The 144,179-nt window shown below is 36.0% G+C and overlaps 6 protein-coding genes across 14 annotated transcripts in view; 5 read left to right on the top strand and 1 right to left on the bottom strand.

The window, feature by feature from the left end:
- The window catches only part of relch (RAB11 binding and LisH domain, coiled-coil and HEAT repeat containing), a 58,003-nt gene extending 51,158 nt beyond the window's left edge, over positions 1-6,845 (top strand). For 5 of the 6 annotated variants that reach the window (XM_067377222.1, XM_067377221.1, XM_067377225.1 and 2 more), the window contains 3 exons: positions 2,285-2,373; positions 2,659-2,729; positions 6,220-6,845. In XM_067377222.1, coding sequence (XP_067233323.1) covers positions 2,285-2,373; positions 2,659-2,729; positions 6,220-6,340 — 281 coding nt within the window. In that variant the 3' untranslated portion in view covers positions 6,341-6,845. Of the gene's footprint in view, positions 1-2,284; positions 2,374-2,658; positions 2,730-6,219 lie in introns of those variants that run through there. The other variant, XR_010893733.1, reaches the window with a different exon arrangement.
- A 4,491-nt stretch (positions 6,846-11,336) lies between these two features.
- On the top strand, positions 11,337-24,427 carry tnfrsf11a (tumor necrosis factor receptor superfamily, member 11a, NFKB activator). Of its 2 annotated transcripts, none has more exons than XM_067378616.1 (10): positions 11,337-11,589; positions 15,827-15,899; positions 16,247-16,372; positions 16,459-16,605; positions 18,946-19,030; positions 19,415-19,491; positions 19,964-20,068; positions 20,161-20,210; positions 20,282-20,984; positions 22,776-24,427. In XM_067378616.1, the coding sequence occupies exons 1-10, from the start codon at positions 11,515-11,517 to the stop codon at positions 23,060-23,062; spliced, it is 1,728 nt and encodes a 575-aa protein (XP_067234717.1). In that variant the 5' UTR covers positions 11,337-11,514; the 3' UTR covers positions 23,063-24,427. The 2 variants fall into 2 exon arrangements, with proteins under 2 accessions (XP_067234717.1, XP_067234718.1); XM_067378617.1 differs by having other exon boundaries at positions 22,781-23,060.
- On the top strand, positions 23,289-35,744 carry si:dkey-73n8.3 (uncharacterized protein LOC100150965 homolog). The gene is made up of 7 exons (XM_067378733.1): positions 23,289-23,419; positions 28,413-28,528; positions 28,749-28,904; positions 28,990-29,094; positions 29,221-29,430; positions 34,434-34,620; positions 34,821-35,744. Exons 1-7 carry the CDS (start codon positions 23,289-23,291, stop codon positions 34,921-34,923), a joined length of 1,008 nt encoding a protein of 335 aa, XP_067234834.1. The 3' UTR covers positions 34,924-35,744.
- A 240-nt stretch (positions 35,745-35,984) lies between these two features.
- Positions 35,985-50,049, top strand: zgc:112332 (uncharacterized protein LOC553712 homolog). Of its 2 annotated transcripts, none has more exons than XM_067378618.1 (7): positions 35,985-36,116; positions 36,735-36,850; positions 39,408-39,563; positions 39,734-39,838; positions 43,003-43,212; positions 49,216-49,408; positions 49,612-50,049. In XM_067378618.1, the coding sequence occupies exons 1-7, from the start codon at positions 36,103-36,105 to the stop codon at positions 49,712-49,714; spliced, it is 897 nt and encodes a 298-aa protein (XP_067234719.1). In that variant the 5' UTR covers positions 35,985-36,102; the 3' UTR covers positions 49,715-50,049. The 2 variants fall into 2 exon arrangements, with proteins under 2 accessions (XP_067234719.1, XP_067234720.1); XM_067378619.1 differs by having other exon boundaries at positions 36,010-36,116; positions 36,754-36,850; positions 49,612-50,047.
- A 3,984-nt stretch (positions 50,050-54,033) lies between these two features.
- On the top strand, positions 54,034-56,871 carry sec61g (SEC61 translocon subunit gamma). Its single transcript, XM_067378405.1, has 4 exons — positions 54,034-54,191; positions 54,868-54,973; positions 56,409-56,511; positions 56,715-56,871. Exons 2-4 carry the CDS (start codon positions 54,880-54,882, stop codon positions 56,722-56,724), a joined length of 207 nt encoding a protein of 68 aa, XP_067234506.1. The 5' UTR covers positions 54,034-54,191; positions 54,868-54,879; the 3' UTR covers positions 56,725-56,871.
- Positions 56,717-141,242, bottom strand: tpk1 (thiamin pyrophosphokinase 1). 2 transcript variants are annotated; one of them, XM_067378403.1, is made up of 9 exons: positions 141,167-141,242; positions 136,956-137,026; positions 131,203-131,277; positions 115,976-116,045; positions 107,923-107,995; positions 102,873-102,968; positions 94,791-94,937; positions 91,832-91,943; positions 56,717-57,079 (listed from the first exon to the last, which is right to left on the bottom strand). In XM_067378403.1, the coding sequence occupies exons 2-9, from the start codon at positions 136,993-136,995 to the stop codon at positions 56,922-56,924; spliced, it is 771 nt and encodes a 256-aa protein (XP_067234504.1). In that variant the 5' UTR covers positions 136,996-137,026; positions 141,167-141,242; the 3' UTR covers positions 56,717-56,921. The 2 variants fall into 2 exon arrangements, with proteins under 2 accessions (XP_067234504.1, XP_067234505.1); XM_067378404.1 differs by lacking the exon at positions 141,167-141,242 and adding an exon at positions 140,991-141,150.
- Positions 141,243-144,179: the final 2,937 nt, after the last annotated feature.

The raw sequence follows: 144,179 nt of genomic DNA, 5'->3' as shown, positions 1-144,179 counted from the left end.
AGAGGGCCTAGCCCAGCCCTTTGGTCAGGATTCCCAGCATACATGCCTTTGCAGATGCTCCTTTGTATTGTTCTCCCCCCATCTTTCTCTGTTTCGTTTTATTTTTGTCTGCTGTGCCACAGTTGAGACCCCCCTGTAGCAGTGGCTTGCCCCCCAGGCAGTTTTATAAAACCTCGTCCTGTCTGTGTTTTGAGGTTTTGCAACATGATCAATATGAGGTTGAGTCTGAATCAGTGGACTGTATACTGGTGTGTATGCACTGTAAAAGTGCAAGTCATTATGGGTAGTTGTAAGGGGTTTAACAGTGCAGATTTCTCACGGTTCAGTTTATATCAAGTTTTGTGGTGGTCATGGTTGCGGTTCGGTCAAGATTAGGGGTGCTCTTATCATGAAGATACCAACATGAAGATATTTTAAAGGGATAGTTAACCCAAAACTGAAAATTCAGGTTTTTTTTTTTTCTTTTTTCCTGCTAAACACAAAAGATATTTTGAAGAATGCCGGTAACCAAACAGTTGATGGATCCCATTTGGCTTCCATAGTATGGGGGAAAAAATACTAAGGAAGTCAGTGGGGTCCATCAACTGTTTGGTTACCGGCATTCTTCAAAATATCTTCTTTTGTGTTTAGCAGAAGAAAGAAATTCCTACAGGTTTAGAACATTTTGAGGGTGAGTAAATGATGACAATTTTCATTTTGGGGCAAACTATACCTTTAACTCTGTTTGTTGTTTAAGTTATACACGTTTTGTTATTATTTGTTTTGTTATTATTAAATTATAATTGATATAATATTTTGGTATATGTGATTTAATTGTCATGTATTCAGAATAATTATTTGGTATATCATGTAATTAATTAAACTTTCATCGAATAACAGCCCTAATTGCAGGTTTATTATAGTTTTAAATTATTTTAATTTTTATTTTATTTTAACTTTTTTCACTCTGTGAATTAGTTTGTGTAGTTTTTTCAGTGTTTTATAATTTTAAGTTTTAGTATTTTTGTGCTGTTGTGTATCAAAAAATGAAATAAATTTTAGCAATTTTTGGTTTTAGTTTTAATTCATTTTCATGTTGAATCTTTCATATTATATTATATTATATTATATTATATTATATTATATTATATTATATTATATTATATTATATTATATTATATTATATTATAACCAGTTATTATTATTAAATTATAGTTTATATAATATATTGGTATATGTGATGTAATTGTCATGAATTCAAAATAATTAATTAATTAATTGGTATATCATGTAATTAATTAAACTTTCTTTGAATAACAGCCATAACTGCAGGTTTATTATTAGTTTTAAATTATTTTTTTTTATTTTCTCTGTGACTTAATGTAGTTTTTCAATATTTTATAGTTTTCTTTAATTTGTCATTTTAGTTTTTGTGTTTTTGTGCTGTTGTGTATCAAAAAATGAAATAAATTTTTAGCAATTTTTGGTTTTAATTTATTTATTTTTCATGTCCAAATATATTAATTATATTATTATTTTTTTATTTTATTTTAACTTTTTTCACTCTGTGACTTAATGTAGTTTTCAATATTTTATAGTTTTATTTAATTTTTAATTTTAGTTGTGTTTTTGTGCTGTTGTGTATCAAAAAAATGAAATTAATTTTAGCAATTTTTGATTTTAGTTTTAATTTATTTTCATGTCGAATTTTTCATATATTATATTATATTATATTATAACTAGTTATTATTATTAAATTATAGTTTATATAATATATTGGTATATGTGATTTAATTGTCATGTATTCTAAATAACTAATTAATTCAATTAATTACATGATATACCAATTAATTTTCTTTGATAAGAAAATAACAGCCATAACTGCAGGTTTATTAATTATTAGTTTTATTTTATTTTCTCTGTGACTTAATGTAGTTTTTCAATATTTTATAGTTTTATTTAATTTTTAATTTTAGTTTTTGTGCTGTTGTGTATCAAAAAATGAAATTTTAGCAATTTTTTGTTTTAATTTATTTTATTTTCATGTCCAATATTATATTATATTATATTATATTATATTATATTAATTATATTATATTATATTATATTATATTATATTATATTATATTATATTATATTATATTATATTAATTATATTATATTATATTATATAGAAATGATTTTTGTCAACAAATAATAATTGTTAATAATCATAGGATGAGTCATATACTGAACCGTGGGAGGGAAGACGTGTATATTTTACAGGTATGTTTGGCATTCCCTTTTCTTAACTCTGGGGATTCAGTTATTTCTGAAGAACTTATGGTGAATCATTTCCTCCCTGGACTGAGATGTTTGAGGACAGATATGGAGCAGCTCTCTCCTGAGCATGAGGTATTAATTCAAACATTTCAAAAATGTCTTTCTTTTTCATGTCTACATGACATTACTACAGCAACCACCCATAATTCCTAATTAAATACAGACCCATAACATTGTGCCCTTAGCCAAGTCTAGTCTTGTCACCTTAATGTTTTTTACACTGCCTGCCACATAACCCAATTTCTATTTAATTTCCTTCGCCTAGTAATGTCCAGCTGATGTGCGTGTGTCTGCGTGTATGTCAGACTTCCCAGCAGTGCTCTAAGAATACATCCTCTTTTCCCGTTTGTCCTTCAGGTTATTCTCAGTTCCATGATAAAGGAGTGTGAAATAAAGGTGGAGAACAAAGGCATTGGAGAGGCACAAGGGTGAGAAGACACTTTCTTTCATTCATTCATAGTTGGCTCATCATGTTTTGTCGTCTTATTTACTGTAAATGGAGCCTAAAATCACTACATGTCAGTGGGAAATGTAATAAATACAGCGTCTACTTCTCCTGTTTGAGTATAAATAACCCCTGGCCACAAAAAGTAACAAGCGAACAAGTGTTCATTCAGTAGCAGAGGAAAAACAAACTATTTTCACAACACTTCTCCAGTACACCTCCCCAATCTTACAGTACTCAGGAAGGCTTTTTGCATGCTAATTTCCTTAATTTCTCTGTTTTGAGTTCAGCTTGGGTTTGATTCAGTCTCTCCACTGCTAGGATAGTTCCCATCAGGCATTGCAGGCCACTGGCTTAGCCACATGATTATTGCAAACCCGCTCCATTCATGCTGTGCTGCTTCATATTACACTTTTAGCCATCTGTGTAAAGCTAAATTCACTCATACACTTATTTTACTCATTTTTCCCCTCAAATTTGGGCTTTTTTCATATATAAAGGAAAAAAATATATATTTTTATTTGCTTAAGTGTGCATTTTTGAAGAGTTGAATGACTCTAGATGTAGTGAAGAAGTGAGAGGGTATTTACAGTCAGATTTTTTTGCTTGCTAAGGACTCTCTCTAACTGTAGGTTTCCAAAATGAAACGTACCCAGCTTGCGAACACGTGTGGCACTCTTTAAAACCTTTAACTTAAAGATGTGGCTTGATCATAAACAGCACTTGTCGTCTTAATTTCACAGTCGGTATCTTAGCAACGCTTCCAGTGGTTTTGTTCCATGCCTCTGTGAGATATTTATAAATGTTTGAACTTTATAACTGCAGTGAAGTCTATCATTGCAACTGTCACGAGAAGTCATGATACATCAGTTGAATCTGCCTCTCACCAACGGTGTGGGTTGTGAGTTATCCAGGATCTTTTTATATTTAGTTAGTTGGGAGGGTGACCATTAAGCATGATTGTTTAGGGGGAACATGGTTTAGAGATCAAGACATGTTGATTATGTAGCTGTTATGCCTATTAGTACATGAAGTGTTTGATTTATAGAATTGTTGGTGTTTTTAACCACGTTTGGGAATGATCATTAAACAGAGGTGGGGTTAAAATCTTCTATTCATCAACAATAATTATTGCACGATCTTGCAAATTTTTTTCACGTCTGATCGGCCAAAGGTTAAAGTGACAATTAAATTCATCAAATAATCCTGAAAAAAAATGCACAAAAATATTAAGCAGCACAACAAATGGTTTTCAGCATTGATAATAAGAAATATTTCTTGAGCACCAAATCAGCATTTTAGAATGATTTCTGAAGGATCATGTGACACTGAAGACTGGAGCAATGATGCTGAAAATTCAGCTTTGCCATCACAGGAATAAATTACTTTTTAAAATGTATTAAAATAGTTATTTTAATTTAATATTTCACATATTACTATTTTACTGTATTTTTATTAAAATAAATGCAGCTTTATCATATTCCAGGATGACAATGCCAAGATTCATCAGGCTCAAATTGTGAAAGAATGGTTGGGAGGGAGCATGAAGAATCATTTTCACTCATGAATTAGCACCTCCGAGTCCAAACCTTTAAGGATTAATAAGGCTTTCTTCTCAGTAACAAAATAAACAACAAAAATGAGAAAACAGTAAGCATTTATTATAGAAAGCATAAGAAAAGTGTTTGATCATAAGCATGGGAATGTTAGCATGAGCTCTGCAAAGTAGCACTCCAGTCACGTCACGTCTTCATATATCACTTTATTCAATGGATTGCTTAAAATCAAGCAGCTTTACAGTATCAAACATGAAAAACTTTTTTTTTTACAAGCACAACTTCATTTTGTACTATAAAGCGGCTATCCAGTGTGTTCATGTTTTCACCCGCGGAGATCTTACCTCAACAAACTCTACAGATCAAATGAGTCAGAGACTCTGTCCACGCGAGTGAAGGCGGAGCCTCAGCGCACACCTCCTATTACGTTATCGTCACGGACCAATGGTAGTACCAAGGTGTTTTGCAGCTGGAACTAACTTTTCTTGAAAGTTCGCTTTGGCAAGCCGTTTCGAACTTCCAAAAAGAACACAAAACGAACTTCGTTTTGGCCTGATTTTGTTCGAAATGACGTCGCATCAGTTCTTTCTTCGATTTCGTTTGAAGTATACCGGGGCCTTAAGTTCACTTCAAAATTTAAATATCCTGATAATTGACTCACCCCCATGACATCCAATTTGTTTATATCTTTCTTTCTTCAGTTGAAAATAAATTAGGGTTTTTGAGGAAAACATTCCAGGATTTTTCTCCATATAGTGGACTTCACATGACGTAGGCGGAAGTGTTTACAAAGCGAACGTGCAAAGACTAAGCTAAACTAAGCCAAAAAAAAAAAAGGTAAAACAATGTCAGACGATTTTGAAGTTGGAGGAGAAAATGAGATTGAGTTTTTCGTCTTACTTACGTCTACATCATGTGTGACCTTTCCAACGTGATTATGTAATGCATGGCGCATCGCCGAACAGTGCAAGATGAGCATTTGTGGTTAAAAAGTATACATTTTTATTGTTTTTAGAAAATGACCGATCGTTTCACTACATAAGACACTTATTCCTCAGCTGGGATTGTTTAGAGCTCTTTAAAGCTGCATTTAAACTGTAATTTGGACCTTCAACCCAGTGAAGCCCACTGAAGTCCACTATATGGAGAAGAATCCTGGAATGTTTTCCTCAAAAACCTTAATTTCTTTTCGACTGAACATCTTGGATGACATAGGGGAAGAGTCAATAATCAGGAAAGTAAACTAATCCTTTAATTTCATTGAAAGTTTTTGGGATGTGCTGGAGTAGACTTTACAGGGTGCTCACCTCTTGCATTGTCAATACCAGATCTTGACAAAATATTGATGCACCTTTTGGAAATAATGTTCTAATCACAGCAATAATGATCCAATCATAGACTCTTAAGTATTTGCTTATTTAAATCCAATTCCAAACATTTTTTTTCACATTATTAAAAAATATTTACAGAGTGACTGAAACAATCTTTGTCATAGACACAGTTTGAACGTTCTTGTTTCTGTTCATTTATTTTCAAGTTCTGAGGAGAATTATCCATTGTCACTTTTAGTATGGCTATAAAGGTCACTCAAAATGACAATCAGTTCTTTTAACATTAAATAAAGCACATAATCACTACCTGAGATTATCATTGTCCTACTTTGTATGCTGTTCCAGCGGCAAAGATGAAGAAATGGAAACCATTTTTAAAATGTCGCTCCTAGCATTTGCTGTCGCAGCTGGTTAGGTCAAAAACTCTGATTTATCGTGGAAAAGTTACCTTTTATTGTGGTGTGGCATCAAACACTGGGTGACCAGGGTGTCCGAGTATAATCCTCCCAGTTTGTCCCTCTCAGTACCCAGCGTTTATACGACCCTTTATGTTCTAACCCTTAAATGCTGTGCCGTCCCCTTTCAGATCCATCTCTATTGCTGCGAGTCTGGTGGGCGAGGACGCAAAGACCAAGTTTCTAAGTAAGATGGGCCAGCTGACCACCTCAGGTGCCATGCTGGCTAATGTTTTCCAGAGAAAGAAATGAGAGCTGCTTGGGTGTTTCCATGATCCTCCACTTTCTGGGATCTCCTACTTGAAGTCAATCGTCTGCCTTTCTTTTGTTCGTCTTTGATTTGATAGGCTATATTTTTAACATATTTATGTCTTAAATTTATTCCAGCCTCCAAAGAAATTTGCACTCATGTTTTTCAATGTTTTCCTTTTTTTATTTTCGATTTTATTTCATAGGCTTATTTGCATCACTACATTTTGTTTTTGACAGTATGAACTTTATGAAATCAGAACAATGATTCCTTCCTTGTCAAGTTGTCTTTTATGTGTTGCTGTGTCTCTGGAGAAAATTTTCTATAAGTGTGTAAAATTGTCCAGGGTTTTGTTTCTCTTATTTTGGATATGCTCCAACAGTAAATAACTGTACAATACAGTCAATTGAGAGAACAGTACCCAATATCATGTATATTTGAACATTCGTGTCATAAAATAAATAAAAAGCGAAGACCACTTGTGTACTTATGTACTTCTGATTCTGTGTGTTGTCTCTTGAACACTCTCTAAGATTGCCTTTTTAGATGATTTTTTGCTTTCTCAGACATCTGGCTTGATGACAATCATAAATCTGCACACAAGTACTTCTGATACAGCAAATCAGTAGCGCATTGTTTGTTCCTCAGGTTATCTGACTCAAAGGTTCATATCAGTTTATTCAGAGCATGTCCCTATGCAACTGAACTGTGCCGCATATTTTAAACTTCGACAGGTGTTACTACAATAAACGCATGGCCTTGAAAACCAACAAAAAAAACCTTAAACATGTTTTTCCTCCACATTTGGAGAGAAGGTTTCAAAGTTCAAGGCACAAGGATCACATGGTCAGCATTTGGCGGGAGAAAATACTGGCACGACTCTACAGAAGCCTTTGTGTAGGAATTATTTATTGACTGAAGGAGAATGAAATTTGCATATTAATTTTAATCTTTAACTTTTCTGTTTATCCTTATCACAAGCATAACTTTTCTCCTTGCAATTAGTAATAAAAAAACAAACAAAAAAACAGCAGAGCTCATATTTGCATAAAATATTTTCTTTAGCACAAGGTGACCTGTGCATGATTTGGAGCTGATCTACAGTAGTATATGGAAATTTCATCAGCAGGGATAAGTTACTCACGACAACAGGGCAAGAGTTGAGGATTGTGAGTCAGACGTCAGGAACATTTCCAAACCCGGAGAGAGTGGCTGCCTAAAACCACGGGAACATTCTGCCTCTCCGTGTTTTTATTCCTGTTGTGCTGTTGACTGAGTGCATAACAAGATGGCAAACAGGAACTAAAAAGCTTTGAGTTCTGGCCAATATGCGACCACTTTGATGACAAATTATGAAGTGAAAGGATTTGGAGAGTGCCAGGTTCAGCCTGGGTTCCTCTCCTAATGCTTGAAAACACTGGCCCAATTGTGAGTGAATCAAATATACGTATTACGGTTGTGAAGATGTATTATATCCCGCCACAACAAAATAGCAATTGTATTTATTTGCTGGTAGATATGGCAGACCAGCCTGGACTCGCTTGGCCCAGGGAAAGGAGTTAATGTAAGTTATTGCTCTGGTTAAAAAACATTGTATATGGAAGCCTTTTTCTGCCACATATGAAAAATAATGATTCTGAGATTAAAAAAGACAAAATTATAGTTTACATTGCAAAAAAATCAATTAACAAAAAAGCTAAATTATAAGTCAATATTACATAAGTTGAAATTGACAAAAAGTCAAAATAAGATGACATAATTATGACAAAGCTGAAAATTATGAGATACATTTCAACATTATAATTGATAGCTCATAATTATGCATAGTATCTTATAGTAATTTTGACTTGTCATAATTATGGTTTTTATTTCATAATTGACATCTCATAATTATGCATAGTATCTTATAGTAATTTTTATTTCATAATTTCAACTTTCTCATTTTGACTTTTTATCTCATAATTATGACTAGGTGTCTCAAATTTAGTCATAATTATGACTTTCTTAGAATTTCAACTTGTCATTTTTGACTTATCATAATTATGAATTAGTATATAATTTCTATTTTTGTCATTTATGATTTTTTTCATAATTTTGACTTTAATTTCAACTTTATCTCATAATTATGACTTGGTATATAATTATTTTGTCCTTTTACGTCATAAATGATGACTTTTTATATTCTAATTTCAATTGGTCAATTTTGACTTGTAACTCATAAATATGACTATATCATAATTTTGACATTTTATGTAATAAATGAGTTTGTCATAATGATTTACCCAAATGTGACATTTGATGCCCTCTCAGTGAAGTCATTTCCTGCTCTATGCTTTTATATTGTTTGCACCACACAACTTTTATTTGGTAAGCAAGTTTCTGGAAAAAAAAAAAAATGAGAAAAAATTAGTTTGAATTGAGAAATAACATATTCACATCAGGTTGGGTTGGTTGAGTGTTGTTTTCCATTTGTTTTCGAGCTAGAACAATCGGTCGATTATGATATCTCTACAACTGCCTGACATAGCAGCTTTGAAAAGCCTCCAGGAATTGAGGACACCAAGTACACCTGATTTGCATGTGGGATGGTGTGGTGTAGCTGCATAGAGTAGAGCGCATGGATGCCAAAACATGCCCTTGAGCATTACTGATGACTGTTATTCAAAGCAGGCACCTTTGGCTTAAAGGAACAGACACGCAGCTTTGTGCTTGAAAGCGAGAGGATGGTGAATTAGTGAAACTTCTGGCAATGTTTCAAACACCCCCACCTATGTCCCCAAAGCATTGCTATCTGCCCCATTTACCCACTAAGACAGATGCCAAGTGAGCAATTATGAGTTGACAGTTAAGCAAGATAAGAATTACAGGCAAACAACTCAGTTTCACATTAAATAAAGTGACCTTCTGCTCAGAGAGGCCACACACTACTTAAATCTGATTAAGACCGTGAGAAACATTAATCATTTAAATAATATGTTATTGCTCTGAGAATGTAATCTGGAGAAAAAATGCACAAAAAGTTTCCTTATCAGTGACGTGTGACAGACTGAATACTTGCAATTATGAGCTTGAGGTTAATGTGCATTTTGCAGAGGAAGTTAAAGGGCTGGTTGATTATGATTTCACTTTTTTAACTTTAGTTAGTGTGTAATGTTTCTGTTTGAGCATAAACAACGTCTGCAAAGTTACGACGCTCAAAGTTCAATGCATAGGGAGATATTTTCTTATACAGAAATCGCTTTTTAAGGACTACAACAAACGGCTGGTAGGGACTACAACAAGCTTCTTCCTGGGTTAGTGACATCACTAACCCTAAAATTTACATAAACCCCATGTTGGGCTGCTTTAGAGAAGAGGAAGAGTTGTTGTAGTAGAGTGTTGTTAAGGCCGAAAATGTCGTATGCAGGATCTTAAAAATTCCTTGACCTTGCACACTGAGTCCAATGCGTATTAATGAATCCGTTGCGCAAATAATTCTCAAAACAATAAAAAATGGAGTCTTCAAGCAGTGAGAATGATTTAGTTGTCCTTTCTTCTTAAAAAGAGAGAAATATTGGGTCCATCCAATCCCGAGATTGCATAGAGAGAGAGAGGAGATTCACCTCATCAAGGAGCTGCGTGATTATCCCAAAGTTTCAAATGTTACTTCAGGATGTCAGTGGCTCAGTGTGATGCTTTGCTAGTGAAACTGGCACAATCTGTCTTTTATATTCTTAAAATATCTTTGTATTCTGCACTTTGTTTGTCATACAGTGCTGCTGCTTTATGATGTAGACAGCGTGGATCAACTCAACTTGTCAGATGGCATTCGAGATTTTGGCGTTCGCTTGTACGGTGGCTCTAAAGTGTCAAAACGTTTCTCAAAAATCGTGCCACGGATGTGAAAAACGCAGAAAATCGAACCTGATCCAAATGTTTTTTTGATGGGCGGAAGTTTCAGAGACTTGCAGAGGCCTTTACCATCATTTTACGCCAGACTGCTTCACAAACGAGTGTCAAATCAACGCTGTATTAACACAAGATTAACATGACAAAAGATTACCACTAGCACATGCTAGTTGGTGAGCTAAATCAACTCCACAGCAACTAGCCTACATAAATGTATCCACTAACCGTTCAGAAACGTCCAGTTGCATTCTAAAAGTTGTAACTTCTTCCTGAGTCTCTCCTTCAGTGTCCGACTCCGGTTTGAACAATGTAAGGCTGAACAATCATCATTTTGGCTGCGTGAGATTCTCCAGGTTTGTTGTTGTTGAGCAAACCGAAGCGTGAGCTGTTAAAACTCCGCCCTCTTCTGGAAAGGGAGCGTTCATTTGCATTTAAAGGGACACACACAAATATGGCGTGTTTTTGCTCACACCCAAATAGGGACAAATTTGACAAGCTATAATAAATGAGCTGTGGGGTATTTTGAGCTGAAACTTCACAGACACATTCTGGGGACACCAGAGACATATTACATCTTGTAAATTTTCTGGCTTTCCATGTTTTTTTCCACAGTTATGCAACTTCTGAAAAACTGCAGAAAAAAAGAGGGTGCTGTTTGTTTTTGGCGTTTGGTGGCTATCTGTCTGTCTCTGCATAGACATGATGTCTTTGCTCTGAGGTATGGGAATACATGTTGGCAGGCAGGTAGGACATCTTGTCATGCACTCAGACCGAATGTAATTATTGGACGAACATTTCTTTAGGTTTATTCACCACACTTAAATTGGAATGGCAAGTCAAGTCTGTTTCTTTAGGATACAGTATTCCAGCATTGAGCTCTGTTGCATGAACACTAGCAAATATATCTTCAAACTTTGGATTAATGGGGTTTTCACGGTTTAAAATTATTTGTCTAATCTGCTCTTCGCACCTGAAGTGCTACAGAATTGAACGACACGATTGTCTATGAACGTCGACCCGTTAACCACTTTGATTACGAGAACTGGGAGGAGCGTGTAAGAAACTAAGCAGCTTCCACATGACTGTAGTGCAGTGGAAACAAGGGAGAGCAGCAGTCGAGGCGTGGGTGAGTGAACAACATCATGGGACATGCTCTCTGGGAATGAGCTACAGCAGTCTGGAGCTTCATCTCTTCATCCCAGAGCGCGCAGACGTCTGCTGCTGATCCTCACTGGACAATACAACAATAGTGAAGCTGAGATTACAGAGTGTTTTAAAGTTTAGAATAATGAGAGTGATTTTTTCAGCTAGTTGGATATTTCAAGGATGGATCACACACTTCGTTCTTGCTCTATGCACGCAGGTATGTTTTTGCGAATGAACTTTATTTTTGAATTGCACAGGATTAACGTTACTAGCCTGGAATTTATTATTATCGGGAAATTAATATTTTGCACTCTGTTTACTAGAAACTTCTTAGTTCTTCTTCACCACAATGCCAAACTGCCTTATTACACTCTATTCATTTCAGCACTTTGTTGCGAAAATGTGTGTACATTTAAGATTCGTGAACGACTTGTTCTTTTGAGTCGGACCTTTGCAGTGACTCTCAAAAACCGGTCTGATCGCTTCGTTCGATCTGACTGAATCAGTCCAAACGGTTCTCGTGTGTCAACAACTGAGCTGCTCATTGAACCGAGAACAGTTTCTGCTTTTCGGAAATGTCTTGTTTGTAATGAGCCAATATTTTGTAATGTTAGAGCACTTGGTGTGAAGATTTGACTGAAGTATAACGCAAAACACAATGCGCATTTGTGACTTTATTGACAGACCGTTTTATCAACACGCACACGAAACGAGTTGGTTTTAATAAATATCATTTTTCTCAGTCAAGTGATGTATATGAATGTTAACATTGATTAATGTAAATTATTTAAATATAAAATTAATTGTGGCTGCAACAAACTAAACTGGGACACATTAATTACAATGAAGTCCAATGCGATTACGCGATGAAACGAGAATTTATGAATCGTTTTGTTTTTAACCGATTCATTGAAATGAACTGTTCGAAAGAACCTTTTCGCGGAAATGATTTAGATATCCCATCACTAACTCAAAAGTGAAAAGACCTAGTCAAGACATTTTTAGGACTGCGTGGCGCTCACGATGCCCAAACAGTGCTATCTGCTCACTAGGTTTTGAGACACATCCACACTTCCCTGACAAGAACAGATTTCTGTCAGATAATGGCTTTTCTGCACTTCTCCCTGAATTGTTGCACATTTTGAGGGGAACCATGTGGATATTTCTGGGATTCTGCTTTTTTCATGGTTTTGGATGGTCTTCTTAATCATAAGTGTGAAGTGTGTGGGTTTTTGTTCTGAAGGAATCATTGGAATTTTCCTCCAAATGTAAATTTGATGCTTATCATTACTTATTATTCAAAAACTGCATTTACAAATAACCTTTTTAAGTGGGCTACAGGATGGAATTAAATGTTTTTCCCATGTAAACAATAAGAAAATATTGGAATTTTACAACATATATCTATATTCTGGTTTGTGAAATGAACAAATTTTACTGATCCCTTTTTTTTTGTCTAAGCCCATTTTCATTCATTCATTCATTCATTCATTCATTCATTCATTCATTCAAACCACTGTCTTTCTGAGTTATCTAATTTCCTGTCTGGCCAAAAGTTTTAACATGGTTTCTGTTGCATCACGCGCAGGCCTGAACTTGTGATTGCCAAGTTTTAGAGTTATGAAAGAAAATGTCAGTATCTGGAAACTTAATTCTGGTAATGGTGCTTACCTCTTTCAACCTCCCATACAGAGAAGTATTTTCTTCAGATGATGGACTTGACAAGTATTTTGTTAAATACATTTATTTTATTAATACACAGTTTTAGCATATAGTAACACATCATAGCTTTATGATTGTCAACTCATATTTTTCTTTGCATTAACCGAATTAATGCAATGCAATGAAGTGAATCTTTAGAACTGTAAATGCAGCTCAGCACGATGAGATCCTGTGAGAAAAGATTTCTCCGTGTCTGGTGCATATTTTCTAACATGTAATTTTTCAGGGCGTCACTGACCATGATCTTATATATTTAGTCAATGAAAATATGTTGTGTTGCCTGAGTATAGCCTTACATTCAAATGTAGAGGATCAGAAATGAACTCTAAACATTCCTTTGGTTTCCTGTGTTTTTTCACATGCATCCATCAAAAGGCCTTTAGGTTCTTCAGCAGTGGTTGAAAAACCCTCAGAATCACATCTTTAACATGTTCAACGTCTAATCAGAAACGATGAGGAGATTATTTTCAAGTAATAAATTTATTGTGCATTTTTCAAATTTAAAGGTGATTGTCATTTCATGGTTTTCATTAGACGCACTGTAGCAGAAGTAAATGTCATTTATTTAACATTGAGTTGCATGCAAAAGGACACAACCTGTTTCATCATTTGAATAAATTTGGGTTTTTCTTCCTGATTTTGTGTTATAGTGAACTGTACTAGTTACTTGTTGTGACAAAGCTTGTTGTCGTCAACAAATCTGATAAGGATTATTTCCCCATGAATTTCCATGATACCCATGAATTTTTCCCACTGATGGATGAATCCATTGATCCTGGTTATATAGGAAAATATTTGCTTCTGTGTTTTTTGTTTTTTAGGAAAATGTCTGCTTCTGTGGGTTTTTTTTTTTTTTTTGAGTTCTTGTTTTAGAGAGATAAAGAGAGCATTCATAATTAATAAATCGTCTTTTATAGTCCCCAACAAACATTATTTATCTTCCATTTCTTGCATTTTGGCTAGAATACAGAAAACTAATTGTTTGCCTGTGGTGCTGATTTGAAAGCATTTTATTTTTTACGGTGCTGTGCAAAAAAGTTGAATTTGAGCATTATTTCTACCTATTTAAGAAGCACTTAGTACTTCAGCCAGGTCCTTTCCACCTCTACCGAGAGCCCAGTATGCTGAGCTTGGCACTGTTTTCTTTTTATTGTCTTTTATATGAGTGACGGCCGGATTTTCTCAGATTTGCACTGAATTAAAGGATCGCATTTAATTCTGCCCTGCTGTTAAACCGTGGAATGCTTTTGTGGTATCTGGAGGGATGTGGGTGTTTTTTTTTTTTTTTTTTTTTGCTTTTCTTCTTGTTTTTTTTTTCTTTCTCTGAGTTGGGCAATACCCCCCTCCCCCTCCACCCTACACACACACACACACACACACACACACACACACACACACACACACACACACACACACACTCTCCCACTCTCTTTCATTCCCTGATGCTTTTACCACACAAATGATCATTATCCCTTAAAGATTCTCATTCTGAGAGCCAATGTTTCATCAGGCCAAACTTTGTGTAGTTTTTAGTTACTGTATAAATCACCCAGCGGACTAGAGATACAATTACCCCCAAAAAAGTATTTGAATGCTTATGCCACATTTAAAAATGCTGAATGCCATTGCATCAATTATGAAATAACCAACTGGCATGTATTTTAAGAAAAATAGCATAATTGTTTCAAGAAAGTCATTTCATAATAGTAAAATAATAAATGGACTGTTCAAAATAAAATTAAACTTGAGGGGAAATTACTTTAAGTAGACTAAAAATGACCTTGGGACCCATTGGTTATAAGTCATAAACCGAAAATTGCAAATTGCAGTTTGTTTTATATTAGAATGGTAAGAAAATATCAGCAAAGAACATACACCACCATTCTTAAAAGTTAGATTTTGAAGGGTTAGTTCAACCAAAAATGAAATTTCTGTCATTAATTATTCACCCTCATGTCTTTCCACACCCGTAAGACCTTCGTTTGTCTTCAGGACCCCAAAAAACAGCATAGGAGAATGACACAGCAGAGAAGATATTGATGAATAAAGTCATTATTTTTTTTGTTTTTGCTCACAAAAAGTATTCTCGTCACTTTATAACATTAAGGTTGAACCACTGTAGTCACGTGGACTATTTTAAGAATGTCTTTAGTACCTTTCTGGACCCTGAAAGTGGTAATAACATTGCAGTCTATACTTCTCGAATTTCATCAAAAATATCTTAATTTGTGTTCTGAAGATGAACGAAGGTCTTACGGGTATGGAATAACATGAGGAGTATTTAATGACAGAATTTTCATTTTTAGATAAACTAACCCTTTAAGTTTGGGGTCGGTAAGATTTTTTTCATGTTTTTGAAAGAAGGCTCTCTTCTGCTTCTCTTCAGTATTAATTTCTTTAAAAAAAAAATAAATAAATAAAAAAAATCTTAGTGACCCTAAAATTCTGACAGTGTAGTGTAAATGTAATATAAAACCGAAATATTTTGATTATTAATTTGTTGCGACGACACCAGATCTGATCTTTTAACACAATTTACTCATATTTTGATTACATCTCTCCCATGGTAAACATAAAACGACTAAGATGTTAGTAGTTATCTTTGTTGCTGTTTATGTGATATGTTGTTCATTCAGTCCTTCAAAGTGACTTAGAAATGAGGAACATCACAAGCATTTTATCATACAAAAGCCATCATGTTTGTTTAATTATTGTTTATCACTTAATTTCAGGCAGGACTGGCCATAATCTGCCAACAGAACGAGTACGACCACAATGGGAGATGCTGCAGAAAATGTGAACCAGGTGAGCAGTAATACAGAATAGCTAATTATACTACGGAGAACACACTATAAAAACAATCCATTCATTCATTCATTTTATGGTGACGACAACTGTGAGAGAAGCTGATGTCTGGGAAAAACAAGATCAGGTCTAAATCGGCTGTTTTTTCCCATTTGAAAAGCAGAAGGATGAGAAAGAGGAAGAGGCCTATACACACCCACATGAACCATAACCTACAATGACTTCCTTCTACTATACAATTCAGAATATCAGCTTTTTTGCAATATGTACTCACTGACCTTTTCAATGACCAAAACAGCAAACCCGTTTTACTTCTTTAGTTGAGCAAGGTTTTCCTTTGAATGCAGGAAAATACGTTTTTGCCCATTGCGACGGCAGCTCGAGCACAACGTGCCTTGATTGTGGTCGTGATGAGTACCAGCCGGACTGGAACAGCGACACTAAGTGTGTTCCTCAGAAGTTCTGCGACGAGGGTCAGTGTCACGTAATGCGTGTAAAGAAAGAATATTGTTTGATTTTGCGTTATTTCTTAACACCTGCCACCAATCATCCTCTGCAGGTAAAGGATTTAACCGCACCCGTCCACACAACCCCACCGCGGCTGAACCGTGTCTGTGCAAGCAGGGGTTCCACTGCTCTCGGATCAACTGCGAGTACTGTGAGGCCATTGAAAAATGTCCTGCGGGAAAAGGAGTCGTGATGGGTGGTAAGAGCTTGTGGTGACTAGATTTACTCAGGAACATGTTTATAAAAGATTCTTATTCTAGTGAATCTCGAAATCAAGGGATAGTTCACGACATATAAAACATGAAGGTGTGCAGATGATGACAGAATTTTCATTTTAGGGTGAACTATCCCTTTAGTGAGATTATTCAGAAGTTTAAAGTGGGAGACATTAATCACATGTCTTTATAGATAGATGAAGTATACCCGTAATTGAGAGTGCAGTAAATCAGTGGCTGTTCCAGTTCTGTGGTTTTGAGCACAAGGTTTAGTGCCAAATGGAAAGGAACATTATAATACAGTTCACAGAAATGAATGTGGATGAAGTGTAGTTTACATTTCATCATTAGTATCTTGACATTTACACTGTAGTTAAAATTTAAAGGCATCACAAGACTTTGTGTAGATTATAGTATCTTCAAGTATCTATCTATCTATCTATCTATCTATCTATCTATCTATCTATCTATCTATCTATCTATCATTGTCTGTCATTTCTACTGTCGTACTATCATTCTGTCTGTTTATCTATCTGTCTGTCTACTATTGTACTATGTCTGTCTATCCGTCTGTCTATCCGTCTACTATTGTACTATCTCTATCCTATCTATCCGTCTGTCTATCTGTCTGTCTGCCTGTCTACTATTGTACTATCTCTATCCTATCTATCCGTCTGTCTGTCTGTCTGTCTGTCTGTCTATCTCTCTACTATTGTACTATCTCTATCTATCCTATCTATCCGTCTGTCTATCTTTCTGTCTGCCTGTCTACTATTGTACTATGTCTGTCTGTCTGTCTGTCTATCTGTCTGTCTATCTGCCTGTCTACTACTGTACTATCTCTATCTATCTATCTGTCTGTCTGTCTGTCTGTCTATCTCTCTACTATTGTACTATCTCTATCTATCCTATCTATCCATCTGTCTATCTTTCTGTCTGCCTGTCTACTATTGTACTATGTCTATCTATCTTTCTGTCTGCCTGTCTATTATTGTACTATATCTGTCTGTCTGTCTGTCTGTCTATCTGTCTGTCTATCTGCCTGTCTACTACTGTACTATCTCTATCTGTCTGTCTGTCTGTCTGTCTATCTCTCTACTATTGTACTATCTCTATCTATCCTATCTATCCATCTGTCTATCTTTCTGTCTGCCTGTCTATTATTGTACTATATCTGTCTGTCTGTCTGTCTGTCTATCTGTCTGTCTGTCTGTCTGTCTGTCTATCTGTCTGTCTATCTGCCTGTCTACTACTGTACTATCTCTATCTATCTGTCTGTCTGTCTGTCTGTCTGTCTTTCTATCTGTCCGTCTGTCTACTATTGTACTATCTCTATCTGTCTGTCTATCCATCTATCTGTCTATCTGTCTGTCTCTGGCTGCCTGTCTACTATTGTACTATCTCTATCTGTCTGTCTGTCTGTCTATCCATCCGTCTGTCTGTCTATCTGTCTGTCTACTATTGTACTATCTCTATCTGTCTGTCTGTCTGTCTACTACTGTACTATCTCTGTCTGTCTGTCTGTCTATCCATCTGTCTGTCTGTCTATCTGTCTGTCTGTCTCTGTCTGTCTACTATTGTACTATCTCTATCTGTCTGTCTGTCTGTCTATCCATCCGTCTGTCTGTCTATCTGTCTGTCTACTATTGTACTATCTCTGTCTGTCTGTCTACTATTGTACTATCTCTATCTGTCTGTCTGTCTGTCTACTACTGTACTATCTCTATCTGTCTGTCTGTCTATCTGTCTGTCTGTCTACTACTGTACTATCTCTATCTATCCTATCTATCGTACTATCTCTATCTATCCTATCTGTCTGTCTACTATTGTACTATCTCTATCTGTCTGTCTGTCTACTATTGTACTATCATTCATTCTGTCTGTCTATCTATCTGTTTGTTTACTATCATACTATCATTCTGTCTTTCTGTTATCTATCTGTCTGTCTACTATTGTACTATCATTGTGTGTTTGTCTGTCTGTCTATCTATCTATCTCTGTCTGTCTGTCTGTCTCTGTCTACCATCGTACTATCATTATGTCTATCTGTCTAAGCATTTATAATATTTCCAAAGCATATTCACTGCTTACAGAACAAAATTAAACAGGACAATACAATTGAAATTATACAACAGGAAGTAAATAAGATGCTAAAAACAGAAATACAAATGAGAAGAAAATGAGTAGGAAAAATAAAAAGGAAGTAAAGTTACTACCTAGATAGGATAAATAAGAATAAATTGTGATTAGCTTTTAAACATGCTAAGTTTTCTGAGTGTAAGTCTGTCTGTCTATAATCCTTTATCACTCTCTCTTCATTTTAGAGACTGGCAGAGCTTCCTGTGTGACTTGTCAACATGGATTTTTCTCAGATTCTATGTCAACAGAATCCTGCAAGAAATGGACAGAGTGAGTATGCTTCTCTTAAAAAGTTGATACAATAACAGCTCAATAGGTTTAACAACAATTGGGAGTGTATGCCACAAAGATGCCTGTCCTCTGAGTCACACATGTAGATTTATGCTTTAACACGACTCAAAGTCACAGCTCGTATTCTCACAGGCGTTGTTTGTCTGGGGAAGGTCTCAGGCATGCTCTGTCATTTTTTTAAAGCCCCCGCAGTCTTACCGCACTGTGGTATTATGATTAATTTCTCCACCACTTCCCCTAGAAAGAGCCCCTTTTCTTTCTTTCATTTGTGGTTACTCTTAGAAAAGAAAATTTGGACTGATCAAATCAGAAGTGGCCAGGCTATTTGACTCTTTTATATTGATATATCTAATTCTCTTCCAGTTGTAAAGCTATCGGCAAGACTGAAAAACAGCTAGGAAGCACTCAGACAGATGTTGTGTGTGGACTCCATTCTCCTGGTAGGTTATATAAAAATGTTTGGCCTCCCAGTTATTGATCATACTCTACCATTTAAAAGTTTGGAGTTGGTAAGATCATTTTATATTTTTGAAAGAATCCTCTTATACTCACCAGAGCTGCAAGTATTTGATCAAAAATACAGTAAAAATTGTAATATTGTGAAATGATGTCACATCCTTTAGAAACTAATGCACCAAATCCTTGAAAGTGCTTATTAATTTTTTTAAGGATTCTTACTGACCCCAAATTTATATATAATATATGTGCTCAAAATGACTAGGAACCCATATTTTGTGTTATTGCTAATGTCTGTAATGTCTGGTAGGACTAGTCTGGATGTGTTTCTTTGTTGCTCAAGCAGTTTCGTCTCTCATCCAAGAACAATTAATGTGATTGAGCAACAGAGACAAACTTTACTAAACCCTCTATGATGAATAACTAAGAACCTTCACAAACCTTAAATGTCCTCAGGTATGACACCCTGGGTGCTGGTGGCCATCCTCTCAGTCATCATCGTGGTATCTCTGGTCGTTCTCTTCTTGTTTTGCTGCAAGGATAAGCTGAACTTCCTCTCAGGTAAATTTTGTTCAGGCTCATGTTTGTTTGCTACAATTTGTGGTAGATCCTTGTCTATGTTGTTGATTAAAGCTTATTCTTTGACACCACAGTAAATCTACGCACCTGCGTCCAAAACCTGAAAGGAAGTAGAAATCAAGAGGTAAGTAATAATATCTGAAAACCTGTTTCAAAACCTAGCGATGGAGACTTACCAGTCCTACTTTCTTGTAGGAAATTGTGACTTCATACCACTGTAGAAACGGTCTACAAACCCACCCTTTAATCTGCCAAGAAAGAACCCCTCCGGAGTCCCTGTGTCCCAGCACCAAATTAACCATCCCAGAAATGTCTACTTGCACAGACCAAGACCAGGACCGAGCCGAAACCTCTTCGGGCAGCTCCAGCGTGGACTCCGGATGTGGGCCGTCGTCCCCCCTGTCAGGCAGTTCCTGCAGCTGTGTGCTTTCCATGAAGGAGCCCATAGAAGTTGGAGAGAACGAGGACTGCAGTCAGCTGGTCGCCACAGGCCTGGCGTCATGCAGCTCCTGCAGGACAGGGGACGCCACAAAAAACGTGCAGGTAATCGGCCTGAAAGAGGCTCTGCTGTGTGAGAGCTGCTCGTTGGACGGCCTGCCCGCCTGCGATTATGTGGATCTCCAGCGCTCGCAGGAACTCTATCTGGACTACAGCAGCCCTGCTGGCAAGGAAGCCATGTCAGAGATGAGAGGGGTCTACGGGGACCGAGGTGTGGTCGAGGGGCTGTACAGACAGAACGAACCTTGTTGCTGCAGCATAGACTCCACCACCGTTCCTCCTTTGCCGTCTGTCAGTGCTAATGACCAAGGCCTTTCACTGATCCACAGTGATGACAACAAACTGTCCGACCCTGATGAGGAGTACCAGAACCAGTGCTCAGATGCCGCTCTCACATCTGGTAAGACATTAACACATGAAAAATTGGTGACAAAACAAATGATAAGTTGTCTGTGCATCTGAGGTATTTGAAACTGTTGCTTCATAGTCCAGTACACAGGAATCTGTTAAACTCATTTAGCATGTTTCTGACAGATTTAAAGGCACTGTCGTGCGATACAATTCCAATTGGAAAAAAAACTTATGATATGATGAAAGATTGGAAATTATCAAAGTCATGAACTCTCAGTACTAGTAGGTCAAAATGCAGGGTGGCAATCATTTCGGTTCCAGTGCTTTGATCACGAAACAGATGGCTGAGTTAACAAACTGCTGATGTTTTGCACTGATTTACTCACCATATATTGCATTTCTAGATTATTGGATCCATACGTAAAACCTTTAAAGGGTTAGTTCACCCAAAAATGAAAATTCTGTCATTAATTACTCACCCTCATGTCGCTCCGATTGCAAAACACTGCTTCATGAAGCTTCGAAGCTTTACGAATCTTTTGTTTTGAATCATTGGTTCGAAGCGTGTATCAAGCTGCCAAACTTTGGCCAAACTACTAAAGTCACGCCCCCCAGTGGTGAACCATTGAAATTTCAAAACGCTTATGATGTAATGAAGCCTCCTTTACTGAAATAACGTGACTTTGGCAGTTTAATACAAGCTCTGAACCACTGATCCGTTTCCACAATTATTATTACATTGATAAGTGTTTCTTGAGCAGCGAATCAGCGAATTAAAATGATTTCTGAAGGATCATGTGACACTGAAGACTGGAGTAATGATGCTGAAAATTCAGCTTTGCCATCACAGCAATAAATTACATTTTAAAATATATTAAAATGGAAAACAGCAATTTTTTCAATTGTGATAATATTTCACATTACTGTTTTTATTGTATTTTTGATTTAAAAAGTTGTGAGCATACCCCCCCACACACAATTATTTTTTTATTTTTTTTACATTTTATATAAATTATTATTTAGATGGATTTATAATCACAAATATTAGCAAAATAAATTTTTCCATTTCAATAATGTTATTTCACAGACAGTGTCTGTTTCACTCATATTCCATCCTATTGTTATTAATTACACCTCTGCAAAGGAATTAAACAATGTATACATATGTAGTTCATTAGTATTATTCAGTCATTTCTTATGTCAATACCCAGAAACCTGAACACTATAATATAAAGCATCATGTCTTGTAGTAATAATTAGACCAAGCACATTCAGGTCATGTGCATTCCAGTAAGTCGTGTTTGTGAAAATATGGCAGGCAGCCACTGCAAAGAGTGGGAGTTGGGCCCATTATGGACCAGCGGCAAATGACTAAAAGATGTGTGAAATGTGAGTCATTGATAGTCTGTGTGTATATTCGGAGGAAAAAAAGGAACCATTATAATCTGCCTATGTTGAATTTTTAAGTGGAAGGAAGCTGCTTTGTTGCTCAAAAGGGATTGACACAAAAACAGCGGTTTTTGCCATGTCAGTGCTTATGTGACATTATTAGCCTCGGTTCTAATGTAGGCTATTTATGTAAACCATCAAACGTCTAAAGTATTTTCACACGCAACTACAAAGCAGTTTCCTTGTATGACTAAATAATATGGTTACATTAGTATGCAAAACCCTGTAAAACCCTAAAACTATAATAACTATAATAGTATATCAACTAAAATAAAACCGGTGTTAATTTGTCTCCAGGAAAGGAATGAATATTTAGTTCATGGAAATATTGCGTACTATTTCTGCCAGCTTCCGCTAACCTCAGTTCTGATGCTTTGCCTATTTTTGTCAGGTCAGGTGACAGGAAACAACAACACTACGTTTATCTCCAGCGGGCAGGTGATGAACTTCAGCGGCGAGGTCATCGTGGTCTACGTCAGTCAGACATCACTGGGCAGCAGCGGGGGGACAGACGAACCCTTCAGCTGCCCGGTTCAGGAGGAATCTAATGAGGACAGCTTTCAAAGTGAGCCCAAATCTAACACAAGCACAACACCGCAGGCCAAGAGCAGAAGCGGACACGTGGAAAAACACCTGCCCGTACAGGAAATGACTAACGACTGGTCCTGGCAGAAATAAAAACAGTGCAAACATTTCCTACTGGACTGGAATATACTTTTTTTTAATGATTATTATTGATTAATGTTCTCTGTCAACTAGAGTGCTATTTCGTGAAAAATGCTATGCATTTGTTGACCTACGTATTTATACATATAAATTAGGTAATTGTCAGCTTTGAGAGGATTTCTCTGGTGCGGATGCTAATGATCTGATGACGGTAAAAGTCAAGAACATTGATTCCAGAATGTCTCACTATCAGACAATCTCTATTGTTGAAGAGCCACCTAAAGAGTGGCTTGGTGCGACAAGAAGCCAAACTCAGGCCAAAGACGATGATAACACAGCCAGAGAAAGCACAAACGTAGCCACCAAAATGCAAGCTTGATGTTTTTCGATGTCCCTTTCTCTTGGCCTTCTCTAGGGCTTTTCACCCTTGAAATAGTTAACCCTGGGTCATTCTAAACCTTGGGTAAATGGAACCCTGGGTTATCTTTATTCACGTTTCACACTGCTCATACTATACCCGGGGTTAACACTTAATCCTGGGTATTCATAAACTGCCGTTTCACACTGCACATTCCTAAACCCCGGGTTAAAGTCCTTATTTGCATATTTGTGGTGTCGGTGTTTCTGATTGGACAAACGCAGCACGTGACCGGTTTACATTAAGGCTCTAGCACTGCCCGTCCTCATTGTTGACTGTAATATCAAGGTTTTTTCTGAATGAACTATAAAGGTAAGAATGACGGCCTCTTCTTCACTTCAATTGTCGCGTTTTTTATCGCCGTTTGACATTTTTCCTATCATACGAACTAAGAAACGGCTGCCTATATACATTGCGCGGTGTTTCCATGACTGCCCAAAGCGCGTGAAAATAAGGCACGCGATTGGTTGTTGGTTGCTAAGCATCTTTTTGTAACATTAAGCATGGTTTCACACTGTACAAGTTTGGCACTAACTTGGTGCTAACCCCGCATCTAAATTAGAAGTGTAAAACGTTTTTTTTTTTTTTTTTTACCCGGGGTTAAAAGCGGTGTTTAGAATGACGATAACCCGGGGTTAAACGCAGTGTGAAAAGCCCTTAAACTGAACTATCGCACCGTACCTCATGGCAAGAACCGTTTTAGGCTGTTGTTAAATCTCAGATTAAGTTAGTAACATGGAAATTACAAATTGGGATGTTAATTTGTGGTGTTTATATTTTTAAAAAACAATTTGTAAATGTTAATCTTTCTTTTTTTTTGTTATTTATCGTGCCATTTTTGTCAGTCTGACTGGAGCAGAACGTAATCACGGACATTATTCACAAGCATTAATGTATAGTGATTGAAAAATCAATGTTCTGATATATGAGTAGTGATTTTCTCCACCCATTACTGTAAATAAAGCTTGTTTACGAAACAATTTATTTCCCTTAAATGAGTGTGGCATGAGAAAGCTATTTGGTTTAGTGATAAGCAGTGTTTATTGTTTGTGCATCACTAACCACATGTGTGGTAAAAACTCAGTATTCGAGCAAAACCAATGTTAACAGAATGCCTTTATAAATAGCTGGGAATCGCTACCAGCTGTTGCGAGCTCAATGCAAACATATACTCACAAGTACAGTGTTTAGCCACATGAGGTGAGAATTACACCAAAGGCTGCTGGATGTTTAGCTGTGATTGGAATAATCACAGCTCTGGGATGGCAACAGAAACAAACACTGAAAATTGTTGTTGAGTTCTGTCTGCCAAAACAGGAAGTTATGACTGGTTTTACTGTGGTTCTGCTCAAGGAGCCTTCAGGCACATTTTGGTGACTCGTGACTAACAATGAATGTTGAATTGTCCTGCCATCTAGTGGACTGCTATTGTAATAAGCCTAAGGGATTTGACGAAATGACGACGGACTCCTTTGCCTTTCCCATAATAAAAAGGCATTTTTAATCCACCTTATTTTTCAGGTAAAAGCGGGAGCGGCCATTTGTAATTTCAATGTGTCTGGCTTCCGGTGTCATTCACTTCCAGTTATTTTAGCTGTACAAAAACAGCTTGTTAAAGGGTTAGTTCACCCAAAAAATAAAATTCTGCCATTTATTACTCACCCTCATTAAGTTCCACACCAGTAAGACCATCATTGATCTTCGGAACACAAATTAAGATATTTCTGTTGAAATCCGATAGGCCTCCATAGACATTTCCTCTCTCAAGATCCATGGAGGTACTAAAAACATATTTAAATCAGTTCATGTGAGTACAGTGGTTCAATATTAATATTATAAAGCGACAAGAATATTTTTGGTGCGCCAAAAAACAACATGACGACTTATGATTTTACTTATTTATGATTGTTTATGATTCGGATCGCGTGTCCGCCAAACTGCTGAAATCACGTGACTTTGGCGCTCCGAACAGCTGATTTGACACGCTGATTCATAACACTCCGAAGATTCATGAAGCTGTTTTGAAATCGGCCATCAATAAGTTTTCGCATTTCAAAAATATTATCGTCGCTTTATAATATTAATATTGAACCACTGTACTCACATGAACCGATTTAAATATGTTTTTAGTACCTTTATGGATCTTGAGAGAGGAAATGTCATTGCTCCCAACTCAGGCCCCATGGAGCCATCGGATTTCAACATAAATATCTTAATTTGTGTTCCAAAGATGAACGAAGGTCTTATGGGTGTAGAATGGCATGAGGTTGAGTAATAAATACAGAATTTTCATGACATTTTAAAGACTTAAATGTTATCGAAATTAGTAGCCTAACTGTACTAAATTTAAAAATGATTTATTGAAATATTATTCACAAAATATTTTGTGTGACAGAAATTAATTTTCAATTCAGTTCAAATTTGTTTGTTTTTCAATATAGTTACCAATTTTTGTAATTAATTTGTTATTTTTACTTTTCATAAATATTGTTCAGAAGCGCTATGGATCATTTAAAGACAACAGTGGTGAGGAAAAAAATGAAATACTCTAGAAACATATGCATACACTTTTATTATAAAAGTACTAACATATGCATATGTTCTTTTTATTATACTATAAAACATGTAAATAAACAAAAGAGAAAAGATGTAAAAACCACTTGAAACAAATAAACTAATCCTTACATAAATAAATGAAATGTGTCAATAAATTGCATCTAAATTAAATTCTTATATATATAGATAGATAGATAGATAGATAGATAGATAGATAGATAGATAGATAGATAGATAGATAGATAGATAGATAGATAGATAGATAGATAGATAGATAGATAGATAGTGGCTAAATGAATATGACGGCTATTATCTGCAGAGAATTGGGAATCTGGGGGAAGCCCACTGAAAAAGAGCTATGGATCATTCCATATTCCCTTGGTCACTGTTAGGGTGTCAGTGATCCTCATATGTTACAGTCATGTCCAAACAGATCATGTGCTATCAGGTGATGGGAGAGCCCCAGGTTTGGACACAGGTGCTCCTCTGGCTTGGCTGGAAACTACCTGATTTTTTCAAGATGAAAAATTGAACCCAGTTTCCCACCATTAAAGATGGAACAGCACTCACTCACTGGCATTGGTGTGTAGTTTTTGGCCATTTTAAGGTTCACTCAAATCTACTGTGGTTGCCTTAGGATGTTTATGCGAAATAAAACAGCAGTTCCTTTGACAAAAAAATAACGCTATTGATTTAGTGTTATAAGGAGGAAAGTTCTTCAAAATCAAGTGAAACAGTTTTTGCCGGTGGGAATCATTTTGTGCAAGAGTTTCCTGGAATATCTTCAGTGAGTGTAGCCAGTGGGTCACACTCATGGCTTTATATAGCAACATGGCCTTTCAGATATATTATACAGAATATAAAGCAAATTAATTTATTTTGCATGCAAAATATGATCAATTTGTTCTGACCCCATGGAAAGGGGATTTTCTGTCCTCCTTATTCAAGTACAAATGACACTCGAGCATTTATTATGACACTCAGTATCATGAGAAGCTTTGAAAAAGATCCTTCTTGCTGGTTCACATGTAATAAGGCTTTTGAGAAAATGAATGTGTTAAGGTAAGGTGCTTTTTATTTAATCAGTATAATTAACTTGATTGAGAGATATTGAAATACAGTCAATCAAAAATGTATTCGGACACCTTGAACATTTCATTCATTAATACAGTTTATTCACTATAGTTTAAAACAATGGTAATAACATATGACAAGATCTCAGAGTTAAACTGTGTCAGAAAAAATTAATCTTAATTATGTCAGATAACACTTAAGCAAAACATGTTTAGGTCAAAGTGTCGGAATAATTTTTGGTTCCAAATTTTTATTAATTTTACTAGTCCACAGTATGAAAATTTTGTGTGTATAATATGTCACAGTTTACTTTATTTTGCTATCCTCACTTACATAAATGATCTATAGTGTCCTGTACCCACTAGTAAAAATATACCAAAAATATAAAAAATGTCCGAATCATTTTTGGTTTGACTGTATATAGTAGGCTGTCATTTATAATTTTGTATTATATAATAAAAATTTATTTTTATTTTAAATAATCAGTATAATTAACTTTATTAAGATATTTATATATTTTCGCATATATATATATTAAAATAAAAATAAATTAATTTGTATTAATAACAAAAATAATACAAAATTATATATTTATATATAATATATAAATTATATATATATATATATATATATATATATATATATATATATATATATATATATATATATATATATATATATATATATATGTATGGAAAAAATTAAGAGACCACTTAACATTGATTTCTGAACTTGGAGTGGTCTCTTAATTTTTTCCATAGCTATATATATATATATATATATATATATATATATATAGTAATTTATTATAATAATACAAATGTACTTATTTTATTTGAAATATCCAGTATGCTTAACTAGATTTAATAGACATTGAAATATGTATTATTATTTTATTAATAATAATAGTAATATAATAATAATGTATTTTTTTTTAAATGTTATTATAATGTATTTAGTACTCAATAATAATAATAACAATGTGTTTATTTTATTTTAAATAATAAGTTTAATTAACTTAAGAGATATTGAAATATTACCATTTATTGTTATATTATTAATAGAAATGTATTTATTTTTATTTTACATTTTTTATTATTATTAGTAGCAGTATTAAAGGAATTATTACAAAAATGCATATAACATTAAAAAAAAACATGTATTAACATTTACCTTGTAATATTCATAATGGGTAATATCTGGCATCTGTCTTTCAAGAGTATTACTTCAGCACTGTCTAATTCCATTCGCCAGAAATTATGCTATTAAAAATGCTTAATAAGTATAACAAATAACCAAGCAAACTCTTTTCAGAGGGCTTTTTACCAAAAGCTGGTCATCTGATATTCAGTTAGATGGAAAAACTGCTATAGTGACTGGAGCAAACTCCGGGATTGGGAAAGAAACGGCAAAGGACCTGGCAAAGCGAGGTGTGTACTGCAGCCAAATCGACACATTGTGGAAAAAAACATCGAGCCTTCCTTTCATATTAGAGGCACAGATGAAATATATTAGATCTGACTGCATGCATAGCCATTTGATCTGATATTTAGACCTTTCCAGAATATCTTGTTTTCCTAAAATTGTACTAGTTCCTAAGAATGTACTAGTTTTTCAAATAATGGAACAAAGCATTTCATTAATCCCGAGGCGCACGGGTGATCCTGGCCTGCAGAGACGTGGAGAAGGCTGAGCAGGCAGCCAGTGACATCAGCAGAGACGTGGAAAACGCCATCGTCGTGGTTCGGAAACTGGACCTGGCAGACACAAAATCCATCTGTGATTTTGCTGAACTGATTTACAACAGTGAGTTATGGCTGAAGAATATTTTTCAAAAAATATATAATGCAAATATGCTTAATTCTTATCTTATAAAATAATTTTATTACAGCTGAAAAGTCTCTTCATTTGCTGATTAATAACGCTGGGGTGGCAATCTGCCCATATTCCACAACAGCAGATGGCTTTGAGACACAGTTTGGAGTCAATCATTTAGGTTTGATGAAGTGCACTAGACATTCTCATTCTTTCAAACCATATCAAAGAATCCTTATTTGTTGTTTAGAAGCTATGGCGATTGTTCACACTTGACATGTGATGCATGACTCCTTTTCTTCTTCAGGACATTTCTTTCTCACGTTCCTCTTAATGGATCTGTTGAAGCATTCAGCTCCTTCTAGAGTGATTAATGTCTCCTCACTGGTTCACCCCATGGGAAAGATCCACTTTGAGGACCTGAACAGTGAGAAAAGCTATCATCCCGTGAAGGCCTACGTACAGAGCAAACTGGCCAACATACTTTTCACACGAGAGCTCGCCTCGAGAGTGGAAGGTAAGAGCCAGTATGTGATCTTGCATAAAGTGAGATCCAAAAATCTGATTCCACATTGAATCTAGGATTTATTTATAATGTTTTAGGACTCTGGAAAAAAGGAAAACTCATTTAAGGGGGACGTTCACACAGAATGTTTAAGAATGTTTTAAAGGTGCAGTAAGCGATTTCTGAGAATCTGAAGAACACTGTTGATATTTGAAATCAACCCAAACAAACACACCCCTCCCTTCATTGCTCTGCCCCCAAATGCACAAACAGGCAATGTAAGAGTGGATGTGTCTTTAGCAGAAGCAAAGCTAAATAAAGCTTCACGAAGATGACAAACAAGTTAGATGCCAGTAGCACACACTCAAAATCAATGCTACTTATGCATGGAGCAGAAACAACGCGACCTCTGTGTCCGTTTTCAGGCCTTCCCGCTTAGGTCTCTCCAGCGCTTGAAAGCTTTTCTAAAATTAATGGGGGTCCTAAAGCTCTTGCCTGATCATAACCCTATTTTTTCTTTTTGTAATGTCTCTCAGCCATCTCTCTTTCGACAGTCTTTCTTCAAATCTCCCTCTTGCTCACTCTCTCTCCTCCCCCTATCATGTGTGGACCTCCCACTACTGCTGATTGGCTACACGTGTGTTGTGGTGCTCGGTCCGATCCACTTTCAACAGCATTTTTCAGAATGTCTACTGCACTTTTAACATGTGCTAGATGGATGTCTTTGACCACTGCGTTCGCATCTTTTATGTCTCGCGCATGATACGCGTTCTAAAAATGCTGCGCTCAAGTTAGAAGCTGAACTTAAAAAAGTATCTCTCTAAACCTTGTTTTTCTCATTTCACTGCTCTAGCTATGTGTTGGCTATGCCTTTTTTGCACACTGACCACACTACGTTTTTTTGCTGGTTTTCTGAAAGCTCAAAATTTTGAGGAAAATATATCTGATCTTATCTTATTCATGCTCATGAGTCAAAGAGAACATTACAATCTAATTCCCAAAGCATACAGTGCGCATGACGTGAATTTCATCATCAGAAGAATGCGCACAGGTCACACATGCACATTTCATTTTTTGCAGTAATTAGTTTATCCACAAGGTGGCAATGCTCTGGGGGTGTCGATTCACAAGGTAGTCGAAGAAAAACGGCATAAACAGAACAGACCGGAACGCATGCAAGCTACAGCAACAATGGAGGCTACATAGATGAGAGATTGTGCGAAGCTGTTAGAAAGTACCCTCATTTGTACAACTCTAGCATGAAAGAATACAAAGATATTTACAGTGGGTACAGAAAGTAATCAGACCCCCTTAAATTTTTCACTCTTTGTTATATTGCAGCCATTTGCTAAAATAATTTAAGTTCATTTTTTTCCCTCATTAATGTACACACAGCACCCCATATTGACAGAAAAACACAGAATTGTTGACATTTTTGCAGATTTACCAAAAAAGAAAAACTGAAATATCACATGGTCCTAAGTATTCAGACCCTTTGCTCAGTTTTTAGTAGAAACACGCTTTTGATCTATTACAGCCATGAGTCTTTTTGGGAAAGATGCAACAAGTTTTTCACACCTGGATTTGGAGATCCTCTGCCATTCCTCCTTGCAGATCCTCTCCAGTTCTGTCAGGTTGGATGGTAAACGTTGGTGGACAGACATTTTTAGGTCTCTCCAGAGATGCTCAATTGGGTTTAAGTCAGGGCTCTGGCTGGGCCATTCAAGAACAGTCACAGAGTTGTTGTGAAGCCACTCCTTTATTTTAGCTGTGTGCTTCAGGTCATTGTCTTGTTGGAAGGTAAACCTTCAGCCCAGTCTGAGGTCCTGTGCACTCTGGAGAAGGTTTTCGTGCAGGATAACCCTGTACTTGGCCGCATTCATCTTTCCCTCGATTGCAACCAGTTGTCCTGTCCCTGCAGCTGAAAAACACCCCCACAGCATGATGCTGCCACCACCATGCTTCACTGTTGGGACTGTATTGGACAGGTGATGAGCAGTAACTGGTTTTCTCCACACATACCGCTTAGAATTGAGGCCAAAAAGCTCATCTTGGTCTCATCAGACCAGAGAATCTTATTTCTCACCATCTTGGCAAACTCCTTGGCTTTCATGTGTCTTGCACTGAGGAGAGGCTTCCGTCGGGCCACTCTGCCATAAAGCCCCGACTGGTGGAGGGCTGCAGTGATGGTTGACTTTCTACAACTTTCTCCCATCTCCCGACTGCATCTCTGGAGCTCAGCCACAGTGATCTCTGGGTTCTTCTTTACCTCTCTCACCAAGGCTCTTCTCCGCCGATAGCTCAGTTTGGCCGGACGGCCAGCTCTAGGAAGGGTTCTGGTCATCCCAAACGTCTTCCATTTAAGGATTATGGAGGCCACTGTGCTCTTAGGAACCTTAAGTGCAGCAGAAATTCTTTTGTAACCTTGTCCAGATCTGTGCCTTGCCACAATTCTGTCTCTGAGCTCTTCAGGCAGTTCCATTGACCTCATGATTCTCCTTTGCTCTGACATGCACTGTGAGCTGTAAGGTCTTATATAGACAGGTGTGTGGCTTTCCTAATCAAGTCCAATCAGTATGATCAAACACAGCTGGACTCAAATGAAGGTGTAGAACCATCTCAAGGATGATCAGAAGAAATGGACAGCACCTGAGTTAAATATACGAGTGTCACAGCAAAGGGTCTGAATACTTAGGACCATGTGATATTTCAGTTTTTCTTTTTTAATAAATCTGCAAAAATGTCAACAATTCTGTATTTTTCTGTCAATATGGGGTGCTGTGTGTACATTAATGAGGGAAAAAAATGAACTTAAATGATTTTAGCAAATGGCTGCAATATAACAAAGAGTGAAACATTTAAGGGGGTCTGAATACTTTCCGTACCCACTAGGGCTGTCAAAATTACTCAAAAATGACGTTCGAATATTCCCTCTAAAAAAAAACACTAATATTCGAACTATTCGAACATCTGGTTGCGCATTTTGTCAATGACGTGCATTACATCAATAACAGGACAAATTAATACAAAGAGACATAACTATTTATATAGGTAGTCTATTTAAGTTTAAACATATTTGACAACGTATTACTTACACAAAAACAAGTAAATCAACTAATGGCCAAGACCGCAGACCTCACTCTCTATCATCCTCACGCTCTCCGCGCATAACGGTTTAAATGAACAAACAAATTTTGAGCGCTGATCAAGAGTTTTGTGCAAGCAATTTAGGGTCGCGAGACTCGCGACTCTTGTCCCAAATATAGCAGGCTTCATTCAGTGATTGAAACAAATATTATTCATATTAATTTAAGTTTTACAGCATATTGAACGCTCCGAGCGAGTTGTGCTGTGGTAAACATGGAACTTTTCCTTGACATGAAACGGTAAATAATCAAACCAGTGGAAGCAGTGCATTTATCCTTTATTCATGCAATATCTATTCAGTCAGTACAGTAGCCTACACTTAAGTAATGTTTCTGTTTAACGTTAAATAAAATGAGGCACACAATTCCGAGAAATGTGAAAACAAATAACTTTTACCCTGAGGTTCAAAGAAAATAAAGTGCTAAAAACACGAAAAAGGCTACTTACATTCTTGGTGCTCGTATAAAAAAAAGGGGGAGGGGGGGGGGGGGGGGGAAACTGACTGCAATTTATTCCAGCGCACTTTCGTCCTTACAAATGAACGAAATTAATTTCTCCGTTATAGCCTCTTGTCGTGTTCAGACAACGAGCTTGTGGCGGGCGAAGCAAAGTAAGTGTCAAGACGAGACTGTATGCTAACTGTATCTTACATAGCTTGCATACAACTTTATCTCGCGGCTCAACAATTTTACCTCCTACCGACCAAAATCCAAAGTACTTCCAGACATGGCTTTTTAGATTTTGGGGGGTTAAAATCGCTTTCTCTGCTGTGGTCGAGTTGGGCTCTGCACTTTCTGCCATCTTCCATGCAAGAAGCGTTAACTTGCCAGACAGTGCGACTCCTGTGACCTGTCCCTGAACCCTCAGGCGCGCCCACTCACAAAGCAGACAGCCACACCTCTACTACCGCGGGCGGTTTTTTCCCCACATTTTTTAAAATTCGAATATTAATTTTCACCTTCGAAATTCGTTTTTTTAAAACTATTCGAATATATATTCGAATTTAGAATATTCGTTGACAGCCCTAGTACCCACTGTATATGGGTTGTAACTTGGGCGAGATATTGCTCAAAACTGCGAATGCGTTGAACGCCTGTGTATGTGTACGAGCAAAATGAAGTGTACTTTGCAAGGCTGTGCATTCGACTGCACAAACGAAGTATACTTTGGGCTTAATGCACAAAATCTCCTACATGTTCCTCGATTAAAACTAAAGTCCATTTGCGCATTTGCAGTAGCTGTCCCAAGGCTATGGAACAGTTTACCAGAGTATTTAAGACAATTATCATCTTTGAATGAATTTAAGAAATATTTAAAAATATGTTTTTTTACATTAGCTTTTGATCAGGTATGAGTGTTGTGGGATTGTTGCTGTAGTTAGGCCTACTCATCTGAGTTGTTCTTGAATGGCGTGTTGATTTAATTGAGTTATATATGCTAAGGTCTCTAGACCTTGTGATTTTTTTTTTTTTCCCCATTCCACTGCTCTGCATCTCTCATTTTAAACACAAAGATGGGTTGTGTGTGAATTCCGCATGAGTGTCCAAGATAATCATTCCCCTTTTACTTTCAGGGTATGGAAAAGTGTGACTAAATGATGACTGAATGTTAATTTTTGGCTGAACTAACCCTTTAAGGAGATCACATGTGTTAGAGGTAGACGGGTAAACCTTCCATATAATGCGCTGCTAATTCATCAGTATGCTGTCCTAACATGACTGTCCCATGTTTTACCCACAAATACTCTTAAGAGTGTTAAATAATAAATAAGAGCTTTCTTGCACTTTGTGAAAATAAAGCGAGGTTAGCTTTTCATTCTTCTAACTGTAGCTCATGTAGAGTGAAGTTCAATGCTGTTTCTGTGGCAGAGATGGGAGTGAGTGTTTATGCTGTGGATCCAGGCCTAGTGAAGACAGAGATCATCAGGCATCTGAAGAAACCCCTGCAGTTCTTTGTGAAGACATTTGGTTTCCTGATAAAAACCTCTGCAGAGGGTGCATATACCACTCTGTACTGTGCCGTTACTCCTGATCTGCCCACTGGAACCTACTACAGGTTTGTCAAAACTAGAATGCTAACTGTTGCACTCATAAAATAATAACCTCAATGATCATCTTTCCCATTAAGCACCATTGTTCACAACATGCCTCTTATTTTGCACTAGTGATGCTACATTTGGCAGCAAACAAATGAACTGCTCTGAATTTCCTCGTGCTACTGTTTAGTAAAGTAGTTTCTTTCATGATCTCTCACAGTAACTGTGCCATGGCCCCATACTCCAGGGCTGCTAATGACGACAAAACTGCGAGCAGACTGTGGGCTGTCAGCTGCCATCTGCTGGGGATTCGTTGGAAATGAGAAGATATGACTTCCACCACAGCCTTATTTCACACTAATGCCGTTTTATGAGTTATTATAACCTAGTTTCAACAGCAGCCCAGCCGAGTCCTCTCTTTATTCATGTGTTAGTTATATTTTGGGTGTTATTGATTCAGAAATACAGACATTTGAATGTTTATAAGTTTCTTATCTCACTACCCTGCTGAAAAATCCAGAAGCTTATGTTTTGCATGCTGGGACCAGCATAGGATGCTGGTTTCTGGTTTGCTGTTTCAGGAGTGCTGATGGACCAGCTACACCAGCTCAGTTTTGCTTGAGAACAGCACTCCACCAGCTCAATTCATCATAAACCAGCCTGGACCAGCATGGTGGTTTATGCTGGATTTTTCAGCAAGGTATGTGATTATTGAAACATGCTATGTAGCTTTCTTATTATACGCAGCTAGTAATGGTTAAAGTGAGTGTATTGTCATCTGAAAATTATAAGGTCAGCCATGGTGCAGAACATGTAACAAGACAAATACTAGACGATATTCCTGGTAGAAATAAATACGAAAGCTAAATAATACTGTGTTAATGGGGTAGAAATGTCTTGGGAAGGAGTACCTAACGGAGATAGAAAATGATGATATTAAGTAGTAACATAAGTAAGGATATTAGTAAGTGCAAACGAGAGCAGATAGAAAAAAAGAGGTAAAAAAGTGCATGTTCATGTTCACTGAACAATTTACTGCCACTTAATAAACTATCTTAAATGACATTTACTTCTCTGAGGTAAGACCGTGTTCAGTGTGTTGTAAACAGTTCGTAGAGAAATATCAGACTTACACAACGAGGACATCTAGTGGACACACGGGGTCACGGCTTTTGCACAATTTGGCTCATTTTTAACTGGGTGACGTAATTGTATTGTGTATTCTGGTGACGTGTAGCGGAATGTCCAACCTTTCAAAAGAGATTCAATTCAACAAAGCTGCCTTGGAGTTCAAGGCCATCACAGCGAGCACATTCCCGCGAGCGGTGGGTGCACGAACGCTTCACGTTCTTCATATTGATCTCAGACGCGTTTCATTGGCCAGAGGACAGAGCTCTGGGCGGGCGGGGCTTGGATACAGACCACATAGAAATATCTCATTCATAAATTACACAGTCGAGTACTATACTGTCTGCTGAGGGGAGCCAGCCAATATTGGAACAATGCACTCCATAAGGTAAGCAATGCTGTTGCTATAACTGAGTTTGCAAAACTGTATTGGTACAACTTTTCTTTTCTTTTCTTTTCTTTTCTTTTCTTTTCTCCGAAGTGTTCATAACTGGATAAATGAGATCCAATACTGTTCTTAAACAGTATTTTTTTTTTTTAAAACAATATCATTCTTTAAATGCCAATCACTATGCTTGTACTTTACCATATAATGTTGGATTATGAAATTAAATATAGGAGAAAGGGGCTAGTTGTCACATGAGGAAGTTGTCATGAGGGCTGTATCTAAGTCAGCAACTGAGATTTTGAGTCATAAATCCAGTAACATGAATGTTTTAAAAGTGTATGTTGGTTTCAAACAACCTTCTAAATTAAGTTCAATTCTAGCTAAGTACAATATTTATTGGTCAAAGCAATGGTCTGATATTTCTGAAAGTTATATTTTTCTGTGCATTGTTTTTGTGCTTTAATAGACAACTTGCCTGCATTTACTTAACTGCATCTTAATTCCTGAGTAATAACAATGATAAAACAAAATTCACTGGAGTAACAAGTGTGAAAACTAGCCCCGCTCTCTCATAATACTTCACTTTAGGTATTCACTATTATATATAATCAATTCCAGAAATTTCTTCTGTCGTCAGTGGAGCTCTTCTGTACGACTCGATGATAAAACAGTCATAATCACAGGAGCTAATACAGGCATAGGCAAAGAGACAGCGAGAGACCTTTCTAGAAGAGGTAAGAAACTAACAGACCCCATTTTAGTTTTCAGGACATATTACGTCTCGGGCTTGACCTTAAAAGGAAAATGCTGAATGACTTGATTTGTTCTGTTCAGCACATGCTGTGAAAGGCATCGACTGCCAACCTGTTATGAGACAAACCCATGCCATGTGTGATGCCACTCTAATTAGAAGGGGGTATGAGTAGGTAACTGGATTAATTGCAATCTTTCATACTGTATTTCGCACTATTGTTTCTGTTGATAAATTTATTTTGGATCCAGTTTATGCCCTTTAGTTTTTCTCAAATTTCTAACACACAACTCATGAAACAATTCACAAAAACATTTACTCACAACCATAAACACAATCTCACAATCAAACCTCCCATGCCAAACTCAATTATTTCAGTCAAAAACATATTCTCTTTTGTCAGAATCACTCTTTGACCCCAAATAATTTTCATTAGATTACTGTAAAGTGATCTTACAGTAGATGAAAAGCACTAGAGAAAGTTAAAATACCAAAGAATTGAATATGAACTTGGTATGCAACACAGAGTACAGTAATAAATAAATTCAGCATCTTCTACACCTTTGGCCAATTTTCATTACAGTATACAGTACTATAGCAGTTTCTTGGTCTTCTGACTTTTGGCTACAAATACATTTAACAATCACAAGTTTGAGGGTGTGGAACATGTGCTACAGTTTACTGTACATAGACTAGTGAAATGTCCCTCATATTAAGTATGTTACTGTAATACTGTATGTGTAAGTAGTATAAAAACCCTGTAGATGATTCTTTCAGCTCTCTCCAGTGTTAGGATGCATTTTTAAAGCACATAATTATATGTGGCCCTATTTATATGATATTATCCTGAGATCCTGATTGGTGTATCATCAGTTTTGCTACTTAATATTTACTCATGGATGTATGTGTGCTATTTGAGTTCACATTGTGATGCTTCAGTTAATTATATCATGTGTTTTATGAATGAGATCATGGTTAAACTGATGTAAAATTAGGGTATTTTTGTGTAGCGTTTTGCAGAAATCATTGAGAAAATTAGAATGTGTGTGAAAAATTTTGAGAAATGTCTTTATTTTGAGAACTGAATGGATGGTTTGGGAAATTGTGCCAACTGAATCAGTTATGGTGTTTTATTACGAAAGAGGATTAGGGCCAAGCAATAATAAAAAAATAAAACATCTCGAGATTAAAGTTGTTACATTTCGAGAAAAAACTCATTAAATTTCGAGAAAAAAGTCGAAATAAAATGTTGAGAATAAACTCGTTAAATTACGAGAAAAAACGTGTTAAATTTCGAGAAAAAAGTCGAGATAAAATGTTGAGAATAAACTCGTTAAATTACGAGAAAAAACTTGTTAAATTTCAAGAAAAAAGTCGAGATAAAATGTTGAGAATAAAGTCTTTAAATTACGAGAAAAAAGTAGTTAAATTATGAGAACAAATTCGTTAAATTATGAGAAAAAAATTCGCGATAAAATGTTGAGAATAAACTCGTTAAATTACGAGAAAAAACTTGTTAAATTTCGAGAAAAAAGTCGAGAGAAAATGTTGAGAATAAAGTCTTTAAATTACGAGAAAAAAGTAGTTAAATTATGAGAACAAATTCGTTAAATTATGAGAAAAAAATTCGCGATAAAATGTTGAGAATAAACTCGTTAAATTACGAGAAAAAACTTGTTAAATTTCGAGAAAAAAGTCGAGATAAAATGTTGAGAATAAAGTCATTAAATTACGAGAAAAAAGTAGTTAGATTATGAGAACAAATTTGTTAAATTATGAGAAAAAAATTTGCGATAAAATGTTGAGCGAGTTTAACGAGTTTATCCTCAACATTTTATCTCAACCTTTTTCTTGAAATTTAACGAGTTTTTTCTAGTAATTTAATGAGTTTAGTCTCAACATTTTATTTCGACTTTTTTCTCGAAATTTAACACGTTTTTTCTCGAAATTGAACAACTTTAATCTCGAGATGGTTTTATTTTTTTTATTATTGCTTGGCCCTAATCCTCTTCCGTAGTTTTATACATCGAGAAAAACTGTAAAATATTGCAAAAATCAGCATAATCTGGGACTAAAATAACAAGGATAAATCGTACTCAATTTCCTAATGTCAAATGTGATAATTAAAACAGCAAATATTTAATCTTATAATAAACGACAGGCTCTTGGAAGCTTTGAATGCATGCTGATAAATAAACGACAGGATTACAATACTATCTGCCAAAGAGATGTAAAACTGTACACTTTCCCACATGGACCCGCTGAATTCCAACAAAGAAACTCTGACGCTTGCCAGCCAAATTGCTCTGAATAGTATAATAGACGTTCTGCACAGTAATTACCAGGCAAACAGCTATTGTGTTAGCTCATCAGCCTTACATCCCAGTTTAGCACCAAATTAATTATTATGCAAGGACATTTCACAGCAAGGACGTTTGCTGGAATATGTAAACACAATTATTTCAGATCCACGAAGGATATCTGCTCTGTTTTGTGACTGAAAGCACATTTCTATCAGCTTTTCTCTGTGATGTCCTCAGGGGCTCGAGTCATCATGGCCTGTCGAGACCTGGAAAAAGCAGAGGCAGCCAGAGAAGAATTAATGCAGGATTCTGGAAACCAAAACATTGTGGTGAAAAAGCTTGATTTATCAGATACCAAGTCCATCAGAGCATTTGCAGAACTCATAAACAAGGGTGTGTAAGACGTCTGATTATTACTTTAAATGCATTGTTATGTATGCATTTCCTTGGAGTAAGGAAATTAATATAATTATTGTATCAATATTATATATACACATTTATATGAATAGTATTATACAATATTTATGCATTAATGAGTCTTTATTCATATTTTTGTATTTTAGAGGAAAAGCAAGTTAACATCTTGATCAACAATGCTGGAATTATGATGTGCCCATATTCAAAAACTGCAGATGGCTTTGAGATGCAGTTTGGTGTAAACCATTTAGGTAAAGACTTTGTAATTTTACTGTATGTTTTACATTATGTGTTTACATGCACAGCAGGTGAAATAAAGAGATGGGTTTAAGCGCAGCAGCACAGATTTAATGACAAAATTCAAAGATAACAAAATACTCAGGATTTCTAATGAATAACTTATGAACAGAACCAGAACAACTATCAAACACATGGACTAGAACGGACCAAGAACTGAACAAAACAGTTCCTGCTCTCGGTTTGTCTCCTCGGTTACTGATTGACGAGTGCACACCTGATGTAGATTTCTTTCATTAACTTGGTCTATTTAAAGGTATAGTTCACCCAAAAATGATAGTTCACCCCCCCCACCCCACTTGACTAACATAGTAGGGAAAAAACATACTATGGTAGTCAATGGGGGGTGAGATCTGCTTGGCTATTAACATTCTTCCAAATATCGACCTTTGTGTTAAGCGGAACAAAGAAGTTTACACAGGTTTGGAACAACATGAGGGAGAGTAAAAGAGGACAGAATTTTCATTTTTGGGTGAACTATCCCTTTAAATAGACCAAGTTAATGAAAGAAATCAACATCAAGTGTACGCTCGTCAATCAATAACCGAGGAGACAAACCGAGAGCAGGAACAAGGAAACAGAAAATGGAGCAAACCAACTCAGTGTAAAACAAACACAGATAAAACATAACAGAACCCTGACAATTATGATATTATTTCCTGTATTTCCTTTTGAAAAAGGGAGTTTGGCCAGAACATATTGAAGGAATGTTCTTTTTTTTTTCTTTTTTTTTACTAGCCAATGGTCTTTAGTAATATCATGGCCATAAACCAAAATTACATGTGAAATCATTAACATTTCATGAAAAACTTACTTTGCTGCATTCTACAAAATATCTTCCAAAACTTTTTTGAAAGAACTTGAAGGTGCCCAAGAATGCTTTTTCACAAGATGTCATATAAGTCTAAGGTGTCTCCTGAATGTGTCTGTGAAGTTTCAGCTCAAAATACACCATAGATTTTTTTAATTAATTTTTTTAACTGCCTATTTTGGGGCATCATTAACTATACACTGATTTTGGCAGCGCGCCGCCCCTTTAATTCGCCTGCTCCCTGCCACACGAGCTCTCGATTATATTACAGTGCATTTACAAAGTTCACACAGCTAATATAACCCTCAAATGGATCTTTACAAGATGTTTGTCATGCATGCTGTAGGCATGCTTCGAATTATGTGAGTAAAGTATTTATTTTGATGTTTACGTTTGATTCTGAATGAGTTTGAGGCTATGCTCTGTGGCTAATGGCTATTGCTACACTGTTGGAGAGATTTACAAAGAATAAAGTTGTTTATGAATTATACAGACTGCAAGTGTTTAAAAATGAAAATAGCGACGGCTCTTGTCTCTGTGAATACAGTAAGAAACAATGGTAACTTTAACCACATTTAACAGTACATTAGCAACATGCTAATGAAACATTTAGAAAGACAATTTACAAATATCACTAAAAATATCATGCTATCATGGATCATGTCAGTTATTATCGCTCCATCTGCCATTTTTCGCTGTTGTTCTTGCTGGCTTACCTTGTCTGTGCACAGATCCAGACGTTAATACTGCCTTTCCTTGTCTAATACCTTGAACATGAGCTGGCATATATGCAAATATTGAGGTCATACATATTAATGATCCCGACTGTTACGTAACAGTCGGTGTTATGTTGAGATCCGCGTGTTTTTCGGAAGTCTTTTAAACAAATGACATTTATATAAGAAGGAAGAAGAAATGGGGTTTGAAACTCACTGTATGTCTTTTAATGAACTCCTGTTATTTAACTATTCCGAGGTAAATTCAATTTTTGATTCTAGGGCACCTTTAAAGAAGTCTCTTATGCTCAGCAAGGCTGCGTTTATTTGATCAAAACTACAGTAAAAACAGTAATATTGTGAAATATTACTACATTTTATAGTAACTGCTTTCTGTTTTAACATATATTCAAATATAAACCATTACTCCAGTTTCAAGTGTCACATGATCCTTCAGAAATCATTTTAATATGCTGATTTGCTGCTCAAGAAACATTTCCTTTTCTGAAACAAAACAGTTGTGCTGCTTAATATTTTGTGGATACATTTTTCTGAATTCTTTAATGAATAGAAAGTTCACAAGAACATAATTTTATATATATATATATATATATATATATATATATAAATGTCTTTACTGTCATTTTTGATCAATATAATGCATCCTTGATGAATAAAAGTATTAATCTCTTTAAAAAAAACAAGTGTTCATGTAGTATAGTAGATACAATCTATACATACAAAATCCAAATGTCCAAAGCGATTTTTACAAATATCTGCTGCAATATCAAATTATTATCAACATATTTTGATCATTATCAGCATTTTGTTGTAGATGTGAACGCTTATTATGACCCAGGAAAAATTAAGACTATTAGTAAAATTAGATTTCCTGTATCTAATCCAACTAATTTAGTCAATAAGAGTGACTTCTTTTAAATTAAGCACAAATTGTGTTTGATTATAGACTACCTCTATGTATAAGGCAACATTGTTTCACACAGGAAGTCTCAGACTTCCAACCAGTGTGGAGTAGTGACGCTCTAAATTGACAGTGCATGCCATTTAATTGTTTAACAGCCCAAGCTGGCTTCCTGTTGGAACCTAAACACACATATAGTACACATCCTTTCCATATACATCCACTTCCATGCATTTCTTGGGTAATAGACAAATAAGCCAAAGAGGCATCAACAGGACATGAGGGACAATGAAACGCTGTAAGATTCTAAGAACATCCTGTGCCCGTTTTTGTGCTTCTGTATCTCTGTCTAGCCATTACATCATGCTTATAGAACATGTTGCTCTTCTTAGAGTTGTGCACAACCCCTACTGATTGTATTAATGCTGATTTGTCATTTTCACTTCCTATATTTTCAATGTATAATTGGCTGTCTGGCCGAATGAACTTTGTATATTGGTTGAACCTGCACTCTTTGTGTCTGAGTCTTCCATTTGATACCTGCTTTTCTGTGCTGGATCACTCAACCCGAACAGATCTTTTTGAATTGTATTATTAAGTTGAATTATTAGATTCTAACAAAGGTCAAACAACCCCTGACTATTTTTATCTCCTCCAAACTACCAACAGGTCATTTTCTGCTCACCTACCTTCTGTTGGACCTCCTCAAGAAATCAACCCCCTCCAGGATCGTCAATGTGGCTTCTGTGGCCCATACGTGGGGCAGCATCCTTCTGGATGACATAAACAGTGAGAAGGGTTACTCTCCACGGAGGGCTTATGGCCAGAGCAAACTAGCTAACATCCTCTGCACACGCTCCTTGGCTAAAAGACTGCAGGGTATGTGACCTTCATAGCAAGGCTATCTATGCCCGACTAAACATGATCCTGTCCTGAACACTGCTTGATAATGGTATTTATGCGAGTACAACGTGACATTAAAGTTGACATGAAACGGTTTCTCAAATAAGAAAAAAAAAGTAGGACGGGACTTGAATTTGTCTATCAGAAATTGATTGGATAGTTGGATTGTTGTGTTTTGCTATTGGTCGATCTTATGTGATTGACAGGTTGTCCCGCCCTTGCGCGTAAATGCATCATCAGAGAAGAGATGTCGCTGCAAGACGGAGGGGGACTTTTTATGAGGGCACATAAATGACCAAAAAATAATGGAATACACGGATAAATCATTTATAATATGGCAAAATTCCACAGAAAACAAGAATTGTCAATTTTTTTGGTTTCATGGTGACTTAAAGGGATAGTTCACCCAAAAATGAAAATTTGATGTTTATCTGCTTACCCCCAGTGCATCCAAGATGTAGGTGACATTTTTTCTGCAGTGATGTCTGATCGCACTCTGACAACTGTAGTGATGTCTCGCGCATATACTTCAATGAGTGTCAGAAATCACTGCTGTTGACAGAGCGCGATCAGACATCACTGAAGGAGTCCTGAACGGAGTTGGACATAGTGGTGTATTAGAGGTAAAAAATTATATAAATACTGTTCAGTTTCTCGCACAAACCGATCGTTTCGTGTCTTAGGACATTAATGTGTTGTCACGAGCCGCAGGGTTTCATTTGGATTTGTCTAAGCAAGAGTTATTCACTCTTATAGATGAAGTTCCCATCAACCGCCATTATTTGAATCGACTGAAGAAAAAATGTCACCTACATCTTGGATGCACTGGGGGTAAGCAGATAAACATAAAATTTTCATTTTTGGGTGAACTATCCCTTTAAGGCTGATTTATTCTTCTGCGTCGGACCTACGCCGGAGCCTCTGCGCCGTAGGCTATGCGTCTGTTTTCATTTATTCTTCTGCGTCGTTGTCCGCGTCGACGTGCATGCAGACCACTAGGAGGCAGTGTCCGCGGTCATGTTGAGTATCAAAACAAAAGCCGAAGAAGAAGCAGCTCGTCATGTACGTTGTCGTTGGAAGCTTACAAACAGAAACGGCAGAAAAGCGGCAAATAGGTAATGACTTTTGTTGCAGTTTGACTGCATGTGTCCTCTGAAACAGAGTGTTTTTCATTCATGGTGAAGTTGAAAGTGCTCACTCTTCTCCGAGTGCTCCGCGCCAGTTTTTTGACCCGAGGGAGGGGTTCTAGCAGACCAATCAGAGCGCTTGCGGTCCGCGTAGTTACGGCTACGGCACGTCAGGCTACGTCGTATGCTACACACAGCCTACGCCGTAGCTACGGCGTACACTCGACGCAGAAGTATAAATCAGCCTTTAAAATGTGATATTTTCCCCTGTGACTTTACATAATCTCAGTCAAAACCAGCACACACAGTGGCAGAGGAAGGCGCTCGGTCAGAACTGACCTCTGTGTTTGTCTCTAAGGATGCAGGATTGTCCTAAGCATGTGGAGAATGTCCTGTTTCTGTGCTTGTCACTGATTGTCATTCATGTGACAATTCAAACTCGAGATCTAATAACAGATGACCTGTGATCTGTTCAGAATAGCCACACAGAGATCACATGAGGTTCTGTACCAAAGAACAGGAAAAGTAGTTCTCACCAGTAATAAAAATAATTCTCTATGTGCACCATTGGAGATTTATACAGATTGTGAAGGATTTTTCATGCAGTTTAACTTTGACAGAGATGGAAATAACTAATATAATACTGTTTGAATCAACCATTTCATTAACCGTTTAAAGACTGTGTCATATTTTTAGTATAATTCTAAACCTGTCCACCTTCAAGTCTTAGTACACGTCTTTTAGCTGTGAATTTTTTACTGATGGAACGTTTATATATACATCTCTTAATCATTGTTTTTTTTTTTTTTTAGCCTAAATTATTAGCCTATATGTTTTGGTCCCCATGTCAGAATTTAATCTTACCTTTTTGGCCATAAAAATATAAACTTTCCCTTTTGTGAGCCCCTATATCATACATTATGTACCATAAAAGCCTAATGTATCAAATATGATAATCAGAAAAAAAAAACATGCAAACTTTAAGATTCTTTTTGTCTAAGGTTTCAATAAACTGTTACACATTTCAAAATGGATAAATGAATAAGTAAATAAATTTGTAGCAAGTTGAAAACGTAAAACAGTGTAGTCTGATTTCTGAACAAACAAATCTGTCATTTCTTTTTAGTGAAACAAAAACATGTTGTGAAACAACAAAGTGTCATGAAAAATACCATGGTATCACCATGTTTTTTTGTTTTTTGTTTTGGGATAAAATACCATTGTTTTATACTGAACTGTGGCCATAATCACGTTTTTGAACATGTATCAAAGCATGATTTGAAAATGTCATTAAAGGGATAGTTCACCCAAAAATGAAAATTACCCCATAATTTACTCACCCTCAAGCCATCCTAGGTGTATATGACTTTCTTCTTTCAGCAAAACACAATCAGAGTTATATTAAAAATATCCTGGTTCTTCTATGCTTTATAATGGTAGTGAATGGAGGATGAGATTTTGAAGCCCACAAAAAAGCATCCATCCATCATAAAATGTACTCCACAAGGCTGCGGGGGTTAATAAAGGCCTTCTGAAGCGAATAGATGCATTTGAGTAAGACAAATATCCTTATTTAAATAATTATAAAGTAAAATACAGCCTAAAAAGTGTTAACTTCCGCGACGTAGTACACAATGCCATGACATTCTACGCTACGCAATGACGTACCACTCTATGTCCTCCATTATAACACGTAGTATGTCTTGTCATTGTGTACTACTTAACACTTTTTAGATGCAAGTCGAATGCGTATGTGTTACAGATCCCTTGTTCTCCTAGACTCCATTTCCCAAGATCCTCCTGTTCTCCACACCTGCACTCACTTCCCTCGTCATCTCCCTATCATCACGGATCACCTGCACCTGGACTCTATTGTTAGCACTCCCTTTATATGACACTCACTCCCTTCACTCCTTGTCCGTTCTGAATGTTGTTTACTGTGTATGTTGGCGTTCCTTACCTTTGTTACATTAAAAGCATTATATTATTGTGGAAATCCGCATCTGCCTCATCTCTCAACCAGCATACCGTAACAGAAGAACGGACCTAAAACGACCGGATTTTCCACAGGGAAAAGAAAAAAAAATAATAAAAAAAAAATAATGGAGACTTTCACCGGCTCCCTGGATCCAGCTCCTCCAACGCCTCTCACCCTGACAGCCGGCGATCGCCTTATCGGACTCCTGCAGGTAGGTCGTTCGCTGGAGAGGTATGTGGAGGAGTTCGTTGAGCTCGCTTATTTGTCTGACTGGCCTGAAGCAGTTTTGATCTCCCTGTTTCTGGATGGACTAGATGATGACACCATCCGTTTTAGTGAACCCGATTATCGTTTCTCCTTAAGCGAAACCATAAATTCCATTTTATGGTTAAATGATTCCAAATTTATCGTGGATTGGGTTCAGGATGGGTGTCTGTCTCTAGTCCATCCAGAGACACGGTTGGCCGGGCCAGTCAGTCAACCTCCGGCTTCCTCTGCATACCTCCAGTATCTCCAGAGCCCGCTCCAGTATCTTCAGAGCCCGCTCCCGTCCCTACGGGGATTCTAATTGTGTTTGAGGGCATGGATTGGCCCTCTGCTCCAGTCTCCGCCGCCGAGCAAAGTTCTCCAGTCTCCGCCGCCGAGCAAAGTTCTCCAGTCTCCGCCGCCGAGCAAAGTTCTCCAGTCTCCGCCGCCGAGCAAAGTTCTCCAGTCTCCGCCGCCGAGCAAAGTTCTCCAGTCTCCGCCGCCGAGCAAAGTTCTCCAGTCTCCGCCGCCGAGCAAAGTTCTCCAGTCTCCGCCGCCGAGCCCTCAGCTCCAGCCGCCGCCGCCGAGCCCTCAGCTCCAGCCGCCGCCGCCGAGCCCTCCGCTCCAGCCGCCGCCGCCGAGCCCTCCGCTCCAGCCGCCGCCGCCGAGCCCTCAGCTCCAGCCGCCGCCGCCGAGCCCTCAGCTCCAGCCGCCGCCGCCGAGCCCTCCGCTCCAGCCGCCGCCGCCTAGCCCTCAGCTGCATCCGCCGCCGCCGAGCCCTCCGCTCCAGCCGCCGCCGCCGAGCCCTCCGCTCCAGCCGCCGCCGCCGAGCCCTCCGCTCCAGCCGCCGCCGCCGAGCCCTCCGCTCCAGCCGCCGCCGCCGAGCCCTCCGCTCCAGCCGCCGCCGCCGAGCCCTCCGCTCCAGCCGCCGCCGCCGAGCCCTCCGCTCCAGCCGCCGCCGCCGAGCCCTCCGCTCCAGCCGCCGCCGCCGCCGAACCAACTGCTCACTTCTGGACTGCACTCCTCCGTCTCTGCTCCGTCCCTCAGTTCCAGTTGGCCTCCTCACTCCCCCCGGTGTTCACTTTGTTGTATGTCGTCTGTCTTCTACTACGGCCTTCTGGAGCCCCGGCTGCGCTTCGGTCGGCGGAGCCGTGGATTCCGCCATCTCCCGCCGGTCCTTCAGCGCCGCCTGGGCTCGACGGCTTCAAGGCTTCGGCCCCTGACCCTCCATGGCTGCCCTCGGCCCCTGACCCTCCATGGCTGCCCACGGCTCCTGACCCGCCATGGCAGCCCACGGCTCCTGACCCGCCATGGCAGCCCACGGCTCCTGACCCGCCATGGCAGCCCACGGCTCCTGACCCGCCATGGCGTTTGAGCCCGCCCTGGAGACCTCCACTCCAGTCTGCTCTTCCCCCTGCTCCGGCTTGAGGTCTCCAGGGCGCCCACCCCCCTCCCGGTTGTTACATCTACGGCGCGAGGACGCGCCTACCGGGAGGGGGAGGTACTGTTACAGATCCCTTGTTCTCCTAGACTCCATTTCCCAAGATCCTCCTGTTCTCCACACCTGCACTCACTTCCCTCGTCATCTCCCTATCATCACGGATCACCTGCACCTGGACTCTATTGTTAGCACTCCCTTTATATGACACTCACTCCCTTCACTCCTTGTCCGTTCTGAATGTTGTTTACTGTGTATGTTGGCATTCCTTACCTTTGTTACATTAAAAGCATTATATTATTGTGGAAATCCGCATCTGCCTCATCTCTCAACCAGCATACCGTAACAGTATGGCTGTCGTGCCGGAAGCTCATTATTTTACTTTATAAAGATTTAAATAAGGATATTTGTCTTACACAAACACATGGATTTTCTTCAGAAGGCTTTTATTAACCCCCTGGAGCCACATGGAGTACATTTATGGTGGATGGATGCACTTTTTTTGGCTTCAAAATCTCATCCTCCAATCATTCCCATTATAAAGCTTGGAAGATGATATTTTAATATAACTCTGATTGTGTTTGGTTGAAAGAAGAAAGTCATATACACCTAGGATGGCTTGAGGGTAAGTAAAGAACAGGGTGAACTATCCCTTTTACGCACTGCAATACTTGATACCATCACTTTACCATGGGAATTTCCGGTAACAATTTTCAATAAGGATCATTAGTTAACTACATAAGTTAACATGAACTAATAATTAACTGCACTTATACAGCATTTATTAATCTTTGTTTATGTTAATTTCAGCATTTACTAATACATTATTAAAATCTTGTTAACATTAGTTAATGCACTGTGAACTAACATGAACATACAATGAACAACTGTATTTTCATTAACTATAGTAAATACAGTAACAAATGTATTGCTCGTGGTTAGTTCATGTTAGTTAATACATTAACTAATGTTTAACTAATGAACCTTAATGTAAAGTGTTACCAAATTTCCCTTCAGTAACGAAGGATTTAATCCAAGACTTATGTCTATTAAAACAATTCTGTTCCTAATTATAGCAGTACCAAAAAAGAAAACCCAACCATATTAATCATTGGTTTAGTTGTTTTACGCAGATGTGCGTAATCTATTAAAAAATGAAATATGATAATGAAATATGGTCATGTTCCTAGGCAGTGGTGTGACTGTGTACTCCCTCCATCCTGGTGTGGTGCAGTCAGAGCTGTTTAGGAACCTCAGCAAGCCTGTGCAGATTGCAGTCAAGGTCTTCAGCCCCTTCACCAAGACCACCGTTCAGGGGGCCCAGACAACCATCTACTGCGCTGTGGAGCCGGAGCTGGACAAAGAGAGCGGAGGATATTACAGGTACTGAACAAAGTATTATGGAAAATAAATAGCACAACAGAATTCTTACTCCAATTTATTTTCACATCCCAAAATGCACACCTTTTAATTTGCATTAATTTGCATAATGTGTTTAGGGTAGACATACAATAGATATTTTCTATAGCTGCATTAATGATAACTAAGAAAGTGTCATTTCTAAAGCTGAGGATCTTTGTTTCCAGTGACTGTGCCCCAGCTCAGTGTTCAAGAGAAGCTTCAGATGATGAAATGGCTCAGAAACTCTGGGAACTCAGCTGTCAGATGCTCAGCATTACATGGGAATGATGGAGCGCTGTGGGACAGTGATACTCTTATGCGAGTGGAATGAAAGCTTTTTACTAATGTCATAGATAATGAAAACTGTAGTAATCATACAATGCATGACTGAATCAGCACTGTTTTATATTGTACATTGTATACTCTTTTTTTTTTAATGCCCTTGGCTGTGCTGTTATAATTTCAATAGACATGCTATGAATTTAAAATGTATTTTGGTCTATTAAATCCTTTTATTTTATGAATTTGCATTTTTTGGTGTTGTTTTTTGCTGAAAAACTGTTGTAATATCCACAGTTAATGAACTTTCTCAGGATATTTGCCATTCTGCTATCTTGTAGCGTGGAATCCCTTAGTTCGGAGCCCCTAAAGCAGTGGTCACCAACCTTTTTAATCCCAAGATCCCTGACTTCGACCTTAAGATCTACTTGAGACAGCCCAGATTGTATTTAGTATTTTTTTCATGGCCAATTTAGATTCTGATTTATTTATTTATTTTTTACAAGCAAATTGGCTAATTCTGATACTGGTTGCAGATATTTATTATTAATATTATTATAATAAACAAAAATATAGCCATTACAAATTAGTGGTAACCACTGCTTTTTAATCACAATCCAAACAAAGATGCTACACACGTTGCATGAGCAGTTGTTTTTCATTTGAATTAGATTTAATTTCAAGATTTAAAGCAAAAACAGAACGGTCTGACTTCATCTTTGAGAAATTATGCTACACACACACAAAAAAAGCTTGAAACAAAAACAGCAGGCTGAATGAGACGCAAATTCACTCTCTGACAGCAGGTGGCGCTTATGGAACAGCAGTGATACAGCGTTTCCTTGGTTACCGTTGTAAACAAAGCTGAACTGCGCTACTTTATTCTGAAGTAAGAGGAAAAACAAAATGCCTTTGCCATTGAAATTCAATATTTATATTTTCTTACTATATTTCGAGCATCCTGAACAGTGAGCGGCTCTGTCTGCTACAGAATTTTCTCCTCTTCGCTTCTGTCTTCAGCGTCTCTGGCCTCTTGTTAACGGCCGTTTACAGACTCAGACATGAGGTGGGCTATTTACTTTATCACTGTCCCAGTAGCTCCCGAAAATAACAGAAAAATAAATGCAAAAATACAGTACAAAGACTGGAGAAATGTATTTTTGTGTTTCTGTTATTTTCGCGAGCTACTGGAACAGTGATAAAGATCGACGGGTTGGCGACCACTGCCCTAAAGGGACAAAGTGGTGGTAAAAATATGATATAATAATATTATAGGCTGTCTCCGAAATCGCATACCCTCTTGAGTAGTTTCTTATTTTGAAAAATTATTCGCGAACGTTAAAAAAGTATGTTCTTTGAGTGTGTGTAGTATTAATGTAATCTGGATGTACTACATTCTCCATGCTGTCATTATCACGTGACCTACCAGCGTCAGTTATGCTGCATTCACGTCACCTCGTATTAACCGGAATTCTTGAGATAACAACACGTGACGTTATATTCGGAGCTGTTCACGACCTTTTGGTCCTTGGACTGGGAATTATGCGTTTCCATGGCACCACTATCAACGCCTAAATGAATCAGTGGTCAGGTGGTACAGCGGCCACGTGGTACATGTGGGAGCTTTCAGAAAACTCCCAGCTTACAAGCTGTAATTACGAGCTCTACGAGGACGTGAACGCTTTTTACAAGCTAGAAACCCGTATCTACAGGAATTACGAGGCCACGTGAACGCACCTTTACTCCGCTTCACCGCTATTCACAAACAAGTACAGGTCTCTGCAGGACATTAATGATTGATAGGCGAGGCCATAAACAGAGGGGCGTTTTTGAGAGCGTTACCTGATTTGCCCACGTCAGAGTGTGTGTAGGGTTTAGGGGTGGGGTCGGGTGAAGGGGATCATTTTCATTGTATGATATATAAACACCCACCAGTTTGAAAACACCCACAAATACAGAAACGCCCACTTTTGTTCCGCAGAGACCTCATAAGGCCCTTTCATACAGGACGCGGCATGCGCTGCGCTCGCCGCTGGGTTCAGCGCAGCCCTTCAGATACAAAGCGATTTGCGCTGCGCTGGCCAGAGCACAGTAGGCGGAATTTTCCAAACATGTAGCGGGAGTTTTATACATAGTCACTTGATCGTTGTTCCACCTTTCGGTCAGCAGTAAAGTATATGTCCCGGGATGTGCTAAGAAGTGAGCAATAGCAATAGCCCTGCTTGTAAGAAGAAGAAAGAAAGCAGCTCTTGACAATGTCTGTCATGTCTCCATGACACAGCTTTTCTCCCGATGTCAATATACGACCAACAAACTTGTATTGTATAGCTCTGGAAATTCCAACACAGTAAATAGCTGTTCGTCCATTTTGCTTTCCGATTGTTTGGATGCCCGTTGCTATTGGTCGCGCGGGTAATCGTCACAGAGCTCAGCGGCAAAAGTTGAACTATTTGAACTAAGCTGCGCTCCGCTGCGTCTGCGCTTTGGTCGACGCAGTTCTCGCGCGGCGCAAGCCATTGAAACAAATGGGTTTCATAGCGCAGCGCATACTGCGTCCTGTGTTAAAGGGCCAATACTCTTCACAAATCCTCTCCCGTGGCCTCATGAGATGATGAATCGTGATGAATGCACACTTCAGGAAGTAGTAGGTCATCCGGCGACTTTTTGCCTGGATTCCACAACTGGTAAAATACAACATATATGAGACAATACAACATTTACTGTTTATTTCATTTGAAAAACGTTCTATTGCGCTTCTGATTTGGCAGGGAAATTGGCAGATTTGGGGTGTGTAAGATGTGAAGGATTCTATGGTCCAGTTAGTATTTTCACCCCATAATGGCGGCCGCGCTACCTAGTGGCTGTTACCCAAAAATGATCAGAGTGTCGCCTCTTGGGTTCTAACCTCTTTGGTAGAACTTTGCTTGCAAACGCAGTTTCTCGGAGGAATGCAAACATTTTGTGAGCAAACAAAAAGTTTCTTGGTGGAACGCAAAAGCCTAATTTTTTCTTCCATCTCATATTTTTTAAGTCACCATGTCCGTACATTACAGTACATTAGTCCCCAATAAGTTAACGTTACTGAATGCATTAACTAACAATGAGCAATACATTTCTGACATTACTTGTTATTTGTTTTTAACGTTATTTAATAAAAACTAAACTGTTCATTGTTAGTTAGGCTACTATTAGCTCAGGACCATAAGGCCTAAATAATTTTAACAGATAGGCCTGCTTGATTATAATAATGTATTAGTAAACGTAAAAATTAACTAGCAATGAAAAAGTAAATTGTTTAGGTAAACTGTTTGCAAATTCACTTTATATGTTGGTGGATCCAAAATAGTCAATATTCATATTCATGTATTTTATTCATATTTATGTTCATTATTTATGGCATATGATTTATCAAGTTTACTTTTGATTTCATATATTTATGTACTCCTACTTTATATTTTAATTCTCATCATATTTTCAAGTATTTACTTGTTATTGTACCCTTATGGTTATTCTTCTGGTATCTTTAAGAATATGTATGCTTGCTATATCCAATTGTTCTTCAAGTGTTCCATTGTGACGGGTCATATTAATAATAATAATAATCCTTACATTTATATAGCGCTTTTCTGGGCACTCAAAGCGCTTTACATATTGAAGGGGGAATCTCCTCAACCACCACCAATTTTGACATGATTGTGCACAATATGTCTGTTATTATTTCAGCTGACATGTAATAATGTAAGATTTGCAAAATATTTTATATTTTCATATATTTCCCTATTTCTATTTTCATCTATTTTTACATTTCACCAATCTATGACATAATGGGTAAATTAAATTCATCTGACCTTTTCTGATCATCGAAAACAAGGTTTGAGTAAATTTCCATAAAATGGGCTGAGTCGTTGATAGAGAGTTTTTTCTTCCTTTGCTTTTTTGTCCTTTGCTCTCCCTGCTCTTCTGCTTCATCTCTCCTATCTACAGATATCTTAATTATTGTTCTTTCTTTCTGTATATTCCGAACTTATTAACTATTAGAAACAATACTCTGGATTTTTACTTATTTCTGATTGTTACTTTACCTTTTGGTTTTATTAAATATTTTCATTATCATTTAAAGTTTGTGTGTGAGGCTAAGTTTAATTGCAATGAATAAATATTTTTTCTTCAACGTCATCAACAGCCTGGATCTCATTTTCTCAAGTTTTTGCAATATATATATATATATATTGCAAAAAATATACACGTCTACAATGCTTTATCTAGCTCTAATGATGATGTGGACAAGTTGCTGCACTCTAAACTCCAGTCGCTAGATGGCAGTGAGCACGTCATTGTGCGCAGGAGTTGTGAGCTAGTGCGCATGCGTCACTCTTAGCGCTGCGTCAGTCTTTCCGCAGTTAAATCTACGTGGCGTAACATACAGCGGAGTCAGTTTGTTACATCCAGCTGAACCACTGCTTTAGCCTTCGATTTGCCAACACAGGTAAGTTTCTTTTTGTCTACCTCACGTTTTGAGTAATCTTTATTGGTATTAAGTAAAAATTTAGCTTTAAAATAAGGTTATAGGGTTCTGTGTCGTTACTGAGGACGTGTCTGCTGTTAGCGGTGAGTTTCAGGGTAACGTAAACACTTTCTGACTGATCACATACGATCACTTTCTTAATATAAGCTTAGAAAATACTTCAGTTTTAGTTGTGTATGTTCTATATGTTTATAGATCAATTTCAAAATCATTTGTTAACTGTTTTATGCAGTGTAAAGTGCGAAGCATTCAGGCTAACAGTGCTAGTGAGTCAAGCAGAAACGTTAGTCAAATTGATTATTAAAGACTTGTGGTTAGTTAACTAAGTTAAGGATTTAACAATTGGGTCCCTTTGAGAACATATATTTTTAAAAACTAGCTTTTCCTGTGCTAGGGTTTCGGGGTCTTAAAAGTATCAACTGAATGATGAAATCGAAATTTTAAATCCAGTCATACGTCGTAAAACTCTTATAACATGCAACGTTAAGTGGTTCATGATCTCTTTCCTGTGAGGAGATGTTGATGTAGTGCAGATGTCTGATTGTGATCTGTTTGTGCTTCGTGTTCTGTTCTCTGATGAGGATGTTAAAACGAAGTATTTCACAGATGTGAAACCAATGCTCTGTTCTCTTTTCAGCATCACTTCAAGATGGATCAGGTCATGCAGTTCGTGGAGCCAAGCAGGCAGTTCGTCAAGGACTCCATCAGACTCGTGAAGAGATGCACAAAGCCAGACAGAAAAGGCATGTATAGTCCATTGTCTTTTAAATTCAAAGATTTGATAAGCATAAAAGATTTTCAGGATGAATCAATGCTAGAACTGATATATTAAAGTCTTAAATTTTAGAACTTTAATGCCTGGTTTCACAGACAAGGCTTAAGCTGTTTAGATTTTGTATTGAGAAGAGAAACAACAGTAATGTTTAAGACACATTTATAAAAGCTACTTAAAGGGTTAGTTCACCCTAAAATTAAATTTTTGTCATTAATTACTCACCCCCATATTTGGAACACAAATTAAGATATTTTTTGCTGAAATCTTTTTAATCTCCCATAGAAAGCAATGAAATGACCACATTAAAGGCCCAAAGAAGTAGTAAAACCATAATTGAAATGGTCAACGTGACTACAGTTGTTCAACCTTAATGTTATGAAGCGACAAGAATACTTTTTGTGCAGAAAAACAAAAATAATGACTTTATTCAATAGCATAGAATGTGGTAATTTCATTGCTTTCTACTGGAAAAGACCAGTAGAAAGCTACAAAAACCCCTCAGAATTAATCAAAATGATCTTAATTTGTGTTCCGAAGATGAACAAAAGTCTAACAGGTTTGGAATGACATGAGGGTGTGTAATTAATGATAGAATTTTCATTTTTGGGTGAACTAACCCTTTAACCCCCAGTTTCCCAGACAAGTCTAGGACTAGCTTAAGCCTAAAATGCATGTTTGAGCTGTTTTAACTGAAAGCAACTTGTACTGACACATCTTAAATATAAATATGGCAGTGCCACTATTTTGACTCAAGATGTTTTTCTTTGTTTTGTTTTTTTTCTAGTGTATGTTTATAAAAGTTACATAAATATCCTAATTGAACTAAGGCCTAATCCTGGTTTAGGCTAAGCTCTGTCTGTGAAACCGGGCCTAAATGTCCTAATTTAATTAAGTCCTACTCCTGGCTTAATCTAAGCCTAGTCTGTGAAACCAGGCTAAAAAGTTCATTTAAAATGAAAATTAGAAAATATTACAAGCAGACAGCCATTTTAGGGAGGAAGGTATGAAAGCTCATTTCTGCTACGGTGTATATATAAAAAGAAAAGGTAATAGTTTATTTTCCCTTCCATTTTATTTATTTTTAAATGACTCAATTCTGACCCTTTTCCTTGTTTTTGAACACAGTTGTGAGGGGGGAAAAAGTTAGAATTGTAAGATGAAAGTCTCAAACATTGAAACAATTAATGCTGGGAAATAAACTCAATTTTTCTTTTCGTTAACAAACATGTTCATAAGTGTTATGTTGACTTTGTTTTCAGAGATATTAAAATAACATTGACTGTTAATCTCCATCTGCAGACTGTATACAATGTTTTTGTATTTATTGAGCATATTTAACATGAAGACATCTCTTTTTCAATTATGAAAAAAGCTTAATTTAATTTTTCCCTCCTGCTGTTTAGAATTCCAAAAGATCGCCATGGCAACAGCGATTGGATTTGCCATTATGGGCTTCATTGGATTCTTTGTCAAACTCATCCACATCCCCATCAACAACATCATTGTGTAAGTAATCCACAAGAACACAATTACCAGTGTAATTCACACTTTTATTACTAGAATTGTGAAAAATTAGGTTACAAAAATCATTAAACTTCCAACATCTAATATACAACTACAGTGCATTTAAGATGTGCAAATTGCCTTTTGAGCCTTTGATTGGATTTACTCTGTGATTAAAGCAGGATTGTTGTTGTTTCTCTTAACAGTGGTGGTTGAACCAGCTGCATCGTGAAGCCAAACAGACCTTCGGCTGCCTGAAACCATGTTGGATGATGGACTGAATGCAAACATTTGTACAAATCTTGTTTTTTGTTTGTGTTAACATTTATATTTGGCTATGTTAATAAATCAAAGGTTACACTACTCATTGTCCTCATTAATAAAAGGTTGTTGGTGCTGCAAAAAGGCACTTTTTAAAGGCTTGGTCCTTTGTTCAGTCGTTTAATTCCCATGCTCCATAACAGTGGCTTGTCTGTGGTCACCGTCACAGGTTTTCTGCCTTCTTTGGGGTCGTGATCCTCGTAAGTGTTGGATGTGCTTACAAGCTTTCCAAAAGCCAGTATCTGATTATCTAAAAGAGACAAAAGTACGGTTTTATGCATGTCCCAAACAGTTAAGGTCTTTTAATATGAGGATTTCCATGAATTAAAGGTGCAGAGAAGAGTAGGAAGTGGAGAGGATAAGAAAAGTTTTGTCTATAAGTGTCCACCAAAAGCTGTGAATGCACAAATCCGCCTACTGTGGTTTTAATTAAATCGGCCGCCCGAAGCCTCTCACCAAACCCGTCAGGGGTGCTTGTGAAAATGTTCTAATGAGTGAAGCGGGAGAAAACATGCCCTCGCATAACCTGGTGGGAACGACACTGTTTTCTCAGTCTCTGGGTCTCATTCATTTGAACTGCTCTCTGGAAACCCCGAGCAGCAGCGGTGCTGTAATCTGGGTGCCAGACAGAGTTCAATGCCTCTCAACTTCAATGGCCCCAGCCATCCGGCAACAAAAGAGTACATTTCTCTTGATCACTGAGCATTGCTATTGCTTTCACTGAGACCCAGGTGCCACTCACAATGGAGTTATACCTGCTGACTGGTATGTGACCAAATTAAGATTTCGGGGTCTCTTAAAACACTCTTGCTTAAAGTCATTTGAGGCCACTGAAGCGGAGGGGAGAGTTTATTATTTGGGGCACCAGACTGGCTAAGGCTATGGTTTTATATTCTCCTGCAACAAGTTATGAGAATCATATCTCAGCTTCTAAACTTCATCAAATCTCATGCTGATTTTGGAACCGCATACTAGTATACAATTCTTACTATTCCTGCCACAGAAAGATATGCTGAAAATGTAATGGGAATAGGCTAGTATGCGGTTTCAAGATCAGCTTCAGTTACATAGACCTTTCAAGAAGTCAGAAAGTGAGATCATACTGACCCCCAGTGGCAAAACTGCATTGTTTTGTTTACCAAAACATATACAGTATTTACATCAATCAGCCACAGATATAAAAAATATTGAAAATCTATATTACTTGAAAAATGCAATGTACCAAAGATATAAACAACTTAATGCTTATGCATTTACAATACATTTTAATTTTGATACAAGTGTAAAGCAACCTCCTCAAATATACATTTTGTTTCTAGGACATGCCAAATGATTTAAACCAAAACCTTTTCCTACATGAAAATGTTAAACTTTACATTCAGATGCAGTCGATTTCATAAATTTTGATTGTACATATACATGTTAAACTATAATATATGCCACTTGATTCAACCAGGAGATAGAGGTTTAAATGAAAGGTTAAAGATTAAAAAGTATATATACATAAAAAGATGGACAAAATTTGTCACCAAAAAAGTCATTCCGTCTAACCAAAATTTTCCATGTTTTATAGCGGTTGTACCAAATGACCTGATGTTTCGGGACATGCATATGAGCAAGTGAAAGCATGAATTTTTCAAATAGTTAAGAGAAAGTTAGTTACTTTGCTTCACGACTGTGTGGCCTGTGCAGGTGTCTGAATGATTTCACATCCTGTCACATGATATTGACTGCATGATCCAAAATGGTCCCTTTATATTGGTTACTCCGAATGACATCAATGAAATTCATTTTTCCGGACATTCTTTCTCATAAAGCAATGACTTTTACACATAATTTTAATACCATTTTGCACTATGTTGATATATGATATTATAAAATCATGCCAGAATAAAAAAATGTCTACAATTATTACATTTTAAGATAGTTTAATCACAAATGAAGTGGCTGTATTGGCCTTTGGACGGTTAAACCGAATGACCTTTTGACACTTAAAAATCTTTGAAATAACTTTACATGTAGCAAAATATAATTAAAACCTTTTGGATTCAATAGAAGAGATCTATTCAAGACCTTACATACTTTGGATGTCATATCTGTGTTTTTTATTATTATTATTAAGGCCTTAGGTCTTTTTTTCTTTTCTTTTTTTTGTCCAGTCACACTAAAAGAAGGACTTTACACAAAGTCTAAGTTGTCATGCACAATGTACCTCAATTTAAACACAAAATGATTATAAACAACTCTCCCTATTCAAAATTCAGACCCAGAATCCTTTAATTGCCTATGCTGAAGAAGACTTAATTCCACTGAACAGTAAATATGCATAAACATTAAACAGACGAAAATTATATTTCCCCTAAAATATTATCCAGGCGAAGCAAGAGAACACGAAGTAAACAAGGCGCTGGATGAGTTGTTTTACTCGGAGGCTACTGAACAGACTTCAAAGTCTAAAGAAATATCACCGGACTTCAAAGGCAGCATGACAGGAGGAAAAACAAGCAGAGACTACTGACTTAAGTCTGTGCACAAGTGATGAACTATTCACAATGGGCCCCTCCAGTTAATCAAGCATGCCACACTGATAATTAAGTCAATTTCATACAAACAATAGCTGGAGATATCTAAATACTGATAACCTCGATTGAACTTTGCAATTAACTTAGCACCCCCGGTTGCAGATGTTTAACAGATGCACATTTAGTGAGTAAAGGAGAAGTATTTTTCATCAAACAGTAAGACCTAAAGCGGTGTCTGGTGATATCTTGCAGTTCATAATTTGACCAGTGGTGGCGACAAAGCACTTTGAAATGGTGTCGCCTCTCAGCAATACATCTAAGCTGGTCTCTTTCAAAATGCTGCCTTATATTATTTATTTTCTTCCACTTTTTCTTATGTTTTAGTTTCAACAAATTGTCTAGCATTTTCAAAACTTCAGTATCTAAAATGCATTTTTGTGTAGAGAAGGTGATACACAAATTATCACTAGTAGCAGTGGGGTTAATGTCACAAAACATGTCAAGAACATGTCATATTTTTAGGTATTTTTAATTAAAAGAAATTAATTACATATTTATATAAGCTTATTTTGTTTTTTAACAATTCACCTTCCAATCCAAATCCTCTTAAATGAATGAATGAATAAATAATCCATAAAATAAAATGTAAAAATGAATACACTCCCTTTACTGTAAATAATATATATATTTAACATTATATACTATTTATACATTATACTTATACATATAAATAAATCCAAAAATAAAATGTAAATAATGTATATAATATTATATTTATGAATTTATTAAGTACAAATTAATTTTATTATTATTATTACTTTAGATCACACACACACAATATCTGTATTGTCTATGTAGATAAAGCATGTTGTGGCAGCCAACAAGATCACTAAAATGAACTGTGTGAAATTCAACTGCAAAAGGGAAGTCAGATCAGCAGTCTTTATCAAAGCAACGGTTTAATGAGATCCTTGACCTCTCAATGTTTCTTCATCAAAAGTATGCTGACAAACCACAGTGTGTAGCCGAAGACCCTGATAGTCGCTACTCAGATGAGCAGTGTGCTGCGGAGGTATGTGCGGCAGCAGATGAGAGGTGGACAGATGGGCCTTGAGGCAGTGCGCACAGACATGCTCAGAAAAGCAGCCTTGAGTGAAACACTCAGCGCCAAGTCACATTACAGCAGCTTTATGAAACCTCTTCATGTAGACATACAGGAAATTAAACAGATATGCATGCAGAGGCGGAGAGGCTGATGTGTACATTATTACCGATCTGCTTTCCTTACAGTACATGCAAATGATTCCTGTAGATTTACCAAAAACATCTATCATGAATTTTGTTGAAATGTATGCTTTGCAATTGCACTTTTTACACTACCTTTGAACATTTTTGGATCGTTAAGTACGATTTTTTTATGTTTTTGAAAAAAGTCTCTTATGCTCACCAGGCCTGCATTTATTTAATACAAAATAAGCGGTTTAAGCTGCAAGTTGCGAGGTGGAGCCTCCATGGATCGGACTTGTTTGTTCAGCACATCCCACAGATGCTCAATTGGATTGAGATCTGGGGAATTTGGAGGCCAAGTCAACACCTCAAATTTGTTATTGTGCTCCTCAAACCATTCCTGAACCATTTTAGCTTTATGGCAGGGCGCATTATCCTGCTGAAAGAGGCCACAGCCACCAGGGAATACCGTTTCCATGAAAAGGTGTACAAGGTCTGCAACAATGCTCAGGTAGGTGGTACGTGTCAAAGTAACATCCACATTGATGGTAGGACCCAAGGTTTCCCAGCAGAACATTGCCCAAAGCATCACACTGCCCCCGCTGGCTTGCCTTCTTCCCATTGTGCAACCTGGCGCCATGTGTTCCCCAGGTAAGCAACCCACACACACCTGGCCATCCACGTGATGTAAAAGAAAATGTGATTCATCAGACCAGGCCACCTTCTTCCATTGCTCCGTGGTCCAGTTCTGATGTTCACTGTTGGCACTTTCGGCGGTGGACAGGGGTCAGCATGGGCACCCTGACTGGTCTGCGGCTATGCAGCCCCATACGTCACAAACTGCGATGCACTGTATTCTGACACCTTTCTATCAGAACCACAATAACTTCTTGAGCAATTTGAGCTACAGTAGCTTGTCTGTTAGGCCAGCCTTCGCTCCCCACATGCATCAATGAGCCTTGGCCACCCATGACCCTGTCACCAGATCACCACTGTTCCTTCCTTGGACCACTTTAGATACTGACCACTGCAGACCGGGAACACCCCACAAGAGCTTCAGTTTTGGAGATGATCTGACCCAGTGGTCTAGCCATCACAGTTTGGTCCTTGTCAAACTCGCTCAAATTCTTACGCTTGCCCATTTTTCCTGCTTCTAGCACATCAACTTTGAGGACAAAATGTTCACTTGCTGCCTAATATATCCCACCCACTAACAGGGACCGTGATGAAGAGATAATCAGTGTTATTCACTTCACCTGTCAGTGGTCATAATGATCGGTGTATATTATATATATTTTATATTATATTTTATATATATATATATATATATATATATATATATATATATATATATATATATATATATATATATATATATATATATATACATACATATCTCATACACACACACACACACACACACACACACACAGTGCACAGCATAAATGAGTACAAAAGATGTATTTTCTTTATGATCACTAATACAATTCATGGAAAGTTGGCAAAACTAAAATGTATTAAACATATACATAATAACAACTGAGAAATATATGTCATTAATTGCCATAAAATAAGTAAATTAGCCAATTTTGTTTAAATTAAGGGTTGCAGAAATGAGTACACCCTAGATTTAATTCAACAAATGTATAATATTCTAGTACTTTGTATGCCCTCCATAATTTTGAATATACTGCTCTGACCCTTCTTGGCACAGAGTGTTTAAGTTCATGACAAATTGTCACATCTGTCCTGTTTAACTCCTCGATGATGAGCTCCTTAAATGCCCTGATCTTTAATGGGGAGTGTTGCTCAACTCGTCTCTACAGAATCCCCCACAGGTGCTCAAGAGTGTTAAGATTGAGTGCAATAAATGTCCACAGAAGGTTTTTCACCTTGGGAGAATGCATATCCTCATTGTTATGTTGAAAAAATGTCCAACAGTGCAGGAAATGAGGAAAGGGTAACATCTTCTCTTTCAAGTTTGTGTATTAAATTACACAATGGTGTGGGAATTCATGACAGCTTTGATAAAGCACAACTCCCTCACACCGTCAGCACTCATACATCCCTATATAAGAGCTTTACTACCACTGAACTTTACTGTGGGAACCAGGCACTTCTCACCGTACTCCTCCTCTAGCAACACCAGAATATTTTGGATGATGTTAGATCCAAAATGGTTGATTTGGTCTCATCAGGCCAGAAAATTGATTCCCAGAATCTATATTTTGTAAATATGGGCTTTGGAAATGGCTAACTGACTTTACTGTGCTTTGGCTACAGTAGGTACTGTAGTTTCAGTGAGAACAACAACCATACATGTCATTTCTACAGGCTGCATCTTACTCTGTGAGATAAAAAGTCACTCTTTTCATAGCTTTTACTGGCTCTGAGACACTCGCTTGGTATTTCTCCTGCTCATTGTCTAGCAAAAAAATCCCTCATCACTAAATGAAAGCTTAAAATGAAGGCCTGATTAATTCAGGGGCCTTGTCACAAGTCCATTGTTTTTGAATTTCTTTGTTACTTTTGCTAGATTTTAACACTTCAAACAATGATTTGGTAATCCTCTTTTACCACTATCCTCTTTTGTGCTAAGAAATAAGTCTCCTGACAGTTCTCACCCAAGTGCTTCCATTGTTTTCAGCATTAAGTCTGAGAATGATTCAGTGGGCTATAACCCATACTTGCCTGTTGATCAAACATTGCCTTAAACTTACACCAGAAGTGTTTTTATTTCATTTTATTTAGTAACTTTTAGGAGGGTGCAGTCATTTTTGCTACACAACATTTTATCACCTTGACAAGAAAATCTTATTTGAATCATTTTGACATGCTTTTTTGGTAATTGATTAAGCAGACTTGCTGGAACATTATATCTCTAAAAGAATCCTAACATGTCTTCTAAGTAATTGAGTAATCGCTGACATTCAGAAGTTTCAGAGGGGGTGCAGTACTCATTTATGCTCTGCACTGTATAGATTATTATATTATATTATATTATATTATATTATATTATATTATATTATATTATATTATATTATATTATATTATATTATATTATATTATATTATATTATATTATATTATATAAAACACACCTCAACAAGCCACATAATTTAAGTTTTCATTCATATCTGTCGCACAAACTGTGCAGTGCAGGTCAAGTTAGGTTTTAAAATTTTTAACCATAAGATTGAGCAATAGTAGTGATAATAGCCTTAGCAAACACCTAAGTCTTTAATAATAAGTTTGCTAATTGCTATTTTTGCTTCTTTTGTTAAAGTATCCAACAGGGAGAACAAATAATTGCGTCCAACTGGATCTTTAACATTCCGCCTTAATATTAGCATGACTAATATTGCGTTTTTGGACAGTTAAGGCTTTAACACAAAGCTGATCCTCAGTGCATCCAAGAAACTTCATTAGCAATCTCCTCAGTTCGATTCCGATCGATATCTGACACTGTGGCAGGAGCAGAAATTAATGCGTCGCTGTTATTGATAACAATGAAGATGTTTGCATGCAGTAATTGCATTTCCAGAACCAATGTACTTCGCTTAAGTACCCAATATTTACAGAGCAAATTACACGGAGTCCCAGAGAGGAACCGAGTTGAAAACACGCTACAGCCATGGGGCTGAGTCACAGTCGATTATTTTGAAGTAAAAATGGTACTTTCATGCCCCAAAAACTCGTCTTGCTCTGTGCTTATCGTGTGAGGTGAGGTGTGCTGCTGTATGAGCCATCTGGTGGGCATTGATAGCGCTTCTATTAAATGTTTATGGCTTCATTGGAGGAAGGTTACAAGGCTGAAGCGGCGACACAATGCTAATTCGACCTTCAGATGAGAGAGGCTCTGCTTTCTGCTTTTCCCATAGGAATATGACAGTTTGGAACCCCGCAGTTACATCATTTCCTCCAAAACAGAGGTGCTGAAGTGGCGTCTCAGCAACACCCGTCATAAAAAGCTCCAATTTTAAACAATAAAAGCTAGAAACTGCAACACAGCTCGAATGCATGCAGAGAAATGAAAATGTTTCAGTTCTTTTGACATAAACCGCTGTCTGAAGAGCGCAGGCTGAGCCAAGGTTTTGCATTCATGGCGTTTCAAAGTGAAAACACCTCACTGAACCTTGCAGACAAGACGGAATGAATTACAGTCTATTAGTAAATATTGATTTTGTCTGATATTTGGATTTGACAAAGGTGATCATACTGCACTCAGTGGTTCTTTCAAATGCCTAATAAAAATATTTCTTATGAGGAGGAAAATGTCTTTATATGAGGAATAAATATGACAAAAAGAAAAATCATAAGTTTGGATTTTGCACTTTGTTGGAGGACACAAGACCTTTTGAGAAGATGGCACAGAAATTCCACACATAAAAACTGTAAGGGGCTAGCTTTTATAGTTATTAGGGTGATAAATAACTGAAGAAACAGACATCAAGGTGAAGTAAACTTACACTGAACTAGATTTCTTTAGAAAATACTACGTTGATGTAGATGGTTTGCCAAGGCGTTTAGTTACTAAGGCATTGTTACAAACACTTCTGTTCAAAAGTTTGTGGTCAGTAAGATTTTTTTTATGTTTTTAAAGAAAGTCTCCAATGTTCACAAAGACTGCATTTATTTGATGAAATATACAGTATTAAAAATACTTTTCTATTTTTCTATAATTACAAATGCAATTTAGTCTTGTGACTGCAAAGATCAATGTCACATGATCTTTCAAAGAATATGCAATAATATTATGGCATAATATGCTGGTTTGATGTTCAAGAAACACTTATTATTATTATCAATAAGAAGCTTGTTTCTGCCACTGAATAAAATATAAAAAAAAAGGTAACTGTGACTTTTTATCTCACAATTCTGACTTTATAACATGCAATTGTGAGAAAAAAAGTCACAATTATCTTTTAAATGTTTTTATTCGGTGGCGGAAACAAGCTTCCATAGATAATATTTTTGTGAAAATTTTGATTCTTTTTCATCTTGAATAAAATTCAAAAGAACAGCATTTATTTGAAAATAAACCTTACTGATCCCAAACTTTACAACCTCTAAAAGTTAAAGCAGGACGTGTGATGTGAAGTGATGTGTGCTGCGTTATTTTGATAGGGCTGTTTTTTAATGACAGTGTCTCATTTCGAAGGCTGCGTACTTCGGAGGTCGCATTTGTCGGTCCTTATTTGTCATATTTCAGAAAAGCAACCATTATAAAATTGACCCTTATTCCTAGTGAAGCATAAATAGTTTGTTTATGACTTTGGAATGAAGTGGTCAGTTTACTTAAAAGGCACCTATTATGCAAAATTCACTTTTACATGGTGTTTGAACATAAATGTGTGTTGAAAGTGTGTGAACACAACCACCCTACAATGATAAAAATCCACCCACTTTTAATTTTTTTAAATCCCCATTAAACCAAAGCAGTCTCATTACTGACATTCGTCATTCTGGCTGCGTGAGATTCTCCAGCTTTGTTGTTGTTGAGCAATCAAAGTGTGAGCTGTTAAAGCTCCGCCCTCTTCTGTAAAGGGTGCTTTTTTGCATTTAAAGGGACACACACAAAAATGGTGTGTGTTTGCTCAATCCCAAATAAGGGCAAATGTGACAAGCTATAATAAATGATCTGTGGGGTATATGGAGCTGAAACTTCACAGACACATTCTGGGGACACCAGAGACTTATATTACATCTTGTGAAAAGGGTGTCCTTTAAATGAAAATGCGCCCTCTAGAGGACACAGCCTTTGAAATGAGACAAAGCTAGTGACTGAGGCATGAGATGGATGTGTTTTTACTAAACCACCTCATTACCTCCAGGTGATGACGTCCTAATGAAATGAAAATACATCATGATTAACAGATGGGCGTGTTCTGAAGCTTTTCAAATCTAAAGCACACTAAAGCAGCTCCTAGAGTTGAGTATTTACTCTGGAAAGTGCTGTCAATGTCATTCAAAGTGCTTTTATGAAAGCAGGACCCCAGTGATTGTTTTAAATGTCTTGAACCGGATAAAAGAGGCTCTGTTCCGTTTCTTTAAACTCACAAAACCACTAACACCTCCAAAGCTTACGCACACAGAAGTGCAAACCAGCCCATATTTGTAATTTCAAAGGATTTACTTCAGCCCCAGGCTCAGATTTCTCTACTGCCTTTTGACATCCATTGTTTTTTTTGATCCTGTCTCACAGCATCTTAGATGCCGTGTTTTTTTTCCCCTCTTAACACATTTCCCAACCCCTAAAAGCATCATTAAAATTCACAGCAACGAAGTTGTGTCTCACAGGGCTAAGGAGCACATTAGCGAAATGGGAAAAGACACTTCTGGGACTCCTACAAGCACGAGTCCCTCTGAAGTCATTCTTGCTGGGGATTCGCCCTGCTATCCATTTGACAGCTTAATATTAAAAAGCTATGCCCGCTTCCCAGACGCTCTAACAATCAGAGTTATGGTGCGCTTTAAAACCTGCTGAGTCATGCTCACTTTACCTTAACAGTGAGCATAATGTGTGATTGCATTTAGCCCAGTTTGAATTACTGTCATCGTGCTGCGAGCGTGAGAGAGAGAGTCTGCTCTTTCCTGATCTGAACAAAACCTGTCAGCCGATTTTTGATGGAACTGAAGTTCTTTACCCACTCACAGTCATTCTGATATGCAAATGAGAATGCAGAGCAGGACGCTTTGTCAGGCATTGTTCCATTAAGAGACCTGACATCTTTCAAGACCTCAAAAGAAGCTTTTTGTGCAGTATGAAGACCATTTGTGCACAAGTAATTGCATCTACGACACCTTCCCCCGGATTTGATGTGCCACAAAATAATGACATGTAATTTCGGTTAGTTTATTTTGTCAGTTATAACTAGTATTCATCCTGTTTTGACCTACACCCATGCAAGCTAATAGCATTGACCGAAATCTCTGAGATACTTGGCCTAGCCAATGGCATTGTATTGATTCATCAACACGTGTGCGCTTAGTAATCTTTGATCACTTTGCCATGTGACCCCGCGAGCCAGAGAGGGCAGCTCATTTGTTTTTATCATCGCCCTTGGCGGAGAGGTTATGATTTCAGATAGAATGATTTAAAACATTTTTCTCTCTGACTAAACAGGTACTTTTTCAATTTCCTTCATGATTCTAAGATTTTAACGTGTAATAACAGTGTTGTTATTGTTGACAAAAATTAAAAAAAAAAAAAAAAAAAAAAAACTGAAACTTTTTTGTTTTTAACCGAAATAGAAAACTGAAGTAAAAATTAAACCAACTTAAGACAACCTAATTTGCAATATATTCAAATTAAATAAAAAAAATAAACAAAATGTAAATAGAATAAATGAAGACTTAATAAACTAAAAAACAAAATTAAATCTAACAATGACGTGTGAACAAAAATACATTAAAAGGGCATAAAATAATAAATAATAATAATAATAAACAAACAAATATATTATTCTGAAATAAATCACACCTGAAGTAAAAAATAAAAACACTCACAACATTCTAAATAAATAAAATATCCCAGAAACACAAGTGTGTCAGTGAGCATGCATTTTCATGTAAGTTATGCAGCTGATTGTGATTTCTAAAGAGTTTGGCATTGAGCTGTTTTTAATTAAATCAAAAGGAAGGAGACTAATTACAAAACAATCCCCTTTCCTGGGTTTGACTTTGATCTGCACTCCATAAATTTTCATATATATTATGACAGTTTGATTAGCATCTCCATGAGCAGCCTGGAGTGAAGTATACTGAGCAGTTTGATCATTTATTAGAAAATATTGAATTTCATTCTTGCGTTTAACAGATGACCTGGAAAGTCAACCAACTGTAGGGTGATTACGGCAAACCTGCTTTACCTCCAAAATCCTATAAACCCATCAGCATAATTTGATCCATGAAAACGTCTTTAATCGGCTTCTCAATTCCCAAAGTATGGGTTATGTTTTGGGGAGCACAAACTGTACTGAAAAGAGTCAGAGACAGAAAGAGGGTCATCACAGTCATGCCAGAAACAGAGATTACAACCAGCCTTTTATAACCACAACCCTAAAAGAAAACCTTCAAATGACCCATTTTAAAACACTCCACGGCCTGCATGCGCTTGCTCAGTCTCAACGGGACCTGTTGGTCAGATCACACTAGAAAGTATCAAAGGCCAACCTTGCTGTTATCTCCTCCCTCAGCTTTTCTCAGCAGACAAAACACTAAAATCAATGAAGTCGGGTTGTTTTGGCCTCTATTGACAAAAAAAGACTATTTTTAGAGGACGCATCAGAGAATGAAAGCCAGAGAGCGTAACAGAACACTGGGTTTTCTTGTCCATCGCAACAGCACTAGAGTCTAAATTCTAGTGGTGACCTTATAAACTAGTCTTTTATATTTTCCAAAGAAAATGTGAGTGGTGTTTGCCATTCATAAGTTGGTTGCTTACTGGCCCAAGTCAAAAGAGTTCACACCCAAACTGGTCCCTAGACATGTCTCAATAAGCTACATAATTGGAGGTAACATTTATAGTTCTAGCATTTGAACCGTGACAAAAAACAAACAAACATTATTTTTCACATATTTTATATAGTTGCAGCACCTCTCTTTCCCAGTCTGTCAGTAACGCTGTTTAGTTCTTATTAGTCGGGTGGACCAGTGTGTTGTGATTGGTCAACTGCTTTGAGCACGTTTCAGAAATGTCATGCTCCTTACCTTACCCCACCCCCTTTTTTTTGTGTATGCTTGGGCGAAAATTATTTACATGAGAAATATTGTAATGTGTACGTTCCTGAAGAAAACTCAAGAAAAAAAAAAAAAAAAGGTGTTCAGAAACAGTGCTTACTGATATATAGAATAACTCCCTTATGAGTGGAATTTGTTTTGTAACTTTTCATACCTTTTTCATCCCCAAACAGCAACATCACACACTAAAGATAGTTAAAAAAAAATGTAAAAAAGCATTATATGTCCTCTTAAAGGTGCCCAAGAATGCTTTTTCACAAGATGTAATATAAGTCTAAGGTGTCTCCTGAATGTGTTTGTGAAGTTTCAGCTCAAAATACCCCATAGATTTTTTTAATTCATTTTTTTAACTGCCTATTTTGGGGCATCATTAACTATACACTGATTTTGGCAGCGCGCTGCCCCTTTAATTCGCCTGCTCCCTGCCACATGAGCTCTCGACTATATTACAGTGCATAAACAAAGTTCACACAGCTAATATAACCCTAAAATGGATCTTTACAAGATGTTCGTCATGCATGCTGTATGCATGCTTTGAATTATGTGAGTAAAGTATTTATTTTTGATGTTTACATTTGATTCTGAATGAGTTTGAGGCTGTGCTCCGTGGCTAACGGCTAATGCTACACTGTTGGAGAGATTTATAAAGAATTAAGTTGTGTTTATGAATTATACAGACTGCAAGTGTTTAAAAGTGAAAATAGCGACGGCTCTTGTCTCTGTGAATACAGTAAGAAACGATGGTAACTTTAACCACATTTAACAGTACATTAGCAACATGCTAATGAAACATTTAGAAAGACAATTCACAAATATCACTAAAAATATCATGCTATCATGGATCATGTCAGTTATTATCGCTCCATCTGCCATTTTTCGCTGTTGTTCTTGCTGGCTAACCTTGTCTGTGCACAGATCCAGACGTTAATACTGGCTGCCCTTGTCTAATACCTTGAACATGAGCTGGCGTATATGAAAATATTGGGGTCATACATATTAATGATCCCGACTGTTACGTAACAGTCGGTGTTATGTTAAGATCTGTGTGTTTTCCGGAAGTCTTTTAAACAAATGAGATTTACATAAGAAGGAGGAAACAATGGAGTTTGAAACTCAATGTATGTCTTTTCCATGTACTGAACTCCTGTTATTTAAATATGCCGAAGTAAATTTAAATTTTGATTCTAGGGCATCTTTAAGTTACTTGCACAAATACATCAGTGCTGATTTTGACACCATTGATCATGAGATTCTACTCGACTGATTTCAGTTGGTCTATCAGGTCCTATCTTAGACTGGTTCAGATCCTACTTAAGCAACAGGGAATTCTATGTTACACTGGGAGTTACACTGGAACATCTCCAGGAGATATGTCATTTCTTGTGGTGTTCCTCAAGGCTCAATTTTGGGTCCTCTATTATTTAACCTATACATGCTTCCTTTAGCTGATGTAATTAAAGGATTAGTTCACTTTCAAATTAAAATTTCCTGATAATTTACTCACCCCCATGTCATCCAAGATGTCCATGTCCTTCTTTCTTCAGTTGAAAAGAAATTAAGATTTTTGATGAAAACATTCCAGGATTATTCTCCTTATAGTGGACTTCAATTGAGCCCAAACGGTTGAAGGTCAAAATTACAGTTTCAGTGCAGCTTCAAAGCGTTCTACACGATCCCAGACGAGAAATAAGGGTCTTATCTAGAGAAACCATCACTCATTTTCTAAAAAAAAACAAAAAAAACCCCCAAAAAAAGTTATATATATATATATATATATATATACATGGGCGGCATTAGGGGGGGGAAATAATTTTTCCCGATGTGAGCCGTCAGCTCGTCCACTACAATTTGGAGCGGTTAATATATATATATATATATATATATATATATATATATATATATATATATATATATATATATATAATTTCTCGGGTAGGCTACAGCTCCATCGCTCCTTCTCGCGCACAGTTGAGCGCGAGCTTTTCAAAGATAGCCTACTCCGAGTCCTTTGCCCGTGAGCGCGGAAAGACCATGGTCACAAAAAACGAGGCCACTATTCAGAGAGTCAAAGCTAGTCCACCGTCTAATAAACGTTTCTGAAAACACATGATAAACATCAGATACAGGAGACATGCAGTACTGAACATTGGACGGTCCATGCATGTGGATTTGGATAAAACAGTTAATCGCTTTGATGCCGTGCCCAAACGCCATTTATCCCTTCACAGTGGCGTATATCGGACGGGGCACGCAGGGCTATTAAATTCTTCTTATTATTATTATGCTACTTTTATTATTCAGATAATATTGTAATTAATTTTCCCCACAATATCATAGCGCATAACCGATGCGCTGTGAGTGAGGATAAAAGATTAGTTGGATACTCCTCATTTAAAAAACAACTAGTTTATTTTCGTAAAATTTTACATTTTTTTCCTCACTATGGACCACAAGAGAAATATTAAGAAAATAAATTAATAGTCTCTAAGAGGATATGCGTCGAAAGATGCCAAAAGCTCAGTTTTTACCACAGTCTATGGTTTTTACTTTCAGTTTCTGTACCAGCTGCGGCTCTGTATGGGCAGGAGGGGCAGAGCCTTACCAAAATATTAATCCTAAAATATAGGCCTACCCCTATGTACACTGAATTAATAATACATTATAAATGTGTTCAGCATTCTGCAACAAATAATTTTCAGATTTTCTAGACTACTTTAAGTCGTAAAGTGAGCTGGATATATTAAATTGTAGCGCATGGATTCGACAGGCATGTATTCATAATACTAAGCGGGGAAGCCCCATCCCAGCTCTACAGCGCAACACAACTTTCCTATGTAAATCTGTGGTGAAAAATGGAATTGCAGCACCCTCTCATAGAGAGCCATAGTGGCAGATTTCTGGCTGCCCCGCTTATTTCCACGTTAAACACACCTCACGTATACACCTCGCTCCAGACCAAGACGATATCAGTCCGCTTCAGATATGTGTCTGCATCAGGTCAGTAACTGTTTGGCATGTCTGTTCTTCCTATGTGGAGTAGCGTATAACATTAATGAGGGTATAAACCCTTTAATTTAAACGTGCTCATTTCTCAAATTCCTACATAACTATTCTAAAACAATATTCTAAAAACAAAAGCAATAAATACAATTCAAGGATTTTGTGTGTTGTGTGTACTAAAGTCTGTCAATCATCATTAGAGCGCCACCCTCAGGCTGAATAACGCAAGGACATTCGAATTCTGCCAAAAGTGTGTCTGATGTGTTCAGCGATTAGAATATAAAGCTTGCAAAATGTTTATAATAAACTAGCGTTAACACCCAGAATCTGCCCTACCTATATTTATGGCAAGGAGCCGCTACTGTTCTCTAGTGAGACTTCATCCGCATAACTCTCACGCAAAGTTTGCTCATTGTTTGTGTGATATCAACTGGCTCGGCTTTTTCTTTATCATCAGTTGCTCGCAAAATGATGAACTCTGATTCCAGATATCGTCTGCGTCATTCCCCGTGATAATACAATTAAGTGAATTATTAAATAAATAAGTAAAAAAAAAGAACAAGCTAACTTAAACTTGTTTGCTTAAAACTTCCGCGAATAATTTGCTGATGCAGGTACAAAAAGATGTTTACCTGAAAAAAAAAAAAAAATTATTGCCCCCCCAAACTCGCGAGTCAAATGTCGCCCAGGTCGGTATATATATATATAGATGTATGTATATTTATATGTATGTATGTATTTATATATATATATATATATTTTTATATATATATATATATATATATATATATATATATATATATATATATATATATATACACAATAAATTCTCATCTTCAACTATCGCTCTTCTTCTCTATTGAATTCCAGTAGTGTAGACACTACTAAGTGTATTACTGCCCTCCACAGGTCAAAGTTTGAACTAAATTGTTATATACTTGCACTAGCATATTGTATATGACAATTAAGTTCAAACTTTGACCTGTGGAGGGCAGTAATGCACTTAGCAGCATCTACACTGCTGGAATTCAATAGAGAAGAAGAAGAAAGCTAGTTCAAGATAAGCATTTATGGTTAAAACACAAAATTTAAAAAAAATAAAAAATTTAGAAAATGAGCAATAGTTTCTCTAGATAAACCTTTATTTCTCATCTGGGATCGCTGTAAACTGTAATTTTGACCTTCAACCCTTTGGGCTCGATTGAAGTCCACTATATGGAGAAAAATCTTGGATTTTTTTCATCAAAAACCTTCATTTCTTTTCGAGTGAATAAAGAAAGACATGAACATCTTGGATGAAATGAAGGTCAGTAAATTATCAGGAAATTTTAATTTGAAAGTGAACTAATCCTTTAATTAGAATAATATTTCATTTCACCAGTAAGCAGATGACACACAACTCCATCTTTTACTTGCACCAGATGTCACAGAACTCTCTACAGCTAAACAAAGGTAAGACAGAGGTACCCGTTATCGGTAATGACGCACAGAGAACATCTATTGCTCCACATCTTGACTCTCTATCACTAAAGCCAGTAATCAGGCCAAGAACTTAGGAATCATGTTTGACAGTGACCTCAGTTTAAAAAAAACAAAAAACATATTGGCATTGTTACTAAAACAGCATATTATCACCTCAGACCAAACAGCATATTATCACCTCAGAAACATTTCCAAACTTTGTGACATCCCCTTCTAACAATGAGAAACTTGTTCATGCATTTGTTACGTCTAGATTTGACTATCACAATAGTGTTTTTGCCTGGTAAGTGTTTAAAAGAGCTCTATTAAACACTTAAAAGAGGTTAAAGAGTTCAGAATGTAGCTGCATGAATGCCAACTTGCTCTAAAATTAGAAATCATATTACTCCAACATTCCTTCACTGGCTGCCTGTATCATTCAGAATTGAATTCAAGTTCCTCTTATTAGTTTTTAAATATCTTCATGGAACTGCCCCAATACACCTTTCTAATTTGTTGAATAAATATACTTCTGCAAGATTGCTCCGAACATCAAATAGTAATTTGTTGGTTGTGCCAAAAACATGGCTAAAAATTGGTGAGTCAGCCTTTAGCATTTCGGTCCCAAAGTATGGAACTTTCTTCCAGACAACCTACGAGCAATTGACTCACTATGCACTTTTAAAAAGTATCTCAAAACACATTTATTCACTAGGGCCTTTCCTTGATTTATCTTATGTCTATTTTTATCTTATGTTTATCTTATATGATTTTAGTCATTTTACTATCTTATTTTCTGTGTATTTCTCTTCTGTAAAGCACTTTGTAACTGTTTTAAAAGGTGCTCAATAAATAAAGCTTTACTTACTTACTATCTGACTGGATAAGACATGATCAAGCTCTGCTAAAATTGGCCGATTGAGAATGATTAGGCTGCAGCTCAACTCAATACATCTTTTATCAGCATGTGTGTCAGAGTATAACACATCTCACACTCTCACCATAGAGATACACCAAATCTCAAGTGCCACCTACAAAAACAGAGGTTTTCGTCTTGGTAAAATATCACCACAGCATGCCGTGAGAATAGCTGCGCGTGTGTCCATCTTTGCGGGGAATATAAATCCTCTTTTGTAAACGGCCTTCGCTTCTATTTCCTCCCCAACTCTCTCATTTCATACGCGCAAGCTTGCACACATTCAGAGATGGCTCCCATGTGTCTCAATTTCCTCTTACATCTATACTAATGTTTCCAGCCATGCACCCCCTGTCTACACTGGAATGGCTAATGCTTGCATGGTTTTCCTCTCTGCGGTCAGTCCCTGATGCTGGTCGATCTGCCGGAGATGGAGTAGAGGTATCTGAGACCCATTATTCCACGCGAATGAGCTTCACGACTTCCAACCCACAATCTCCATGTTTTTTGCTCTAGAAGGGGTGACAGATGAACTGCTGTGCATAGCGACTCGAGCAGTGAGAGAATGGGCTTCTTGTCATGTACATGAATGTTGTATTTGTATGTGTGTGAGGCAGGGCTTTTTTTTTTTTAAATATCACTGGCCCGGTCACAGATTTTTACCTGCCCACTATATTGATACATTTTTAGTAACATATCTTTATGTGTTTATAAAAATATTCATATTTTTTTCCATTGACATGATGCAGAAGGGTCTTGTATTGCCTGAAAAGAATATAAAACAGCTGACTGTACATTATGCTTTATTACACTGTAAAAAATGATAGTGATTTTAATGGTAAATTCCCACAATTCCCTGCGTGACACTTTATATTTGATGTATTTTTGTTGAAATAATTCTGTTTCTTCTTAGTTTTTTCTAATCAGTTGTGTACATTAGGGTTTTATGTTACATGTAATGTTGTTAAATTAATGTTTATTGGATTTTTAAAAAAATTAATGTGTTACCATGATGGTGTTTATTGTTTGCGTGAATGACACTGTGTGCACCTTCTATATATTGGTATTGTCCTTCTCAGCTTGTGGAAAACCTGCTTGTGATGAACTTTGATTCTCTCATGTGACATCAACGCTGTGTTTGGTGGTTGTCAGTGTATTACAAAAGGTACAAAACCGATATTAGTAATTCAGTAGGTTGGTAAATTAACATATCAGTTAATGAAATACTTTTTTTTTTTTACCATAAATTTAACACATTTTTTACAGTGTGTAAAAAACAGTTATGAACCGTAATTATTACAATATAAACCTTTAAATTATACAGTTTTGAACTGTAAAATAGACAGTAAACTAAATACTGTCCTGTAAAAACTAAAACATTGCTACCATATTTTTACGGTAAAGTTCTGGCAACCACAGCTGCCGTTGTTTTACTGTAAATTTTACGGGGATTTCTTTTTTTTTTTTCAGTGTACACAGCTACTTACCAAATAAATAAATATTGATTTGAGTATATTTGTTTTAAAGGTGCCCAAGAATGCTTTTTCACAAGATGTAATATAAGTCTAAGGTTCAATAAGTCTAAGGTTTTATTTGCAATATTACATTGCAAATAAAAAAATAATGATTTGAGTTGATTTTTCTTTAAATACCAGATTATTTTATTACAAGTTTATTATTTTATAGTGCTAAAGGCTACCTGAAGGGAATATAAATCAGCTGACTGCACGTCATCTCTTATTACATGGCTACTAACTAGCTAACTAACTGCCTAAATAATTAAATAAATATTTTAGTCATAGTATAAATATTGTTATTTAAAATTGAATAACTGATTATTTTATTATTAGTTTATTATTTTATACGGCTAAGAAAAATAGTCCATTGCAGAAAACAATCAGTTAAAAAAACAAAAAAAAAAACACAATAATAAATTATTTATTTTAAATATGAAAATAATTCAATGTTTATTTGTTTGTTTGTTTAGTTTGTAAGCAGCCATGTGATAAGGGGAATAATGCAAAATCTCTCTCTCTGGCCCTAGTCCAGCGAACCACTCTTCCTATTGAGGACTCACTTCACTTTCCTTCCCCTTAGACAATCTTTATTCTCTTCTTTGAGACACTGGGAGGCTGAGGGAAAAGCCAAAGAACAAAATAAAATGAGAGAGAGAGAGAGAGAGAGAGAGAGAGAGAGAGAGAGAGAGAGAGAGAGAGAGAGAGAAGGTGATGAGAGGGAGAGTGAGCATGAGAGAGAGTGAATAAAAGCAAAAAGGAGACAAGCTGCCCTTTCATCTACCTGCAATGAAAAAACACACTAAGTAGATTCTGTCCTTCAGAGGTCTTTATGGTAATAACTAAAATCTGACAGCAAAGCTATAAATGCCCCGCTTTAACCACAGTAATCACAATAAATATTCACATTGACCGATCTTCTGTAAAAACACCCAACCGACACCTATTCTACGTCACCCTGCTGAGAGGTTCATGGTAATTTATCTTACAGGATCGTAACACTGTTTCAGTCTGGACGACATTCCAGATCTATCATATGGTAAACAAAGAGCAAAACGGCATATTACGGTAGGTTATAAAACTGTGACCCACCTTCAAGGCCTTCATAACTAACAGAGACAATCACTACTTTTGCCGCTTTTGCAGAAGACAGCATGTAAACAACAAATTTGAGTTATATTATAAAAGAATGTCTCTTGATTTCCTGTTGGGAAAGTAATGACATCACCCACGATAGGACTGGATAAAAGAAAAGAAAGCAATATTACTTTCACCAGAAACACTTAGTGGCATTAGCTTTCAAATGGTTGAAATGTCAAGCTTTTGCCCATCCGCTCTCAGTTACACGAACTCACGCTGAGGCGTTCTGAGAAGAACAGTGTGACGTCCTTTAAAGATTCACACGAACAGAAGGAAGTCTGCCCGCAACCCATAATTTTCTGCTTCCACTACCTGCAGATTTAATCCTCCCTCGACAAAGACAACACAAATACAAATAAAACCCATCAATATCAATGGCTGTAAAGATTATTTGGATTTTACAAAATTATCTTTAAAGCAAACTATCCTGAAAAAGGGACGTTTCTTTCTTTTGCAAGATTTATAATAAAACTATATTAAACATGTTTGTAGTCAAAAAGTTCAGTAAGAAGGGTTGATGTTGTCACTTTAAATTACAGCTTGGCAAGTTAAAGTTTCAAAGTAAATTCCCCAACATTTTTTTTCAGTATGACAGGCAGTTAAAAAGGACATTCAACAGCAAAACACTCATCTGTCATGTGACTTTAAGGACTCGAAACGTTTTAATTTTAATGATCTGGAGATGCATCAATGTCAGCTGTTTTCAAAGGCTCATCAAAGTGAATTTTAACAGTATACAAGCAGCATTACATGACTGAGCCGATATTAATTTTTATAGGCTTCTTCAGGTGCTAGCGAGACTCCCTTTAAGTGCTACAAAGTTCTTGTCAAAAACCAAAATGATGCCATGATTACGCTCTCGAAATGCGGTTCTTTCCCTGGCCTGATAACGAACTTTAATATTTGGCCTTGATATCTCTCCCTACAGCAATATCAAGGGAGCAGAATAGTAATGGGCCGTAAAGTCATGCCATTCTGCAGCTATTACCAAGAATGAGAGTCTGAGGTTCTAAATCACTCAGGGCCACAGCGGGCATCCATTAAACAGCCTTTAATGAATTACCCATAACCTTTGGGAAGACACTGCCGTCAATGACATCTTTCAGACAAAGCGTGCTTTTTAGTTGACACAAAAATTGTATCCAGTAAGCACCAGGAACCTTGACCATGTGATACTGAAGGGTCTCTACTACATTGCTTTAAACTGGATGTGTCACAGTCTGGGGTTAGCAGGGCTTCTGTTGCAAGTGCCATCATCTGCAGAGGTGCTGCTGAAGAGGAGGGAAGCAATATCCCAGCTTGCGTTACAAAAGCTGAACCGAATGGGTTTGAATGAGCACTGTTATGTGGCATAACCCTAAAGTCCACTAGAGAACGGCGCTACAGCTAAAAGCTCTGAATCAATGACTCAGCTGTAGCAGAAATGCTTCTGTTCTCTTAAGAAACATTTTCGAAATCTCTACTCTCATTTAAAAGATCGCTTTCAAAATGATACACATGGTATTCTGTATATGTGGATTTGAGGATTTGATTAAAATTGATAAATTTTTAGTTCTAGAGGCTTTTCAAATTAAGTAATTAGTATAGTCTTAAGGCCAGTTCACACCAAGAAAGACAACTATGATAATTATAACGATAATTGTATTTGCGTCCATACTAGGGTTGTAACCGTCTGAGTAAATATCACGGCTTCACGGTATCAGGGTATACGGTATTAAACAATCAATTATTATTTATACCATCAATTAAAATGACCAATAAATTAATTAAAATGTTTGTTTTCTTTATTCAGATTTCAATAATCAAAAACAATCAAATACATTTAATAAATGATTATGGATTAGAAGATCTTTTATTAATAATTAAAATTCATAATTCTGCTTTGACTTCATTCTTCTTTATTTTTTAATACAAATATTATCAAAAATGATGTAAATGAAATTAACTTTTTTATTATTATTTTGAGAAGTACATTCTATTTAACAATTATAATAAATTTCAGTTTCGAGTTAAAAACTTCCGGTTAAAAAGCGGTCTTTTATTTTGACGGGATGTAATGAAGAGCTTTGAGTTTCAGTGTATTTTGGTTTTTCTCAAATAAAATGATGAAATGCTCATTAAGCGCTATCTCAGAGCAACCTTGAATATGTTTGTGTTCATGTCCTCTGATAACGAGACTTCAAACACTGAAAAAACAATAAGAGCGTCGCGCATACTTAAGTATGTAGTACAGGAAACAGCGCGGCTCATTCACACAGGCAGACACGCAAAACAAACGGATATATTTATACAGCAGTCTTTTTGCACTTTAATATTCACAGAGCCCGCCTAGGTCATTTGATTTATTGTACAGCTCTGCTTTCGTTTTATTCATCAGTCCAACAAATTGCGTGTTTTTACCTGACATTGCTGCGTTATACTGTACATTCCATTTTCATGACTGGATCCTGGGATTCCCTCTCCATCAAGCACATCATACGACCAAAGTTATAAACGGAACATACCTGCATCTACACGGATGGTGTTCTCGAATATAGGTGAACATGTTCGATGTGTTTCCTCCTTATGCAGGAGGTAGGCCTACTTTGTGCCCGCATTGTTTTTGGATATCTACACTCGAGGACAGCCCCGCGTTTGTTTAAAGTATTCCCATACTACAAATTGTAACTTATTTTTCAACGGGGCATAGAGAGGTAGCAACTTATGTCTCTGACATTGTCTGCTGTATGTGTGGGTGTGGAGCAAGTTTAGATTAGTGAAGTGGAAAGTTGTTGTCTATGCGCAAGTGAAATTCTGCGTCTTATTATTATTGTTTTGTTTTTTTACAATACCGTAAATAAGCAAATGTACACGATATGATAATCGTACGTGTTCATACCGTGATATATCGTCATACCGGTATATCGTTACAACCCTAGTCCATACCAATGGATGATAACATTCTGTTTATCGTAAGTGTGCATGGCAGTTTTGTCGTCTGCTATTTTTAAATGCTCGAGCTCTATAAAGGGGTCATGAAATCAATTTATTTTAAAAATTATTTTAAAGGGTTAGTTCACCCAAAAATGAAAATTCTGTCATTACTCACCCTCATGCCGTTCCACACGAGTAAGACCTTCGTTAATCTTCAGAACACAAATTAAGATATTTTTGTTGAAATTCAATAGCTCAGTGAGGCCTCCATAGCCAGCAATGACATTTGCTCTCTCAAGATCCATTATTGTACTAAAACATATTTAAATCGGTTCATGTGAGTACAGTGGTTCCATATTAATATTATAAAGCGACAGGAATATTTTTGGAGCACCAAAAAAAACAAAATAACGACTTATATAGTGATGGCCGATTTCAAAACACTGCTTCAGGAAGCATCGGAGCATAATGAATCAGCGTATCGAATCATGATTCAGATCATGTGTCAAACCGCCAAACTGCTGAAATCGCGTGACTTTGACGCTCCGAACCGCTGATTCGACGTGCTGATTCATTGTGCTCCGATGCTTCCTGAAGCAGTGTTTTGAAATCGGCCATCACTATATAAGTCATTATTTAGTTTTTTTTGCCGCACCAAAAATATTCTCGTCTCTTTATAATATTAATATTGAACCACTGTACTCACATGAACTGATTTAGACATGTTTTTAGTACCTTTATGGATCTTGAGAGAGGAAATGTCATTGCTCCCTACAGAGGCCTCACGGAACCATAGGATTTCAACAAAAATATCTTAATTTGTGTTCTGAAGATTAACGAAGGTCTTATGGGTATGAAACGGCATGAGGGTGAGTAATAAACAAACTAACCCTTTAAAATAATTTTAAAAATAAACTGATTTCATGACCTTTATAGAGCTCAAGCATTTAAAAATAGCAGACGACAAAACTGCCATGCACACTTACGATAAACAGAATGTTATCATCCATTGGTATGGACGCAAATACAATTATTATTATTAACGAAGGTCTTACGGGTGTGGAAAGGCATGAGGGTGTGAAATAAATGACAGACTTTGGGTGAACTATCCCTTTAATATGTTCCTTGAGGTTTACATATAATGTCAAGTTTTTTTGCAATTAATTGGCACCTGAGTCCAGACCTTAAATTCATTGATAATGCAAGAGGTGAGCACTCTGTAAAGTCTACTTCAGCACAACCCAAACACGTTCAATGAATTTAAGGTCTGTGCTAATTCCTGTGTGAAAATTATTCATAAGTGTTTCGAAAACACTATTCATATAAAACTATTTTATAAACCATTTTTTCTTTACAATTAAAGCATTCTGAAATTGTTTAATTACGGTTTCTGATGCAGCTGCTGTCAGATGCAACACAGTTGGTTACTTCATCTTTCAACAAAAGTTACTTTGCGAACTCTCGATTACACTGTTCCTTGTTTACTAAACAATCTTCAGTCAAATCCTCCAAACAATCATTTAATCCTCCAACGTTTTCGCCATAGCTGTGGAGTGGACTTCGCTATTCTCATAGAATTAGAATGATAAACATTTGTAGTCATAGATATCATTATAAATGTTGTCTTTGGTTCCATTAGTTGTGGAAAACTTGTGTTACTTAAAGTTTACTGAACTTTCTTGAAGATGTAGTTGCAGTTACATGAGTCCTATTTGTAGACAACCCAACAATAATTTTGTGTCAAGAGTGTTGATGGGTGTTATTTTTTCTCCCCAATATTGTGCAAATTCAACAAAATGTACTTTGAACACCTTTACAAGATAAGGTGAGAAATACCTCCAAGATACACCAAAGCAAGCTAATGTTGCTTATCATTAGCAGTATAGGCTAACATTAGCCTAATTAGCATACAGTAGCAATAGTGTTGCAGACTAATTAAATTACACTTTGTCAGTTGCAGTTTTTACTGTAACAAGCTAATTTTTTCCAACGAGGAGTGGTATAGCAACCAAAAGCTATCTAAGAAAGCTATAAGGGTTCTTCGCTATAAAGGTTTAATCACTAAACACAACTACTTAAAACAAACTTCATCAAAAGCACTAAATAGACCTAAAGCTGTTATGAATTCTAATTAGCAATTATTTACATATCCCCACATGTCACCATGCTTTGAGCTAAAACACAAATTATTCAAATCACAAGGGCTTATGGGTATTTCCCAAGCCACAAAGCTCACAGAACATGCAACAATATGAAATTCTTAGTGCTTAGTCTTAACTATACAACAGCAAACTCAAACTTTCAAAACACCAAAGAAGTTCACAAAGTCTGTACAGAAAATAATGGAGAATCCCAAGTAGTTCTTTTGCAAGAAGTTTTCCACAATTAGGGCAAAATAGGATATAGTGCAGTAAATATTACGAGTCAATATTTAAACATAATAAATGCATTCCATATTAAAAAAAGAAAATATCAATCATCAAAGTATCAAGTTGTGATTTGCTATGATGGTATGACCAGCAGAACATTAAAGTTGCCCTAGAATCAAAAATTTAATTTACCTTGGCATAGTTGAATAACAAGAGTTCAGTACATGGAAATGACATACAGTGAGTCTCAAACTCCATTGCTTCCTCCTTCTTATATAAATCTCATTTGACCTCCGAAGAACAGGCGAATCTCAACATAACACCGACTGTTACGTAATAACTATTAGCGATAATAACTGACATGATCCATGATTACATGATATTTTTAGTGATATTTGTGAATTGTCTTTCTAAATGTTTTGTTAGCATGTTGCTAATGTACTGTTAAATGTGGTTAAAGTTACCATCGTTTCTTACTGTATTCACGGAGACAAGAGCCATCGCTATTTTCATTTTTAAACACTTGCAGTCTGTATAATTCATAAACAACTTCATTCTTTATAAATCTCTCCAACAGTGTGTAATGTTAGCCCGTTAGCCACGAAGCACAGCCTCAAACTCATTCAGAATCAAATGTAAACATCCAAATAAATACTATACTCACATGATCCGACACATGCATGCAGTATGCATGATGAACATCTTGTAAAGATCCATTTGAGGGTTATATTAGCTGTGTGAACTTTGTAAATGCACTGTATTATAGTCGAGAGCTCAGGGGGCAGGGAGAGCGCGATTTAAAGGGGCCACAGCCTGAATCGGTGCATGGTTAATGATGCTCCAAAATAGGCAGTTAAGAAAATTAATTAAAAAAAATCTATGGGGTATTTTGAGCCGAAACTTCACAGACACATTCAGGGGACACCTTAGACTTATATTACATGTGTAAAAACTAGTTCTAGGGCACCTTTAACAAATTTGTCTTTCTATGGACTGAGCATTGGTAATCAGAGGTCAACAGCCTCTTAATTTTACTTTCACCAGCAAACATAACATTGCAAACTCTCAGTTTTCAGATTGAGTAAGAGCAGGTCAACACTTTCAGAGAAAACAGCAGTCATGCCTTTAGTGCAACTGAACATTTTGTGGCTTGTTATTTCAAATAACTGTACTACATGTATATGAACACAAGTCATGAGTTGTGGTGCTTCACCTTGCTGGCAGCTCATCATGATTACCTCACCTTGGCATTTTTTCCGTTATGCATTCATTAATATATTCCCAAAGGTTTTATAAACACATACTCAGGATCTCCTCTCAATTTACACACATCTTCCATGTCTTATGTGTGTGTATGAGAGCTGTTTATGAGAGTTTAGTGTCATCTAGCTGCTGGTGGTAAGTTGCTTAAGGTTAAGTGTCTTGGCAGGTCTTTTCCCAGGAGAAAGCACTGGATGGAGTAACTCCAGTGAAAACACGCAGAAATCTCTTACGCTGAGCTTAACTGTACATCAGCCTCAGGCTATTGTGAGAAGCTAAACTCACACACTCCAGCACTTATCTAGAAATATTCACTAGCGTTTAAGTAAATACTTTTGTGGTCATGAATAATCCATGAAATATTGGGAATAATTAAAATGTGAGTTTTTTACTAAGTGGAAATGCAAATATATAGCAGCAGTTGTGCTGTTTTCAACACTAATAAGAAATGTTTCTTGACCACTGAATCAGCATATTATAATGATTTCTGAAAGGGTTAGTTCACCCAAAAATGAAAATTCAGTCATTAATTACTCACCCTCCTGTCGTTCCAAACCCATAAAGACCTTCGTCCAACACAAATAAAGATATTTTTGATAAAATCTGATGGCTCAGTGAGACCTGCATTGCCAGCAAGACCATTTCCTTTTTCATTGTCCAGAAAGGTACTAAAAACATATTTAAAACAGTTCATGTGAGTACAGTAGTTCAACCTTAATGTTATAAAGCGACGAGAATACTTTTTGTGCGGCAAAAAAAAAAAAAAAAAAAAAAAAAATTATCACTTCATTCAACAATATCTAGTGATGAGCGATTTCAAAACATTGCTTCATGAAGCTTAACGAATCTTTTGTTTTGAATCAGTGGTTCGGAGAGCCAAAATCACTTGATTTCAGTAAATGAGGCTTCGTCATAAGTGTTTTAAAATTTCAATAGTTCACATGCAGTTTGATACGCGCGCCGAACCACTGATTCAAAACAAAAGATTCGTAAAACTTTGAAGCTTCATGAAGCAGTGTTTTGAAATCACCCATCACTAGATATTGTTGAATAAAATTGTTATTTTTTTTATTTTATTTTTTTTGCCGCACAAAAAGTATTCTCATCACTTCATAAGATTAAGGTTGAACCACTGTACTCACATGAACTAAATTATGTTTTAGTACCTTTCTGGGCATTGAAAAAAGAAATGATCTTGCTGGCAATGCAGGCCTCAGTGAGCCATCAGATTTTATCAAAAATATCTTAATTTGTGTTCCGAAGATGAATGAAGGTCTTACGGGTGTGGAATGACATGAGGGTGAGTAATAAATGACAGAATTTTCATTTTTTGGTGAACTAACCCTTTTATGGATCATGTCAAGACTGGATATATATTTATTACATCTTTTTTTAATTACATTCTAGAGTTCAATCTAAAGAGAAAGCAGTCATATCTGACTGAACAAGCTTGTGTAACAATCAGTATTTGCTTAGATCATTAATTCATCAACTTAACTCCACATAACATCATTCTCCTCAAAGAGTTATCAGAGCAAATATTAACTGGCTATCAGTGTTTGATAAAGCTGTTTAATAAAGCTCATTCCTGTAGCATATAAACAACATATCTGGAGTGAATCACCAAAACTGGATTTCAAAAAATAATATTCTGCTAAAATGAAAAGAAATGGTGTGCTGTGATACATTTCCATTATATTTACTCTTAATATAAAAAATAGGACTTAAAATCTACAAACTTTTCTCCATTGTATTAGATATTTCTTAAACCCAAAAGACAGAATTATTCAAGCTAATTCAGGAAATTATAAAAGTGATTACTGGTAGTTTATCTCTCAGAATATGTTTCTCTCGTTATCACGCACAAGGCTCAAGGGAGTCTGGGCAAGAGCTGAGTGTAATGAGACAAAACAAGACTAATAAACAAAGCACCAAGAGATGTGACAAATATGCACGTTATATAATTTTTCTGTTCATTACTTGTTCTTTCCTTCCAAAATGTAAATGAGGCCGTCTCAGTTGTCATGCAGCTTCTTTAAATCTCACTTTGAAAATGTAGCCTGTTTGTAGAAGTTTTTTATACTAATTTAAATATAAACAGTAACCATTTAGTTGATAAATATAATTCTTTATGATGATCATTTATTAAGTAATATAGATAAAACTTTATGAGATATAGAAAATATAATTGTTTGTGACATTCATTTAAAGGCAGGAACACACCAAGCCGATGGTCGGCCGTCGGGCAGGTTTTGTTCGTCAGCCGACTAAGTTTTCTCAGTGTGTTCCGCACTGTCGGCTGAAGTTGGTCCTCGTCAGCTTTTTTTTAGCCGATTCGACATGTTGAATCGGCGTCGGAGCTCGTCGGTCTGTCGGCCATCTGATCATTCCGATTGGCTGTTCAGCTACTGCCACCTGCTGGTACGGAAAGGCATTTCATCTTACACAGGTGCAGAACGGATGGGCCGTCGGCTGTTTGGTGTGTCAGGGCAACTTTGGACCCAGACATTGCCAACATGAGCCAACCCCGCAGTCTGCTTTCGTCGCCACTAGTTTGTCGGCGTCGGCTTGGTGTGTTCCTGCCTTAAGTAATATAGATAACAATTTATATGATATAGTTGTTAGTACACATTACCACACACTATTGTTAACTTATTATTTTTATATATATTTTAAAATGCTCAACAAATACATATGCATTATTTTATGTATATTTAAAAAATTAATTAAAAATAGCATGGCCTATAATCAAACCTAAAAGCAAATGTATTTATTCAAATCAGTTTCACTGAAAAAACATACCTGTAGAGACATTTTTGTAAAATGGTTTTAAGTTGCTTCTTGCACATTTTGTGATATATGTATCTGAAACAAATGAATGTGAATCTAATTACATATTATATATATATATATATATATATATATATATATATATATATATATATATATATATATATATATATATATATATATATATATATATATATATATATTATATAAATAATATTAGCTGTTGTATGTATCGTGGCAGTTCAGAAATTACATGTCCTAACTGTGTGGCTAAAAGGTTTCTCATGTTTGAAAATAACGTACCACCGACACTAAACCTAACCAACAGTGTTAAAAGCAACAATGAGATAAAAACGCATTTGCTGAAGCAACTATGCCATTTTAGCTTGCTTCTACAACTTTTTTGAGCCGTTTTATCATCACTTCTTTGTACTTGTGTGGAAAGCTAAAGTGCAATTCTGTACCAGGTGAGCTACCAAGTAAGTTTACTATATCAGAAATACAATACATAGAGCTGGGTATGTAATGCCAACATCAAAATGTGTAAGTTTACAAATCCTGCACTATATGGTAAAAGTGTAATCATAATTTGTGTGAAAAGAATAAACATTGTTCATATTTTACTGCCGCTAGTGGTGAAAACTGCAGTGATATGTACAAAAATGTAGATAGAGGCATATTTTTCCAACAGGCCACATTGCCTAAAAGCATTTTGAAACTTATAGAAGCCTATGATTTCTACAGACCAGTTTAAGACCAGCTTTTTTTAAGCATAAATAATTTTCAACTTTCCAACTTCTTCAATACCCCTACACCACTGAGCTTATTTAAGCTGATTGCTTTTAAGTCAAGGTCAAAGGTTACAGTCCAGATCCATCACAACTAAGTGGAAAATTCACCTTTGGCAGAAATGGCACACTGCTGACACAATAAAGCTGAATCTCTCAGTCATGTATCTGTCACTTCAGTCCCTCCACAACAACATCCCCTGTGCCCTCTGCAGGATTTAACAGGAGGAGGGGCACATCCTTTTTCACAACGAGCCCCAGCCTCCACAGAAACCTTGCTGGAGATTATTCTCGTTGACAGCTCGCATTAGCAGATCAAAGGCAAACAGTTGGGCTACATTACTATTCCTTCTAATGTCTTCAGTCAGAGCAATCGTTTGGCACACCTTTAACATTTAATGCACGTAGGAGGCGGCCCACTTTCACCCACTCAGAGCTACAACCCTTCATAACCACTACAGAGACTAAAAACAAGCTTTTAGATGACCAAAGTTTTGATTCAGCTTCTAAGAAAAAGGTAAAGTTAATCCTTAAAAGTGAAGTGCATAGTTTCTTCAAACCATCTGTTTGTCTAAACCAGGCGGTTCTCAACTCAGGCCCACGAGGTAGACTTTCCTGCAGAGTTTAGCTCCAACCTTGATCAAACTCACTTACCTGTAACTTTCTTGTAATCCTGAAGACCTTAGCTGTGTTTGGAATCGCCCCCATACCCTCATTCACTATTCCTTATATTACTCCACTAATATAGTCCATTTGAAGGAGTGAATGAAAATGAGTAAGTGAATTCAGACACTGAGTGTGCCAGATGGGCTGCCGCTTTTACATCGTTTGTGCTTGCCCTTAGCAAACTGGCAGCTCCAGTAGTAATGAAAAGATTTATCTTGAACTCTGTCATGGAAACTAGCATCTATATACCTTAATTATAAATAAACCTTAATATACCTGAATGATATTATGCTGTAGCCACATTGGACCAGAGGTTTGGAAAATGGATGGATGGATGATTCAGCTGTGGGCGCCATCGTTTGGCGAGACGTGGGAATTAATTCGCCTCACAGTGCATTATGGGTATTCTCTAAATGTTGAGTGTATGGCTGCATCTGAAAACTGAAAAATGCTGTCTTCGGAGGACGCATTCCAAGGTCTCCTGAGATTATACCTTCATCTGATTGATTTTTTAAGACAGCATAGACGTATCCTGCCTTAGATATCCCACAATCCTATGCATTCCATTCGGTGACTGTTGAGCTAGAAAAAGATAGATGGCGTCTTAAATTTGCGGTTTCTGGTCAGTTTGTGTGTAAATTTATGTTTTTGACCAACATTTTCCACTTCTGAAGTCATTTATAGTGAGAAATTACTACTGTAGTAATTAAATAGTTGTTTAGTTTTCACCAAAGTAGATCATTAAACCGTTACGCTGCCTCAGAAATCTGTCCAAAATCAGTTTTGTGAGGTAGGCTATCTTCGTGCGCAAATTCTGCCTGCAGAGTCATAAGGCAGCGAACCAAGAAGTCAGCTAAGTTTTCAAATGCAGCCTACATTAGTTGTACTCTTGTTATTGTGGTGCATTATGGGATTAAATGAGTGCACTCGATAATGTCCACTATGGTTTCGGAAGAGAAGCACCGATGTATCATATCGGCCAATAAAAGCTATTATTATCACTATATTGTTTAAAAACTGCTGATTATATCCAATCAAAAGGGTGCGGAAAGATGTGTTCAGACTGCAACTCATACATACTGTGTGAAGAAAATCACTCGTGTTGAATTTTAACACATTAACAGTTTAAAGGTGCCATTGAACGTTTTTTTACAAGATGTAATATAAGTCTAAGGTGTCCCCTGAATGTGTCTGTGAAGTTTCAGCTCAAAATACCACACAGATTTTTTTAAATTAATTTTTTAAACTGCCTATTTTGGGGCATTAACTATACACTGATTCAGGGCTGCTGGCCCTTTAAATCTCTTGATCCCTGCCCATCGAGCTCGCGACTCTATAAAACAGTGCATTTACAAAGTTCACACATCTAATATGACCCTCAAATGGATCTTTACAAGATGTTCGTCATGTATGCTGCATGCATGCTTCGGGTCATGTGAGTACTGTATTTATTTGGGTGTTTATATTTGATTCTGAATGAGTTTGAGGCTGTGATTCGTGGCTAAAGCTAACATTGAACACTTTGAGAGATTTATAAAGAATGAAGTTGTTTATGAATTATACAGACTGCAAGTGTTTAAAAATGAAAATAGCCACGGCTCTTGTCTCCGTGAATACAGTAAGAAACGATGGTAACTTTAACTAACAGTAGCCTACATTAGCAACATGCTAACGAAACATTTATAAAGACAATTTACAAATATCACTAAAAATATCATGTTATCATGGATCATGTCAGTTATTACTGCTCCATCTGACATTTTTCGCTGTTGTTATTGCTTGCTTACCTAGTCTGATGATTCGGCTGTGCACAGATCCGGACGTTACTGGCTGCCCTTGTCAAATGTCTTTCATAATGTTGGGAACATGGGCTGGCATATGCAAATATTGGGGGCGTACACCCCGACTGTTACGTAACAGTCTGTGTTATATTGAGATTCGCCTTTTCTTCTGACTGAGGTCTTTTAAACAAATAAGATTTATATAAGAAGGAGGAAACAATGGAGTTTGAAACTCACTGTATATCATTTCCAAGTACTGTTATTTAAATAACTCTTGTTATTTAACTATGCCAATATAAATTCAATTTTTAATTCTAGGGCACCTTTAAAAATAGTGATGTTAAAGCAGGCTCTTTTTTGCCAGGTCTGCATTTTTTTTTCCTACTTAAAATATTATTTGTAGCGCCTTCCATCCAATAATTGCAAAAAGATTTGTGCTTTATTACTTCTGATAAGAATTAAAATTTCAGTTTTCAAATTCTTCCTCTTTTTTTTAATGAACTTCAAACAATAAATGGCGTTTTGGAGCTCTTAAATGTGACGTGTCAGATCGCTGTAATGCCTCAGTTCAGGGGGCAGCTCGGAGCGCGAGTCTTTTTTTCCTCTTCAATACAAGTTATATCTCGAAAAACATGAATGAACATCAAAAGGTATGTTGAAATATATTGTACAACTTACCAGAATGTATCATGTCTCATGTAATCACTTTGTGTTTCAACCGCGGAAAGACGTCAATCAAACAGCTTGTGAACAATATGTCACATCATGTCACTTTTACCTCAGGAATGTTTTCCAATGTTCACAGTTCCTTAACTATCTACATATAAAAAAACACTAGAGAGGAACTTATTTACTGTTAATTATATGTTTGTGCAAATTTGCCATGAAGACAAGTGCTTATGAAAACTTCCTTATGTGATACTAAGTTTTATACATTTCAGTTTTTATTTGAGTGTAATTATTATTTCTGAAAATAAACAGCAGCTGAATATAATACGTCTATTGTTAACTGTAACCTCTAATATTGTAGTGTACCAAAGGAGAGGGTTCCCTGTATAGTTTGCAACATTATTTGGAAGAGATCGCTAGTAGATATCATTCTGAATAATAGTCTATCGGTGTCGGCAAAGAAATTTAGTATTGGTGCATCTCTAGTTTCGGACACCAATACAAATGGATGTTTACTCAAATAGTGCCCTATTTAAGTGCATAGGAGGCGATTTTGGACACAGCCCTTGATTAGATTGTTCGGGTGTGTTTGATTAGGATTTGAGCTAAACTCTGCAGAAAAGTGAACCAGAGTTGAAAATCTCTGTTCTAAATGATGGCAGACGGGGGTAGTGTCTGTTAAAAATGCTTGAAAACTACATTTTCTGCAAGACTTTGGTGATCTTGATCATACAGCAATTATAAACTTCACATTTAATATCAGAAAAGCATAAAATTCTCCATGTTCCTTTATGTAATTCAAAAAAGGTAGTAAAAACTGTCTAATGTTAATGTGAAGATGGATTGCACAGTGCAGTAGGTCTAGTACACAGTGCAAAACCAATGTCCCCCTTTTTTCCCCTTTTGTTTAATCTGTGAGAGCCTTCCTCTCAATGGGCCAACCCTGGAGGAAATAGCATATTTATGAAACAAAATGAACAATTCAAAAGCAAATGCCATTGAGAAGATAAAATACAATGTGAGCTCTTTCTAAATCTAGGCATGACAAACTGCATCAACTGTAACATCAGTGGGAGTTTGCTGGAGATTTGAGCTGTCAGGGTTAATAAATGTCTCCTATCTAGGACAGGGCCATGTAAATGGAGCACAGAGGATGGTACAGGCTGGGACACGGTCCTCAGGGATGTCTGTGTTTTGGTGTGCGAAGGGGTTGACAGACATGTGGCCTACAGGCGTGCAACTCACCCAAGTTCCATTTAAGCCCAGAAGTGGTGGTAAGACAAGGGCAGCCCACAGGAACCAGACTACACCATTTCCCCTCCAAGCCGGTGTTCACATTCAGCCGGTGCTGTTTGCCCTGCAAGTGTGAGAAAAAGAGCAGGAGAAGGTGACAGAATGCGGGTGAGTCTCTGTTTAAAAACTGTTTGAGAGCCGCCCTAAATGGTGGATAAGTTGAGAGAAATGCTGATTTATTTTATTTAATTCAAAATGAAAAAAATACCAATAACAAATAGACTATTTCTCTCAGTATTTGAGTGAGCTATATTTTGTATTAAAGGGTTAGTTCACTTTTACTGATAAAATTTACTGATAATTTACTCACCCCCATGTTATCCAAGATGTTCATATCTTTCTTTCTTCAGTCAAAAAGAAATTAAGATTTTGAGGAAAACATTCCAGGATTTCTCTCCATTCAGTGAGGTACAACAGGTTGAAGGTCCAAATTGCAGTTTCAGTGCAGCTTCAAAGTGCTCTTACCTAGCGAATCGATTGGTCATTTTCTAAAAAAATAAAAAATGTATATACTTTTTAACCACAAATGCTCGTCGTGCACTGCTCTGCGATCCACACGCATGATGTAATCACTGTACAAAGATCATGCGTGACGTAGGCGGAAGTACAGATCCAGTATTTACAAAGCGACCGTGCAAAGATTAAGCTAAACGCCCTTTACAAAAAAAGGTTAAACAACAATATTGGAAGATTTTGAAGTTGGAGGAGAAAATTTGATTAAGTTTTTCACCCTACCGCGGTACTTCAACCAATGTCACGCGTGACCTTTCAACAAAATGCGTGGCGCATTGCAGAGCAGTGCAAGACGAGCATTTGTGTTTAAAAAGTAAATTTTTTTTAACCCTTATTCCTCATCTGGCATCGCCTAGAGCCCTTTGAAGCTGCATTGAAACTGCAATTTGGACCTTCAACCTGGTAAACCCCACTGAAGTCCACTATATGGAGAAGAATCTTAAAAAAAAAAACAAAAAACCTTAATTTCTTTTCGACTGATGAAAAAATACATGAACATCTTGGATGACATGGGGGTAAGTAAATTACCAGGAAATTTTCATTCAGAAGTGAACTAATTCTTTAAGTTAATATATAAATAACCTACTTAAATATTGAGTAATAAAAAAAATACATAAAATAAAATAAAAAAAGCTGAGATTTTTCTCAAAATATCTTCAAATATATAATTATATAATTTATATATATATATATATATATATATATATATTTATATAGATATATATATATTTATATAATTATAGATATATATATATATATAATTATAAATATATATATTATTAAAATAATAAATATATATATATATATATATATATATATATATATATATATATATATATATATATATATATATATATATATATATATATATATACACAGCTATGGAAAAAATTAAGAGACCATTTAACATTGATTTCTTAACTTGGAGTGGTCTCTTAATTTTTTCCATAGCTGTGAATGCAATGAAACACAAAAGCCTGTTTGGTTACCAACATTCTTCAAAACACCCTTTCTTGTGTTCGACAGAAAAAAGAAAGTCAATCAAGTTTGAAATGACATGAGGGTGAGTAGATGATGGCACAATTTTCATTTTTTGGCGAACTACCCCTTTATATCTCGGTGTCGTCATCACACAAAGTTATATGACTTCATAATATTTGGAGAAAAATGCTAGTCGGAATAGTGTCCTTTTTAAATCCTGAAAGCTCCTGTATCGCAGTCATTGTACCTGAATGGAATAGTGTGACCAGTACATTCTTTATAAGCCCAACAACTTGACCACTCTTGACCAGCTGGTAGTTTTAGAACATTATTAGTGTAATATTATCTAATTACAATGCCAAGAAAGACTTCAAATGCACAGATATGATCCTCCACTACAGACCAGCAGAGAGAAATCAAATTTCTCACCTGCAGAGGCACTGACAACTGCGGTTCTCAGCTCTCGCTTACAAACAACAGTCTTGTTCAATATTGTGATAATTTCAATTATCACATCTCTGAAGTGGTGTGTTGTTGTCTATATATGCACAGACTTATTTGAAAGTAAAAGTTTCCAAAACTGCAGATACTCTCGAAAATTGCTTGGATGTTCTGTGAACAAAGTCATAATTACCACCTATTTAACAAGTTAGATGCTATATATAAATGCAGATGTTTTATTTTAATCTTAAAATGCGTCGTGCAAACTTCAAAGTTTGACTATTCAAAACTAATTCTGATCTGTCTCTGAAAAGCCAAGAATAGCAGCAAATGAGTGCAGCACAGAACTGAATTCATGTTTTATAAGTCTCCTTTATGGGGGACTGAAACATTCAAGGACATTTTTATATAGACTGAGATGCATTCATTTAAATTTCTGGCCCATTACAACAGCAGACAGATTAAGATTTTTACAGTCATCTCAATGTCTTATATTCTCTATGAGCCTCAGAGCTTGATTAAATGTGATACAGAATGTAAAGTAATGCAGCCAGAGCAATTCTTTAAGGTTTTCTTATTAGTCAAACGAGATTACAGTATCTTGCAAACTTAAAAAAAAGGGCTTTATTATTGTGCGAATATGAGCTGGTCTTTGTATTACCATCTTAAATATATCATAAAGTACACACATGCATCTCTCACATGATTTTATTTGCTATGTTTGGGTATAGTACTGTTGAATGAAAATGTTGACAATGCATTTGGCAATATCTTTTGTATTTTTAGAAGTTATTCAGAGCTGTGACCTTTTAAAAGTGCACAAACAGGAAACAACAGAGAAGAGGCAGCAAAGTGTCTCTGCAGTTGTTAATTGCTTAATATCACGACTGATCATTAATTGCCGCAATCAGGATGTCAAAAGCACACAAGTGCAAACACTGATTAGCACATGCTAATGAGAGAGAGAAGTGTTTACCTCTTGGAGAAGGAAGGCCAGAGAACAGTCTTGTATAACCACCACAGGCAAATCCGTCATCTTCTGGGCATGAAACAAGGTCTCTATTGTGGCCATGATCTGGTCAAAGCGGCCTCCAAGACCACCCAGGGTTACGATGGTGTCTATCTGCAAACAGATGAGTAAACAAACAAATAAATTAACAGATGAATGAGTGATTCTGAGTGATGTTCATAAAGAGCTGTTGCACAAACAAACAAACGAATGAATGAATTTGAGAGTTTGTAAGCCGTAGATATTGATTCTTTATGCAACTCCAGAATAAATGTTTTAAAAGTGCTATGGCTCCAACAAATGAGCGAACAAATGAACGAACAAACGAATGAAGGATCGACAAGACAAATCAGCGACTGTAAGAGCAAAGCAGTGGATTATGATTTATGTAATTCCAGAATAATTTTTCTTAAAGTGCTGTTGCACAAACAAATGATCAAACAAAAAAAATAATTAATTAGTGAGTGTGTAAGCAATGGATATTGATGTTTTTAATGACATTTTTAATGAACTTCAGAAGAAATGTTATAAAAGTTCTAAGTGCACAAACAAACAATGAATGAATGGATGGATGGATGAATGGATGAATGAATGAATGAACGAACAGATGGACAAACAAATCAGCAATTGTGGGAGAAAAGCAGTGGATTAAGATTTTTTTATGAAACTCAAGGATAAATATTTTTAAATTTCTATTGCACAAACAAAGGAATAAACAAATGAATGAACAGATGAATGAGCAAAAGAGCAAAAAAATGAGGGATTGTGGGAGCAAAAAAAATATATATTCTGCAACTTCAGAACAAAAGTTCTAAAACAAATGAACAAAGAAAAACAAATGAACAAAGAAAAACAAATGAATGAATCAACAAATTAATTAATAAATCATTAAATGAATTAACAAATCAACTAATTAATGAATGAATCAACAAATTAATTAATAAATCATTAAATTAATAAATGAATAAACTAACTAATGACTGAATCAACAAATGAATAAACAAATCAACAAACAAACGAATCAACTAATTAATGAATGAATCAACTACTTAATGAGCAAATCAACAAATGAATGAATCAACAAATGAATGAATCAGCAAATTAATGAATAAATCATTCAATTAATAAACGAATCAACTAATGAATGAATTAATCAATAAATTAATAAATGAATCAACTAATTAATGAGCAAATCAACAAATGAATGAATCAACAAATTAATGAATCAGCAAATTAATGAATAAATCATTCAATTAATAAATGAATCAACTAATTAATGAGCAAATCAACAAATGAATGAACAAACAAATGAATGAATCGGCAAACAAATAAGTGAATCAGCAAATTAATAAATGAATCAACAAATTAATGAATGAATCAATAAATTAATAAATTAATCAACTAATTAATGAGTGAATCAACAAATGAATGAACAAACAAGTGAATGAATTGGCAAACAAATAAATGAATCCGCAAATTAATAAATGATTGAACAAATAAACGAACAAACGAATGAATGAACAAACAAATCAGCAATTGTGGGAGAAAAGCAGTGAATAAAGATTTTTTGCACTAACAAATGGACAAACAACAAAACAAACAGATGAATGAATTAATGGACAAAGCAATGGGTGAAGGTTATTTACGCAACTCCAGAATATATGTTTTAAAAGTGCTGCTGCACCAACTAGTGAACGAATGAACAAACAAATGAATGAACGAACGTACAAGCGAATGAGTGTTTGTGCGACGTAGATTCTGCAAGTCGAGGATAAATGTTCTGAAAGTGCTGTTGCAAATTTGCACCGTAGCTTTTTCCTTCCCACCGCAGCCAAAAATGATGTGCGTCTTCACTAAACAACAGAGTCATACATTATGGAAAGTATTCCGAGGGAACAGTGCGGACTGGAAAACGTTGACTTGGCAGAATATCTTTGATATTTGCTCCCGGGACCATTTGTCTGCTGCAATGTACCCATCACCCTGTAAGATCCAACAACTCTACGTGACAAAAACTCTTTAAAATGCACAGAGGGTAATCAACACTTCACTGCCAGCCCCCACTGGCTCGTTTAAATAGCGGGACTTATGAGACATCTGACACATAAATTGTTCATGTTACAGTGCCTCTGTAATTATGTGGACTGATTGCAAAACTTTTTTAAAAAGCCAAGCAGAAATGATGATATTTTTGCAACTTGTACTTGGAGTCTGAGGTCAAAGTATGTCTTCACATTACCTGCAAATTCTAATCTGACAGCGCAAACTTTTGAGTTATAACCAAGCATAAATCAGAGACACCCAGATGAAAAGTCTCACAAAGCCATTTTTGTGATAATGGCATAATGTCTGGTCCACTTTGCAACTTATTCAGACCAAGAACTGCTCAATTAGACAGGATAAACTTATAAAACAACCAACCACAGCTTGGTCTGGGCGTTTTAGGTGTGCCACATGCATCAAACAGCACATTAATGTTGGTGGGCTGAGACCACCAGATTTGGGTCAACACTTTCAAACGAGCAGATAAATAAATATTTCAAGCTGTAGTCATGTTTTCGACATTGAAAGACTGACAGAGAATCAAATTACCTCACTCGTTAGTTCATTGACGCTCAGAGCTAAGCTTATTCACTTCTACAGTAGAAGTGTCTTTTCTGAGAGCTTGAGGGCACAAAAGGTAGCGATGAGATACAGAAGTGAATATAAACACAATAGGAAGAAGCAAGCAGGCCATAGTATGCATGTAGATTGAGCTTGAGGCTCATATATTGGTAAAACTCTGGAGTGTCTGTGACGGTGATGGGCATCTCTGTGAGGACCAACAGACAGCCTGACAAGCCTGGAGCTCAGACTGGGGTTTAGAGGAGGAGCAGACAGACACACACACACAATATCCATACAAAACCTCTCTGACAGCTCCTGGAGGATGTGAATTCACACTGAAGCTGAGGTGTGAGCTCACCTTTTATGTTTGACAGGTAAAAAAAAAAAAAAAACAGTGAAAATGCAAACCACAATCCTTCCTACTCAGTTTTCACAATGAACTTGAGTTTCCACTTTTCTTTCCATTGTAATGTACTTATGTCAGTACTTAGAGTTTGTGTTTTACACATATTCCTGCACCCCAGCTTGGCAGCGCAACACACTTTGATTTAGAATCATAAAAGGTCCAGTTTATACCTGGTAACAGTTTCAAATGTTTTCTGTGACCACTTGAGATTAAAATTTTGAATAAGACGAAATCTTTCACTATGTCAGTCTCTATTTTGTTTTGAAAAGCTAACTGAAAAGTTTTTCGAGGCATCTGTACAACCCTTGTGAAAAAGAATTGCATTGAATTTGCACTCGTAGTGTACTTTGAATCTTAAAAGTTTATTTAAAAAAAAAATGTATTTGCAGATAATATTAAAGCAGAACTAAGTAACTTTTTTATCTTCAAAAATAGTTTTCTAAGTCCTTACGACGGTTAATTGACTTGTAGTGGTGTGTTTGAGGCGAGCACTAACCCCCTCTGGCACGTATATGCCAAAAAACAGCTTCGCCGACCCGACACAATCTCGCCTCATGTTCACGTTCACGCGAGAGTGACTAAATGCTTTACGGTATTTCAAAAACAATGTATATATTATGACTTTATAAGACAATTTCGAAAATTACCCACCTCCATCGAGATTACTTGTACTGTATTTGCAAAACTACTGCGCTTGTGAGCGTTGTAGTCGTTGTAGTCCAGAGCTGCGCTTGGAGTATTTATGACAGTGTGATTCACTGAAGGAACCTGTAGGTGGAGCTTCGCAAATCTTACGGAGTTCCGCTTTAATGAAAGTGAGTACACTTCCATGACTATGTTGCATAGCATGCACTTTGGTAAAGGTACACTATGTAACGTTTGGTGCTCTAGCGGTTAATAAACAAAACTCCATCTTGCAGAAGAACATTGTAGCTGAAGCTACTTCTCTCTGTTTATGTCTATGACATAGTCTGAATATAAACACGTATTATGGGCGTACCGTAGTGTTTCAGGATAAGACAAAAAAATTGGGTTGGAAGAAATTTATATGAAATTACACATAAAGATGTACTTAAATGGATAGTTCACCCAAAAATGTAAATTCTGTCATCATTTACTCAACCTTAAGTTGTTCCAAACCTATATGAATTTCTTTCTTCAAAATATCTTCAAAATAATAGGACACTTATTTATAATAGGACATGTTAATTGCAATTGCAAGAAATTCAATTATCATTTACAATAATTGCAAATGTTTTAGTTTAAATTTATGTTAAATTCAATTAGAACAACTAGTGCTTAAGTAGGGCTTAAAGGTCCCATTTTTCGTGTTTTTTTTAAACTTTGATTGTGTTTATAGTGTGCAATATAACATGTGTTCATGTTTCGTGCGTAAAAAAACACAGTATTTTTCACATAATTTACTTATCTGTATACCGCTGTTTCCACTGTCATAAAAACGGGCTGATGACTTCCTTGTTCTATGAAGTCCCTCCTTCAGAAATACGTAACGAGTTCTGATTGTGCCAGCGGTTCCTGTGTTGTGATTTGACAGCAGCTTAGGGCTCCTTGCCCGGAAAGGTCACGCCTCTTACCATAACGTGTGCTGCACATAGTTTTACATGTGGATTATTGTGGTGTTGTGCCGAATGAACACAAAAGACAATAATTCCAGAGAGACTGAACTCTTTAATCTCCACAAGCAGCGACAGAAAATGTACAACGTTAGCACTCACTCAGAAGAGTACCTCATACGGAAAACAGCCATATACATAAACATAGTCCCCTCTTGTGGCCATTATGTGCACTGCAGTCCAACATTAACTATTGCAGTAAGGATACCACAATTATAATTTTCGGGAACCGAGTTAAACATAAATTGTAACCATTGATCTCTAAGTACAGCGTCCCTGGGAAGGCCAAACAAAGGTGATTGGACTGCGGGATGAAAATAACAGTGTTTCGACGACATGGCGACAAACACACTCTACAAACGCAACTCTTGCTCTTCTTTGTGGGAGCACAACAAGACCACGCCCCCTTTTTTGTGTATTCCTGTGGGCGGAGGTTAGTCAAAAAACTGTTTTAGTGACGTCATTAAAGAAGGAAGTAGAGGGATGTAGTCCAAACTGGCCGTTCGATGTAGGCGACTTCTGTTAAATAAAATATCTCGCTTGGCATTGAACTTTGAGCTTTAAAATTTTACAGATTTTATTTATACTCTAACAACAACATTACACACTAACTAAAGTTTGAAACATGGGATCATGAAGAACGGGACCTTTAAAGGGATAGTACATCCAAAAATGAACATTCTGTCATCATTTACTTCCACAGTATTTTTTTCCATACTATGGAAGTCAGTGGGGCCCATCAACTGTTTGGCTACCCATATTCTTCAGAATATATTCTTTTGTGTTCAGTAGAAGAAAGAAATTCATACGGGTTTAGAACAACTTGAGAGTGAGTAAATGAATTTTCATTTTTGGGTGAACTGTCCCTTTTTAAAGGGTTAGAATGAAATTAAAATTTTCATAAAAATTAAAATTTTGTCATTAAGTACTCACCCTCATGTCGTTCCAAACCCATAACACTTTCGTTCATCTCCGGAACACAAATGAAGATCTTTTTGATGAAATCTGACAGCATTCTGTCTCTCCATAGACTGCCTTCACAACTAGAACTTTGACGTTTCAAAAAATTCATAAAGAGATCGCAAAACTAATCAAGTTTCGACTAAAAACTAATTGAGTGGGTGGTCAGCGAACATACACAAAAGCTCAACAAACCTCTTCCGGAAGCAAAAAAAACGTGCTGCCTAACACGAGAATGAACCTCATTGGTTATGAGCTTCCGTTTGTTCTTGTGACATTCAAGTTCGGTTGAGCATCTGTTTATGTTCGCTGATCAAGGTTTATATGCGAGTAAAAGCCTAAATTAAATCTGTTCATCATGTAAAGTGATCAAGTTTTTTTTTTTTTTTTTTTAGAAAATTTGGACTAAACCACTCAATTCTCTTTATAACTTTTTGAAGCATCAAAGTTCTAGTTGTGAAGGCAATCTATGGAGGGATAGAAAGCTCTCAGATTTCATTAAAAAGATCTTCATTTGTGTTCCAAAGATGAATGAAAGTCTTATGGGTTTGGAACATGAGGGTGAGTAAATAATGACAAAATTTTCATTTTTGGATGAACTAACCCTTTAAAAGGTTACCATGTCCAGAAAGGTTATAAAAACATCAAGTAGTCCATGTCACATCAGTGGGTTAGTTCGAAAATCGAAAATACATTTCGGTCCAAAAAAAACAAAAACTACGACTTTATTCAGCATTGTCTTCTCTTCCGGAATCCTTTCCATTGAATTGATTCCGTTGAATCCTTTCATATATCGGCGTTGGTAATGCACTTTTAAATCTAAAATATCTTAAACTGTGTTCCGAAGATGAACGGAGGTCTTACGGGTTTGGAACGACATTAGGGTGAGTCATTAATGACATAATTTTCATTTTTGGGTGAACTAACCCTTTAAGCCCTACTTAAGAACTTTAAAGTTTATCTAATTGCATTTAATTTAAATTGAAACTAAAACATTTGCAATTATTGCAAATGATAATTGAATTTCATTCAAATTCATTTAGTTGCAATTAACATGCAATTAAGGGTGCGTTCACACTTGTAGTTCGGTTCGTTTGGTTTATTTGGTCCGGACCAAAGAAGAAAATTGGCTCTTTTAAATTGGCTCATAAGCCATTTAAATTGGCTCTTTCACTCTCTCTCCTCTCCACCTACAGCTGGTGTATGGTGAGTGGCTGCCAACGCATCATCCAAGTGGATGCTGCACACTGGTGGTGGATAAGGAGAGACCCCTGATATGATTGTAAAGCGCTTTGGGTGTACAGTTGTACATAGGAAAGTGCTATATAAATGCCTCATTCATTCATTCAAGAAAAAAAAAACATTTAGCCCTGGTCCGATTAGCGTTCAGATTGGCAATTTTATTACTGAACCAAAAGATACCGAACCTTAAGGCATAGGGATACATTCACAACGTGATTGGTCGGATTTTTTGACGTATTGCCTATTTTGAGGCAGAACTTACGGAACATCCAAAACAATGCTGTTTGCTGAGGTAAATGCGCTCATTGTGTGTGCGTAGCCTGCATGTGATGGTATTTTGGCCAGCTGAGAACTCATGAAGAGCTTATAAAATGTGTAAAGTAGTCGAAACAGCGGAGGGAATCCATCCGTCACACACACAAACAATCTGCTACGTGGAGACGCGCGTCTGATGCCTGTCATGGGCAAACTTGCGACTATGACAAGAAAAACCGACATGCGTGAGGAGGATTCTGTCCTTTTTGCATTCATATATCATTCGAACTGCACCAGAGTTCGTTTGGAAGCGGACCGAGACCCATCTTTTCTCGCTTGTTTGGTGCGCACCAGGGTTCGGATGGCAGCGTTCACATATGTTCAAATGAACCGCACTAACCAAGCAATCGCACCAGGGTTCGTTTTAATCAAACCAAACATGATAAGTGTGAACGCACCCTAAGTATCCTAAATCAATACATTCTGTTCACACATAAGTACAGTATATGCTTTTAAAGTATACTCTTTTCGTAATAGGTACTCTTTTTAAAAGTATGCTAAAGTAACTAAACCGGATATAGATTTTTAATTTTTTTTTCTTCTAAAGCCACATGTAACCAACAAAGTTTACTGTTGTTGTTGTTGTTGTTGTTTTTTTTAGCACTATTTAGTCACAATTGGCAGGCAGGTGAGTCGTGGTCCAACAGGAGAAGATTAGTTTTTATGCTACAAATGCAAAGTAGTCACATGTGTTTCTGACTACCACCGAATGTGGTTTTAGTAAGGCAATCACAAAACAATGATCACTTATGGTCTGATCACCTGAGATGGACGTTAATCCGAGGTGAAAATGGGGTGAAGAAGTTGAGGAGCGGTTCTGGAGCATAAGAGAGAAACATCCAGACAGACACAGAGAGATGAAGCTGAGGAGAGATAGAGTCCAACCTGCAATTTCTGTGCTTTGATCTCCTCCACCATAATGACCAAGCACTTAGTGAAGTCTGTCAGATCTTGGTCCGGCGTTTCCGTTATCTTGCAGTTCTGGAGCAAAATATGTAAAAGTCAGTATGTATTTTTGGTAAGAATTTTGGTAAAAGTCTTTAAGAATGTCCAAGTATGAATGTCATGGTGGGTACACTAATTTGTCAATACCTTTTTTCAGTACTTTTGCACATTTTATTTGCACGCAGTCTAGTTATGTGTTAAGCACCAGATTCCGCAAAGGATTTATGCAAATCAAAGAATGCAGTAAGTGGTAATAAGCACAGTGTTAATTGCGGCATGCAAATAGCCCTGTTAATATGGCACAATCTGTAATTTACATCGACAGGAGGAAGAAAAAAAAAAATCATGGGAACTTGGTAATACTCTCTGCACATTTATTATCTCTTAAAATATTATGGAAGGATGTTTTTGATTAAAAAAATGCATGTCTGGGCTGAAATACTGTGTAAAAAAAGTGACAACTGTTTAGTGAAGTTACTCCAATTAAATCTTTTACACTGTGTTGAAGACCACTACAAAATATTTAAATATTTCAGAATTTGATGTGACCAACCAAATCAGATCAAGTATTTTGCCACCGATTTCACAGCAATTTCATACGTATTTTACAAGGTGGCCAATTCGTACAAATTCGTTCCACCTCACTCATAAGAATTCATATGACCTCACTCGTAAGAATTCATGTTTTTTGCTAAATCATATGTATTTTACGAGTTGCCAAATTTGTATGAATTCGTACAAATGACCTACCCCTAACCCCGCCCCTAAACCTACCCATCATTGGGGTTTAGACAAATCTTATGAATTTGTACGAGTGACGTCGTATGAATTCATACGGAATTAGGCACCTCGTAAAATATTTATGAAATGGTTGTGACGTAGCGTTGGTATTTTGATAAAAATGGGGTTAATAGGGGAAAACAGCAGTCTCTCTGATTGTAAAAAAGTTTAGAAACTTTAGAGTTGATACACTAGTACAGACTGCCTTCTCCAAACAAGCACCTCTTGTCACTTTTTGTCTGATCGCACTTTGTGTTTTGTAAATGGGATCTCTTGCTGTGGGAATTTTTTGAGTGTCAGGAAGGGCAGAGGTGAACGTTGCTCGTTTCCAGTCTCAATTCCCTCGAACGGCTGCATACACATGACCGTCGCAGGTGACTTCTCAATCGCAGCAGGTACTGCAAAATCCTGCATCTAAACGTCAGACGAGGAGCTTGTTTCTGTTGCGGCTTGATATTTCCTTTATCCTCCAGAGCATCACTCTGGTTTTTATTCCTTTTCAAACCCATTTAAATTCAGGCGTCATGGTCTGTCAAACTTTGTCTCCCCCAAAAGCTGCATACACTGGCTTAGGAATGACATAAAAATGCATGTATGCAGGATTATAACAATGCAAATAACCTCTGGTGCTCATTACTTAGCAGATGGTTTTCATTCAAACTGACGTACAGAACACTAATTTCATAGACGGACCCACAGGAGAAGAGTGCAGTTAAGTGCTTTGCTCAAGGGCACAGTGGAGGCCTCTCTGTAACACTTCACTTCACAGGTTCACCAGCTTTGTTAAGAGCTTTAGCCACTAGACTGATACCACACCACACTGCACCTTTCCAGAATGACAGGAAGTCAGTGGTGTGAATCTGTGAAATCTACATGACTTGAGGAATTGAGTGGCTGAGGGACATGGCTGGAAAGGACAAATATGAATCTCAATCAGAAAGTGCTGTCAGCCCAAGTTTGTGTGCCAGATAAATAATATTGCAAAAGAGTTTGCATTATTGCTTAACATATTTTTATATCAGAACAAGTGGTTTGGAGAAGTTGGATATATTTATACCAGTCACTCAAAAATCTTTCACTGTTGTTAGTTTTACTCAAACATCCTTGTTCACGTTATTTAAAAACTCATTATTACTTAATTTAACTTAATTTAACTGAACTTAATTTAACGGAGTTGTTTCTACTTTAAATGAGTATTGTCAGATTTACTTAACTGTTTGTTCAGTCAACTTAAAATTGCTGAGTGAAACGCAAAGATTAATGTTGACATAACTAACTGGGCAGTGGATTCGTAGTTCCCAGCATGCTTTGCAAGGGACTGCATTAGGAGAGTAAATTTAGGGATTAAAGTGTTTTTTAATGTGTTTTTCAGTAAAAATGTTGTTTGTGTTAGTGTTTAATGTTCAGTTATGTTGGACATTTAGAGGAGTTTCTGTAATGTTTTTGAATTTTGTGGTTACCATTGTGCAGAAGAGTGGTACCTGTGTTTAGGTTGTGAGCACTCATACACACGTTTATGCAGCCACGCTCCTTTTTAGTGCTGCGCTCGTGGTCTTTTGACTTCTGGTTTGTATTTTCTTATGTATTTATGAGTAATCTGCTCGTTTTCCCGGGTCTACTGACATTTGTTAAGACATCTGCTTTAAACATTACAATGCTCATGATAACTTTCATTAACTCTACAACAAGTAAATCCACTTCACCAGCTAATTATTCTTTGACAGCGATGCCATAGAAATGTACAGAGCTACCACAAAAACAAAAGTTCAAAGACAATATTATAAAGATATCGGCGTGCTTATTTCTCTGGCGCATAAGGTCTATAGGATGGAATTCCTGCTCTCAATTAAATTGACTTTGTTCAATTAGTTATTATTTTGAGTGCATTTTGTAGAGCAAATAGTTAATTTAATAAGGTAAATTAAGTCAATAAATGTGTTCACCTTACATAAACTTTTATAAATTTAACATAACATTATTAACAGGGGTGCACATAACTGGTGCGCAGGTGTGCATGGGTGGTAAAAATGATGTGTACCAGAAAACATGGAGTGAAGCGTTTCTGAGTACCAACATTTTGAGGACAGGGAGTAGGATTTTTCTCCATCTCTGGTGAGATAGCAATCATGATGATAAGTGCGTTAATTATTAGGTGTACAACGGATCACAGTTGATCCGTGATCCATATGGACTAGGCCCTGCGGTTCGGCATGCATGTGATTCGCGGATTAACTGCTAAGTTTAACCATCATAATGTGAAAGTTTATCATTTGTATGTGTTTTGTCTTGCCAATTTACATATTCAAACGATTTTAAATGCGGAAGAAGAGTCGAAATCTTGATTTGCGCGCCTCACACACCCGAAGCCCGTGCACGCAGAGAGAGGGAGAGGCTTTCAGACAGCGCTCGAACACCAAATTAATTCTTCTTTCACATTTACTTGCGCTTGAACGGACACATACACACAAAATTTTGTCAAAATATCTGTCTTGGCAAGTATTCTCTCAGTTATGTCATAAGTGAACAGTTGAGAAAGAAACTGGATGTGTGTCAGTATATTCGGTCCGCGCATTCGGTCTTAAAGTGACAGCAGCCTAATATTCCTGCTGTTGTCTGTCATTAGTGTTAATAAAATAAAATCAAAACATAATCATCATCATCATCTACCATGTTCGAGAGCAAAGAAGATAGTGAGGAGAGCAGTCAGAAGGAAAGTGATGACGACAACTTGTAGGATAAGAGTGTTGTGTAAAGTTTGAGTACCAAGCAGCATCTCCAGGTGCTCCCTTGAGAACCAGACCAAAAAAAGTTATGTGCACCCCAGATTATTAAATAAAATGCACATATAAATATTATGTAACAGTGACAAATTCAAATGATTTGTATTTACTCAAAGAAATGTTGTCAGCTTTACTTTAATTTCTTTTGTTCATACAACTAAATTGTTATTTGTACAAATAACTCAATATAGTTCCGTGGAACAACCTGACACTGCTATTCTAAAGTAAATCCTAAAGTGTCTTAAAGGTGCCCTAGAACTTCTTTTTAAAAGATGTAATATAAGTCTAAGGTGTCCCCTGAATGTGTCTGTGAAGTTTCAGCTCAAAATACCACATAGAATTTTTTTAATTCATTTTTTTAACTGCCTATTTTGGGGCATCATTAACTATGCACCGATATATAGGTTGCAGCCCCTTTAAATCTTGTGCTCCCCCACCCCGGAGCTCGCGCTTGCCTTAAACAAAGTTCACACAGCTAATATAACCCTCAAAATGGATCTTTACAAGATGTCCGTCATGCATGCGTCGGATTATGTGAGTATTGTATTTATTTGGATGTATTACATTTGATTCTGAATGAGTTTGAGGCTATGCTGCGTGGCTAAAGCTAACATTACACACTGTTGGAGAGATTTATAAAGAATTAAGTTGTGTTTATGAATTATACAGACTGCGTGTTTAAAAGTTTTTAAAAAAGAAAATAGCGACGGCTCTCTTGTCTCTGTGAATACAGTAAGAAACGATGGTAACTTTAACCACATTTAACAGTACATTAGCAACATGCTAATGAAACATTTAGAAAGACAATTCACAAATATCACTAAAAATCTCATGTTATCATGGATCATGTCAGTTACGTATCAGTCAGTTTTATGTTGCGATTCGCCTGTTCTTCGGAGGTCTTTTAAACAAATGAGATTTAGAAAAGGAGGAGGAAACAATATAGTTTGAAACTCAGTGTATGTCATTTCCATGTACTGAACTCTTCTTATTCAACTATGCCAATATAAATTCAATATTTAATTCTAGGGCACCTTTAATAATTTTTGGTTCCAAATTTTTTATCAATTTTACTGGTAGTCCACTGTATGAAGAATTTTTGGGTATACACTTACATAAATAAACCTGCAACCACTAGTAAAAATATACAAAAAATATAAAAAACGTCTGAATAATTTTTGGTTAGACTATATGGGAAATATTGCTATTATAATTATGCTCAGTCATATGGTTAATCATATAATAGATTTTTATTACTGCAGTGAGCATTTTAGCAGCCATAATGTTGCAAGAAAAAAAATCGTTTTGGCCGTCCCGCCATCTTTAATTATAACTATAATATTTTAAATAAAGGAATAAACCTCAAAATAAGAGTGAGATAGCAAGAATGAGTAAAAAAAGTGAAGAATGTTCAGAGAGAGTAATCTTACCTTTTCTGTGTAAAATGCTTTGACCTCTGGCAGGATTGAATCAAAGTCTCCATTTATGTAGTCTGGAAGAAAACTTCATGGGAAGAAAGAGAGAGAAACTGATGTGAGTGAGAGTGGGAGAAGAGGGTGATGGGTAAAAAGGCACAATTTGTGCAGCCATAGGATCCTTTATTCATGTGAAATGAAGGTGCGTCTCTGACACGGGCCATGGAAAGCTTCAGTGACAGGACCCCACTAGAGCCATTCAACACCTGCCAGTCACAGCACTATCTGTCCCCAGACATGACAAAAGCGACACAGACAGCCTCTTGACACAGTGAAGGGTTGAGAGAATTGATGCACACTGTGTCGTCGCCGTATACCTCACCCCAAACTTTTGCAACATAGATTTACGATATATATATATGGAGGCAATGACAAGATTTTCTCCGCTCAGATGGGCAGAGTATTCATTGTGAGAAAGGCAGATCATGTCGAGGCTTCTTTCATTTTATTCCCTGAGAGAAGAAAGGCAGCGTGGATATCGGTAGACATTATAGCATAAAGACTCAATGTTGCGATTTCACGGTCCGCCGGGCGGTGCATGTAGCCGATGAATGAGCAGAGATGCGCTGCCGAGCTGGTTTAAGAATAACACTGCAGCGGATTACAGGAGCACTATCTTCATCTCACGGCTGAATCTGAAGCCTGACGAGGAGAACACCGGCTGTGTTAAAAACAGGTGTGGGGAACAAAGCAAACATTTTTAAAATGTCACTGACAAAAACTATAATGTGCATCTTTAACTAAACAACTAGTCAATAATTAAACTGATTTTTACTTAGTTTTTTAGATTTACACTGCCTGGCCAAAAAAAAAAAAAAAAAAAAAGTCGCAGTTTGGATTTTAATAGGCCAATACTTAAGAGTCTATGAATGGATCATTATTACAGTGCTTATTATGTTTCTAGCATTTTATATATCTAGCATGTTTTTTGTTTGTTTGTTTTTTTAACCCTAACAGATAGAGTGTGTAGCTCTTCATTTCTTAACCATGTAGGAAGACACATCATGGCCATATTCTAGGATGATAATGGCAAGATTCTTCAGGGTTAAAGTTGTGAAAGAATGGTTAAAAGAGCACGAAGAATCATTTTCACATATGAATTGGCACTGACTTTAACCTTTAAGTCTTTGGGATGTGCTGGAGTAAACTTTAAACAGTGCTCACCTCTTGCATCGTCAATACAAGATCTTGACCAAAAATTGACACACTTCTTGATGGAAATAAATGTTATGAAGCTATTTCCATCAAGAGGTGCATCAATATTTGGTCAAGATCTTGTATTGACAATGCAAGAGGTGAGCACTGTTTAAAGTCTACTTCAGCACATCACAAAAATTTTCAATTAAGTAAAGGCCAGGAGGTGCCAATTCATGTGTAAAAATGATTTGTTATGCTCCCTCCCAAATATTCTTTCACAATTTGAGCCTGATAAATCTTGGAATTGTCATCCTGGAATATGGCCATGATACGTCTTCCTACATGGTTGTTTAAGAAGTGAAAAGCTACACTACTCCATCTTTTAGGGTTAACAGAACCGTAGCCAATCATACAACATGCTAGAAACATAATAATTAATGTAGTAATGATTTGTTTATAGTATTTGCCTTTTAAAATCCAAACAGTGACTTTTTTTTTTTTTTTTGGCCGAGAAGTGTGTGTTTGATTCACTAAAAAGAACTGATTCAACTGAATCATTCATTCAAAGATCAGAACATTGGTTGTACTGTATCCGTTTGATTCACTAAAAAACGAATCACTCACAAGAGTCATTTGTCTTAGAGTTGGACTACAATTGTTATGCTGTATGTGTTTGATTCATTAAAAAGAACTGATTCAATTCAGAAATCAGAACACTTGTTGCACTGTATCTGTTTGGTTCACTAAAAAAAATTACTCACATGAGTCATTCATTCAGGATTTGGACTACACAGCTTACACTGCATGTGTTTGGTTCACTAAAATGAACTGGCTCATTAGAACCATTAGTTTGAAAATCAGACTACACTAGCTGTGCTGTATGTTTTTGAATCACTGAAAAGAACAGGATCATATTTGTGTTAGTGAATAGGAGTACACTACACACTATGTTTTTTATTCACTAAAAGGAACAGGCTAATAAGAGTCATGTATTAAGGAATTGGACTACACTGATCACGCTGTCTACTTTGCGTTTAGATTCACCATCATTAAGTAGTTCAGGAAACTCTGGCAGACTATTTTAATAGAATATTCTGTCCATAATGGTGGAAAAAAAATTGAAAACCTTTAATGGAAACATTAAATGAAAATCTAAAAGTGATCAAGCATATTACATCATGTTAAGATTCAACGTAGTTATAATTTGTGCACCTACTAATTGTAATATAAGCCCGTATTAATCTTTCTGCTAAAAAAAGTCGGATCATTTAGAACACTGCTGGCTTTGATCCAGTGTTCAATGTGTGAGAAAAAGCAATTCAAAGCAATGAACAGTTTTAAAGTTTCCTGTTGTGTGCGCTCCAACAGACTCTCCGTTAAACAGGAAACCATAAATAACCCTCAGCAGTGACAGTTCTGCGGCCACATTAAGGTGAAGCTAAATGAAACCTTTCCTTTTGACATTTTATCAGCAAAACAGCTCTTCCCACCACAGAGCTCAAATTGGAGGCAAAATACACCTCTTTTACATTCAAATTAAAGTGTCACTTAAAGTTAATCGTAACGCAGGGACTATACCTCGTTGGAAAAGAACTCGATTTGTACCGGCACAGAGAAAATTAGAATTAAGAATTGAAGTAATTCCAGAAGGTCAAGACCAACGCCAATGGGAGAACCTGAGACCAGACACCCTGTCACATCAGATGCTTCATTCATTTTATCACAGCCCAAAGAGACAAGACAGACAGACGAGATCACAGTTATTGCTCTGGCTTTCTTGTTTTTTCCTTGTTACGCACTCTAAAATAACATCAATGAGGATGTGGGGAGGTGAAAATCAGGCTCCCAAGTGACATTCAAGAACAAAACTACATGCAAATCCTTAAACATCTTGTATTTTGAAGCAGCCTCTCTTTGCTAATAAGCGATGTGACTGTTCATCAACAGGGGAGCTTCGTATTGGCTTCATTTCGCGCAGCACAAATTTCGCTCTATTTTTTACGTCAATAAGCCCACTCAGGACTTAAATAACAGATCGCCTGCTTTATGCCTGGCAGTTTCACACACCCCTCAGAAGACCCCTCAAGAGACCTCTTCAGCTGTTGCTTCATTACAGGCAGTCTGGTCGAATCATAAAGCCACCCCTCCTGAGTGGATCATCTGAACAGACGATCAGCTTTTGATTATGCCTCAGAGTTCATTTTTGACTCCTTCATAATCAGCAAAGGTCACACAAGTATTTTTGAATAAGTACAGCCGCACAACAAGTACCGAGCTGAAGTACTGTACATTACTGTGCAGAGGTGACGTACTCTGTGTCAGAATAAGCATACTAAACTTCCCTGCTTCATATTATACATGGTCACAGTAGGTTTGAAACTTTTTTAGTAAGCATTATTACTTATTTCATATGCGGACAGACTAGCCAGTCAGAACAGCAGTAATTTACATGTAGAAGTAAAAAAAGAAAAACCAGGCCATTTAATTGTAAGAGAAATTAAATCACAATACCAACATTATAAATGGGCTATAAGAGGAAATTAAAATGTTATAAAAGTGCAAAATATTGCAAGAAATATAGAACTTGTTACAGAAATGTACAGATCAAAAGTTTGGGGTTTTTCTAATGTTTTATGGGTGAGAATAATCTCATACTCAACCAGGCTGCATTTATTTGATTAAAAATACATTAAAAACAGAAATATTGTGAAATATTATAATTTAAAATAACAGTTTTCTATTTGAATATATTTTAAAATGTCAATTTATTCCTGGTGATGGCAAAGCTGAATTTTCAGCATCTTCAGTGTCACATGATCCATCAGAAATCATTCTAATATGGTGATTTGGTGCTTAATAATTTCTTTTTATTATCATCAATGTTGAAAGTAGTTGTGCTGCTTAATATTATTTGGGCAATGTGACATTTTTAGTATTCATTGATAAACAGAATGTTAAATATATCTTTACTGTCACTTTTGATCAATTTAATGCTTTCTCTCTGAATAAAAGTATTAATTTATTTTAGAAAAACACAAATATATAATATGAATAATATAATGTTTATATAATTGTTATAATATAAATCTTTTAAAAAAGTTATTAAAGTAAATATGCTGGTTATTTATATTTGGGGAAAAAACAAAAAACAAAAAAAAAACATTCACCACTTACTAGTGAAAAGAGTACCATAGCTATTAAACTTGTCTGTCTCTGAGCTAAACATAAAAACAGTAGCGATTTCAAGAGAAATGTATTAATATACCAATCTAACAGCTAATAAGACATCTGAACATTGGAAGAATACCCAGAAAGCAATTACTGTTGATAATCCAGCCAGTCTGGGACTGGAAACCTGTTCCATAATAATGGCCGATATCATCTGCAAATGGCAGAATAAAGCATGGTATGTTTCATGATCTCCAAGCAATAGCGTATTCACTGCTTCAGTTCAAATAAAGCTGAGCTTTCTAAACTAATCAAAATGTACCAGGAAAGGTCAATGCAGTAATTACATTTAAGGTACTGTGAGATAATAACAGGATATGTCTTGATCTGGGCACCAGCTCCTCTGAAGATTTCCCTCCCTGTCAGCTCCTGTTTGCACAGGGAGATTAAAAATGAATAATCACTGTGGATGCATGTAATTAGGCAAGGCCAGAGGTCTGCCAGACATATGAAATGTGTTCTGGTACCGCATCAAAAAGACTTCTGGGAATGATCGCTGGTCTAAACCAATCAGCTTTTGCCCACATATGAGTATAAAACAACAAGATACTACAATGTGCAGACCGATTTGCAAGTATCACAGGTTTTGGTCAACTCAGCAATTTTCAATTAAAGGGATAGTTCACTTCATCATTTATGCACCCTCACAACTTTTCAACATAATGAAGGCTATACAATAGAAACAGACCACAAATTAAGTTGTTATTCATTGATGATCCTATCCTCAATGAGCTGGGGTCACGTGAGTTGAACTTGACAGCTGAATCATTGACTGGTTTTGTGAACTGGATTAACCAATTCACTGAAGAGATTTGAATCATTGAGGCTGGTTTTGTAAACTAAAACAACAAATTCTTTGAAAAGATCTGAATCATTAGGCAATTCATGATCTCAATTAATTAAAAAGATTTGAATTATTCAAACCGGTTTTATGAACTGGACCAATTTGAATGATTCAGATCTTTGTAATGAATCAGTTATTCATTACAAAGATCTGAATCATTCAGATTGGTTTTGTGAACTGAATTAACCAATGCATTGAAAAGACTGGAATCAACTGGACCAGCTGATTCATTACAAATATATGAATCATTTAGACTGGTTTTATGAACTGGATCAACTGATTCACTTGAAGATCTGATTAATTTAGAGTGATTTTGTGAATTGAAAACAATTAATTCATAAAAAAGGATTAAATTATTCAAAATTAATTTTGTGAACTGAATCAACAAATTCATTGAAAAGATTTAAATGATTCAGATCAGCTTTGAACTTAATTCATTGTAAAGCTCTAAATCATGTATACTGGTATGGAATTACATGAGGGCAAGCACATTACAGAAGTATCATTTTTTGGAAAAACTATCCCTTTAATTCCTTCAAAAATGTTAATTCCTTAATTTCACCAAAGGAGAACTAAAAAAGCACTACGTCTGTTGATGATATTCATCTCCAAATATGGAATATTTTGCTTGTTGCTCAGACCCAATTAATTTCCAGCGAGTAGATATTCCCTAATGACACCGCATATGGCTAACTGTCTGGAGAAGGCTTCTATACTCCGTTCTGGCAGCTCTGAATAAAATCTACAGATGACAACAAAAGCATACGGAGTAAAGCATTGACAGGTACAAGAGAATTGATGGATGTGACATGGAACAGGGCCTGTTGTATGTGTGCATTCAAAAGATATTGTTTATTTTTTGGAACGTCCTTTGAGGTGTCTTTGGCAGTGCTGCTGCAAACTGATAAGCTCAAAACAACAAGCTTCTGACGATCGCAGTCGAAACATACTTTACTGGCAGTGCGCTGAATGGATCATTAGCTCCCTACGAAGACATTCTAACTCTCTTAAATATGCCTGCCATCACAATAAACCAGCTGTTTTGAAGCAGCAGCTCAGTTTATTGTATGTGGCTTAATATATGTCTATATTATTTTGTCATTTGTTGTGTTTTCAATCTTATTTGAATAATTTTACTGGCTCAAGCTTCTTAAAACCAATATCATGTTTATCAATTTCAGATTTAAAGAAGTGCACTTGTCATGTTGCTTGTTTTCAGTAATTAAAAGATTTTAACAATCATTGTGATGCCGTTAAAAGAGAGTGGCTATTTTTACATACAAAAAAAAAAATATATAAAAAAATGTGTTAATATGAATCACTTCAATCTTCGATTTCATGCTGCTAACTTTAATTAAGCTCTATAGACAACACTTGTTGTATATGCTTGATTATTACAAAAATGTATTTCCACTTGTCTCTCCTTGGAAGTGAATAGGGCCAGTCCGTAAACATTAAAATACTCACTGTTTCAAAAGTATTCATAAGCAATATGCATATTAATATGATTTTAGTGCATTGCTTACTAACCTTTTCTGTGTGCATCCAATTTTACAAGTTCGTTGCCATTACAACATAACACTAAAACCCTAAAATTACCTTAAAAATACAATAACTACTTTATAGCTGACATAATACACAAGTTTTCACAAAATAATTAATGTACTGTGCTTTAATTAAACTATAACCTTCACATTTCTGCTTTTTAATCTCCCCAAATCAGCCTCATACAGTAAATTCCTCACTTTTATTTATTTTTTTGCTTTTTGCAAATTAAAACAGGGGACAAGTCAAAATTACCTTTTTCAGTAATCTACATTAAACCACAAATGCTGTTGATTAAGCTTAAATGGTTAGTTCACCCAAAAATGAAAAGAAAAAAAGGATATTTTTTCTAACAAAAGCACATCCTTCGCTTCTGAAGCATGTTGTTAACCCTCTAGAGCCGTATGGATTACTTTTATGATCTATGGATGGGCTTCAAGTTAGTCAGTTATACTTTTCACTTCCATTATAAAGCTTGGAAGAGGCAGAATATTTTTTAGTATAACTCCAATGTGTTTGACTGAAAGAAGAAAGTCATATACACCTAGGATGGCATGAGGGGGAGTAAATTATGGGTGAACTAACAGTTTAACTTGTACTGAACTTGGAATATTCCTTTAACAAAAGACAAAAATTGTCTCAAAATTCATAATCTTTCCAAATGTAAAGACACCAAGGGTAGCAACATAGTCCATACGACTCATACACTATATCGCTAGTCAATGGCTTTTATTTTTTTATAGTGTTTTTTTTGTTCTGACAGCTAAACATTCTTTTTAAGGTGCCAAAATAACAACATAGGAGTTTGGAGGGACATATGGGTGAGTAATTAATGACAGAATTTTAATTTTTGGACTAACTATCCCTTTAAATAAACAAATACTCCAGTATGTGTTAAGTCCCATCAATCAGTTGTGATTTCTGTGCTTGGATAGTCTGCTATTCAGCTTTATTTTTAGGTGGTAGGATGAGAAGTGGACCCAAAAGAAAACAATTGAAAACCGCTCAGGAGAGGAGAGAAGAACCCAATTTGGAGGCCTGGAGATGAATCTGGCCTGTCAGCCACTGACAAAAGGTGATGGATTAGGAGTTAAGTCCTCTGAAAGCACTCTGGCAAGCAGGATACTCCTGAGGCCTCCTACAAGTCCAGCAGTTCTGAGAATGAACATGTGCAATGACACCAAAACCTTGACATCACCAGATCCATCTCTGCCCTCAGAGTCAATAGTGATGGGAGCCAAAATAGGTTCTCACCTCTCACGCCGACCCTCTGTGAGCCGGTACAGATGATTGGCACCTCCGTCGGCACATGCCCGGATCTTGGCTGAAATGGCAAAAAAAGAAACAAGAGGTGCTTAGATGAATCCTTGATCTGCTTCATTACAACTCAGATCTCGAAGCAAAAATGAGTGAAGAGATAAAGATCATTGAAATCACATTATATGGCTATACGTTTGAAGCCATTTCAGAGCCCATCTCGGTAACTGCTGACATGCTGAAATGAAAACAAATAGATTATTCTAGATCATGGCCAGGCTGACAGTAATGGCTCCCTTGTGCCTTTCGCGAAAGCACTAATCATTTCAGGATGAAGGTCAGTCTGTCCTGTCAGGATCATCATTGATTCTGATAAGCATGGTGAGACTTGTCATTTTCAAGGTAAAGCCAGTAGGAAGCTAAATCCAGTAAAACATGCCACTGATTTTGACGAGGGATATGACAACCAAATCTACATAATAAATATTGATCTGTGTAATACATCATATGTCATATAGTGATGTCTTTATATATTACCTTTGATATGAAATTGTGTATAAATAAACATGAAAAATATTTTAACGTTTTGCATTATAACTTTTCATTGTAGGCCTATATATAAATGTATAATGCAATACAGTAATTTATAGTAATAAATAGTAATTTATATCATTATATACAATATAATAAATATATAAAATATATATAATTGTTATATATATATATATATATATATATTCATATATATATATATATATATATATATATATATATATTCATATATATATATTCATATATATATATATTCATATATATATATATTCATATATATATATATTCATATATATATATATTCATATATATATATATATATATATATATATATATATATATATATATATATATATATATATTCATATATATATTAGTGGTGGGCCGTTAACGGCGTTAACGTGCTGCGTTAACGCGAGACTCTTATCGGGCGATAAAAAAAATATCGCCGTTAATCTATTCTCAAAGTTGGGTTGGGAGCTGGGTCTATTCTACGCAAGTTATGATGACTTTCACCTTGATAGTTTAGCGCGGATGTATACCTAGCCGAACTGACCCTTCGCAAAGAACCACCAGCCCCCCTTAGTTACTGTTGCTTTGGTCGACAAGCCGTGGTGCTGTCAGGCCCGTCACGTCACACAGTGATAAATGCATCACGGAGCAGAGGACACTGACAAGACAAAGCAGGTAACTTATGATATTTAACAAAGTCCCAGCTTTAAAACTGTGTAGTTTTTTAAGAAATTCAAACAATAAAACCCGTTTTCTTTAATGTGTCGTGACCATGGTGGTGACATTGCTGTAGCGCCTCAGCTCAAGAGGCTCGTAAACTCATCATCTCTTATCAGGCCATTTATAGCATCAGATAAACATGAATGAACATGAGAATCAGTGTTGTTTCAAACGCGGTAAGATGTCAATATACAAAATATAACCTATACAAAAGTTTAACTCCACTGAGGTTAATCTTCTCTAGTCATTTGCTGCGTTCCAATTCGCCTACTTATACTACGCCCTAAAATATGTAACGTTACTCTTTCTGTGAACAAAAAGTACTTACTTTTGAGTGTGTAGCAAAAGAGTAGACAAGCTTTGGGACATACTATCACGTCATACAGTTGCGTCTTTGCTCTCTGTCGCATCCAGTCACCGTAAACTTCCCTGTCAATCATCTTACATCCTCCACATTTCATTTAGCTAATTTCCTGCCGTATCGGAGAGAAATGCAGCACGTTGATCTGCAGTCGCGAGTCTTTCATGTGGAGAACTCTCCTCATATTAATGCATAAAGATGCATTTAAAAGTTAATGGCCAATCAGATCTTTATAAAAGTCCACATTGGTATTTGCAGATGAAAAATAACACATATAACATTAAATAAATATTTTCTATCAGTTTGAACTGATTATTAGTCACTCAAACAACCTCTCAGCGTCCATCGTGCATATTCGTCATGTTTTGTAGTTTTTAACACTTTTTACTCGTGTTTGTAGTTCTGAACTGAATCCTCGTACAACGTGCAATGGGTTGTGGGCAATATTAGCCTTTATAGTGTGCACGGATCCACACTTCGAAAATCTACCGGAAATAGTAGACCATCCGGGGTGTTTTGGCATACTCTTTTCAACATACTATGCTTTGGCACACACTTATTTTAATCTCACATACTATTTAGGATGGATAATATGGACATTGGGACGCAGGGACAATTTGGGTATCTCACATATTCTGAATGTCTTCGGCAGAATTCAAATGAGCCATTTTAATCTAGATTAATCTAGATTAATTCCAAAATTAATCTAGATTAATCTAGATTAAAAAAATTAATCTATGCCCACCTCTAATATATATATATGTATATATAAATAAAATATTAAATGCAATAGAATTAATATTATATAAAAAATATATTATTAATATATTTATATTCATCATCAATATATTTATAAATAAATATTTTAAACAAATAAATATAAATATTTAAGTAAAAAAAACAAAAACAATAACTATTAATAAAATTATGAAAAGACGTACTATGACAACCTTTACAAAGCACTATAAACAGGCTTCAAGTGAAGTGTTACCTGAGATTCAGTTTTAGCTTGTGAATTCAGTGCAGGCTTACAAATCTTGGAAAGATGTCGCAGCATATGCTCAGTTGGTAATGCACAAAAAAAAAAAAAAAAAAATTAAAAGTGACATTAAAATGTTAATCCTGCCAACTTTGAAGTCTAACATGAGCAGAAGTTCAGAGGAAGCGCTCTTGACTTTCTGTAGCTGATGAACTAAAGCACCCAGATGTGGGATTCACTCTCTAGACAACAGCAAGAAGTAACAAACAGGAATTTAAAACACTGTGCATTTTCACTGAATAAATTAGTTATTTTAAACCAGGTGCTTTGAGAGTGACTGCTTTCCTTTGAAGACTTTTCTTCCTCCATTTATCAAGTAGCTTGGTTATAAGCCTGCAATCCTATTATTTAAAACAACACAAACCCAACAGTACTGCATTTATAAACAAACAAAGGGGACTTTTATGTTTTGTTTTGTTTGTTTTTCAAATAAGTTACGTGAAAAAGGGAGGGAACATTTTCACGGTTGCATGAAACAAAGATTTTTTTCCTGGGACAATCACTCAGATGTTATGCTTATGAGAGTGAGGAATTGTCACAAAGATCATGTCATGACGAAGCGTAATCTTGTCAGCACAGTTGGTTTATGGCCAAGCGTCAAGGGAAGAGAATTGCATCATATGCCTCATGAATAATGGAATGCGTCTGCAAGACACTGCAGCAATCCTAATGGACACAATAGCTTTGGGCATACTGTTAAAACAACTTTTTAGAATAAAAACATGAGGAGAATTAATGGAAAAAAACAACAGTTAAACACCAGGAGAGACTGGTAACACAGGAGGGGATGGAAGCGCTTGAACAACAAAAGAACATTCACATTCAATTTACACGCCACCTTCAATGACGGAATAAGTTTCTGCACTCGTGAAAATGTGATAATACACTTTGTGAATGCTTGTAAGGGTCATCTTGCTTTGGATGCCAAAGAAATGACACTTCTGTTGCCCTTACTGTCTGTTCTCCCACTTGTCTAGACTTCTAAACAATGTCTTAATAGACTACATTCTACAATATCTCAGTCAACCTTGCATTTGTACTGCAGTGTCTGCAGTTTAAAGGCTATTCTATGTCAATCACTGACTGACATAAGCTACTGAGAGTTTTATAATGGGATTTTTCAATAAGTAAAATAAAGCCTGTGGTAAACATAACTTGACGATACATTGACGTTTTGTTCTACAATGTACACTGCCCACACTCACATCCCAAGCTGTCTTGTCTAGTTACTTATTAAAAATGTTTTCAAAAAATGGACACAACTGCGTTTTCACTACGGGTATGTTATCAAAGAAAAGTTCTGTTTACCACAGGCTTTATTTTACACAAAAATCGAAAAAACCCATTATAAAACTCTATAGGAAAATCTCTAAGGAACCAGCGGCGAATTAGTCTTCCGGGTTCTGACATCATACTTGCACCACTCGATAAATCAGCAAGGCATTAACTACACAAAAAAAGGGCTGGCAATCAATTATAGATCAATGAAACACATGACAAAAGTCTTCAAATGAACATTCTATTATTGTAACAAGAAAACTGGAAAGATGTTAAAGGTTTTTTGCATTAAATAAATAAATAAAAAACTCATCATAGCAAATTAATGGTATCTATCCTTCCATCCATCAACCTGTCTATCCATACATCATCCATCCATCCATGCTGATAAAAGCCCCTAAATGAATTTAATGAATTAAGACATTAAAACTCATCTTTGATCACCAAAATGACAAATGTAAACATTTTTTTCCTGTGAAAAAAAAATCTTCATACCTTAAAATAGCTTGAATGTAACTCTACACCCTTGCATTTAGTATACGTGGACCTATTAATATGCTAATTAGCCCCGCCTCCACTCACTTGCATGAGCTCAGAGATCCACTCGGTCAACTTACTGAGGTAAATGCTGCACAATGGTATGGCTTTTTTACAATACAATACTCACATAATCCGACGCATGCATGCAGTATACATGATGAACACTTTGTAAAGATCCATTTTGAGGTTTATATTAGCTGTGTAAACTTTGTTTATGCACTGTTTTAGGCAAGCGCAGGCTTCGGGGGCAGAGAGCGCGCAATTTAAAGGGACAGCAACCTGAATCGGTGCATTTCTAATTATGCCCCAATAGGCAGTTAAAAAATTTATTTAAAAAAAATCTATGGGGTATTTTGAGCTGAAACTTCACAGACACATTCAGGGGACACCTTAGACTTATATTACATCTTGTAAAAGAACATTCGATGGCACCTTTAATGATTGGCATTTTGCTTGACTATGTTATCAAACAGATAATAATGTGTTAAACCATGCTCCCTTTCGCCATCTCAGTCTGCCTTCTAACAATCAGTATCCTTGAAACGCTTTGCACAACTCAGAACATCAGTGGAGAAAGGAATATAGTTCAACATTGTAATATACATCATACACCCACTATATTGATAAATCTACCTGAATTTTTATATCAACAGAAAAATATACCGGGTCATGGTTAATGATATGCTAAAGCCTGCAAGCACATTGACGTGATTGGTTACAAGGTAGTTTGTGATGTCACAAACACCAGCGATTTCAAACTGTGTTTTTGAAACTGTCTTTAGTTCACTGCAGTTTAAAACAAAAATACTCAGCAATGGTGTTGACTTTGAATTTGCACATGGTTTGTCTTATAAAGCATATTAAAAACACGACATAGACATACAGTATAAACAACATTAAAACTTGATTTTCAACACAGGGGTACTTTAAGACTATTTAACATTAAAAGAGTAGTTTGTTAGTGCAAAATGATAAAATTATTAATCAAAAAAGCAATAATACACACACACACACATATACATCTATATATATATATATTATATACATATATATATATATATATATATATATATATATTATATACATATATACATATATATATATATATATATATATATATATATATATATATATATATATATATATATATATATATATACATATATATATATATACATATATACATATATACATATATATATATATATATATATATATATATATATATATATATATATATATATATATATATATATATATATATATATATATATATATATATATATATATATATATATATATATATATATATATATATATATACATATATACATATATATACATATATATATATATATATATATATATATATATATATACATATATACATATATATATATATATATATATATACATATATACATATATACATATATATATATATATATATATACATATATATATATATATATATATATACATATATACATATATATATATATATATATATACATATATACATATATATATATATATATATACATATATACATATATATATATATATATATACATATATACATATATATATATATATATATATATCTACAAATATATACATATATATATATATATATACACATATAGATATATATATATATACACATATATAAATATATCTATATATACAGATACATATATATACATATATATATATATATACATATACATATATATATATATATACATATACATATATATATATATATACATATACATATATATATATATATACATATACATATATATATATATATACATATACATATATATATATATATACATATACATATATATATATATATATACATACATACACACATATAAATGAGCAATATCACACGAGTAGCCGTGCGATATGGCTGTATATCAGCACGCTGTGATTCGTCCGTAGCGGGCTACGAGTGTGATATTGCGTTTATACAACAGTTCGACGGCACGAGTGTGTAAATAAATAAGAACAACAACGGAGTGTCTTTAAAACCCTCTTTTGTGCAGCACTACTTCCTTCGCCACGGATTCAAATCTCAAGTTCACAGTTGAACCAAGCCTCCATTACTAACTCTAAAATGTCACTTTAGATCTAGTAACGAAGGAACGTTGAGTCGCTTCATTGAAACACATTGAATTTTCTACAGTATTAGAGAGAGAGAGAGAGAGAGTAGGCTATTACCTGTGTCTGGTAAATTGCATTACATTCATTCATCAAGTCGATGTCCATAATATTACATCCTTTATACAAGTCCGTTTGAATGTCCGCTGAGGTAAGCGATCTTTGTATTTGTCTTTTTTTCAGCTTTGGGTATTTTCCATCCATAACACCACAGCGCTAAAACAACTTCCTTTTGCAAAAGTTCCTTTCAATTTAAAAGTCTCACTGACTAATTCTCCTGTAAAGTGTTGCCGCCATCTAATGGCGTATTAATGTAATGTTCACTCAATCCATATTACTTAATGGACATATTTATATAAAATAATATTTATTGAACAACATATAAGCACATTTGTACAGTTCAGTCAAACATAAAGCACTAGTTATAAAAAAAATAGGTCACCATTTACGCTGGTATGTGGGTTTTACAAATATTTAACAAATTAAAAGAATTTTAAAGAGCTTGTGACAAAACCTCCTAACTCCATTGGATCCTCAAACTGTCAATCAAACCTCATTAATCCGCCTCACCTCGTGAAGGAAGTGCGCACGCAGTTTGGACATCTCTGTGCAATGCAAAGGTAAATAAAGATCTGATGTTTGAAAAAAAAAAAACCTTGTAAAGCGTTTTCTTTACTCAAAAAAACGTGTTTATAAAGTTTAATGTTTTACATATTTGAAGCGGATAAGAGTCTGCCCCGTCTAGTTGTAGTCAATGTGCTATATGTAACGTAACGTTTATTATTATCAAATTTAATATAGCACAATTCGACTTGCTCTGTAACAAATAATAGATTAATAAGACCAAAGACTGCCCCTTCTATGTACTCAAATTGAATTATGTCTTGTGTTTAACCACTATAAGAGCCAGCGGCAAATCCCCGAGGCACTGGCTGAGATGAAGCTGTTCTCGGCGGTTACAGAAGCACTGAACGGCCGCTGACGCACTCGAGATTGCATCTCCGAAAACGTCAAAACAAATTGTAAAATAGGCGCTGTTATTAAATATGAGTCACATATTTCAGGTCTAAACAACTACATTCTCGCCTAAAAAACTATTAAAACTACAGTTCGTGGTACAAGAAGTAGTATTTGTAAAAATTACGGTTGATTTGATCGGCCGCCATGACGGTCACTTCAAGCGGAGTGATACAAACGGTGAAAAGGCAATAGGAGTGCTGTTATCACTGAAATATCGCATGGCTATCAGCCAATCAGATTCGAGAACCAGACAGAACAGTTGTATAAATATAAATATAAAATATATATATATATATAGTATTATTTATTTATTTTTACAATGGTGCAAGGTTCACGACTCTCTGTAATGACCCACATAATATATACTTACAAAGACACAAAATCATTTTCTCTTCAGTTGAAAATATGCCTCATGATGATGCATCCAGGCCAGTAATTCATTAGTTCCCAGACAGCTAAATTGGTCTGGAAAAGACATCATTATTTGTTCATAGTGTGATTACATTGGCGTTTTCAATGCAGTCTCGGGAGGTGAATCAAAGAAGCTGTTCTGTAAAGATCCCATCAAAGTAAACAGCATGCAACATCTCTAGCCGGAAAACAGGGCGTAATTCAGTGTAGCCGCGAACTCCAGCTAGGAGCAAGACTTGAAAGCTCCGGGCTGAATGCAAATGACTCATTATTCCGACACCAGGCAGATATATTAATATGAAGACTTCAATAAAATGAAGACTTAACCACATGCAGAGCACTATAGGTAATAGTATAACATCCTTGGCCATGAATCTTGAGAATCGACGGCACTTAAACTGCTTTCAGTTTTAAATGTGCTGTGAATATCTAACCTGTGGGTTCAATCACAACTGCAAGATGATGAACATGATCTGCTTTGCCTAAAGCTTTGAATTTAAGAATCACCATCTTTGGCATCAGTCAAACAGGTAATGAACAAAGAATCAGTGAGTCATTACAATCAAAATTAATTTAATCTATAAAATGAATTAATTTTGAACCTTAAAAAAAGAGTTTGCGGTGGGGCCCTCCAAAAGTAAACAACCAACCATTCTCACTTTTTAGTGAGGCAGCATTACGACGGACGGAGATGCGGGAGGGGGTAAATCATCTTTGAATTCTCACTACTGAAGCCCTGGTGCAGGACAGATAACCTTGTAAATAAACACTTCATAATCCACCAGCGGTGCTTCCTCTTCCTGTCATGAACTTTTGCTACTCGGTCGGTGTTTTATGGGGGACAAATATTGATGAGGCAGACTTTGCTGTCGCTGATTTAATGTCTTTTGGCAGCGGAAGTGAAGTGAAGCCTGTGGCCTCTGTAAATCAAAGAGGGCTGAGTGGTCAACGAGCAAAATGGAAGGTTAGTTTGCCTTTTAAGATGCCTTCTTTATGCTCAAAAGAGTTGAGAGAAAGAGAATGACTACAAAACTTTTAATTTAAGTCTATAATTTTGTTTTTCCTTTGAAATAAGACGCTTGAGCAGAATGTATTTTTAATAGACTTTTTTACAGACACAATTCATTTGATACTTGCTGTCTGTTGCAGAAGGCATTTCTCCTTCTAGAGAGCATCTGATTGGACAATAAACTAGTGGAGTACAAAATGAGTCATCAATATTTTAACTCCATTTTCCTGGAAGAGAAAAACTAAATTTTAAATGTATAAATTACTGTTCAAAAGTTTGGAGTCAGTAAGATTTTTTTATGTTTTTGAAAGAAGTCTCTACCAAGGCTGCATTTATTTGATCGAAAATACAGTGAAAATATTTTGAAATATTACAATTGAAAATGACTTTTTTCAGAATGCTCAAATTTAAGTAAACAATAATTATAATTAAGTCTAAATAACATTTTTCAGTTTATGTTTATTAAAGTCCACTGTACTTAAAACTATTGTTTACCATAATGTTTCTCATTTTTCTATTATTTTGATGCAGTGGTTGTAAAACCCGATAAGTTCAGAATACTCAAAACATTCAAGTAAACAACTCAAAAATTATTTTAATAGAACTTAAATTTATTTTGTACTACACAAACTTGCTAATTACAATTTAATTGAAATATTGAATAAACTAACACCTAGGGCTCTATCATACACCCGGCGCAATGTAGGTGTTTTTTGCAACCTGGTCTCATGACGAAAACGTACCTGTGGGCACGTTTTCGCGAGTCGCGTACATAACGCTGCAGTTTTGATGCAAAATGTCCACTGAGTGGCGCTAAAAGCGTGTTCCTTTTATTTTTATTTTTTTGTCGGAGCAGATAATAGGGTGAATGCGGTACGTTTTTATGACGTTGCTTTTTAGACGAATCGCCGCGCTCCGTTGCGTTTTAAAATAACTTCCCACCGACACTACGCCTAAACCTACCCGATAGTGTTAACAAAAGCAAACGTGACATAAGAAGCATCCACGAACGTGTACCGTTTTTCAGCTCGTTTAGATCTCTCTTTGAGCTCTCTTTTTTTTTTGCCGTCAGTCACCTTTCACCGGCCTCTAGCGTTCGTTTCTGTCGGAAACTGCAGCGAGACGTACTCGTCGGAACGTAATTTTGTGTCTCGCGAAAACATGCCCACGGGTACGTCTCTCCTATGAGACCAGGTTGGTTTTTTGCTAGTTTCAGCCCGAAGCAGTTATCATTTTCACATTTTGCGCCACACTGTTTAAATATCAAATGCATTTGTGCCTATGGGCGTGCTGGTATGAAAACGAGGTGTTTTCAGGTGCATTGTTGGCACAAAATGACTGTGCATTGAGCAACAAAAACCTGGTCTAAAGTCAATGGCGCAGTATTTGTTTTGCTATTTAAAGAGTGTGTTGGTAATATGCGCCTATATGCGGGTGCACAGCGCACATACATTCTGCTTATTACACACACACGGATGCGCAGCAGCGCACAAACATGCAAAATATTAAAAATAAAAGGATTACAATCTAAAAGATTATTATTGTGTGCATAAAGATAAAAATGTTTAGGTGGAATCCAGCTTTTCCTGTAGATGGTCTGCTCGCATGCTTTAACTTCGTGCATGAGCAGGTCTGTTTCTTCACTAGACAAGCGTTCAGTTTTCCGCTTGCAAATTCCGCCATGTAAATAGCGAAACCTCCATGGCGTGAACGCAACTGGCTTTTAAATGGACAGGGAGATCTGACTCTGATTGGTTTATTGCACGTTACACACAAAACACACCCATTACTCATTAAGAGAATAGGGACATCCCTTTTAGACCATGCGCCGGATATGGCAACCATTTTTTTGGTTCTTAAACGACCAAAAGTGGATTCGGACACACCCTAAGTGCCATTTTTTTGGTTCTTAAACTACCAAAAGTGGATTCGGACACACCCTAAGTGCACTTGCTTTTCAGACCATGCGCTTAGATCATTAAAATAGCGCACCTACTCTTTAAGCTTAAGTTTTAGTTAGCAATAGCACATTAGCATGCTCTAATGTAACCATCAAAGAAACTACCACTATTATTTACTTGCATGAACTGTTAATCATTCAGTACATATAGCTTTGAAGTTCTGCAGCCCATTCCTGACCTAACCACAGGCGCTACTCTTCACCACAATGGTAACCCAACAAAACTTCAAGTGATCCATGAAGTGATCCAAACTCATAATCATCTCATTGACCAAAACGCTCAAAAACATTAAAAAAAGAACACTGCCAAAACTCTATTGCTGTGTTGCAAAACAAACGCAGGCCCTTTCACACTTTTCAAAACAGAAGGAAGAATAATAGTGATTTCAAATACCACAATATGTGGAAAAAGGTTTCTGGACAGGAGAGAAAATTGGCATACTAGAGTGTGTTTGATTTCTGTAGCACTGTCAATTCTTCAACACACCAAGTTTTTATCAAAACAGGAAGTTTGAAGCATTTCCTTCATTAAAACACCAGTGTTAGATGAGGCTGGAGAGGAACAGCGTACAGGAGGTGACTAAGGCTTCAACAAATCTGATTTGATTTTCAAATTCAAACTTTAAGAATGACAGTCCACACTGTCATTTTGCAAGTGATGAAATTTGTTTTTGACAGTGTAGTCAATGTCAGGTGTGATGAATATCACTGATGATGTCAGCAGAATAGCAAGAGACTTTCTCGTACAGCAACTAAGAGTGTAAGTGTGGAAGTTTTGCCTCTGCTCATGTCTATAGTAGCGTGACATCTCACCATGGTGCTGAACTAATAAGGTGTGTGAGACAACATAAGTGACATTTTACACACAAATTCATATCCAAAACCACTGACTTGTACACTAATTTACATTCACTACATAGTTAATGTCGTCTATATGATGAAAGAGTGAATGAAAATGAGTGTAAAAGAAGCTCCATAAAAAATATAAATGTAAAAATTCTGACAATGCAAAAAAAAAAAAAAAAAAGGTTAAAAATAAGATTCATGTGGTTTGGATTGGGTTTGTAAACTTTGTATTTCATGTGTTTTTTGCTGTTCACACTTCAAAAAAACTAAACAGATTTGAGTTGGGCACATCAAAAATGATTTTTCCACTTGTTACATACCAATTGTCTGAGGGAAAGTTCTGGTTTTACATACACTACCATTTCAAAACTTTGGGGTCAGTAAGAATTTTTTTTATTTAATACTTTTATTTAGAAGGGATGGATTAAATTGATTAAAAGTGACCGTAAAGACATTTACATTGTAATAAATAACATTGTTACAAAATTTTAAAATAAATGTTTTTCTATTCATCAAAGAATACTGAAAAAAATGTATCATGGTTACCCCTAAAATACTACACAGCACAACTGTTATAATAATAAGACCCACCAAAACCCACCAAATCAGCATATTAGAATGATTTATGAAGGATCATGTGACACTGAAGACTAGAGTAAGGATGCTGAAAATTCAGTTTTGCCATCATAAGAATCACATTTTAAAATATATGAAAAAAGAAATCAGAATTTCAAATTGTAATAATATTCCACAATATTAATGGTTTTACTGAATTATCGATAAAATAATGCAGCTTTGATGAGCACAAGAAACTTCTTTCAAAAACATAAAAAGAAATCTTACCAACCCAGACTTTTGAATGGTACTACACTCTAAAAAATTCTGGGTTAAAAATAACCCAAGTTGGGTTAAAAATGGACAAACCCAGTGGTTGGGTTAAATGTTTGACCAACTTGCTTGTCAGTTTCATTTAACTCATCTATTATTTAATAAATACTATACGGCTGGCTTAAAATGAAGCCAAAATAAATTTTGTATATAAAAAAATAATATACTGATTATGACTCTTGCTAGAGGCAAGAGTTATAATCAAAAGGTGAACATTTATTAATAAGCAATATAATAAATGTTTATTTCTTAATTATTATTTATTAAACATATTAATAAATGTTAATTTCCAACCTTTTTGGATTCATTTTAAGTGAGCAATATAGCTTTTTTTTTTTTTTTTAATTGAGTTAGATGAAATAAATAAAACTACCCAGCAGGTTGAGTCAAACATTTAACCCAACCACTGGATCAAAACAACCCAATCACTGGGTTTGTCCATTTTAACCCAACTTAGGTTATTTTTAACCCGTCATTTTTTGGAGTGTAGGGTACAAAACAGAAATAGACCTGAGAGTAGTTGGCATATTTATTTTGATGCTAACAAAGACAAGGCTGTGAGTAGCAAAAAGTACAGTAGGATGATGGACACACAAGTAACAAACTACAATATAATGAACAAACTGTTCCTCACAGCCTTGTTTTTGCTAGTTTTGAATTAAGTATGGCAACTACTCTGAAGTCTAAGCATATAGCATACATCTACTAATCCACTAGTAAGTTACTTCTGCACAAAGCATTTCCGGTTCTAAATTCAGTACTAACAACTAGACTAAGAAAGAAGTGAACTTTTCAAAGCAGTTTTGACAAGAGTCCAAAAATGTGTTGGTATCTGCAAAGAGCGGTCTTTGATCACCCAGTCCTATAGGGAGCTGCTGGTGCCACAGGCCCATAGGGCTGCACTTCTAAGGCTCACTGGAGGAGGGGCTGAGCTCCCTGCCCTGGTCCCTCAAGGAAAACCATCTGGATATGATTTCCATGCTCCCAGCAACGCACTCTTTGCCCACCTGCTTTGCCTCCAGAGCAAAGCTGCATGAAAAATGCACAGCAATCTCTGATGCAAGGGCAGAGGAATTACATGATCAAGAGTTTTTAAATGAGATCAGCTTATGAAATGGAAAAAAAAGCTAGCGCAAGATAGTTGACAAACTCTCACCCGCATAAAAAAGCGGCAACCATCTTAAGAGAAGCATCTACATCAAATGAAAAACAAGTAGAAAGCAATTTCTTGACTTATTTTACTGATGAACGGTTTGAGAGCCCGAAAAATCATGTATGTAAAAACTAGGGCAATCAAATGAATGCACAAAATTAGTCCAATTAATTATGAAAACAGAGTGCAATAGGAAAATGAATGCAATTAATCATGCCCCCCTAAACCTTTGTTAAAAATGGTGTTCAATAATTTATGTTCAGAAATGTTTTTCAATTATTTAGTCATCTGCTTCAGTAATGCAATGTCTGATGTAATGAATAATCTTCAGTTAAGGAAGTTTCACAGCAAAAATACATTAATAAATATGATTAATTAATTAGAATTTCATGAAGTGAATTAGATTACGTTTTTAATTGACTGACAGCTCTAACATTCATATTTGCATACTTATGCTATGCCAGTTTACAGTATAAATAGTGTGAATAGTGTGTTCACAACAGTGTTCATTTAGTATTATTATATACCATTAAATTTATTAATATTTTGAGTGTATATATAGCTTTTATTTTATATTTTCAGTTTTCATTTAAATTTTTTCTGTAAATTTGTAACAGGCTTGTCATTTTTATTTAGTGTTTTTTTTTCATATTTCTATTCAGCTTTGATTTATATATTTTTTTCAGTTTTAGTTGTAGTAATTTTAGTGATTCAGCTTATTTTCATTTAAGTTTTGCAAGTTATTTTAAGATCTAATATTTATATAGATTGATTTCAATTAACGAAAACCATTTTAATAGTGTTAGTTAACAATATCAACACTGGGTCACACCAACAATTTCAACAAGAGAGAACATAGTGCATAGTATAAGTGTGTAATATTCAGGACACAACTTATAACTAGTCATGATCTACAATTCAATACAAGAGCTATACTTCAGGCTGCAACTGAAAATTGTTTGGGATCAACAAATAAAAAGGTTCCTGAAAGCACACAGCACTATAAAGACAAACAGAAAAATAAATGTTATATAATCATACCTCATCCAGCAGGGGATCAAAAAGATGACTAATGCATTATGGGTTATAGGGGGCTTTATAGCCCACAGTGCCTCTATACATCACCAATTAGGCCTGTCTGACCTTATCCAGAGAGTTCTGTGCCACGTATGTCACCATTCTCTACTTCACAAGCAAGCCAGACGAGCACAGACAAGCATCAAATCAAAAGCCGATGTGTGATATTCATCACAAAATCAATACCTTTACTCCACAGCACATGGAAGTACCGCTCATCCACCAGCTGATTCAGGATAACCAAGCAAATCCTCTGTTTTCCTGGTGAAAGAACACAAAAGTGAACATTAATAAGCAGAAATATTTCAGCAGCATCCTGTGGTTATGATATAGTCTCTGTCCTTCCATTTACAGTGTGCAACTGAGAAAAACACATTGTAATATTTAGCTTCATCTGGTGAGATTTAGCTCTAAATAGAAGCAGCTAATGAAAACAGAGAGTAATGACTGTGATAATACAGGCTAAGGCCTTTGGTGATTGTCTAAACACAAACTCCGATGTATTTTCACAACTGCTAGATGTGCTTTATGTGTAGCAATTTAAAGCAAGTTGTGTAATATTAACAGATCAATTTCAGCTAATTTTACAGATATTATAAAACACCTAAAATGTAAAAGATCACTTTCATTCTTGATGATACTGAAGAAAATCAACTATAGTCAGTGAAGGACAGATTTTTTTGAATAGTAGTATTTATTTAAATGAATGATTAAATAATAAATTACAGTATGAAAATGAAAATTCTTAATCTTTCATCTTTTTTTTGTGTAAAATATAATTTCTCATTTCATTTTTGTTGGGAAGCAGTTTCTGATCCAACTATATAGTCTGAAACACTATATACTGTAGAAGAAAACAAAATTTGGTTACACTATAATTTTGAAAATTATAATTTTCGCTTTTTATGCTTCAAAATAATGTACTGTAAGGCATCCCAGTGCACCAAACAATCAAAAACTGCATGGGTTCACACATTTAATTGTGATACGTTTCAGAGCCAAGCTGCTCACACATTTGTAATTATAGTTATTCTAACATGAAGCAAATCAAACGTTTCTCCGTACAGCACAATTGAAGTCTCTATGTGGATAAAGGCTGGCAGGATTAAGGACATACATCAGCTTTAGTGCATTGTTTTTTTTTTTAGTGCACAATGTTAAAAAAGAATCACCAACATCACAGGATGAGGAAATGTGGTGAGTGTACGTGTCAAAACAGTCTCCGAATAAATCACAAGTATCCTGATGCAGGCGTGAACAAAACACATCTTGCGGAACAGACTGGGGAAATATCAAGGTCCTGAGGTGCGAAAACATTGTATAAACTAATGAGAGCTATCGCAACACCCTTGACAGTGGCGAAAGGTAGACAACTCAAGAAGAAACAACATCTGTATTTTGCAACGGTTATACAAAATCTTTTTTTTTTTTCTTCTTTTTTTTTCTTCCACATTTCAGTCACAGATCTCCTCTTCCTGTAAATTACATTTTTGACAGCACACACTTTTAGTAGGGCACCAAGGACGTTTTCCACATTTGAATATTCTTCTCCGGGAATTATCAATTGAAATACACAGAAATTATCATATACCAAATTAGCTGAGAGCTTGCTGTTCATTAGGATACAACAAATTTGCAATTCAACACAAACAAGCTGGGTTTGATTAGTTCACAAATTGGAATGAATAGGACATGAAACGCAATTTCTTATTCTAAACAGAGTTCCATTAAATATACATTTATTGAATATGTATGAATCGAAGGATCGTAAGCACATGCTGAGACATGAGAATTGAGAATGCCGTATTTTTGGACTAGGTCAAAAATCTGGGCCATGTCTTCAGTCTTCATTTCACTGAAGGGCTATATAGAACATTTCAGAGAAGTGTAAGGTCACATGAGTCTATCTATTCCAGGGTATTTCTGTTCTCTTGAGTCTTTTGTCTCAAAATCTCTTGAGTATGTGAACCTTATGAGAAAACGGTGTGAAAATTAAGTACAGCAAGTACACTAAAAACAGGTCTTTACAGGAGAGAAAAGCTCTGTAGAAGCAAGAGTAAACAACTTTTAAGTTGAGATTCTGATAAAAAAAAAAAAAAAGACAGATATACTGTACAGCGTGTCCATCATTATTAGGCAAGTCAATATTCTGATCATATTTTTTACCAAGCACATTTTACCAATTCCAAGCCCCATCAATCTTAATAACTACTATTGATTTTGTATATAATCATTTAAGTGATATATAATTGTTAAAGCCTGGAAGTGAAAAATGCCTTATCTCAAGATCTGTTAATGTACTAAAAACATATTTAAATCAGTTCATGTGAGTACAGTGGTTCAATATTAATTTTATAAAGTGACGGGAATATTTTTGGTGCGCCAAAAAGAACAAAATAACAACATATATAGTGATTTCAAAACACTGCTTCAGGAAGCTTCGCAGCACAATGAATCAGCGTGTTGAATCAGAGCCAAAGTCACGTGATTTCAGCAGTTTGGCGGTTTGACACGCGATCCGAATCATGATTCATTTATGCTCCAAAGCTTCATGAAGCAGTGCTTTTAAATCGGCCATCACTATATAAGTCGTTATTTTGTTTTTTGGTGCACCAAAAATATTCTCGTCGCTTTATAATATTAATATTGAACCACTGTACTCACATGAACTGATTTAAATATGTTTGAGAGAGGAAATGTCATTGCTGGCTATGGAGGCCTCACTGAGCCATCGGATTTCAACAAAAAATCTTAATTTGCGTTCTGAAGATTAACAAAGGTCTTACAGGTGTGGAACATGGAGTGGAACGGAGTAATAAATGACATTAATTTAATTTTTGGGTGGACTAACCCTTTAAGGTGTGACCATTGGACAAGAAATGCTCATTGGGGCAGCAGGGTCACAGGTAGAGAAGAAAAAATGCATGTTAACTGCAAAAGACTTTAAAGAGTTTCTGGTGGTTTCACACTTAATTCTTTGCCTTAATTCTTAGTCTCCAGTGCCACCATTTTCCAAAACTCCAAACTACCTGGAGTCTCCAGAAGTATAAGGTGTCAGGCTCTCAGAGACTTTGCTATGGCAAGGAATCCTGAAACATGACACCCACTTAATAAGAACCACAAGCTGAAGTGTCATGAAATAGATGAAGACTGATTTTTAAAAAAGTTTTATGGACAGATAGGTTGAGAGTGACTCTTGAGGTATCAGCACCAGTTCAAGTCAGACAATGGCAGCGGTGACGAGGAGTCATGGTGTGAGCTGTTACTAACAATGAGCAAGATGGACCTTTCAGGGTTGGAAATGGACTTAAAATGAACTCCCAAAACTTACTGTCAGATTCTGGAAGATAAATACTTCAAACAATGGTACAAGAGGAAGTGGTGCTGGTCCCTCAGGAGTCACTCTCAACTTACCTGTCTATAAATCCTTAAAAAAAAAAAAAAAAAAATCAGTCTTCATGAATTTCACAACACTTCAGCTTGTGATTCTTATTAAGTGGGGATTTCAGAGTTTTTTAGAATTTTACCTTAGCAAAGAGAATCTGACACCTTGTACTTCTGGAGCCTCCAAGTAGGTCACAGTTCAGGAAAATCGTAGCACTGGAGACTAAAGGGTTCCTGATGGTTTCACACCCAATTCTTTACCTTAAAGGATTAGTTCACTTCAGAATGAAAATTTCCTGATAATTTACTCACCCCCATGTCATCCAAGATGTTTATGTCTTTCTTTCTTCATCCGAAAAGAAATTAAGGTTTTTGAGGAAAACATTCCAGGATTTTTCTCCATATAGTGGACTTCAACAGCTACCAACAGGTTGAAGGTCCAAATTTCAATTTAAATGCAGCTCTACACAATCCCAGACGAGGAATAAGGGTCTTATCTAGTGAAACGTGTTTTAAGACTTTTCACATTGAAACACTTTTTCAAGGCCTATTATGTCTTGTTAAACAGCATTATTTGCAGTTAGCGGTATAAGATGTATGTTTCGTGGTGAAATATGGCATAAAGTTGTACAACCATTTAGTAAATTCGACCATGAACCTTCTTCACCACCTTACCGGCAAAAATGTGCAGGGAGGATAACAGCAGGACAAAAGTTGATGTTAGTCATTGAGAATGCATTCATTACTATAATGACCACAGGAGGTCTCAGACACATTGAAAAAGCTTGGCTGCAATTCTTGGCCAATCATTAGAGCCTGATTACTTACTTTCCGGTCATGTATTTATGGTGCACCTACCCAGACAGGGATATAATTATGAATAAAAAAATTCCACCAGAAGACATCTATTATTTTGCTGTAGATTGCTCTCAGATTAAATGGGGCTGTTTTGTCCAGTTAATGCATGGGGGGCTGTTATCCATTTCTGTGAAAAGTTAACTTGACTGGTGGGATCATTAGCTGATTGCCAAATTGCTTCTACCATCTTGTTAAAAAGCAAAAAACTAAGTCACATCCAGCATTGCCTGGGAATACTTGGACTTGGAAATAAAGAAATGTGTTAAAGAGTTAGTTCAATCAAAAATGAAAATTCTGTCATTAATCATGTCGTTTCACCCCTAAGACCTTTGTTCATCTTTGGAACACAAATTAAGATATTTTTCATAAAATCCGATGGCTCAGTGAGGTTTCTGTTGCCAGCGAGACAATTAACACTTTCAATGCCCAGAAAGGTACTAAAGATACATTTAAAACCGTTCATGTGACTACAGTGGTTCAACCTTAATGTTATGAAGTGATGAGAATACTTTTTGTGCACCCAAAAACCCCCCCAAAAAAACGACTTTATTCAACAATATCTAGTGATGGTCGATTTCAAAACACTGCTTCATGAAGTTACGAAGCTTTACGAATCTTTTATTTCGAATCAGTGGTTCGGAGCGTACATCAAACTGCCAAAGTCCCCAGTGGTGAACCATTGAAATTTCGAAACACTTATCACGTAACGAAGCCTCGTTTACTGAAATCACAAGTTTGATATGTGCTCCGAAACACTGATTCTAAACATACGATTTTTAAAGCTTCGAAGCTTCATGAAGCAATGTTTCGAAATGATCCGTTACTAAATATTGTTGAATAAAGCCGTTATTTTGTTTTTATTGGTGCACAAAAAGTATTCTCGTCGCTTCATAACATTAAGGTTGAACCACTGTAGTCACATGAACTGCTTTAAATATGTTTTAGTACCTTTCTGTTAATTGTCTTGCTGGCAATGGAGGCCTCACTGAGCCATTGGATTTTATGAAAAATATAATTTGTGTTCCGAAGATGAACGAAGGTCTTATGGGTGTGGAACGACATTAGGGTAAGTAATTAATGACAGAATTTTAATTTTTGATTGAACTAACCCTTTAAATTGCTTGTTTTAATAATTCCTAATTTTTGCTCAAGTAAACAGCACAGTTTTAGGTTAATCTATTCATAGAACCAATAATAAATGTACAGATCTAATAAAAACACACCCAGAAATCCACATTGTGTGATAAAATATGCAAAACAGACATTTGGCATCATCAATATGCTCATGTTGGTGTAGTCTCATCTGTGCAAACCAAGTAAATGAGTAAAAAATGATTACACCTGAATAAACACTGTGGAGAAGCATATGAAAAGCAGAAATGATGGACATAGGAAACCATTTCATTCCTTTGAAAATCTTATTCTCATCCTCAGTGAATAAAAAAAAAAACACTGAAAGTAAAAGATTTTCATTAAAATTCAGTAATAACGTGTAAGACATAACACATTATAATAACTGTGAACATGCAAAGTGGCAAATTTAAAGTCTTTGTAAAATGTAGTCCATTGTAACAGTGCTGAACTTCTGTGATGTATTTATTAACTATGTTTATGTTCTTCTAGACAAAGTGTAAATCCATGCATGGGCAAGAATAAATACATTCAGACGTTTAAATTGGTTTCAAATGAATAAATACCTGAAGGCAAAAGGCAATCTAATGGAGCGAATTCATCCATGGTCGTGTTTATAATAAGCTGGATTCATCAACTGAAGAAGAAAGCAAATAAAAACATATTAAAGAGACAACAACAAAAAGGCTTTCGTTTCTGTAGAATGAATATCTGACAAATTAAATGTTCTAATCAAAACTTTATAATATGACAGATAAAGTAATACACTGAAATTTAAAACACAACAGATCATTTAAAATGTCTAATATACAAGATAAAAACATGGAAGAAATGTTCAGCGCTCACCTTCTTTCACAGTCTTGTCTATATGAACTCACTGCCCTGTGAATACTAACTTTTCCTATCCAACTTACTTATGCTCTACTCCTGTAATACGTTACTAGTTTAACTCAGGGTAGTCTCACACAGCCAGATTACTATTCCACACCACAGATTATTCTGATCAGGAACCACCCACGTAGAGAAGAGAAGACAACAGCACACATTTGCATGTGTGATATTGCTCAACAAACAAAAGCTTTTAGACACAATATTGTGTTACTTTTGTATTTTTGCTTAATATAATTTCAAATAAATATAAAACAACCACTGCATGCCTCCTATAGCAACACTAGGAGTATTTAATTCTTCAATGAATGAGTGTTTTTGAATAAATCCCTTGAGTGAAATTCAATGATGATAATAATAATAGCCTACATGTTAGCTCATTTTAATAATTTCAGAAAAGAACCCTTGTAAAATTTGCAATGAATGTGCAATGTAAGTGTATTTCAAATCTTAAAAGTATATTTTTTTTAAAAACCTGCTTGCATATAAAATAATATTACTGAAATAAAAGGCCACTTACAGAGAGTACACTTTCATGACTGTTTCATAACACATTTAAGTACACCTAAACATTAAAATGCATGTTGTAATAATGTCCAATTAAAACTTTTATGTTTTAATTATCTTCCATCATGCTTTAAAGAAGCTCACTTATGTTGATGTGTTGACTAACATACTAAAGCACATGTAAGGTATTACAATTATAACTGTAGTGTGTTGTTAATATTATATTTTAAGTTATATTTTAAATGTAATTACAACTTCATTATTACAAATGTGCAACTAAATATATTTAAACAATACATGACTTATAAGTTTAATTAGAAATTACATTAAAGTATATTTAGTTTATCATAAATAGTATATTTAGCTCAGGGTAGTATTTTAACAGTATTATAGTATTTAGTATAGTATTTTTAAAAGTTATTATGTAATTACATATGTTTTTAATTTAATTGAAATTAACACGACTGTTTGACTTGACTTAAATAAATTCATTCCATAAGAAGTACTCTTTCTAAAAGTATGTTAAAGTGCATTCATTCTTCACAGCTACATAGCTAAAGTTTTAAACAACACCTCATTTAAATGATAAACGGAAATGTTTCAAGCTTCAGAACCAGAAAGAGAATTTCATTGACTGATGTATGCTGTCCTGAAGCAGATATCTTATCCTGGCTGATTATGAAAGCACTGTTTGAGAGGACACCACTCTGAGCTTTATATACAAGATAAATATATAATTATTACTCAACACAGTGCAAAATGTCATTACTTGGATCAATCCTGCTGAGAGTAACAGATCAATGCAGGTAGAGAGGTGCATCCCTAACACTCTGCCAAAATGGATCAACATAGCAACTAAAAGGGGCTAATCCAACTTGACACCCACAAAACTATTGATGAAATCTGAGTGCTGTCAAAAAGACACTGCACCAGAAACTCAAGCAGGTGGGCCTTAAAGGAGCAGTGCATCCAAAAATGAAAAAATAATACAATAAATGATGAGTTGTCATCATCAATTTACCCTCATGTCAAATCAAATCCGTATGACTTTCTTTCTTCAATGGAACACAAAGAGACAGTTTGAAGAATCAATTTTTTTTAACCAGCTTCAAAAAAGGATGCAAAATCCCCATAAATGTACCCTAAAAATGGTTCATATGACTTATGCATTTTATTTTAATTGCTTTAAAGTCATGTGAAGCCATTTTTTTTTTGTGAATAATTTAAAGGAATAGTTCACCCTAAAATCCCAAAAGTTTACCCTCAAGCCATCCTTGGTGTATATGAATTGGTGTATATGAATTGGTGTATATTTCTTCTTTTCACCCAAACACAATCAAGAGTTATATTAAATAATATCATGGCTCTTCACAGTTTTGTAATGACATTGAATAGTGCCTGAATTTTTGAAGCTCCAAAAAGCGGATCATAAAAGTAATCCACACGACTCCAGTGGGTTAATAAATACCTTCTGAAGCAAAGCGGTGGGTTTTTGTAAGAAAAATATCCATATTTAAACCTTTATATTAATCTATAATCTCTGGCTTCCAGCAACAGCCGTCCGCGCATTCATGAGAAAGTCGAGTTCTAGCAGAAGGGTGACCTCTGACCTGACATCTGACGGGAAACTAGTGTTGTCAGAAGTACCGACCACGATACCAAGTCAAGAAATTTAAAAAATGTGACACTTTGAGCACTGTTGAGTAGATTCATAAACACCTCTGATTGGCACTGACCTCTGGTCAATGCACGGGACCATTTGAAAACACACGTAAGTGTCTGAATTTGAAAGCTGGAGTGGGAGCTTTTGAAAGGTCACCCTTCCGACTGCCAGAAGACAGTGATTATAGTTTATAAAGTTTTAATATAGATATTTTTCTTACAAAAACACATCGTATCGCTTCAGAGGGCATTTATTAACCAACTGGAGTCGTATGGATTACTTTTATGATTGATGAATGCGCTTTTTGAAGCTTCAAAAACTGGGAACGCTGATTGTGTTCGGCTGAAAGAAGAAAATCGTATACACTTAGGATGGCTTGAGGGTGAGTAAATTATGAGATGATATTCCTTTTGGGGTTAACTATTCCTTTAAATGTTCTTCCCAATAGCTGTTTACATGTACGGTTATAAACCATTTATAATTGAATGACTGTCGGACTGAAAAGCCTTGATATAAACACCTCAATCAATTCAAATGAAATTTCGATTGGATTGAAAGGAGAGGTGGAGGCCTGAAATAATATGATCAACAGGAAAAAATTAGGCATGAATCAGACTATTTTCTCTATCGGACTCAAAAATACTCTACAACCAAGCGCACAGGCATGGAAAAGAGTGACCAGCCCAATCCTTTAAAATGTCTCCATTTGTGTTCCAGAGAATTAAGTCACACATGTGTTTGTTTTGGAAGTTGCTTTTGAGAATTTGCAATTAGTATAATTACTATCATTAAATTGTTGAAACATTCATCAGCTTGAAAAAGTGATTCTGAAGGTAAACACCTCACAATTATCTTCATCACAACACAGTAAAAGACAAGGGTTTGAGGGAGTTTTTTTTTTACTTCAAAAGGAAAGACTAACAGTAATTAAAAAAAAAAAAAAAAAATCAGCCTTATCAATGGCTAAAGTAAGTTCTTTCTTTCCTCCATTGTGTCTTTAATGAATTTGGCCCTTGTTGTGTAATTTTTTCCCTCTGGGTGTTTTTGTAATTAGCTCTATTGACTGAAATTTCAAGGCTCTCTGACTTAGTCCGGGGAAATTCTCTGCTTGACATCAGTTGTTTTTGTACTTTAAAGAAGAGCCAGAGTTCATTCTAAGGTTGAGTGCCCAAATAATTTAGTTTACAAACTTTAATAACTCCCTCATTATGTGCACAACTAAATCACACAAGTGCTTCTTCAGACACAGAATGTATTTTTAATGAAAGTCAAATATCATTATCTACAGCTTTCAGCTCTGGCACGATTTCACTCAAATCTTTAGCAAAGCTCACCACTTAAACTTTAGCAGGCCGAGTTTCACACTCTAGTCTCTCAAAGTAAACCTCAAGAGATATTGTAAAGAATAATTACACCACGAAAATTAATACATACATGTACATTATATAAACTATAAGAAATAATCCGTCCATAAAAGTGATGGAGAAGATAAACATGCCATCAAAATGTACAGAGAACCCACAGCGACTTACTGAACACTTACTGAACATTTGGCTTTTTCACAAACCTAGACAGCTGACAACCTAAACAGCAGAGATATGCGCGTTCAGCGTTCGACTAGAAAACATTTTTTGAGGGCATCAAACGCGAATAAAGTCGCTGTCTAGGTAGTCAGCTCGCTAGGTTAACAGATACAGCATGTATCTCTAGTGTACTCACTCTGTGAATGGATATCCAGCAGCATGTGTCCAGTCCACATTTGTGTACAATCAACGAGTGCCGAAGACAAGCGCTTGAGCTCCAGAATATTGTGTGACGTTTGTCACAGCGACATCTAGAGGTGGATTGTGCACCTACACGGATTCTATTGAGGTCGTCACCCAGAATGCGATAGATAGATAGATAGATAGATAGATAGATAGATAGATAGATAGATAGATAGATAGATAGATAGATAGATAGATAGATAGATAGATAGATAGATAGATAGATAGATAGATAGATAGATAGATAGATAGATAGATAGATAGATAGATAGATCTGTAAAAATAAATAAATACACAATTAAATAAGGGGTACATAAGTTATTAAATAAGTAAATAAATACTTAGGTAAATAAATATAGAACAAGAAAAGATTTAAATAAATAAACAAAAATGCAAAAATAAATGAATACACAATTAAACAAAGGGGTATATATATTTAAAAATTATAAATTAAAAAAATTAATGTTTTTTTATTTTGATAGATTTGTTTCTTGTCTTTCCAACACTGTAAAAAAAAATCCCAGTAAAATTTATGGTAAAAAACCGGCAGCTGTGGTTGCCAGAACTTTACCGTAAAAAATACAGTAGCAACGTAAAAAAAAAAAAAAAAATTGTTACATTTATGGTAAAATAATGTATTTCATTAACTGATATAATGTTAATTTACCAACCTAATGAAGAACTAATAATATCTGTTTTGTACCTTTATAATACACTGACAGTCACCAAACACAGTGGTGATTAGAGTCACATGATGAATCAGAGTTCATCACAAGCAGCTTTTCCACAAGCTGAGGAGGACAATACTAATATATAGAAGGTGCACACAGTGTCATTCACACACACACTAAACACCATCATGGTAACATGCATGAAATTTTAAAAATGCAATAAACATTAATTTAACAACATTAGATTTAACATAAAACCCTAATGTACATAACTGATTAGATAAAAATGAGAAAAACTAAGAAGAAACAGAGTTATTTCAACGAAAATATATCAAATCTGAAGTGTCACGCAGGGAATTGTGGGAATGTCAATTTACGTTTTTTCACTGTAAATTTTACAATGAATTGTTATTTTTCACTTCCAAAAACTGTGAATTTAACTGTATTTTACCGTAAAATTACATTAAATGTATCGTTAGATCTATTACAGTTATTCACCGTATATAGTATGGAAACTTTCTGTAAACCAATTGACAGTTTTTCACCGCAGCATTTTTACAGTCTTTTACTGTTAAAATCACGGTCATTTTTTACAGTGATATGTTTTCTAATATAAACTGAGAACCTGAAAAGGAATTTAAATTTAATTTAATTTTCTGCTATTCATTTTCAAATTTTCCTTTTATATGTAGATATTATGTGAGTCCTAGCATTGTTTGGGAAGCAGACACACTCTGTCAGTTTAAATCTAGACTAAAAACGCATCTCTTTAACCTGGCATACGCATAACACATTATCATACCGCAGTGATGAATACGATCCTCAACTGGATGGAACTGGAATAAACACTTTGAATGTTGCAATCCCATCGGACTTATGATAGCTACCTGAATCGTAACTAAGCACTATTCGTCAGAGGAGAACTGGCCCCCAACTAAGCCTGGTTTCTCCCAAGGTTTTTTTCTCCATTTTAACACCTATTTGCAACCTGATGTCACCTGTTGGAGTTTGGGTTCCTTGCTGCTGTCTCCTTTGGCTTGCTTAGTTGGGGACACTTGACATTTGACTTGACGTGATATTCAACAGTGCTTTGATCTGCCTGCATTGACACTATTCTTTAAGCTGCTGTACAGCCAAAATGATATACCAGTTATCAATGTAAAGCTGCTTTGACACAATCTGCATTGTAAAAAGCACTATATAAATAAAGGTGACTTGACTTGAGTGAATAAATGGTTACATTTAGGCCAAGTTCACACAGCAGCAGAATACGGTTGTCAGTGCTGTATTTGCATTCACTGGAAAGCACAAAGAATCTCTAGTTTTTCTCCTCAAATCCTCACGTCTCTTTCCAGGTTTGTTTTTACAGGTAAATACAATTTATTATCTGTCAAAATGATGGAAATCACTTTAAAATAGTATCACGCAATGCTGAATTTAATGAAATGTTTGATTAAGGCAACGTATGTTACATAACAGGCCTATATTCATTGTCTATTGAAAGTACCTCGTTGATGCTTTTATACTTTTAAATGTTCTTTTAATGTTCAATGGTTAAAGGGTCAGTCGAATAATGTCATCACATTGTACTCAGTTTTTTATTGTGTTTATAGAGCAAGCCTTTCATTGATTGCTTAACGGAAGTTACACCCATAATTCGCGCAAAGCGTCATGGAGCATAGGAATAATGGATAGCGTGCCACACTTAAAAATATTATGCACAGCTTTATGAAATACTCCAATACTTCAAAAGTCTTTCTATACAATATCAGAAAGAACTGTTGATCTGTCAGTGATTAATAATAATAATAATTAAAAAAAAAAACCCCACCAGCATCACTGCTATATTTTTTTTAAAGAGAAATTTATGACATGACCTCCAGACTGCTCATACCTTAGCTTATTTATAAAAAACAATGCTCATGTTCTCTAGAGTCTGGTTTCATGTCTGCGCTGTACAAATAGCAGTGTGTTTTGCCACATATACATAAATCATAAATTATCCATCAGCGACTCTGCTGCCACTTGGCCTCACCCAGAGAAAAAGACCCGTCACAAATATGGCTATCTGTCAGCCGGTAGTAAACAAAAGGCAGTTCTAATTTGATAAGGGACACCAAGGTTAAATTTTGCCTGCACAGCACACGATCCAGGGTCGCCAAGGCTTTCTCAGCCAGCTGTAAAATTATTCTGCTGTATAACAGCTTGGGCAAGACTGATAAGACCGATTTCCTGAGACAAGCCGGTAAGAAAAGCACAAGTTTGTATCCTCGGAGTCGCCTGCCATTTCGTACA

The sequence above is a fragment of the Chanodichthys erythropterus genome, chromosome 23, assembly GCF_024489055.1.
Source record: "Chanodichthys erythropterus isolate Z2021 chromosome 23, ASM2448905v1, whole genome shotgun sequence".
Taxonomy (NCBI): Eukaryota; Metazoa; Chordata; class Actinopteri; order Cypriniformes; family Xenocyprididae; genus Chanodichthys; species Chanodichthys erythropterus.
The sequence above is the reverse complement of the archived record's forward strand: the minus strand, read 5'-3'. Positions and strand labels throughout refer to the sequence as shown.

What these genes read in the sequence shown, in the direction of transcription:
- sec61g (XM_067378405.1), top strand. Translation starts at nt 54,880, where the DNA reads ATGGATCAGGTCATGCAGTTCGTGGAGCCAAGCAGGCAGTTCGTCAAG. An exon ending in CACAAAGCCAGACAGAAAAG is followed by an intron (nt 54,974 to 56,408) that starts GCATGTATAGTC and finishes CCTGCTGTTTAG; the next exon opens with AATTCCAAAAGATCGCCATG.
- tnfrsf11a (XM_067378616.1), top strand. Translation starts at nt 11,515, where the DNA reads ATGAGAGTGATTTTTTCAGCTAGTTGGATATTTCAAGGATGGATCACA. An exon ending in TTCTTGCTCTATGCACGCAG is followed by an intron (nt 11,590 to 15,826) that starts GTATGTTTTTGC and finishes ACTTAATTTCAG; the next exon opens with GCAGGACTGGCCATAATCTG. An exon ending in TAAGCTGAACTTCCTCTCAG is followed by an intron (nt 20,069 to 20,160) that starts GTAAATTTTGTT and finishes TTGACACCACAG; the next exon opens with TAAATCTACGCACCTGCGTC.
- tpk1 (XM_067378403.1), bottom strand. Translation starts at nt 136,995, where the DNA reads ATGGATGAATTCGCTCCATTAGATTGCCTTTTGCCTTCAG. An exon ending in TCAAAGCACAGAAATTGCAG is followed by an intron (nt 94,938 to 102,872) that starts GTTGGACTCTAT and finishes ATCTGTTTGCAG; the next exon opens with ATAGACACCATCGTAACCCT. An exon ending in TGGGCTTAAATGGAACTTGG is followed by an intron (nt 57,080 to 91,831) that starts GTGAGTTGCACG and finishes TGTCTCTTTTAG; the next exon opens with ATAATCAGATACTGGCTTTT.
- si:dkey-73n8.3 (XM_067378733.1), top strand. Translation starts at nt 23,289, where the DNA reads ATGTCTCACTATCAGACAATCTCTATTGTTGAAGAGCCACCTAAAGAG. An exon ending in AAAGGACCTGGCAAAGCGAG is followed by an intron (nt 28,529 to 28,748) that starts GTGTGTACTGCA and finishes ATTAATCCCGAG; the next exon opens with GCGCACGGGTGATCCTGGCC. An exon ending in GTTTGGAGTCAATCATTTAG is followed by an intron (nt 29,095 to 29,220) that starts GTTTGATGAAGT and finishes TTTCTTCTTCAG; the next exon opens with GACATTTCTTTCTCACGTTC.
- zgc:112332 (XM_067378618.1), top strand. An exon ending in TGCAGAACTCATAAACAAGG is followed by an intron (nt 39,564 to 39,733) that starts GTGTGTAAGACG and finishes TTTGTATTTTAG; the next exon opens with AGGAAAAGCAAGTTAACATC. An exon ending in GAGAGCGGAGGATATTACAG is followed by an intron (nt 49,409 to 49,611) that starts GTACTGAACAAA and finishes CTTTGTTTCCAG; the next exon opens with TGACTGTGCCCCAGCTCAGT.